Source organism: Tasmannia lanceolata, unplaced genomic scaffold, assembly GCF_043159265.1.
Source record: "Tasmannia lanceolata isolate RefF3 unplaced genomic scaffold, GAP_Taslan_0.1 ptg000044l, whole genome shotgun sequence".
In the NCBI taxonomy this organism is placed as follows: Eukaryota; Viridiplantae; Streptophyta; class Magnoliopsida; order Canellales; family Winteraceae; genus Tasmannia; species Tasmannia lanceolata.
In genome coordinates, this window is record NW_027518721.1 from 24,654,633 (window position 1) to 24,795,271 (window position 140,639).

Sequence of the window (140,639 nt, forward strand, 5' to 3'; positions counted from 1 at the left end):
TTTCGAAATGGCTCAGCTCGGCTCGGCTCGTTAAGTGGAACGAACCGAGCTTAAGCTCGGCTCGGCTTAAGCTCGGCTTGTCTCAAGAATAATAAAAACATACTGTAGACACCCCATTTTGACCGGACCCAAGTTCGCTATGCTTGGGCGTGTAGACACCCCATTTTGCTCTGCCTTAAGAAATTAGGGTTTTTCCATCGGTTTTCCAATGTCCTTCCTTCCCGCGTCCGTTTGTTACATTTCTAAATATTTTTGGTCGTTTCCGTCATGTTTCGTATTTTTCCGTTGAGTATTGAGAAGGGTTATTCATAAGAATCCGAGCAAAAGAGAATGTGGGACCCGCTGGTGTGGGACCCGTTTGTGTGGGACCCGCTGATGTGGGACCCGCTTGTGTGGGACCCGCTGATGTGGGACCCGCTTGTGCGGAACCCACAAAGTGGGACTCACCATTAGCATGACTTAACTTTCTCTACCATTTCCACTAACTTCATTTTTCCCTTTAAAATAACACCATTATCTCCATTACCATTATATATTCCATTATTCCCACCACCATTCCCACCATTACCATTATATATTCCATTATTCCCACCATTATTCCCACCATTACCATTATATACTCCATTATCCCCACCACCATTCCCACCATTACCATTATATATTCCATTATCCCCACCACCATTCCCACCATTACCATTATATATTCCATCATCCCCACCACCATTCCCACCATTACCATTATATATTCCATTATCCCCACCACCATTCCCACCATTACCATTATATATTCCATTATTCTCCACCACACCCACCATTCTCATTATTTATTTCCACCTCTCCACTTAGTTTTTCACTATATAAAGAGAGGTGATGAGGAGAAAAAAAGGAGGAGGAAAGGGGAGAAAAAAAAAAGGAGAGAAGGAAGAGAGGAGAAAAAAAAAAGAGAAGAGAAAAAAAAAAGAGGAGAAAGAAAAAAAAAAAAAAGAGAAGAGAGGGAGAGAAAATAAGAGAGAAAGAGAGAGAGGAAAATATAAAAACAAATAAGGAAGCGGAGCGGATCGCACGTCGGCCGGATTTTTGGATTTCTTCGGCTCTTGGATTCGGCGAGGAACTCATCACAGGTAGGTACACTGTTTTCGGAATTTTTTAGAATTATTTGGTATATTTTCGGATTTTTGCATGATTTTTAACGAAGAAAACTAAAAGATATACTAAACAGATTCCAAAAATAATGAAAGTTCGTGGGAAAATAATATGATAATGATATATCCTACCATGAATTTGTGAGAATTTTTGGATTTTGTTTGGTATATTATTTTATGCATTCTTTGAAAATTATCAGATTTCGGGAGAATTGTTACTGATGTCAAATCATAGATACAATTCTCCAAATTTTTACAGTAGTCTTAAATTCTATACTTCTTGCTTCTGTAAAATGTTCAAGTGATTTTGATCTTGTTTCATATGAGCTGTAGTGTTAATTCATAATCTGGTTTGAAATTTAAAAAATACGAAACTGATAGTAAATAGTTTTCTAAATTCATGGAAATCTCACAGCATGCTATTTTCACTTATATCTTACTACTGTAGAAATTTCATGAAATTTAGATTTCTATTTCTAGTAGTTTCTGTGTTATTTTTGCAATCTGGTCTTATTGTTGTTAAATCAAAATTAAATATGAGCTTAATGTAAAAATCCACAAAATTCATCCCGTAAGCTGCATGGATACCCATCTTACTGCTGTAGAAATTTTGATTCATTTCGAATTCGTTTGCTACAGTTTCACTTGTAAAAACACTCATATGTTTAAAATTGATAAAATCCATTGAAAATCCGAAATTAATTGAAAATCATCTGAAAATTTCTAAAGAACCTTAAATCTCTGTCACATGTTAACTCCTTAATCCATTGAAACAGAAATCTTAGGGTCTTTAGATTTCCCTCGAAAAATGGCCAGTGCATCCATAATCGTATCCCAATTGCAACCAATCTTTGACAATTTAGATATTTAAGCTATAACATGTTATTGGCTCCGAGGTTACTGTCCACGGAAATCCTGAGATCTGCCAGGCAATAAGATGCTATAACCTAAGTATTAAATTGCGCAAGGAAAGAGCGCACGATTCCCTCCCTTGGATGCCATTCTGGGCCGAAATTGGTGTACCCATAGGAGGCATGCTTTGCCTCATTTAAGAGAGTCTTTGACTCATTTGTTTGTGTGATGTTGTTGTCAGTGAGTCTTTGACTTGTGTTTCCATCTCTTTTAGGGAGTCTTTGACTCGTCTATCCTTTAGTTGTTGTCAGTGGAGTCTTTGACTCGTTTTTCCACCGCTATTAGAGAGTCATTGACTCATTTGTACCCTTCTTTAATATTTTTAGTTAGGAGTTTCTCCTTTAGAGTTGTTGATTACTTCGCTTTAATTAGAGGCTAACTCAGTCTTATTAGAGCTTTGCTTGCTTGGGATCTTGGATCGTTTTCTCTCTTCTTGGGACGCTATCTTTCTTGTTATGGTTCGTCTCTTTGAGACGTTAGTTGTTTGTTCGGGGTTTCCCCTTTTGGATTTAGGGCTTTGCCCTAGTTTGTGGTTGTTCTTGCGTGTTCCCTTTAAGATTGAAAACATTTAAAGGTTTAGAGCATTGGAAAAGCTTTAAAATCCAAAAACATTAGAAATTGAAAACTCAAAAAACATTTGAAAACTTTAAAAATATCAAAAACATTTGAAAAACATAAAAAAGTCTTTAAAAAAAAATCTAAAGTGTTGAGTGTTTATTTTAGAAGCGTATTAGGCGAGTTCGATTTTCGAACTACGTTGGCTTGATCCTCTTCCGAGGTACGTAGTGCAGCTTGGGATTTATATCCCAAGTCCAGCCAAACTTTTTTGTAAATAACGTTTTAAACCTTCTTCAAAAACCTTTAAAATATAGTTTTCAAAAGACCTTCCTCTAGAGTTAGGAGTTTCTCCTCGATAGAGAATTTTAGAGTTAGGGTTTTTCTTTTGATAGGTTGTTTGATTGATTGTTTGCTGTGTGCTTGTTTTAGAGTTAGAGGTCTGTCCTAGAGTTATAGGAGCGCCTCCGTCCGGTCAGTCGGCGATCCATATCGCCGAGTGATGACTAGAGTAGGATACGCTAGTCCACCCTTGGTTTTCCGTAGGAAATACAGCCTAGTCACACATAGGTTGTAAGAACCACCTGCATTAGCTTAGGGCTAATCTGCATTTAGTTAGGGCATATAGGGTGTCATAAAATCCACAATTCACTGAAATTTAAATAATCGTACAAGAAACTTTAATAACCGGTTCGGTCTTTTAGATCGAGTCTAGGATAGAAGTCTAGGTGTCTTAGGCATCCTAGCTTAGAATAGGCGCGGAGAACTACGTTGCCTTGATTCTCGTGGAGGCGGGGATACGTAGGCTTCTTTGGATGAATACCAGATCATCTGAGGACTCGGGCTAATCACTTTTAAAACTGTTGAAACAATCAAATCACTTAGGATTTTCCATGAAATTAGAATTTTAGGAGAACTTTCACTTAGATTGAATCCAAACCAATTAAGAAATCAAGATACACATTTAGGATTCACATTGAAATTAGATCATAGGATGCATGTCACATAGTTCGCACATTAACAGAGAGTTGAATGAGCCATTTAAAATGAATTTAAAAGAGTTAACTTTTGGAATTGAAGACCGATCATCGGGCAGGAATGGTGCATGTGGTGGATAAATCCCCATACCTTCCATTCTTGTAACCAGGTAGCGAGTCTAGATTTCTGGTTAATTATGGGTCCTAGATCCCATATCTAGGTGGCGACTCTGTCAGTCTCTTTTGTGTGGAATTCGGATTGCCTTAGCGATCCCAAGTTCACATAAAAGACGAATTAAAATCAATAATAAAAGGCACACGCCAATCGCGTGGGTACGAGAGACCAAGAGAGAGTGCGCGGCGGCTCGCGCCACCACCCCTCTCGCGGGATCGGGTCCCACAGACTGGCGACTCTGCTGGGGATCACCTAACTTCATTACAATTCCAAAGGATAACTCATTTGAATCTATTTCAACTGGCTCATGAAAACTCTATCTCTTTTATGCTTGTTAGATTAGTTTGTATGCTTTATTTTCTCATCACATTTACTCAAACTTAATCTAACAAAACCTGAAGGCATCATAGATTGCGCGAACTTATTGCACACACTTACATCACTTTCATCTAAACCCCTGCATCTCACATGCACACACGTCCTATTTTAGGAACCCGGAGTGTTATCTAGCATGGTTGACTGGGATTTCATCACCTGGTGCCTCTGTGCTAGAGAAGCATTCCACCCTTAGCCTAGTACCTTTATGGTACGTAAACGGATCTCTTGTTCACGTACTGATACGCCGGACACTGGTACAGTATATCGAACATGGATTCGCGCTAAGGGAACTCTTGGCCTTACCCCTAGATTAACCCACACATGCATGTAGTATACGAACACATGTGCATCACGTGTGTGAGCCTAGTTTAGGATATCTTACCCAATTGTGTGTGTGAGCCTAGTTTAGGATATCCTACCCATTTGTGTCTAGATTAGGCCGTAGTCCATCTTTCAATGGCTACGATCGGTCCTAGGTACACAAACAAAGTCATGAGTCGAGATCCTCTCTCCACTCCGCTAGATTAGGGTTAGGGTTGATGCCTTCAGGTAACACTGATAAAATGTGCGAAAATTAAAAAACTTTTCCTTTGGGGTTAGGATGTAAATCCCATTCATTTCCAAAGATCTCATAGGATTAGTCATTCATGATCCATCTGTTGAAAGCAATCTTATGCTATCTCATCTCATCTTGATCTCATCTTGTTGTTGATATCCATCATTCAGATTTTAGATCTGGTCCTTGACCCGACTTTTGTCATTCTTATGGCCATGGTCTATTATCTGAGCCATTGATTGATCCATGTTTATCATATATCTTTTACCCCTGGATCATATCGAAATCATTGATGAAAAAGTTTGATCTCACCTGTATTCTTTGAGTGCATGATCGTTGCTGAGATCGAAACTTATTTTGATTAGGGATGTTTATCGTTCCTGACTCTTTCATTCCCAAAAGAAGAACGGTTATACCCAAAGAACACCTTAAGGAATAGATTGAGGATTCTTTCCAAATTAACATACCCGTTGATGTATTTCAAGATTACTCTTTTCTCTATTTGTTCAGAATCTTTATCTCATGATTATTGATCTAGTATGTTAACTTCCAATCAGGATTCTGAAAGATAGCAACCATCGCTTCAAAAAAGGGCACCCAAGCTAAACCTACCTGGTCTAGACCTACCTCAATATCTAGACTTGTTCGTCACTTTGATCCCACTGTGTCACCAACAGCACCTTTACCATCTTCACCAGAGTTGTCAGGTTCTTTTGAAGTCAACCAAATGGCTAATGATCCAGTGGACCCCATGATAACTATACAGGAAATGTTGAGAAATATGTGTCGAGATATAGCAGGGTTGAAAGATGAGGTGACTCATCTAAAAGACCAGAGTACTCAAAAGGTCTCTACTTCTAAAGATCCCGCCATTCAGCCTCCTCCGGCCACATCTCCTAACCTCACCAGACCAGTCATCTCTCCCGTAGAGATCGATCTAAAAGATGAGCAATATGCTGGGGAATACTTTGTCCCTCCGGTTAACAAGGAGAATGAGTTGTTCGATAAGTATGAGAAGATGGCTCGTGACATTGAGAGCATGAAGGTTCAAGCGTCCAAGGGATTCGATATTTCTGAATTTCTGATGTCCCCTAATGCCATATTCCCGCCTAAGTTCAAGGCACCAGACTATGACAAATATGATGGAACTGGGTGTCCGAGAAACCACGTCAGATGGTTCATCACTCTTTCCCAGCAGCATGGCTTAAGTCGAGAGCAGATGGCTCATTTGTTTCCTATGTCTCTTATAGGGGTAGCCAAAAGATGGTTTTTGAGGTTGAAACCAGAAGAGATTAGGACATTAGAAGAAATCTCTAACCGATTCGTAGAACAATTCTCCATGGAGGAAGGGATCGAGGTCACTAAAAGAGATCTGAAGCTGTTGAAGCAGAATCCTCAGGAGACATTCACATCTTTCATTAGGCGCTGGAGGCGCAAGTCTGCCCAACTGAGCCATAGAATGTCAGAGGAAGACCAGATAAAGTTGGTCCTCAAGAGCTTGTCCCCGCAGTACTTTCACTTCATGGCGCCGCAGCACTATCAGAATTTCGATCATTTGATTAAGACCGGCACCCAGATCGAGGATGCTATTGCTAAGGGCCTCCGAGCCAAAACGCTATCTGATGTCCGAGAGGGGAAGAGGCCTATGATCCAACCGAAGGAAGTACAAGCAGTCAGTTATACCAGACCAGTGGCCAAGCCTGTTGATGAAGTTGTTAGACCAATGGTGACGAAGCAGTTCAGGCAGTTTGACCCATTACCATTTCCACTGCCCATGATACTTAAGAAGTTGATCAGAGACAAGAAGATCAGACTTCCGGATGTCAAACCTGTACCTAATCCGCTGCCCGGAAACTGGAGAAGGGATCAATACTGTGAATATCACAGGGGCCCGGGACACATGACTGAGAACTGTTTGGCCTTGAAGCACGCGATTCAGAACATGATCGATAAAGATGAGCTTGCAGTTGAAAGGCCGAATATCACTCAGAATCCTCTCCCCAACCACCGTGCTGTTGCTCCTCCCACTACAAACGCTATCTTTGTAGATGAGCCCATCCTTGATCCCTCTGCTCTCATTTGCGCTATTACATCTGATAAAACATATGTTTTGAAGTTTGACGATGAAGAGCTCAAAGAATTCAGAGAAAAAGAACCTTATATGCTGTCGTTTGACGATGGTGAACTCGCTGAGTCATCTTCAACCCAGTCATATGCGCTTCAGAATGTTGGTCTGGAAGAAGCAAAGGAAGCCACCTATGTTCTAAGGATGGAGGACTTTGAAGAGGATGTCAGTAATGCACCTTATGTTTTCAGAACGGACAAAGACGAACTGCTGTTGCTGGATGATCAGTGTAACGAGATGCGTCACATGACCCGAGGTGGGCGAGTGTTCAAACCACCAGAATTGAGTGTAGAAAACCCGGCAGGGGTTGCAAGAAACTCAGAAAATCAGAGGCAGAATAAAGTGAGCGCAGACGAAGAAGATGAGAGCCTGTTAAAGCAGCTGAAGAAGACTCAGGCTAATATCTCGGTATGGGGTTTACTAATGGCCTCATCGAAGCACAGAAAGCTAGTCCTTCAAGAGCTTAATGCAGCACAAGTTTCTGTTAATACCTCACCTGACGAGCTTGTCAGTCTCGTAGCCATGGCCAGAGCTGCGAAAACATTGTCATTCGCTGATGACGATTTACCTCCTGAGGGCCGAGACCATACTAAGCCTCTTAAAATCACAGTCTTCTGTAACAAGAAGAAGGTGCCAGAGGTGTTGGTTGACAACGGCTCTGCACTGAATGTTTGCCCATTAAGCACCGCAGCAACCCTGGGGTTCAGTCCTGAGAATTTTATTCCATCCGAGCAGGGTATTCTAGCATATGATGGCACTCGCCGAGATGTAATCGGGACTTTGGTCACTGAGATACAGATTGGCGGAGAAGACTTTGAGGTAGAATTTCAAGTCTTAGATATTAAGGCTTCATTCTTACTGTTGCTTGGCCGTCCTTGGATGCACAAGGTCGGGGTTGTTCCGTCTACTCTCCACCAAAAACTGAAGTTCATTCGCAGGAACAGAGTGATAACGGTAAAGGGGGATCCTGATCTCGAGATAGGGCAGATCACTCCGGACATAACTGGGGAAAGATCCGAAGATGTCAATTTGACGGGGTTTTCACTAGAGGTAACTACGATCACTTTCAAAGAGGCTTTGAATGAGGAAATTTGTTTCCTGACCAGTACGAATTCGAATGTCATCAGAATGATTCGCCGACAGGGCTATATGCCAGGCGCCGGGTTAGGCAAATATCATCAGGGTTTGACCGAGTTTCCTGTGTTCAAAACATTCAATGGTTTGTTCGGACTGGGTTACAAGCCTACAAAGAAAGAAATTGTAGAGATGAAGCAGTTGATGCTGAAATGGGCAGAAAACCGTCGTCGGGGCTTGGGGCTGCCAATGGCACCCATTGATTTGAAAATGAACGGCCGATTCCGAAAAGAAGGCGCAGCCTTTCCTTTCTGTGGCTTTGCAGAGTTTTGGTTGGATGAGAGCACAGGGCAGATGCTTCCGGGGTTTGAGATTTTCTTCGATCTTGAGCTAGAAGATGAGCCAGTGGATATGCAGATTGTAGAGACAGAGTCTGAGGCTGATTGGACAGAGCACATAGAGCCGAGTCTTCTGAATTCACTTTTCCAAGAAGGGTCACACACTGTGGCCGTGATTGGCAGGAGCCCGCTAATACTAGACCCAACTCGTCTTATCACCCCGGCTGAGGAACCTCTGACTAACTGGACTTCTCAAGTCCTACCCCAGGTTATTTTCCAGTACAATCGAATCCCTTCAGAAGAGTCAGTCGTTCGTAAGTATGTGTCAGTCTCCGAGTTTGATTCAGAGTCTATTTCTTCTAATAAGTCTTTTGATGCAGGTACCATAGAAGACTATTCTCCTAAGGTCGGTGGCGGTTCTTCTTTTTCTGGCAAGATTGAGTTGAAGATTGTTCCCAATAAAGCACCTGATGCTGTTTCCTCATGTAGTTCTGAGTCAGTTGACGCAGGTGTCAACATTTCCATCGAGTCTGTAAAAATGAGTCCAAAGTTCATTGTACCCCCCGATGAGGGTAATTCGTCTGTTGATGTATATGATTCAAATTTCAATGAAATGAAGGATTCTTCTTTTGAGTACATTCCTGTCTCTATTTCATCTGCTGAATCTGCTCTAAAATCTGATAATCTTAATAATAACAATCAAGACTCCCCCTCTGATGAGGATGCCGACGAAACTCCCCCTGAAATCAGACATATGATCCAACAGGAGGAGAGTCGCCGAGCAAAACCACTTGATGAGGAAGTTGAAACTGTGAACATTGGTGATGAAACCTCAATTCAGGAAATAAAGATTGGCAAAACTTTATCTCCTGAAGAACGCGAGGAATTGATCACCCTGCTTAAAGAGTTCAAAGAAGTTTTTGCTTGGTCTTACGATGATATGCCAGGATTAAGTGAGGAAATCGTCCAGCACAGATTACCCGTAATCCTTGGTGCTAAGCCAAAGAAGCAAAAACTCCGAAAGCTCAAAACAGAATGGGAGTTGAAAGTCTATGAAGAAGTGAAGAAATTGTTAGAAGTAAAATTCATCCAGGTGGTGGAATATCCTGAATGGCTCGCTAACATAGTACCGGTGCCCAAAAAGGACGGGAAAGTCAGAATGTGTGTTGATTTTAGAGATTTAAACAAAGCAAGTCCTAAAGATGACTTTCCTCTTCCAAGCATTGATCTCCTGGTGGATAACACTGCTGGGCATGCTCTTTTATCCTTTATGGACGGATTCTCTGGGTACAATCAGATTAAAATGGCACCTGAAGACATGTTGAAGACAGCGTTCATCACTCAGTGGGGTACATATTGCTACAGAGTGATGCCGTTTGGCTTGAAAAATGCTGGTGCTACATATCAAAGAGCCGCCACGACTCTTCTTCATGATATGATTCACAAAGAGGTTGAAGTTTACGTTGATGACATGATCGTAAAGGGGAAGACTCGGCCTGAGCACACTGTTGCCCTAAGAAAGTTTTTTGAACGGATCAGGAAGTATCAGCTTCGTCTGAACCCGAGTAAATGTGTATTTGGCGTTACGTCAGGGAAACTCTTGGGGTTTATGGTCAGCGAAAGAGGGATCGAAGTGGACCCGCAAAAGATCAAGGCGATTCAAGAAATGCAGCCGCCGAAGACAGAAAGGCAGATCCGAGGTTTCCTTGGCAAAGTTCAGTATCTGAGACGGTTCATAGCACATCTGACGATGACGTGTGAACCCATTTTCAAGCTTCTGAAGAAGAATTCCTCGAACAAGTGGAATGAAGAGTGCCAGGAGGCTTTTGAAAAGGTTAAGCAATGCCTATCATTGCCCCCTGTTCTTTCGCCAGTTATTCCAGGCCAGCCGTTGCTGTTGTACTTATCTATCACGGATACAGCGATGGGTTGCATGCTTGCTCAGCAGGATCTTGAGTCTAAGAAAGAAAGACCCATTTACTACATCAGCAAGAAGATGCTAGAGTATGAATTAAAATACACTGTTTTGGAGAAGACTTGTCTCGCATTAGTTTGGGCAACCCAGAGGCTTAGACATTATTTGCTTTCAAACAAGGTTCTTCTGCTTTCACGAATGGACCCTCTAAAGTACTTGTTTGAGAAACCTGCCCTTACAGGAAGGACTGCAAGGTGGTTATTGTTATTGTCTGAGTTCGACATCACTTATGTCACTCAGAAATCAGTTAAGGGGCGGATTATAGCTGAACAATTGGCCGATGCTCCAGTTGAGGAGAATGCTGTTCTAAAAGCCGAATTCCCTGATGAAGAAATTATGGATATCGAAGAAGAAGAGGTTCTCAGCACCAAGTGGTTAATGTACTTTGATGGAGCCGTAAACAGCCGTGGGCAAGGAGTAGGTGCAGTCTTGGTCTCTCCGAAGAAAGAATACATTCCTATCTCCATCAAGTTGCAGTTCGAGTGCACCAACAACATGGCAGAGTACGAAGCCTGTATTGCCGGACTTGAAGCAGCCTTAGCTTTGCAGATTCAAGATATTGATGTGTTCGGGGATTCCATCCTGATCATTTACCAGATTAATGGGCAATGGAAAACTCGAGAAGATAGATTGATCCCTTATAATATGTATTTGGAATCTCTAGTCCAGAAATTCAAGAGCGTCACATTTACTCACTTATCAAGGACCAGAAATCATTTTGCTGATGCTTTGGCCACTTTGGCCTCGATGTTAGATATCTCCGCTACAATGGAAGTTCAACCGTTAGCCATCAGACTGCAATGGGCCCCTGCGCACGTAAATGCTATTGAGATTTCAGCTAGATGTCCAGATGGGAAGCCTTGGTACACAGATATCAGAAACCTCATTTCAGGCAAGGGTCATCCTCCGGAAGCTTCAAGCAAGGAAAGGAAAACTCTCCAGAAGTTATCTGCGAATTTCATCATTTGCGGTGAAGAACTGTATAGAAGGTCATTTGATGGCATACAACTCCTTTGTGTTGATGAAGATAAAGCTGCAGAGCTTATTGAGCAGACTCATGAAGGTGTTTGTGGACCTCATATGAACGGGAAGATGCTATCTAGAAAGATCCTTAGACTTGGATTCTATTGGCCTACAATGGAAACAGACTGCTTCGCATTTGTAAAGAAATGCCATAAGTGTCAAGTCTATGCGAATCTTATTCATGTTCCTCCTTCGGAGTTGCACTCCCTGACTTCGCCGTGGCCGTTTTCGGTATGGGGAATAGACATCATTGGGAAGATTTATCCGAGATCCTCAAGCGGACATGAGTACATTCTGGTGGCTATTGATTATTTCACAAAGTGGATAGAGGCTGCATCTTATGCTTCCATCACTTCAAACACAGTTGCGAAGTTCATCCGTACCAATATAATTTGCAGATATGGAGTACCTCACGAGTTGATTTCAGATAATGGATCACATTTCAAGAAAGAGGTGTTACACCTGTGTGAAGAGTTCAAGATAAAGCATCACAAGTCGTCTCCTTACAGGCCGCAGACGAATGGGGCCGTTGAAGCAGCAAATAAGAACATCAAAGTCATTATCAGTAAGATGACTGAGACATATAAGGACTGGTCGAACAAACTTCCTTATGCCTTATGGGCTTATAGAACATCGATCAGGTCTTCAACAGGCGTGACTCCGTATTCTTTGGTGTACGGAATGGAGGCTGTTCTCCCTGTTGAGTTAAGAATCCCCTCTTTGAGAGTGATGGTGGAGGCCGATCTGCCAGAGTCAGAATGGGCGAAGGCCAGACACAATGAACTGCAGATGATAGATGAGAAGAGGCTGAGAGCCTTGTATCATATCCAGGGATATCAGAGACGGATTGAGAGAGCTTTCAATAAGAAGGTTCGTGTCCGAGATTTGAAGCCTGGAGATCTTGTATTGAAGTCCTACAGGGCACCGGTATTTGACCCAAGAGGAAAGTTCAGGCCAAACTGGTCTGGTCCTTACATTGTTGATGAAGTCCTGCCTGGAAAAGCCGTAAGACTCCTCAATGAAAATGGAGAAAAATTAAATGAACCTACAAACCTGGATCAATTAAAAAAATATTATGCTTAAGTACACCAGGAGGCCATCCTTGGACGATTTGAGCTTCAAGCCAATACCCAAATGTTTTAAACTATTTGCAAACCCGTTGGGCCTAGAAAAAAATGAATAATGAAACCCCTTTCCGCTAAAAGAACCTGTGAGCCAAAAGCAAAATCAAAATTTCTTTGTTAAACTTAAACCAGGGGCATCTTTTATGACTTTCGTCATAAAAGATTTTAAGCCCGAACTACGCGTGACCTGATTCCCAATTTCTTTGGGGATACGTAGGCAGTCTGGAGGATCCAGATTCGGTCCAGATACATGCAAACATACCAAATTCTAACCGGTTTGAACCTAAGCCTACCCAAAAGTCCTTCTGGTGTACTCAGGACCAGGTTTGTAGAGAAACAGAAAGAAAGAAAAATGATGGAGTCTTAGACCCGCTAGACTGAAAACCCGCAAGGGCGGTCTAGGCAAAAGTTAGGGTCATTCACCCGCTAAGCTGAAAACCCGAAAGGGCGGCTTAGGCAAAAATCAGGGTGCGGAGCCTGCTGGATGGCAAATCTGCAAGGGCAGACAGTCCAGGCAAAAATTAAGGTATGCGGTCCGCCGAATCGAAAACCTGAAAAGGCGATTTGGTCATGGCAGTGACTTCATGAGGAGATGGCAGAGCTTTAAAAGTCAGCTTAACTTTCAGCTTCTTTGGCACCTTCTCAAAGTCTAAGTAAGCGCCATCAAGACTTCTTCTGATACTCTTTGAGTTAGAGAGGTTGAAACCAAGCAATCTAAAGGGATAATAGCAATGACGAAAATACCAAAAAGGGGGTTGAAGCACCTTTAAACGCGGTATTCAAAAGATTCCAAGAGTGGTTGACTTTTACCATTTAAAAAAAAAAAAAAAAAAAAAAAAAAAAAAAATCTTATCAGACTAAGAAGCAGATTTCAGTCTCTCTTAATGTTCGAGTCGTGTGTTCGTCAGTTGTCTCGTTCGTGGTTTGTCAAAGTGTTTCCTTGTTGAGTCGAGGTCAGTTGTCAGAATCCTGTTTAGTTAAAATCCCTCCCCAAGCCGGGGTGGCAAAAAAAAAAAAAGAGAGGAGGGAAAGCAGAACTCTCAGAGAAGCAGAGAATTTATGGCCCCTGTGAACAAGTGCAAAGCAGAGCAATTCAGAGGTTGATAGGCTTTCAGCCCGGTAGTGATGAAGCAGGATTTTGAGCAGAACCATGTTCTTGTATTTTTAAGAGCCTTATAAACCCAAGTGTTCATCAGAAAAGTTTGTAACCCCAAGTGTACATTATGAAAGCCTTTGGCCCATTTTTCTTGTGTTGCTCTCCAAATGAATTTTGTTATGGAAGTAATCATACTAGGGGCATCTTTTATGACTCACGTCATAAAAGATGTCAAATACACATTGATATTTGAAATGGACATTCTCCTCAAATAGAGACTAGAGAGTTTGAACAGGCTCTTTTGGTTCAAGCTCTCCTGTCGAGTATTTGGTTCGTGTTGCTTCGGTAAAGCTTCAATCTCTAAAAAAAAATAAAAAAATAAAAAATAAAAAATAAAATAATAATAAAAAGAATGACTCTTTGAGCGTGGTATTTGGGACTTTTTAAGTGTCCGCAGTGTGTCCCTACCTAACAAGTTGGGAGTCAGGCATACCTGCGAGGGGGTTTGTATGGATCCGTGTTGCATGACGGGCATACAAATCTGGATTTATATGGAACCGTGTTACACCACGGGCATATAAATCTGGGGTCTTATGAGATAATTTAGCAATTCCTTTGTTGATTTGAGACTCTTTGAGTAGTTGAGACCCTTCGAGTGTTACAGACTCTTCGGGTAGTTGAGACTCTTTGAGTATTAAATGTTTTGTGTTGATTTGAGACTCTTTGAGTAGTTGAGACCCTTCGAGTGTTACAGACTCTTCGGGTAATTGAGACTCTTTGAGTATAAATGTTTGGTGTTGATTTGAGACTCTTTGAGTAGTTGAGACCCTTCGAGTGTTACAGATTCTTCGGGTAGTTGAGACTCTTTGAGTATAAATGTTTTGTGTTGATTTGAGACTCTTTGAGTAGTTGAGACCCTTCGAGTGTTGCAGACTCTTCGGGTAGTTGAGGCTCTTTGAGTATAAATGTGTTTTATGTTGATTTGAGACTCTTTGAGTAATTGAGACCCTTCGAGTGTTGCAGACTCTTCGGGTAGTTGAGACTCTTTGAGTAAAAATGTTTTGTGTTGATTTGAGACTCTTTGAGTAGTTGAGACCCTTCGAGTGTTGCAGACTCTTCGGGTAGTTGAGGCTCTTTGAGTATAAATGTGTTTTGTGTTGATTTGAGACTCTTTGAGTAGTTGAGACCCTTCGAGTGTTGCAGACTCTTCGGGTAGTTGAGGCTCTTTGAGTATAAATGTGTTTTGTGTTGAGTTGAGACTCTTTGAGTAAAAATGTTTTGTGTTGATTTGAGACTCTTTGAGTAGTTGAGACCCTTCGAGTGTTACAGACTCTTCGGGTAGTTGAGACTCTTTGAGTATAAATGTTTCGCGTTAATTTGAGACTCTTTGAGTAGTTAAGGCCCTTTGAGTATTACAGACTCTTTGGGTAGTTGAGGCTCTTTGAGTATAAAGATTTCTGTGTGTTTGAAGCTCTCTGAGTGTTTGATTTGAGACTCTATGAGTGTTACATACTCTTTGAGTAATTTGATTTGATATTCTTTGAAGGATTGATTTACGTCTGCATCGATAGTGGTCTGCTTTCTTTGAGGTAATTTCATTGGGTTCGTTTTCTTAAAAGCTTTGTTATAAAAGAGTATGTTTGTGTTTGCTTTAATAGAGTCTTTGCGTATTGATTTAAATAGTTGAGTTGTGAGTATTAGAGAGAAGCCATCTCACTGAGATGTCATGATTGCCGAGTTATGGGTCGGTGAGAGGTTATCTCCCATTTGCTTGTTGTTTATGAGTCTCTTAATGTTACTTTGTTGTGTGCCCTTGTGAATACCATCCTTAGAACCCGAAAACCCAAAAAATTGCTTTGCTTTCGGGTCAGCCAAAATGTGTCGTCTGTTCAGCTTTGCCATTCGCGTGTTACACAGGCTTTGCCAAAGAGGGGCATCTGTAGACACCCCATTTTGACCGGACCCAAGTTCGCTATGCTTGGGCGTGTAGACACCCCATTTTGCTCTGCCTTAAGAAATTAGGGTTTTTCCATCGGTTTTCCAATGTCCTTCCTTCCCGCGTCCGTTTGTTACATTTCTAAATATTTTTGGTCGTTTCCGTCATGTTTCGTATTTTTCCGTTGAGTATTGAGAAGGGTTATTCATAAGAATCCGAGCAAAAGAGAATGTGGGACCCGCTGGTGTGGGACCCGTTTGTGTGGGACCCGCTGATGTGGGACCCGCTTGTGTGGGACCCGCTGATGTGGGACCCGCTTGTGCGGAACCCACAAAGTGGGACTCACCATTAGCATGACTTAACTTTCTCTACCATTTCCACTAACTTCATTTTTCCCTTTAAAATAACACCATTATCTCCATTACCATTATATATTCCATTATTCCCACCACCATTCCCACCATTACCATTATATATTCCATTATTCCCACCATTATTCCCACCATTACCATTATATACTCCATTATCCCCACCACCATTCCCACCATTACCATTATATATTCCATTATCCCCACCACCATTCCCACCATTACCATTATATATTCCATCATCCCCACCACCATTCCCACCATTACCATTATATATTCCATTATCCCCACCACCATTCCCACCATTACCATTATATATTCCATTATTCTCCACCACACCCACCATTCTCATTATTTATTTCCACCTCTCCACTTAGTTTTTCACTATATAAAGAGAGGTGATGAGGAGAAAAAAAGGAGGAGGAAAGGGGAGAAAAAAAAAAGGAGAGAAGGAAGAGAGGAGAAAAAAAAAAGAGAAGAGAAAAAAAAAAGAGGAGAAAGAAAAAAAAAAAAAAGAGAAGAGAGGGAGAGAAAATAAGAGAGAAAGAGAGAGAGGAAAATATAAAAACAAATAAGGAAGCGGAGCGGATCGCACGTCGGCCGGATTTTTGGATTTCTTCGGCTCTTGGATTCGGCGAGGAACTCATCACAGGTAGGTACACTGTTTTCGGAATTTTTTAGAATTATTTGGTATATTTTCGGATTTTTGCATGATTTTTAACGAAGAAAACTAAAAGATATACTAAACAGATTCCAAAAATAATGAAAGTTCGTGGGAAAATAATATGATAATGATATATCCTACCATGAATTTGTGAGAATTTTTGGATTTTGTTTGGTATATTATTTTATGCATTCTTTGAAAATTATCAGATTTCGGGAGAATTGTTACTGATGTCAAATCATAGATACAATTCTCCAAATTTTTACAGTAGTCTTAAATTCTATACTTCTTGCTTCTGTAAAATGTTCAAGTGATTTTGATCTTGTTTCATATGAGCTGTAGTGTTAATTCATAATCTGGTTTGAAATTTAAAAAATACGAAACTGATAGTAAATAGTTTTCTAAATTCATGGAAATCTCACAGCATGCTATTTTCACTTATATCTTACTACTGTAGAAATTTCATGAAATTTAGATTTCTATTTCTAGTAGTTTCTGTGTTATTTTTGCAATCTGGTCTTATTGTTGTTAAATCAAAATTAAATATGAGCTTAATGTAAAAATCCACAAAATTCATCCCGTAAGCTGCATGGATACCCATCTTACTGCTGTAGAAATTTTGATTCATTTCGAATTCGTTTGCTACAGTTTCACTTGTAAAAACACTCATATGTTTAAAATTGATAAAATCCATTGAAAATCCGAAATTAATTGAAAATCATCTGAAAATTTCTAAAGAACCTTAAATCTCTGTCACATGTTAACTCCTTAATCCATTGAAACAGAAATCTTAGGGTCTTTAGATTTCCCTCGAAAAATGGCCAGTGCATCCATAATCGTATCCCAATTGCAACCAATCTTTGACAATTTAGATATTTAAGCTATAACATGTTATTGGCTCCGAGGTTACTGTCCACGGAAATCCTGAGATCTGCCAGGCAATAAGATGCTATAACCTAAGTATTAAATTGCGCAAGGAAAGAGCGCACGATTCCCTCCCTTGGATGCCATTCTGGGCCGAAATTGGTGTACCCATAGGAGGCATGCTTTGCCTCATTTAAGAGAGTCTTTGACTCATTTGTTTGTGTGATGTTGTTGTCAGTGAGTCTTTGACTTGTGTTTCCATCTCTTTTAGGGAGTCTTTGACTCGTCTATCCTTTAGTTGTTGTCAGTGGAGTCTTTGACTCGTTTTTCCACCGCTATTAGAGAGTCATTGACTCATTTGTACCCTTCTTTAATATTTTTAGTTAGGAGTTTCTCCTTTAGAGTTGTTGATTACTTCGCTTTAATTAGAGGCTAACTCAGTCTTATTAGAGCTTTGCTTGCTTGGGATCTTGGATCGTTTTCTCTCTTCTTGGGACGCTATCTTTCTTGTTATGGTTCGTCTCTTTGAGACGTTAGTTGTTTGTTCGGGGTTTCCCCTTTTGGATTTAGGGCTTTGCCCTAGTTTGTGGTTGTTCTTGCGTGTTCCCTTTAAGATTGAAAACATTTAAAGGTTTAGAGCATTGGAAAAGCTTTAAAATCCAAAAACATTAGAAATTGAAAACTCAAAAAACATTTGAAAACTTTAAAAATATCAAAAACATTTGAAAAACATAAAAAAGTCTTTAAAAAAAAATCTAAAGTGTTGAGTGTTTATTTTAGAAGCGTATTAGGCGAGTTCGATTTTCGAACTACGTTGGCTTGATCCTCTTCCGAGGTACGTAGTGCAGCTTGGGATTTATATCCCAAGTCCAGCCAAACTTTTTTGTAAATAACGTTTTAAACCTTCTTCAAAAACCTTTAAAATATAGTTTTCAAAAGACCTTCCTCTAGAGTTAGGAGTTTCTCCTCGATAGAGAATTTTAGAGTTAGGGTTTTTCTTTTGATAGGTTGTTTGATTGATTGTTTGCTGTGTGCTTGTTTTAGAGTTAGAGGTCTGTCCTAGAGTTATAGGAGCGCCTCCGTCCGGTCAGTCGGCGATCCATATCGCCGAGTGATGACTAGAGTAGGATACGCTAGTCCACCCTTGGTTTTCCGTAGGAAATACAGCCTAGTCACACATAGGTTGTAAGAACCACCTGCATTAGCTTAGGGCTAATCTGCATTTAGTTAGGGCATATAGGGTGTCATAAAATCCACAATTCACTGAAATTTAAATAATCGTACAAGAAACTTTAATAACCGGTTCGGTCTTTTAGATCGAGTCTAGGATAGAAGTCTAGGTGTCTTAGGCATCCTAGCTTAGAATAGGCGCGGAGAACTACGTTGCCTTGATTCTCGTGGAGGCGGGGATACGTAGGCTTCTTTGGATGAATACCAGATCATCTGAGGACTCGGGCTAATCACTTTTAAAACTGTTGAAACAATCAAATCACTTAGGATTTTCCATGAAATTAGAATTTTAGGAGAACTTTCACTTAGATTGAATCCAAACCAATTAAGAAATCAAGATACACATTTAGGATTCACATTGAAATTAGATCATAGGATGCATGTCACATAGTTCGCACATTAACAGAGAGTTGAATGAGCCATTTAAAATGAATTTAAAAGAGTTAACTTTTGGAATTGAAGACCGATCATCGGGCAGGAATGGTGCATGTGGTGGATAAATCCCCATACCTTCCATTCTTGTAACCAGGTAGCGAGTCTAGATTTCTGGTTAATTATGGGTCCTAGATCCCATATCTAGGTGGCGACTCTGTCAGTCTCTTTTGTGTGGAATTCGGATTGCCTTAGCGATCCCAAGTTCACATAAAAGACGAATTAAAATCAATAATAAAAGGCACACGCCAATCGCGTGGGTACGAGAGACCAAGAGAGAGTGCGCGGCGGCTCGCGCCACCACCCCTCTCGCGGGATCGGGTCCCACACATACATATGTCGGATTTGAACCCAAGCCCCCTCTAAATCCAATGCCCTAACCACTCGGCCAAACCTTCATTTGTAATAAACAACCCACATTCTTTTATTTTATATATAAAAAATAAACATAATCCAAGCTTTAAAGCTCAGTTCGGCTCGGCTCGTTTATGAACCGAGCCTAAAAAGCTCACGAGCTTTTCCGAGCCGAACTATACAAAGCTCAAGTTCGGCTAGTTTATTTTGGCGAGCCTAATTTTTGGGCTCGTGTTCGGCTTGTTTAGTAAACGAACGAGCCCGAGCCGAGCTTTTAACGAGCCGAACCAAAACATGTTCACGAGCCGGCTCGGTTCATTTGCAGCCCTACTCTCATGGCACACGTGTATGGATTTATACCAGAAAATGAGGACCGGGGCTACGCTTATAAGGGATAACTCTCGTATCCCTAAAAAAAAAAACCATCTTTCGATTTCTAATTCCTACCTCATCATCATCTCTCAATTGAACTAAAGATTTTTATTTTCATGATCAAACTTTACTGCCAATAGGCTCGGTTTCAGATGAACTCCAAAATGGTGAACTCCAATGGTGAGTGGATTCTACGAGATGGGTTTTCAAAATATGACTATTTCCAAATGGAGAGATATAATTTCTCATAGAATCAAATCCACGAGTAATAGTTATTGCTTATATTTCTTTGGCACTCAACGTTGAAAAATACAACAGCTATGTACATAGGAAACTTATCCAACAGATATAAGTATTTTTAATAGGAAACCTAAGTGGGAGACGTGAAACAGTCAAGATAAATGATACTATCTAATAAAAATAAAAGATTTTAATAGGAAACTTATCCAACAGATATAAGTATTTTTATTATTTTTGATGAGACAAGAGTATGTTGGTTAATTTTTATAAGTTAAGTGTACTTTATTCATTTTTATGAGATAAACATATTTTGTCATTTTTCATGAGGAGATATTTTGTCCCTCGAAGAAGAGAAATCAAATCACTTTATTTGGGTAAATTTGTTCGGTTCCACTCTCGATCTCCGCAGCAGTGGTGAATCCCTTGAGGAGCTAGACCTAAAAGGGAAGAATGTTTTCAAGCTTAAAAGCATCCTACCCAACACCAAGAAGCATCCTCATTCAACAAGATAGGCATTCGATGTATCGGGGCAATCACTAACAAGAGCGTCACTTGTCTATCGATTCATTGGAGGCGATAGGTGCAAATGATCAAGCAAGATACAGATCAAGAAATTGAATTTTAATTATTTGTAGACACATATCGATTGGTCTAACCCTTTATAAAAGAAAGAGATGCTATGAAGCATATTATTCGAACAAATGTAGAAGCTGAACCAGCGCACTGTAAAAATTGGATAAGTTCGATCTATGGTCATTGAGGCCTCCTAAAAGGATATGCATTTTAAACTAAATATGTTAGTCAAAATGACTAATTCTGATGAAAATCCAAAAATTCCAGTTTCCACGCATTAAGCGAGGGCTGAGATGGCCTACCATGCATGTGACACACCTTTGGCAATCCGGACCGTTGGTATGGTGGGCATACTTATCGTTGCACAATGTCTCGACTTTTGGTTGATCCAGACCGTCCATTTAACAGGCGTCAGGTTGGATATCGATTACCTCCACAACTAGCAAAACGATATTCCAAGTTTCCAACTACTCTGTTAAACAAATAGCATATTATAAAGACAAATAATGACATATTGGAAACTAACAGATGAATCATTTTGTTCTTTGTCTTTTTGGCCTTTTCTTCTTTAAAATGGCAAAACTTCCCCTCTCATGCCATGTGGCATTTGGGGATTTGTTCGGTTCCACTATGGGACTCCTTATCAGCACTCTATAAATACCACTACCATGACAAAGCCCACACAGATAAGCAATAATGGAGTCAGCTTCATGGCCCTTGTACTCAGTGGCCTTCCTAGCATCCCTCATTTTCTTGTTAAGCGCCTTTTCCGGCCACTTCCGGCGCCGGAAGCTAAACCTTCCTCCCGGACCCAAACCATGGCCCATCATAGGTAATCTCAACCTAATCGGATCTCTCCCACACAGGTCCATCCACCAACTCTCCCTCAAATATGGACCCATAATGAAACTCCAATTCGGATCCTTCCCCGTCGTCGTGGGCTCTTCCGTCGAGGCCGCCAAGCTATTCCTCAAAACCCATGACCTCACCTTCGCCTGTCGCCCCAAAGCTGCCGCCGGCAAGTACGCCAACTATAACTACTCCAACATCGCTTGGGCTCCCTATGGGCCTTACTGGCGCCAAGCCCGCAAGATATGCCTCATGGAGCTCTTTAGCACTAGACGACTTGAATCCTACCAGTACATACGCGTAGAAGAGACTCACTCATTGATGTTCAGACTCTTTGTTGCTTCCCGAAAAGCCATCCTTGTCAAAGAACACCTCTCTACTGCTAGCCTCAACATTATAAGCCGCATGGTGTTGGGTAAAACGTACACGGACGAGTCCAAATCAAAGAATCAGATCATTACGTCGGAGAAATTGAAGAAGATGGTAGATGAATGGTTCTTGCTGAACGGGGTGTTGAACATCGGAGACTCGATTCCATGGCTTGGTTTCTTGGATTTGCAAGGGTATGTGAAGAGGATGAAAGCGCTTAGCAAAAAACTCGATCGGTTTCTAGAGCAAGTGCTTGACGATCACAACGCCAAGAGGGAAGGGGTCAAGGATTTCATCCCCAAAGACATGGTCGACGTTCTGTTGCAGCTCGCTGACGACCCAAATCTCGATGTCAAGCTCAGTCGGAATGGTGTCAAGGCATTCACGCAGGTAACTATTCCTTTGCTAGAGTATTCTACCATGGAATTATGATTAGGTCCATGGATGAGGACATAATGTGTACAATATAGATCTCAGTTCAATCTGAAAACCGACGGATTGTGCCACAATCAAGGTGTTAAGGAACCGGGAAGATTCATTGAAGTTGTAGCGCACGAAGAATCCTCCCGGTTCATTAACTCCTTGATTGTGGCACATGAATTATGAGAAGGATCATCCATTGGTTGATCTGATCTGATCTGATCTGTCAGTTTATGTGGTCAAACTAAGATCTATATACACCATATATCTTGTGTATACAAGGTTAAGAAAAAATGGTCAATAGGCAGTTCAATTGAATTCAAGGGCGGCGATCCTATTTGGTGGAAAATATTGGACTTGAAAATGATTGCCCATACATGCTCGTATTCATCATCTCGCCCTTGAAATTTGATCCCACAGCAAGACTTTTTCATACATTTGTCATTACATAAAAGACCTGTCCAAAAGGGACTGTTCTCCTTTTACTAATGTAAAAGATCAAAATTGGCTAATAATTCAACACACTAGGCATCTAATATTGGCACTACTCACCTTGTCTTTTTTTTCCTTAATTTCCTCCTATGAGCTTTTTTGGCAATTGTAATAACGTTTGGACAGCTGGTTAAATAGTAAAAGACAAGAGAGGTTTGTGCAATTATCAAAACATGGTGGTGTGAATATCAGTAACCTTTTCTTCTGTACATCTAATCTTCCCCCACTTGTTTCTTGTATGTTTCAATGATTGATGATCCAGGATTTGATAACAGGGGGAACAGAGACCTCGGCCCTCACTGTTGAATGGGCATTATCTGAACTCTTGAAACAGCCGCATATCTTTGAAAAGGCAACAAAAGAGCTCGATAAGGTAATTGGGAAAGAGAGATGGGTTGAAGAAAAAGACATCCCTAACCTTCCATTCGTAGATGCTATTCTGAAAGAGACACTGAGGTTGCACCCCCCGGCAACACTGCTACCGCCACACCTCGCTAGAGAGGATTCAGTCATAGATGGCTACGATATACCTGCGGGAACTCGTGTGTTCGTAAATGTATGGACAATTGGAAGGGATCCTACTATTTGGGATGCACCCGAGGAATTCCATCCTGAGAGGTTCATCGGGAAAGATATAGACGTCAAGGGCCAGGATTTTGAGTTGCTGCCATTTGGGTCAGGGAGGAGGATGTGTCCAGGCTATAGCTTGGGGCTAAAAGTGGTTCAATTAACGCTGGCTAATCTGCTGCATGGGTTCAAATGGAAATTGCAGGACAAGATTTCACCGGAGGAATTGAACATGGAGGAGATCTTCGGGCTCTCGACAACTAGGAAGATCCCTCTCGAGGCTGTCATTGAGCCTCGGCTTCCAGCTCCGGTTTATCGAGTGTGATTACAAATCATATTTCACATTTAGTACTTAATTATGGTTGATATGTCATATGCAATTCAAAGTGTTGTAGTTTGCTACCCTAACGAGTTGGTTTGTATCAAGTGAATTGATTTATGTAAATTGGTTGTTGAGATTTTCTCTCGTATTGATACAATTAAGGCCATATTTGTTTTGGATTTTGAGAATTGTTTGAGACGAGAACTGATTAAAAAAATTACACACAATTAAGTCCAATAATCAGTTTTGGACTAAAATCCCAAAACAAAACGAGCCCAAGAGTTAAAGCCGTCCAAATTGTTTGGTTGGGGAGGTTATTTCCTTATGAAAATGTCAAGCAAAGTGCTTTTATTGACCCAAAAGGCTTTATTTACTGTTGAGATAAGGGCAGCTAAATGACGCTACCCACCGAGGCGTTGGCTCTTCGGCATAAAGTCACGGGTTTGCTCTCTGTTGACGAGTGTTCGAATCCCGCCCCCGACTTACCTGATACACGTGGTGAGTGGGTCGTTGCGTGTATCCGTAGGGACTAGTCCTACTCCCGAAGGGGGTGGGGACATCCTACGTCATCCAAAAAGAAAAAAAAACTAAATGACGCTGAGATCACCTTAAGCAAATGATTCTAGTACCTTATTAAGTCTCCATCAAGCCTCATTTGCGACCTGTTTATTTTTAGGAAAAATTACAAATGGGGGACACCAAAATATAAGAATTGCCAATGGGGGCCACTCTTTTGAAAAATTATAAATGGGGGTCGACCACAGAATTTGTGGGAAAACCTGACCAAAAGGCCACTATGGGTTGTCAAGTCTAAAAGGGGGGTTATCTACAGAGTCCTTATTGCTTGCTCTTGAAAAATAATAATCAAATCAAGCAACCTTCTTGTTATAGAACAGACATTCCATTCTTTGCTTCCCGTTAACAGGCCTAAATATGATTTAACAGGTCTAATCTAAACAGGGTTATCAAATCTCGCCCGGGGATATCAAGTTCTCAACAGGGTTATTGAGTATCACAAGGGGTTTTCAAGTCTAAACATGCGTTATCAAGTCTATATGAACTTGATAATCCCTGTTTACGTACTTGATAACCCCTTTTTAGACTTGATAACCCCTTTTTAGACTTGATAATCCTGTTTTCGACCCCCCTTTATAATTTTTTCAAAAGAGTGTCCCCCGTTGGCAATTCTCGTATTTTGGTGTCCCATTTTGGCAATTTTTCCTATTTTTTATTTTTATAACCAATTGTGAGTCCAAAACTGATTATTGAAGTTAGAGTAGGGGCCCTGTTTATTATTTTTAATAAGACATAGCGATGGGAGGATATAGCGATGGATTTCATCACCAACCTACCAACTTCAAATGGGAAAACAACCATCTTCGTAGTGGTGAACCGTCTAACAAAATATGCCCACTTCATGAAATTAGCCCCAAACTATACTGCAGCCAAAGTTGCAGACACGTTTATATCCAATGTGGCCAAATTACACGGGATACCTCGTAGCATTGTCAGCGACCGTGACCCACTGTTTCTCAGCTCTTTCTCGAAAGAGTTGTTCCACAAACAAGGCACGACACTTCGCATGAGCAGTGCCTTCCATCCTCAGACAGACGGCCAAACAGAAGTCCTGAACTGTTGCCTGGAACAATACCTACGAAGCTTCTGCATGGATCATCCACGACAATGGACAAACTACCTCACTTGGGCGGAGTACTGGTACAACACCACACAACATTCAGCGATTGGTATGACGCCATTTGAGGCGGTATACGGCTGAGCACCACCAGCCATTCTAGACTACGTGCCATCAATTTCTGGGGAAAATGCAGTCAACAACGAATTACGCACAAGGGACGACATCCTCCGTCAACTCAAGCAAAACTTGGAACGTACCCAACATCGCATGAAGCAACAGGCCGATCAGCGAAGAACCGACAAACAATTCTCCATCTAGGGCATGAGTATCATACAATGCGCGGAAACAGACTCTCGAGTTTGGGCTTCGGTCAGATCTTGAAGGAAAATCTGATGCCCTAATCTATTTCTTAGAAAGAAAGTGAATGAAAATGGGAAAAAACATGCTAGTAAGATTATAGATAGATAGATAAGAATAATGTTACAGTAACAGAGTTGGGAACCGTGAGTGGAACTGAACAAATTTGTTCGGTTTCACTCTCGGTCTCCCCAGCAGTGGCGAATCCTCGGTCCCCATCACCATCTTAAGTAAATTGAGGAGCTAGACCTAGAAGGGAAGAATGTTTTCAAGCTTAAAAGCATCCTACCCAACACCAAGAAGCATCCTCATTCAACAAGATAGGCATTCGATGTATCAGGGCAATCACTAACAAGAGCGTCACTTGTCTATCGATTCATTGGAGGCGATAGGTGCAAATGATCAAGCAAGATACAGATCAAGAAATTGAATTTCAATTACTTGTAGACACATATCGATTGGTCGAAGCCTTGATAAAAGAAAGAGATGCTATGAAAATCCAAAATTCCAATTTCCACGCATTAAACGAGGGCTGAGACCGTTGCATGTGACACACCTTTGGCAATCCAGACCGTTGGTATGGTGGGCATACTTATTGTTGCACAATGTCTCGACTTTTGGTTGATCCAGACCGTCCATTTAACAGGCGTCAGGCTGGATATCGATTACCTCCACAACTAGCAAAACGATATTCCAAGTTTCCAACTACTCGGTTAAACAAATAGCATATTATAAAGACAAATAATGACAAAGCACTCTATAAATACCACTACCATGACAAAGCCCACACAGATAAGCAATAATGGAGTCAGCTTCATAGCCCTTGTACGCAGTGACCTTCCTAGAATCACTCATTTTCTTGTTAAATGCCTTTTCCGGTAACTTCCGTCGCTGGAAACTAAACCTTCCTCCCGGACCCAAACCATGGCCCATCATCGGCAATCTCAACCTAATCGGATCTCTCCCACACCGGTCCATCCACCAACTCTCCCTCAAATACAGACTCATAATGCAACTCCAGTTCGGATCCTTCCCTGTTGTAGTGGGCTCTTCCATCCACGCCGCCAAACAATTCCTCAAAACCCATGATGTTACCTTCGCCTCCCGCCCCAAATTGGCCACTGGCAAGTACACTACCTACAATTACTCCAACATCGCATGGGCTCCCTATGGGCCCTACTGGCGCCAGGCCCGCAAGATATGCCTCATGGAGCTCTTTAGCCCAAGACGACTCAATTCCTATGAGTACATTCGCGTAGAAGAGACACGCTCGATGCTGTTTGGTCTCTTCGCTGCGTCCGGAAAAGCCATCCTTCTCAAAGACCACCTCTCTACTGTTAACCTCAACATTATAAGCCGAATGGTGTTGGGGAAAAAGTACATGGACGGGTCCAAATCGGAGACCCAGATGGAAGAATTCAAGAAGATGATAGAGGAGTGGTTCTTGCTCAACGGTGTGTTGAACATTGGAGACTCGATTCCGTGGATTGGGTTCTTGGATTTGCATGGGTACGTGAAGAGGATGAAAGCGCTTTGCAAAAAATTGGATCAGTTTCTTGAGCAAGTGCTTGATGAGCACAACGCCAAGAGGGAAGGGGTGAAGGATTTCGTCCCCAAAGACACGGTTGATGTCCTGTTTCAGCTCGCCGATGACCCAAATCTCGACGTCAAGCTCAGTCGGAATGGTGTCAAGGCATTCACGCAGGTAAATATTCCTTTGCTAGAGTATTGTAGTGTATCGCGTATACACAGGTTGATCGGTGGACGATAAACAATCAAGCATGGAATCAAGTAAAGGCCCACAGATGGTGATATAGTGTATATAACATAGAAGCATGGTTTTAAATTCGACTGAAATCCAATTTCGGATTTCGGTGGAGACCGACACCGAAATCGACCAAAACCGAAACGGTCATTTATTTCGGCCGAAATTTCGGTTTTTCCGAAATTTGACCCCAAAAAACTGTTTTTTATATATTAATTTAATATTTTACCGAAATTTCGACCAAAATTACCGAAATTTCGGCCGAAATTTAATATTAAATAAAATATTGGTTTCGGGTTATGTACCAGATTTTGACCGAAATTTCAAAATTTCGGGTTCCGAAACCAGTACCGAAACCAAAATTTTAAACTTGCATAGAAGACCTTATTTCAATCACATAAATGGACATATCAGATCAACGAAATGATTATCCTTACCATAATTCATGTGCCAGAATCTAGGAGGTAATGAATGGAGAGGATTCTTCATGGGCTACAATCAAGGATTCATTGAAGCATCGATTTAAATATGGATTATTCTCGGTGGCATTATCATTTTGAAAAAAAAAATTCTTTTTTAAATCAAGCGCGCCTGAGGATCAAGGGATAAAAAAAAAAAAAAATTTCTTTTCTTTTTCTTATATATATATATATATATATATATATATATATATATATATAAGAAAAGTGTTCCTGCGCAGCTGCTCAGATAAGCTATCTGAGCAACTGCTTCAAAAATTCATGTGGCCCCACATTTTTGGGGTGATCTAAAGCATTCATTTGAAGGGCCCTACCAAGGATAGGGTGTGTACTAAAAATGAGCCATTTAGGATCATCCTAACCCTGCCATTTGTGGAGGGAAAAAATAGTCAGAAACAATGTCTGTCCAATTTCCCCTCCACCTTTGATTGGGTTAGGATGATCCTATAAGGTTGATTTTTGGTATACACCCTATCCATGGAAGGGCCTTTCAAATGAATGATTTGGATCTTCCCAAAAATGTGGGCCACATGAGTTTTTGAAGCAGCTGCTCAGATAAGCTATCTGAGCAGCTGTGCATGAACACTATTCTATCTGTGTGTGTGTGTGTGTGTGTGTGTATATATATATATATATATATGAGAAAAGTTTTCCTAGTCGGCCCCTTAGAAAACGTTTTCTACTCCTCCCGCTTAAAACACCATTCGATGAAAATGGAATTGATCTCAGCCATACGGTTGAAAAACCCATTTTGTGACTCAAATGAGAAAAACCCTCATCTCAGCCTCTCTCTCGCTGTGTCTCTCTCGTTCTCTCCACCCTCTCTCTCAGCCATACGGTTGAAAAACCCCAAATGAGAAAAACCCTCATCTCAGCCTCTCTCTCGCTGTGTCTCTCTCTTTCTCTCCACCCTCTCAGAGACGAAGCAACCATCAGAGATGAAGCAGCCATCATCTCCACCCTCAGAGACGGACCGCTCTCTCTCTCTCTCTGTCATCTCTCTCTGTAAGTTTCTTAATACAGCCTTTATAATGTATAAATGGGTGGATATTATTCTGAAAATCCCTCGAAAATGTATAAATGGGTTTTCTTCAATCCCTCGAAAATTTATAAATGGGTTTTCTTCAATCCCTCGAAAATCTTTAAATGGGTTTTCTGAAAATCTATCGAAAATGTATAAATGGGTTTTCTGAAAATCAAAATGTATAAATGGGTTTTCTGAAAATCCCTCAAAAATCTATAAATGGGTTTTCTGAAAATTCCTCGAAAATCTGTAAATGGGTTTTCTGAAAATCCCTCGAAAATCTATAAATGGGTTTTCTGTCAATCCCTCGAAAATCTATAAATGGGTTTTCTAAAAATCCCTCGAAAATCTATAAATGGGAATTATGGGTTTTCTGAAAATATCTCGAAAATCTATAAATGGGAATTGTGGGTTTTCTGAAAATCCATCGAAAATGTAGAAATGGGTGGATATTTTTTCTGGTAAAGGCTGTATAAATGGGTGGATATTTTTTTCCTAGTTATGACATTGGATATTTTCCGATTGGAATTTTTTTTCCTGGTAATGGCAGTGGAACACATTTTTTCTGATATTTTCTCCACCCTCGAGGGGTTTTCTTCAATCCCTCGAAAATCTAGAAATTGGTGGATGTTTTTTCTAGTAAAGCCTGTATAAATGGGTGGATATTTTTTTCTTGCTTATCGCATTGGATAATTTTAATGGAATGGAGCTATTTTTTTGCAATGGTAATGGCAGTTTTTTACCTTCAGAAAATGCCTCTATTAATGTTTCTAGAGGCATTTTCTGAAGGGAACTTGTGTGGTGTTCTTTCGTGCCCTGTGGTATCACTATTGTCTATCATTGCTTTACTGAATGCTTGTTTCAGTTCTCAGTTGCACTTGAATTATGCACATTCTGGTTGCATTGTGTCTGTTCAGTTTATAGTTTCTTTACTTGGCTTATGTTGGTTTTTGGTGTGAAGGTTATTTCAACAACGCCTATTATCGATCATTTTCCTATATCATTAATTTGCTTTATTAAATTTCTAGTTTATTCTATCTGATTATGAAGATTCTGAAATGTCCTTTGATTGTGGTTTTTCTTATTATAAGGGACTACTTGATGGATAGTAACTTTGAGCAAATTGTTGGGCTATCAATTGATGACATTGATGCTAATAGGTTACTTTTTGAGGAGGAGGGGGAAGCTTTTGGTTTAATAAACAATGATTCTATCGGCAATCAGTTACTTTTGGATGAGGAAAGGGGACATCCAAATGATGATGCCTTACTTTCTATGGTCAACGAGGAGGATTGTAGTGGTAACACTAGTGAAGATGATGGTGAGAGTCATGTATTTAAGGAACCCTTTCTTAACCAGGAGTTTGAAAGTGTAGAAGCTGCGTATGAGTTTTATAATCTTTATGAGTTGGCCACTGGTTTTGGTATAAGGAAATCCAAGACCGAAAAGTCAGAGCAAATCATGAAATTATAATGAGAAGATTTGTTTGTGCTAGAGAGGGGTTCAAAAACACTAAAGATAAGAGGCAAATCGGAAAAGAAGTGAAGTTGCATCGAAGTGTAAGAGATGGTTGTGGAGCGAAGTTGGAGATTAGAAATAAAAATAAGAAGTGGGTTGTGTCTAAATTTGAAGTCAAACATTGTCATGAACTCACCTCTCCTGGCAAAAGACAAATGCATCGTTCACAGAATAACTTCGTTAAGAATGTGGTCGCCAAAAATTTGATAGACACTCTTAGTGGACACAGGGTTCAATCTTCTAAAATTGCTAGGTTTCTTACTTCCACATCTAAAGCTAGTGCTGTCACAGCACATCAAGTTGTGTCCCATGTGAGAGTACGCAGGCAGAACAATATGGGGAAAGAAGCATTCCTAGTAGTCCAACAGTTCCATCACAGATGAGCAGAAGACCCAAATTTCTATTTTGCCATGGAGATAGATAAGAAGGGGAATTTGGGTTCCATGTTTTGGGCCGATTCACGGGCTAGGAATGCTTACTTGGCCTTCTCTGATGTCATTGTGTTTGATGTGACCTATAGGACGAATAGGTTTCAGATGCCTTTCGCACCATTTACTAGAGTTAACCATCATAGGCAATCTACCTTATTCGGATGTGGGTTGTTAGCAGATGAGAGAGAGGAGACATTTACATGGTTATTTGAGCAATGGTTAAAATGCATTTTTGGTAAAGCTTCTGGTTGTATTATCACAGACATGGACATTGCTATGAGAAATGCTATCAGAACCGTTTTTCCAAACACACGTCATAGGTTTTGCTCGTGACACATACAGAGGCACTTAGTTGAGCATATTGCACACATGCGAGATTCTGATAGTGAGTTCACTAAGGATTACAATAGGTGGTATTTTAAGAAAAACATACACGAATGTGAGGAAGAATGGGGCAAATTTGAGCAGAAATATGGGATTGAAGAAAACAGTTGGCTATGTAACATGTGGCAGCTACAGAGTCATTGGGTGCCAGCTTATTTTAGGGACACTTTCACTGCTGGCATGTCATCCAGTTCACGTAGCGAAAGTATCAACTCATTCTTTGATGGATTTGTTAACCATAGCACTACTCTACAAGAATTCGTCAAACAATATGATAAGGCACTTGAAGATCGTCGAGAAAAAGAAGCTGAAGAAGATTTCAGGACAAAATCTTCAAACACAATATTATTATCTTCAAGGAACAAATTGGAAGCACAAGCTGGTAAATGTTATACAAGGTCAATCTTTACACTATTCCAGATAGAGATGAAGGATAGCAATGATTGTTGGTTTGACTTATTAGGTGAGAATGGCAAAGTGACAGAATAGAGGAGATTTGGAGATGGTGCAAGGTTGTCTTTGAAGATGCTAAAGAAGGTGTGATGGCTACATGTGAGTGCCAAGTTCGAGATGGAGGGGATTTTATGCAAGCACATCCTTCGCATAATGTCCCTGAGGCTTTTAAGAACCATTCCCGAGCGATATATATTGAGTAGATGGACAATTGAGGCAAGATTTGTTTTCGATGGTGGGGTGTCTACGGCCGAAGAAGATAATGGTGAGATGACACCTCTTCATAAATGGTTCCTAATTTCAAAGTATCAAAGATATTTAGATGATTATCAATGTCCGAAGAGCTTGTTCAAGAAGATGGATGAAACTCTTAATGAGTGGATTGCGGATGGTGAACGGCATAAGAAAGAGAGGCAAAATGCCTTGTCAACTAGTGGAAGCCAATTACATTCTAGCATTGTCATGGAAACCCCAGAAATATCTATTCATGACCCTCAGATTGTGAAAACCAAGGGTCGTCCGAGAAATGCTACACGGTTTAAATCTCTGATAGAGGTATCCCAAGCCGGATCCAAGAGACGGAGGTGTAAAAAATGTGGACAATTAAGCCATAATATGAGAACCTGTAACAAGAATTCAAAGGTATGGATTTCTACTTCCTTCTGTATTTTTTTTCGGAGAGATAACATATATATCACTTTGGTGTTTTCTATGTGTGCCAATAGATGTGGACAAAAAATGATCAAGAGGAATCAGATGAGGAGGGACACGAAAAGGAAACGGAGGAGGACCTAATGGCAGATTGAACAACTACAACAAGTTTGTGTAATTTGTTTTTTAGTTATGATCATAACCCAAACATTATTTTTTCTCATTTTGTTGTTCCTTTTAATGTGTCTGCTATATATAACTTACATGTGCTTCACTATGTTACAGATTAAATGGCAGAGCGTAGATGGTGTTTTGGGGAAAGACAGGTCCAAATTGCACCTTTACAAAATAAAAACTATTTCGGCTCTGATAAATTTGGGGGCGAGAGTGTTTTGGGGGTATTTTAGTGAGACAAGGGTGTTTTCCCTTGTCTAACACATTACTCCAATCAGTTTTGGACTCAAAATTGCACTTTATTTTGAGTTAAAAAAAATCCTTTTTAGAATCAAGATCGATGCTCAAAATTCATAACGAATCGGGCCTAAGTAATTCTTGGCAAAATTGAGTGATTGGTTCACAGCTGTAGAATCAATTTTGGACTCAAATCGATTCTACATCCTAACGAAAATACACATTATTTGGATATAGAATTAGTTTGAGTCTAAAATGATTCTACACAGCGATTCAATCGCCTCATTTTGCCCAAGAATCAGTTTGGACTCAATATTGATTCTCAAAATCCAAAAAAACAGGGCACGAGTTTTCCATGTGTTTGTACATACAAAGAATTTTTGTATCTATTACACTCCCATTTCTTTATTTCTTATTCATCTGTCAATCTTTCATTTATTTTTTCTTCCATTAAATTCTGAACAGAAATGAAGAGTATGATCAATAGAGTACAACAGACTTCCAAATTGCTTTATTGGGCTTCATGTAAATCTTCTCTGTCCTCCATTTATTACTTAATCATGATTTTCAAACAAACTTACAGTTTCCACACATTCCAACATGGTTGGGGTCAGACCCTTTTTCAACCAAGTATAGGATTGCGCTATTAGATTTCCACCATGCACAGAATCTTGATAGATTTTCACCCATCATAGCTACCTACAAGCAGGCACATCAATATTGGGAATGTGAGCAAATACAATTGAGAAGGGAGCAACAGTTATGGGTTCTGATGAGTTAATCTTTACAGGTTGCAAGGAAGGAATTTGTCCATCTAAAGATACATCCAAGATGTTGCCATTTAGCAGCATAATTTGGCTTTGCAGGTCTCCATCCTTAGCAGTTAGATGATATTCCTCCCTCATAATTCCAATGATTTTCTTAACTCGATGCATCCTGTTAAATTTTGTCCTTGGAGCCGCCCCGTGACTATATTTCTTTGCTCCACTAACACCAGACTCAGTAGTTACTTGCACTTGAATTGTGGTGCTGTTGTCGAGGTTGATCAAGAGCAATGTGATCCCTTGCTGTAAGAAATCCAAGACAATGAATCAGAAAGAATATATAGAAAAAATCCTCAGAAGAAAGTAAAGTTCAACTTACAGAATTTTTAGCACAATGTGCATATGCTCGTATATTCTTAGTCCCTGAGAAGGTTGTCAAAAGAACATTTCTTCCCATTAATCGATGCCAAAAGAGAGCACTGCATCAAGGAACCAGAACATCAATCTCACGTTTACTATTGGACTCACATTGTTGATATCAATCCAAATTGATGCATATTAATTACCTGTTTGGAACTTTAATTTAGCTACTAGGCCAAAACGAAACAGCGATGAGTTTTCCAATTTGGGTTCTTAATTGCACAAGATAAAGGATTAACAGTTGACCGACAGATCAAAAAGCAGGACTCACTCACTGAAGAATAGCCTTCATGAAGGGAGGACATTCACCTATAAATTTCCAAATAATTGAAAATACTGATCCAAAAGGAACTGGTGGCTCACCAAATGGTATTGAGGGTTTACAAGAGAATCCCGCTGGAGGGGATTAATCATCACAAATACAACTGATAGGGAAGTGGCAACTTTGTTTACAGAAATGATTAATTACTTTGAAGCTAGGTCTTGAGTATGGTTTGATGGAAATAACTGAGACTGCATTCATTATGGATTTGAGATTGCAAAAATAGAAAATGTGAAATCATGAAACAAGTATCATAATTCAGTGAGTGAATCTGAGCTTGATTTCATGTAGTTAAAAAATTCAATATCGTAAAAGATTTAACCTGTAGTAATCAGGATTCGGTTTGAAGGTGGTTGTGTTGAGTAGCCCATAGTTTCCGCCAATTAAAGTCTGTCTGCAATAAGTTTTGGTGTTGTACGTTGATGACATGCCAAGCTGATCCAAGTACCTATCAATTAAAGTACAATCAAATATCAAGGAAATAGATCATAAAGCCCCGAGATATCAAAATCAACTAGTGCTAGCTTATCAGAAACTGAATACAAATGTGAGGGGCAATTCTCCAGTGTCCTTACATTTTAACATTTTGGTCATGGTTGGCAACCATGAAAAAAAAGGGAAATGATAAATGAGCCCCTGTTCATTACTTGGGACACCCAAGTTGAAATAGTCGAACAGATTGAAATGCAGCAATAAAATGGTACAGGAAATCTACTAAAAGGACATAACGTAACGAACAGCTATTGAAACAAAGCTTCATTGTGCCATTGCTAAAACACTAATAAAGCATCACATAATAGTCAACCCAATTTACAATTAAGTGTCCATACAACAAACATAAACATAAAAAAAATATTAAAGGTTAAGTTCATCCAATCATAACAGCTTTAGGGTCATGGCAATCCAAGATAACGGCCTGAAACTTTTGAAGAGATACAATAGAAGAGGTACCAACAAATCAAGAAAAAAAGGGCAAGAACTCCAACTGCTTTATTCCACCCCTTCTCATTCTGTGGGACTTTCGAGCGTCGCACCAAGAGCTTCAATTCAGCTAGCGCTTCATTCGCCTCTTGAACTGACACGTTCAATCTCGATACCTCATCTCCCAAATCAGCTACCGCAAGGGCTGCCTCTTGCGTCGACATGTTCAATCTGCCTATCTCTTCTCCCAACCTTCTCAAATGGTTATTGGATTGCCATTCACACCTAAAATCCGGGTTGTTTAACACATCTTCCACCCATAAAAAATAATCGCACCTCCAAGTAATACCATCCTACGCGTTATATAGATGTCAGTTCAACCTCTAAAATTGCCTACAAATAAAATATCACTTAAATCATCTTTAGTTACGTTGAAATGACATGAGTAGAAGACCGGTTCTTGATTACCATGCACATTAGTCTCGGCTATTTTCAGAGTAGCTTTCTTCTTACATTTACATAGAAGCACGGGGACTCTGAACAGGGTTGACCTTCCATCACTGTTGGAAGATGAAGGCATCAATTTCTTTTACCTCGTTGCAAAAAATAAATTAAATATTAGAAAATGAACCCTCATATAATAATTGTTTTGTACAAATTTTCCTTAAAAAATGAACCCTCAATTTCTAACAAATACAACCACTAACAATTGTTATGTACACATTTTCTTTAAAAAAAAATTTGTCTTTCATCTATTAATGTTTCAATGTAAACATTAATAGAGGTATTTGTAATGGAATGGAGCTATGAAACCTGAACAGCCATTTTTATGAGCTTTATCACGCCATTAAACCAGTAAAATCACCCCATTCAGGCTACGAATGCAAAAAAATAGCTCCATTCCATTAAAAATATCCAATGCCATAAGCAGGAAAAAATATCCACCCACCCATTTATACAGGCTTTACCAGAAAAAATATCCACCCATTTATAGATTTTCGAGGGATTGAAGAAATCCCCTCGAGGGTGGAGAAAATATCAGAAAAAATGTGTTCCACTGCCATTACCATTGCAAAAAAATAGCTCCATTCCATTAAAAATATCCAATGCGATAAGCAGGAAAAAAATATCCGCCCATTTATACAGGCTTTACCAGAAAAAATATCCACCCATTTCTAGATTTTCGAGGGATTGAAGAAAACCTCTCGAGGGTAGAGAAAATATCAGAAAAAATGTGTTCCAGTGCCATTAACAGAAGAAAAAAAATTCCAATCGGAAAATATCGAATGCCATAACCAGGAAAAAAATATCCACCCATTTCTACATTTTCGAGGGATTTTCAGAAAACCCACAATTCCCATTTATAGATTTTCAAGATATTTTCAGAAAACCCACAATTCCCATTTATAGATTTTCGAGGGATTTTCAGAAAACCCATTTATAGATTTTCGATGGATTTTCAGAAAACCCATTTATAGATTTTCGAGGGATATTCAGAAAACCCATTTATAGATTTTCGAGGGATTTTCAGAAAACCCATTTATACATTTTCGAGGGATTTTCAGAAAACCCATTTATACATTTTCGAGGGATTTTCAGAATACCCATTTACAGATTTTCGAGGGATTGAAGAAAACCCATTTATAGATTTTCGTGGGATTTTCAGAAAACCCATTTATACATTTTGATTTTCATAAAACCCATTTATAGATTTTCGAGGGATTTTCAGAAAACCCATTTATACATTTTGATTTTCAGAAAACCCATTTATAGATTTTCGAGGGATTTTCAGAAAACCCATTTACAGATTTTCGAGGGATTGAAGAAAACCCATATATAGATTTTCGAGGGATTGAAGAAAACCCATTTATACATTTTTGAGGGATTTTCAGAATAATATCCACCCATTTATACATTATAAAGGCTGTATTAAGAAACTTACAGAGAGAGATGACAGAGAGAGAGAGAGAGCGGTCAGTCTCTGAGGGTGGAGATGATGGCTGCTTCGTCTCTGATGGCTGCTTCGTCTCTGAGAGGGTGGAGAGAACGAGAGAGACACAGCAAGAGAGAGGCTGAGATGAGGGTTTTTCTCATTTGGGGTTTTTCTCATTTGGGGCTGAGAGAGAGGGTGGAGAGAACGAGAGAGACACAGCGAGAGAGAGTCTGAGATGAGGGTTTTTATCATTTGAGTTACAAAATGGGTTTTTCAACCGTATGGCTGAGATCAATTCCATTTTCATCGAATGGTGTTTTAAGCGGGAGGAGTAGAAAAAGTTTTCTAAGGGGCCGACTAGGAAAAGCTTTCTCATATATATATATATATATATATATATATATATATATACTAGTAAGAAACCCGTGCGATGCACTGGAGGAAAGAGAACACATAAACCCGAAAATACTGAAAGGAAAAGTTGAAAAAACAAACACTGAAAGGGAATGTTGAAAAACTCAATAATTCCCATTTCATTCCAAAACATTTATAATCAAAATATGTATAATCCCATCGAACAGGTATTCCAATACATGAGTCCTTCAATTAAGTTCTATAAGAATGAATTCAATTAAGCAGCATCAGAATGAATTCAATTACATCAGTTTGAAATCACACCTAATTTTCTGTTTTCAATAGAATACATGACGTGAAACTATTTACTATTGCCAATGCGAACATGAACCTCTGTGCATCCATGCAAGGAGTGAAATGATTTCCTTGCAAAATTAAGTCACATTCCCATAAATATTAGCATCCCAAAAGCAAGGGAAATGACATTGTACATAACAAACTAATGCACATGGAAATTGTCTTGTATAAGAGCATGGTAATTTTATAAGAAACTACCAAGACATGGTATTTTAGAGAGAATAGCATAGAATAAATGGCATGTAAACTACTACACTCAATGTCTTTTGATATTTATTTCTGTGATGTACCCACATATACAGGAAGCATATCTGTGAATGCCCACAAATAACCTAATCAATACATATACGTTGTTTGTTTTGAACTAAATACCTATTAATTTGTTAATGAAATGCAAGTCCTAGAAATACTCATAGAATCCAAAAGAAAGTGTCTTGTACCCAAATATTGACTTCTTGTGGGATGTTCTCCATCAGAGTAGCAAGCATGGGTTAATTTTGTTTTGGAAAGACGTGTTGTCTTATATCAACATTGACCTCTATTCATGAATACCATAATAGCAGAAGAAATTTGGTGAACAACGGCTAGGGTAATTTTGGGAATAAATTTGTCCGAGCATGATAGCCAAGCTACCCCTTGCCCCCAAACTAATCCTTCTTTTCTTATTTCTTGCAAAGATGCACTTGTGTAATAAGTTAGTATGAGAAGTGTAGGTTATCCAACTAAACTGAAAACAGAGTAGCTTCAGGATGGGAATGCAGCAAGTGCATGATTCAGGAAATTTGTAAAAAATTGTGTTCGACATAAAATAAGGTGTAAAATGAAGAACATGGATATAAATTATAGTGATGAGCATGAAGAGCATAAGATATGGTAGGTCTTATATGGGATTTATGTTAATCATTTCAAGAAAATATGGAAAACACTTAAAGCCTAACATAAATGTTTACCTGAATGCTCAAACATCCCACTATCTCAAAACTGATTTTTCAGTCCAAAATGAAGACCATGGATATAAATTGTGAAGAGCATGAGATATGGTACGTCTTATATTGGATTTATGTTGATGCTACTGCTGTCGTGGTAATAACATACCTAGGATTACAAAACCCAAAAAGAAAAAATTCCAGTCAAAATTTTCCTATATAAATTAAAAAATCCAGAATTTAATCTGGAGAAAGACAGTTGTGAAAGGTTAAATTAACTCTCGAGTCTCGTTAGTGCATGCCGCATAGGAGGCAACAAATATCTCTTTCAAAAGGTGTTGAAGGTGATCGAATAGGTCCTGAGCATCTGAAACAATCATATTTGTTTTGAAATTAAAAATCCCCAAATTAAGCTCACCCTCTATCATGGATTTTCACAGCCGTGGATTTTATAAAGGTCAATGAAGAGTTAAATTTATCAGTCCAACATTGAGGGACCATGACATGTTTTCACCATATTCAACTTAAATATCTCTCTAGAAGACAACTCTTATTGAAGAAACAAATAGGAAAAAGAGATGCCCACAGTATGATTTAGCATTGATTGCGACATCGGCATAGCATGCTTTTCCAAGGAAATTAGTAGTTCCAAGAAGGGTGATATTAAACACTCGAAACCAAATTCCAAAAAGGCCATCATCTTATCAAGAGAAAGATTTAAAGCAAACAATGTGTTTCAACAGATTTCTTGAATTGAAGAGAAAAAAAATGGAAAATAATTCTATATCTCCAAGCCTAACCTATTTATTGAATTTCAGAGAGAGCAGAGAATCCAAACAGGGCCTAAATTTTGAGTTCAACGAAAACTTTTGAAATCAGATTTAATTCTTCCAGGAAAAGATATTTCTAACCCATTTTCCAGTACTTCTAGCTCGTTCGCTTAGTAATTTTCTAAAAATGGCTGCATTTCCAATAGAACAAAATAACATACTTTGTTGTTGAAAACAATGAAAAAATAAAACAAATAAATATAACTCGACCTTATTTGTTAATTGTTTTTCTTTTCTGGAAGAAGTCCATCCAATCTCCTGCAGAGCACTCAAACGAAGCAACAACAAAAAAAAAGATCATATAAGAGAAATGGAAAAAATCCAAAACAAAATCTTCAAACACTATACTATCATGATTAGATGTTGTTGATGGAAATAGAAAACCCTAGACCTTGGTCTGAGGATCTATAAGATCAGAAAATAGGAAAAATACATGGTCATTAATAAATATAAAAAACCCGTCCTTCAGAGCACCGAAAAACAACCCGGCCATTTTCTAGAAGAAATCCACCCAATCTTTAGTTATCCTGCAGAACACCCAAATGAAACAACAATAGAAAACAATCATATAAGAGAAAGGGGAAAAAACCCAAAACAGGAAAAGAGCATTCAATAATTAGGGAATTAAAAAAAAAACAAAAAGGAAAAGAGAATACAAAAATAGAAGAAAAAAATGCATTTATTTGTTGTTCGAAGGAAAGCATATCTATCAAAATAGGAAGCCCTATAAACCTGAAAAAAGATACATGCAGGAATTGTGAGTAGTGAGTACAACAGTAAAACAATTCATTGGAAAATCCTAAATGGTAGATGAAATAGCAAAATACCTAATTTAAAAGCATAAAAAATTCTGAATCCCTCTTCAGTCAGAAAATCCAAAAAAACACACAGCAGGATAATTAAGTCTTTTTATAGCTGCTTTTGGATAGCTAAATAGAAAGAGATTTAGCTGCTTTTACAATATAAACAGGGGTAAATAAAATAAAATTTTGAAATACCTTGAGGTCTCTGTAATAGTAAAAGTAGTTAAAACAATCAGAACTTACATGACAATCAGCTTCTCCTCCCATCTACTCTTCTACTCCTTTGCAAGTGGTTGAACAAATCATGATCCGACTTTAGTTATCACCCAAACGAAACAACAATAGAAAACAATCATATAACTATATAAGATATACACAGAAATAGAAGAAAAATAGAATACAAAAATAGAAGACAAAAAAGCATTTATTTGAAGCATTTAGAAAAAAAGGCAGATATACACAGATTGGCATAAACAAGAATCGATCAGGAAAAAAAAAGGCAGGAAATGGAAGAAAATAAAAGGAATAAGAACCCTAGATGTTTCAAAACCCTAAAGATGCGCAAAGAAGATCAGAGAAAGGAAGGAAATTGTAGATAATAAAAGGAATAGAAGCTGTAAAGAGACGTCTTTTGGGGAGACCAATCGAAACCGAGAAAGAGATAGAGAAATTTTCATGAGATATGAGTATTTTTGTCATTTCCCATGGGATACAAGTATTTTTTTATGATACAAGTGTATTTTGGTTAATTTCTATGGGGTAAGGGTACTTAAGTCATTTTATGATATAATGATATTTTGTTATTTTTCAAGAAGATATTTTGTTGAGATAAATCAAGGGAAATGTTATCAGCACTACTGTATTTTGATGAGGGCACTCCTCACTTTACTCAAAGGTATGCATAGGATGATCCAAACCGTCCATTAGATGGGCCACGGCCTAAATAGGTTGTGCCCCAAAAATCATTTCCATAGGTTAAGCCCTCCGATCTTAACAATAAAGGTAAGGGGCGAGACGAAATTAGTTCTCCTTGAAACTTGAATGACTAGGTTTAAATAAACACTAGTAAGAAACCCAGTGCGATGGACCGGGGAAAAATAATGAAATAAATGCTATTAAAAATGAGTAGTGATTTGGTTAAATTTAGATAATGAGAAGTGTGATGTGGCCTTCCTGGCAAGTGGCAACTAAGTTTGTCCCACCAAAACAATACAAACCAGGAAAATTAAGGTTTATCTTTGTATCTTTTAAAAGAAGAAAAAAAGATAGTAATAAAGAAAACCCAGAATGAAATCGTAGATGCTGACCGATTCATTCCTTATCCTTATGCGAAAAGAGTGCATATTGTTCACACTATCACAACTAAGGCTTTGGAACATCTTTGTAATACTAACCACTGTAAAACATTGTAGCACAACCCTTGTTAGCGACTTCCATCACTTATGAATGAGATCATTTAACTTCGTAAATCTTTTACACTATGATTCAACATTCTTCCTTCACTTATGCTTCTACTTGAACATCACATAAGCTATTATGGGAACCTCTATAGATCGGAGGGCTTGGATCATTGTATGGAAATGATTTTTGGGGAACAGCTTATTTACGCTGTGTTCCATCTTATGGACGGTTTGTATCATCCCAGGATGTGGTCTGGACAGTACTTTTTGAAAAATAAGAGACTATAAGGGCTTACACCATATAAAATCTCCACTTTTGCATTGGTCCACAATTTATTAACTACTTTTCTAACTAGTTGTTTAGATAGCATCTTTGAAATTGTAACAACTTCTAAACCTAATTAAAGGAAAGGAAAATGATATGGAGACAGTACTATCAATAAAGAGCCAACAATGAAAATGTGGCAAAACTACCCCTCCCGTGACATGTGGCATGTGGGGATTTGTTCGGTTCCACACACGGTCTCCCTAGCAGAACTCTATAAATACCACCACCATGACAAAGCCCCCATAGATAAGCAATGATGGAGTCAGCTTCATGGACCTTATACTCAGTGGCCTTCCTAGCATCCCTCATTTTCTTGTTAAGCGCCTTTTCGGGCCACTTCCGGCGCCGGAAGCTAAACCTTCCTCCCGGACCCAAACCATGGCCCATCATAGGCAATCTCAACCTAATCGGATCTCTCCCACACAGGTCCATCCACCAACTCTCCCTCAAATACGGACCCATAATGAAACTCCAATTCGGATCCTTCCCCGTCGTCGTGGGCTCTTCGGTCGAGGCCGCCAAGCTATTCCTCAAAACCCATGACCTCACCTTTGTCTGTCGCCCCAAAGCTGCCGCCGGCAAGTACACCACCTATAACTACTCCAACATCGCTTGGGCTCCCTATGGGCCTTACTGGCGCCAAGCCCGCAAGATATGCCTCATGGAGCTCTTTTGCACTAGACGACTTGAATCCTACCAGTACATACGCGTAGAAGAGACTCACTCATTGATGTTCAGACTCTTTGTTGCTTCCCGAAAAGCCATCCTTGTCAAAGAACACCTCTCTACTGCTAGCCTCAACATTATAAGCCGCATGGTGTTGGGTAAAACGTACACGGACGAGTCCAAATCGAAGAATCAGATCATTACGTCGGAGGAATTGAAGAAGATCCTAGACGAATGGTTCTTGCTGAACGGGGTGTTGAACATCGGAGACTCGATTCCATGGCTTAGTTTCTTGGATTTGCAAGGGTATGTGAAGAGGATGAAATCGCTTAGCAAAAAATTCGATCGGTTTCTCGAGCAAGTGCTCGACGAGCACAACGCCAAGAGGGAAGGGGTCAAGGATTTCATCCCCAAAGACATGGTCGACGTTCTGTTGCAGCTCGCTGACGACCCAAATCTCGATGTCAAGCTCAGTCGGAATGGTGTCAAGGCATTCACGCAGGTAAATATTCCTTTGCTAGAGTGTTCTACCATGGAATTATGATTAGGTCCATGGATGATGACATAGTGTGTACAATATAGATCTTAGTTCAATCTGAAAACGGACAGATTGTGCCACAATCAAGGTGTTAATGAACCGGGAAGATTCATTGAAGTTGTAGCGCACGAAGAATCCTCCCGGTTCATTAACTCCTTGATTGTGGACATGAATTATGAGAAGGATCATCCATTGGTTGATCTGATCTGATCTGATCTGATCTGTCAGTTTATGTGGTCGAACTAAGATCTATATACACCATATATCTTGTGTATAGAAGGTTAAGAAAAAATGGTCAATAGGCAGTTCAATTGAATTCAAGGGCGGCGATCCTATTTGGTGGAAAATATTGGACTGATTAGGCTTCGCAAAGGAGACTTATGTGTGGACATGAACAATGATTTTGTCATCACTCGGAAAAATGAAAAACAGTGGTGAGCTCGGATTAGGCTTCGCAAAGGAGACTTACGTGTGGACATGCTCGTATTCATCATCTCGCCCTTGAAATTTGATCCGACAGCAAGACTTTTTCATACAAGCAGTAAATACATTTGTCATTACATAAAAGACCTGTCCAAAAGGGAAATCCGTTCTAGGACTGTTCTCCTTTTACTAATGTAAAAGATCAAAATTGGCTAATAATTCAACACACTAGGCATCTAATATTGGCACTACCATGTTTTTATAATTGCACCAACTCACTGTTGAATTTTTTAATCATTTAAAGCTTTTAATGCTTTGGCTTTAAAGATTTTTTCTTTTGTCTTATGTGAATCAAATTTCAAATGGTTGAAATTTCATCGTTACTATGCAATCTTTTAATGCCTTTGAATATTTTATACGTTTTTATTTTTTGTCTTTATTTTGCAAACGTTGTGTGCATTAAGAGAGATAAAGAGCCGTTGAAGAGTGTTAATATATACACAACAACAGTGTATACTAGGGCTGCAACTCGGGTCGGGCGGGTCGGGTTTTGGAGAACCTAACCCTACCCGAGAAATATCTCGGGTCGGGTCGGGTCGGGTTTTTTTTCGAAAAACCCACGATTCCCAAACCCGCCCCTACCCATGATAAATCTCGGGTCGGGTCGGTTCGGGTTTTTTCACGTTGACGTAATTTTTTAAGGAAAATTCTTGTTTGGCAAGGCAACTCAACTCATAGAAGCAGAAATTACACTCACATTACACTTGAATCAAACAATGATGCAATTACACTCACATTACACTTGAATCAAACAATGCTGTAATCAAACAATGTTGTAATTACAATCAATGTTGAATCAAACACTTGAATCAACTCAACTCATAGAAGCATAAATTACACTCACACACAATAACAGTGGGTGCGTGGGTTTTCACTTTTAACTTTTAACTAGCAATAGAAAAAAATGACTATAACTTATGTAACTCGGGTCGGGTCGGGTCGGGCCCCTTCAAACCCGGCTCGACCCGAGATTCATGCGGGCTTTTGAATGCTCAACCCGGCTCGACCCGAAACCCATGAAACCTGAACCCAACCCAGGCTATTTTCGGGTCGGGTCGATGCGGGTCGGGTAAAACCGGCTCGAGTTGCAGCCCTAGTGTATACAATAGTAGCTCTCTCTTTTCCTCTGACACACACACGTTTTCCTCTTCTTAAAGTTTTGTTCATTCTTTTCTATTCTTGAGTACTGTTTCGAAAGTTTCAATCTTTTCAAAGCTTTGCAAGTTTCTCTTTTAAGTGGACAATTTGATTGGCATCAACCGTTGTTTGCAAGGTCCGAGCCGGTGCGTGCACACCTTCAAAGACAAGTATAGTGGTGTTGTATCCTGGAGATAGGTCGCAAGAGAACCTGATTGCATACCATTCGTGGAGGGGGCGATAATCTATCTTAAGGGTAGCGTTAATCCGTAACGTGCCTCTACCACTCATCTCTATTTGAAATTTCATTTCATTTTTATTATTTTTTTTAGTTTGGTTCTTGCTAACGGGTTTGAGGTTTACATTCAAGATCATCAAAGGTAATTTCAATTTCATTTTTTCGGAATACATATTGAATAGATTGTTGAACTCATCTATTTACCCAAGATTATTTCCAACAATCTTTAGATAGATTATTGGATTAGTTCAACATGGCCGGTGAAGATTACACTCGTCCAGAGAAGTTTGACGGATTGAACTTCAAGCGTTGGCAACAACGCTTATTCTTTTGGCTTTGAACTCTTAAAATTGCCTATGTCTTGACCACACCCAAGCCTAGTCTCGAAGAGCATGAGCCCGCTCAATCCAAGGTTACTCAAAAATGGGAAAATGATGACTTTTTGTATCGTGGTTATATACTTAGTGCCATGACGAATTCCTTGTATGACGTGTATTGTGGAATGAAGACCGCCAAAGAAATGTGGGAAGCTTTAGATAAAAAGTATAAGACCGAAGATGCCGGAGTGAAAAAACATGTAGTTGGAAACTATCTTAGATTTGAGATGGTAGATGGAAAATCCGTCTTAGGACAAGTTCATGAATTCCAACACCTATTGAATGAGATCCTAGCGGAAGGAATCAAAATGGATGACTGTTTCCATTCGGCGGCCATTATTAATAAACTTCCACCTTCATGGAAGGAATTCGAAAAAAGTCTTAAACATAGAAAAGATGAATTATCTTTAGAAGATCTCCTAGTAACACTCCGAATAGAAGAAGAACATAGGAATCGTGATCAAAATGACAAAGAATCAGAACTCCTTTCTAAGGACAATCTTGTTGAGACTAGTGAGAAGAAGACAAATAAAAACTTTGGGTCTCATCAAAACAAGAAGAAGATGGAGAACCGAAATCACTTCAAAAGTAATAAAAAGATAGACAAAAATAAGAAGAAAGAGGGTTGTTTCAATTGCGGAAAAATTGGACACTATGCTAGACAATGTCAACACAGAAAGGGGAAAGACACTTTCCAAAATGTCGGAAACTCTCAAGTGAAACCCGCTCCTCAAGCCAATATTGTGGAATCCGGAACTGTTATTCACGGAACCGAATGTGAAGAAGCTTATAACCGTAGACTCTAAAGTGAACATGGTGTTCAATGTGAGTGACTGGTGGGTAGACACTGGAGCCACTATACATGTCTATTGTGACAGAAGTGCGTTCGTCACCTATCATCAAGTGGATGAAAGCGAAATGCTTTTCATGGGTAACTCCTCAATGGCTAAGGTCATGGGGAAAGGGAAGGTTGATCTCAAACTCACTTCCGGCAAGGTTCTCACACTGCACCAAGTTCTCTATGTTCCAGAAGTCAGGAAGAACTTAATTTCTGGCTACTTGTTGAACAAGCACGGTTACAAGCTCGTCTTCGAATCTGATAAGTTTATTCTCACCAAGGGTGGGATGTTTGTTGGAAAGGGTTATGCTTGTGGAGGTTTTATTCAAGCTCAATGTATCCATCAATGAAATCAATAAAATTTCTGATTTTTCTGCTTATATTATTGAATCGTATGATATGTGGCATGGTAGATTAGGACATGTAAATTCACAATCTATAAAAAGAATGGTGAACTTAAGTATGATTCCAAATGTTTCTATTGAACAAAAATCAAAGTGTCAAATATATGTTCAATCAAAATTTAGCAAAAAACCATTTAAATCAATAGAAAGAAATTCAAAAATTCTAGGACTAATACATAGTGATGTTTGCGACCTAAAGAATACTATTACTAGAGGAGGAAATAAATATTTTATTACCTTCATAGATGATAAATCAAAATTTGTAATGGTATATCTTCTTAAATCTAAAGATGAAGCTTTAGAAAAATTTATAACCTATAAAACTGAAGTGGAAAATCAGTTAGAAAAATGAATTAAAATACTTAGATCAGATCGAGTTGGTGAATATACCTCAAATGAATTTTCTGAATATTGTAGAAAATATGGAATTATTCATGAGGTGACGGCACCTTATTCTCCACAACAAAATGGAGTTGCAGAAAGAAAAAATAAGACTCTAATTGACATGGTAAATGCCATGCCAACTAATTCAGGGCTACCACTTAACATGTGGGGGGAAGCCTTATTATCGGCTTGTCATATACTAAACAAAATACCCTATAAAAATGAAAATAGAACTCCATTCGAGTTATGGAAAGGTAGAAAACCAAGTCTTAAATACCTTAAAGTGTGGAGGTGTTTAGCTAAAGTAAGCTTACCTCCCCCTAAGAAAACAAAGTTAGGATCTAAAACATTGGATTGTGTATTCATAGGGTATGCACAAAATAGTGCAGCTTATAGATTTCTGGTGGTAAAAACTGAACATAATTCCATATATGTAAACAATATATTAGAGTCTAGAGATGCAGAATTTTTTGAGGATGTGTTTCCTCTTAAACAAACTAGTGTGAGTCAATCTCTAATACCTCAAACAGAAGTTGCATCTAGTAGTCGTGGTATTCCTCAAATAAAAAACCAAGAACCTAAAGGAAGAAAAAGAGGTAGAGAAGAAGGTAACCTAGAAATAGAACCTAGAAGAAGTCCAAGAGCAAAGAAAGCTACTAACTTTGGCTCTGACTTTTATACTTTCTTGGTGGAGGATGATCCATCTACTTTTAAGGAAGCTATGTCTTCTTTGGATGCAAACTTCTGGAAAGAAGCTATAAATAGTGAAATAGAATCCATTATGTCAAATAACACATGGGAGTTAACGGATTTACCTCATGGGTGCAAACCAATAGGTTGTAAATGAATTTGTAAAAAGAAACTTAGAACCGATGGATCTATAGAAAAATTTAAGGCTAGATTAGTAGCCAAATGTTTTAAACAAAAAGAAGGGATAGATTTTTTTGACACCTATTCTCCTGTAACTAGGATTGCAACAATAAGAATGTTGATAGCTATAGCAGCTATCTATAACTTAGAAATCTATCAAATGGATGTTAAAACCGCTTTCCTAAATGGAGAATTAGAAGAAGAAATTTACATGGAACAACCTGAGGGATTTGCAGTCCCTGGTCAAGAACGTAAAGTGTGTAAACTTATAAAATCTCTTTATGGTTTAAAACAAGCACCAAAACAATGGCATGAGAAATTTGATAAAGTAGTGTTATCAAATGGTTTTACCATAAATGATTCTGATAAATGTGTATACAGTAGATTTGAAGGTAATTCTGGAGTTTTGATCTGCCTGTATGTCGATGATATGTTAATCATTGGTACGAGTCTAGATGTTATAAATGACACCTAGAATCTTTTGTCAGATAACTTTGACATGAAAGATATTGGATTGGCAGATGTAATCTTAGGGATTAAGATAATTAGAAATTCAGAAGGGACTGTTTTAACACAATCTCATTATGTTGAAAAGATCCTTAGAAAATTTAACAAATTTGATATTACTCCCTTGAGTGTACCATATGATCCTAGTTCAAAACTTAAGAAAAATACTGGAAAAAGTATATTCCAATTAGAATACTCCAGAATTATAGGCAGTTTAATGTATCTAATGAATTGCACTAGACTAGATATAGCTTACGCAGTTGGTAGGCTAAGTAGATACACTAGCAACCCTAGTCAAGAACATTGGGATGCACTTATTAGGATTTTAAGATATTTGAAACGCACAATGGAGTTTGGACTCCACTATGGTCGTTATCCCGCTGTATTAGAAGGATATAGCGATGCAAATTGGATTTCAGATTCAGAAGAAACTAAATCCACAAGTGGATATGTTTTCACTTTGGGTGGTGGTGCTGTCGCTTGGAAATCTACCAAGCAGACCTGTAGAGCACGTTCCACCATGGAATCTGAATTTATTGCTTTAGATAAAGCAGGTGAAGAAGGGGAATGGATTAGGAATCTGTTAGCAGATATTCCTCTATGGTGCAAGCTAATTCCAGCTATATCTATTCATTGTGATAGCCAAGCTACAATAGCAAGGGCTAAGAGTAGAACATATAATGGTAAATCCGGACACATACGTCTGAGGCATAATAATGTGAGGCAATTGCTTTTTGATGGAGTGGTTGCAATTGACTTTATAAGGTCAGAGAGAAACTTGGCAGATCCACTGACCAAAGGACTAGCTAAAAAGCTAGTGGCTGAAACATCAAGAGGGATGGGGCTAAAGCCTATCAAATAGAATCACCAATAATGGCAACCCAACCTATATGACTGGAGATCCCAAGAACTAGGTTCAATGGGAAAAACAAGTTATTCGAGTGATCGGTGAAAGCACTGTACTTAAATTATCAAGAGAATGAATGACTTCTCTTGGCCTATCCCTAAGATGTAAATAGTACTAACTGTAACGATATGGAGGAAGAGCTTTGCTCTGAATGGGTCTATAGCTGTTTATAAGCGGGGTTCGTGGTTACAGCTACCCTTGATGGACTCACCTATATGAGTGTGGCAGTAGGGCCGCTTCCTATGAGAATTAAGGCTTGTTCTCAAGAGCGCTCATGAAACAGGACCAGCGCATGGCCGAAATGTGCTACCCCGATAGAACATGGTTACATTGCCGATATCGTGTGTGTAATATATGAAGGTCTATTACTTAAGATTCTTAGTTCAAGACATAGTTCACTTGGAATCTTTATAGACTGGAATATATGAACACTAAGTGGAGGTTCAAGTCCACAAGACACCTTCACCCATTGCATGATATTTCAAATTTGCTCATATTTGATTTAATATATTTAATTTGAATTTTGATTCATGTGGGGGATTGTTGAATTTTTTAATCATTTAAAGGTTCTAATGCTTTGGCTTTAAAGATTTTTTCTTTTGTCTTATGTGAATCAAATTTCAAACGGTTGAAATTTCATCGTTACTATGCGATCTTTTAATGCCTTTGAATATTTTATACGTTTTTATTTTTTGTCTTTATTTTGCAAACATTGTGTGCATTAAGAGAGATAAAGAGCCGTTGAAGAGTGTTAATATATATACACAACAACAGTGTATACAATAGTAGCTCTCTCTTTTCCTCACGTTTTCCTCTTCTTGAAGTTTTGTTCATTCTTTTCTATTCTTGAGTACTGTTTCGAAAGTTTCAATCTTTTCAAAGCTTTGCAAGTTTCTCTTTTAAGTGGGCAATTTGATTGGCATCAACCGTTGTTCGCAAGGTCCGAGCCGGTGCGTGCACACCTTTAAAGACAAGTATAGTGGTGTTGTATCCTAGAGATAAGTCGCAAGAGAACCCGATTGCATACCATTCGTGGAGGGGGCGATAATCTATCTTAAGGGTAGCGTTAATCCGTAACGTGCCTCTACCACTCATCTCTATTTGAAATTTCATTTCATTTTTATTATTATTTTTGGTTTGGTTCTTGCTAACGGGTTTGAGGTTTACATTCAAGATCATCAAAGGTAATTTCAATTTCATTTTTTCCAGAATACATATTGAATAGATTGTTGAACTAATCTATTTACCCAAGATTATTTCCAACACTCACCTTGTCTTTTTTTTCCTTAATTTCCTCCTATGAGCTTTTTTGGCAATTGTAATAATGTTTGGACAGCTGGTTAAATAGTAAAAGACAAGAGAGGTTTGTGCAACTATCAAAACATACTGGTGTGAATATCAGTAACCTATTCTTAACTGTACATCTAATCTTCCCCCACTTGTTTGTGTGACAAACTTCTCTGTAATAGTGCAATAACACTTGTATGTTTCAATGATTGATGATCCAGGATTTGATAGCAGGGGGAACAGAGAGCTCGGCCCTCACTGTTGAATGGGCATTATCTGAACTCTTGAAACAGCCGCATATCTTTGAAAAAGCAACAAAAGAGCTCGATAAGGTAATTGGGAAAGAGAGATGGGTTGAAGAAAAAGACATCCCTGACCTTCCATTCGTAGATGCTATTATGAAAGAGACAATGAGGTTGCACCCCTTGGCACCAATGCTAGCGCCACACCTCGCTAGAGAGGATTCAGTCATAGATGGCTACGATATACCTGCGGGAACTCGTGTGTTCGTAAATGTATGGACAATTGGAAGGGATCCTACTATTTGGGATGCACCCGAGGAATTCCATCCTGAGAGGTTCATCGGGAAAGATATAGACGTCAAGGGCCAGGATTTTGAGTTGCTGCCATTTGGGTCAGGGAGGAGGATGTGTCCAGGCTATAGCTTGGGGCTAAAAGTGGTTCAATTAACGCTGGCTAATCTGCTGCATGGGTTCAAATGGAAATTGCAGGACAAGATTTCACCGGAGGAATTGAACATGGAGGAGATCTTTGGGCTCTCGACAACTAGGAAGATCCCTCTCGAGGCTGTCATTGAGCCTCGGCTTCCAGCTCCTGTTTATCGAGTGTGATTACAAATCATATTTCAGATTTAGTACTTAATTATGGTTGATATGTCATATGCAATTCAAAGTGTTGTAGTTTGCTACCCTAACGAGTTGGTTTGTATCAAGTGAATTGATTTATGTAAATCGGTTGTTAAGATTTTCTCTCGTATTGATACAATTAAGGCCCTATTTGTTTTGGATTTTGAGAATTGCTTGAGTCCAGAACTGATTAAAAAAATTACACACAATTAAGTCCAATAATCAGATTTGGACTAAAATCCCAAAACAAAACGAGCCCAAGAGTTAAAGCCGTCCAAATTGTTTGGTTGGGGAGGTTATTTCCTTATGAAAATGTCAAGCAAAGTGCTTTTATTGACCCAAAAGGCTTTATTTACTGTTGAGATAAGGGCAGCTAAATGACGCTACCCACCGAGGCGTTGGCTCTTCGGCATAAAGTCACAGGTTTGCTCCCTGTTCACGAGTGTTCGAATCCCGCCCCCGACTTACCTGATACACGTGGTGAGTGGGTCGTTGCGTGTATCCGTAGGGACTAGTCCTAATCCCGAAGGGGGTGGGGACATCCTACGTCATCCAAAAAGAAAAAAAAACTAAATGACGCTGAGATCACCTTAAGCAAATGATTCTAGTACCTTATTAAGTCTCCATCAAGCCTCATTTGCGACCTGTTTATTTTTAGGAAAAATTACAAATGGGGGACACCAAAATACAAGAATTGCCAAAGGGGGGCACTCTTTTGAAAAATTATAAATGGGGGTCGACAACAGAATTTGTGGGAAAACCTGACCAAAAGGCCACTATGGGTTATCAAGTCTAAAAGGGGGGTTATCTACAGAGTACTTATTGCTTTCTCTTGAAAAATAATAATCAAATCAAGCAACCTTCTTGTTATAGAACAGACATTCCATTCTTTGCTTCCCGTTAACAGGCCTAAATATGATTTAACAAGTCTAATCTAAACAGGGTTATCAAATCTCGCCCGGGGATATCAAGTTCTCAACAAGGTTATTGAGTCTCACAAGGGGTTTTCAAGTCTAAAGAGGCGTTATCAAGTCTTTATGAACTTGATAATCCATGTTTACGTACTTGATAACCTTTTTTTAGACTTGATAACCCCTAGGGGCATTTTGGTCAGGGTCTCACTGTTTATGTACTTGATAACCCCTTTTTAGACTTGATAATCCCGTTTTCGACCCCCTTTTATAATTTTTCAAAAGAGTATCCCCCATTGGCAATTCTCGGATTTTGGTGTCCCATGTTGGCAATTGTTCCTATTTTTTATATTTTTAGAACCGATTGTGAGTCCAAAATTGATTATTGAAGTTAGAGTAGAGGTGCAATTTATTATTTTTTATAAGATAAGAATATTTTGATGACCACCTACAAGGCACGTTGGTACATCCCTAATAAAGTGCATTAATAAGGGCACCAAAAACTATAAAATGGTGCAAACAAACATATAATTAAATGCACTTTAATTGTTTGTAAGGACCATTGGGGGAGCCCTTGTAGTATTTTTTTGAAAGGGCGCCCTTCAATTTATCATTCCTCACCTATGAGGTATGAATGTTTTGGTTATATTAGTATTTTGAAAATTTTTCATGAGATATGAGTATTTAGTAATTTCCCTTGAAATGCAAGGCTCTTTTGTTATTTTTGTTATTAAATGTATCATCTTTCTTTTCATTTAATAAACCGGATCTCGGGCTTACCTAGCGGAAAGAAAGTATTTAGGTTAATTTTTATAAGTAAGGGTATTTAAGTCATTTTATGTTATAGGAATATTTTGTCATTTTCAGGAGAAGGAGATATTTTGTCCCTTAAGAAGAAAAATCAAATCACCTTGAATAAATAATGGGGAGTGATAAATGGACTTCCCAAATGGATAAATCGACTCCCCATGTGTCTTTCTCTCTCCTCTAGGTTAGAGAGAGAAGAGGAGAGAGATAGACACATGAGGAGTCGATTAGAGAGAGAAAGACACATGGGGAGTCGATTTATCCATTTGGGGAGTCGATGTAGAGAGAGAAAGACACATGGAGAGTCGATTTATCACTGCCCTAAATAATGCAAGGGTCCAGGAGAAATTATTTCTCTCCTCAATTGGATAAATGTAATAAACAAGGAACTGGCCCTCATTAACGAAAACAATGCTAGTCTTGACAGATATTTCATCGCTTTTATGACCCTTATGGACAATTTCGCAGAAAGCCATTGTGCGGGTCACATTCTCAGTAGAGAGCAGCCACCTCAGATGAATTAAATGAGTAAGACAAAATCTTCTACTCGATGGCTGTTCTAGTGTTCTCTGATCTCTCTTCAAAAAAGTGAGCCGCGAATTCTCTTTCTGCGAAATTGCCTAGCAAGTCCCAAAACACCGATATCCTTACGTTGATAGATCGCCCACCAAACCGAAACGTAATTGTCGGTCGAGATATAAATAGGGAGATTATAATTCGCACCCCACGTAGGATAAATCCCCCCCCCCCCTGTCAGACTATGATACTCTTTTGTTAACGTCAATTCACCTTACAGTGGTGTGAGTCATCCTACAGGGGAGCGAATTTATCATTAATTACCCCATAAATAATGGCCTTCTGAGACTCTGAACCCCTCTACGTAACCGAAAGCCGGAAAAGGTCAAAAATAGAGCGAAGGCCGAATGGCCTTTCTGTTATTTCCTTAACATCCATGGCTTCTTTTCTTGAAACCCTGATCCATCCTTTATGAAAGTCACGTGCGGCCTGACGTAATAGCGTCTTGCTTTTCGCTCCGCTGAAATAAAACCACACGAACCGAGAGAGAGAGAGAGAAGGCAGAGAAGAGTCTCCTTTCTGGTATGCGTACGAACAGTTGCAGGCTTTAAGAAGCCGAGTCTTTTATAGACAGAAAGGCCGCAGTGAATGAGAAAACGAGTCTTTTTATTCCTGGTGAGAGATAGAGAGAGAAGAATGGGTTATTGTGAAGTAGTATCTACTGCTATAACTGCTAGGCTTAGGGTTTCTATCTTCTTCTGCAGTAAACTTCATTTAAATCATCGTCCCATTTTTACCCTTCTCTTCTCTCCTTTCTGCACCTTTCTCACCCTAACTTTCCCCTTCCGAACCCTAATTTCTTCCTTCTTCTTTTTCTTCTTCACAAACCCTAATTTTGTTCATCGTAATGGCATTTTAAATTATCGTAACCTTTTTTATCCTTCTTCTCTCTTCTTTTTGCACCTCTCTGACCCCAATTTTCCCATTCCTAACCCTAATTTCTTCATTCTCCGTCCTCACTAACCCTAACTGTGTTCTTCTTCGTTATGGCGGCTTCGATTTCTCAATTGCCTTTGCCTAGCCCTAGATCGCCGCCTAGGTATCCGGATTTGTACGGAAAGCATCGGAAGAATGCCGAGTTGCAGATCTTGAATCGAGAGATTGGTTTTCTAGAGGTGATTTTGGATCGGATCCTCCCTTTTTTGGCTGCATTTTACTATCTATCGCTTCTTTCTTTTTGTGTGTTGGTTTTTTGTTTGTTGTTTTCTGACAATGGCTTGGGAAGTAGACTCTGTTGTTATTCAATCTTTTATTCACTCTCTTTTTAATTTTTGTACTTTTGATTTTTTTTTAATTTGTACCTAAACTTCTAAAACAATGTTTTTTACTGTTTCTGTACTGCCTTTTTTTTTTTTTTTTTCTTTTTACCTCTTTTACTTTTCCTCTTCTTTTGGTATGTTTTATGTGTTATTCTGTTTTTGTTTCTCTCTGTTATGGTGAAAAAGTTAGGTTTTTCAGGTTCTGAGACAAATATACAGCAGCATTCATGTAACTGATTAAGTTTGATGCAGCTCCTCTGTATCAGTAATCAACTGAAAGGGGATAGTAAAACTTATAATAAAAACGGTTATATCTTAGCCCCTGCAATTAGATTTGATATTGTGCCCACATTTATCTGAATTGAGGTTGTTCTTCACTCATGCCATTAAGATTTCAGCTTGTCCATCAGACAGGGCAAGAAGAGGTTGATGCAATTAAAGTCTTAAAACCCGGAATAGTAGAGCATTTCTCTTCATTTTATTCTTGGAGGATAGCTTGCTTTAAAATCCAGAAATCTATCACTTGACGATGCTAACCAGAGTGCTGTAAAAATGTGGAAAATCAGGTTCTAAGTTTGTGATTAAAGATCTAACTGATATTCTGAATCAACTTTGTCGTATTGATTTGGAAGATTCAGGCATGTTTGAGTTCTGTTTGTTCTGACATTATTCACCAAGTATAGACAGAGTTTCCTACTTCTCTTGTTAGGCCATGTTGCTGTTGACCCTTGACTCATAACTATCTTCCTGGACAAGCAGAGTAAGCTGGCTCCCATGTTTACCATTCAAAAAAAAAAGGGCTGCCTCCCATGTTTTGGATCATGAGATCTACTATTGCATCAAAAACATTGATGCCACCTAAAAGTTAATCATTATGTTATTCTTGTGACGTAGTAGAAGTTGAACTGATTTAGCCCCTCTTATCCAAGGTTTTAAATTTCGGTTTCAGAGAGTGTTTCGGTCCTCAACAAAACCAAAATTTCCAAAATTTCAGGCGAAATCCTTGAAACAAGAAAGAATATTTTATTACATATAAAATTTCGGTAATTTTGAGAAATTAATTAACGATTCCAAAAATCTAGATATTTTCGTGAAATCCCTTAAATTTCGCCCTCGACCGAAATTTAGAAATTTTGGTCGAAATAAAGTAACGTTTCGAATATATTGGATTTCGGTTTCGCTCTCGCCCGAAACCCGAAATTAAAACCTTGCTCTTATCATATGATTGAACATAGCTAACTATTTCATGTAGCCCTGCATGATATTCTATGAACACCCATGTGTCTGATAAGAAATTGGTGGGTGTATCCATATCTTAATTTGTGGAAAAATTTCTATACATCTTCCACCATATTTGGGAATTGTACTTTTAGATTTATATAGCCATGTATAACGATCAGTCCTCTGTGATTGCCTTTAGAACCCCTGCATTCGAATGAATACAACTGCATGGTATAGCATTCACTTTTGCTAAGTCGCATGCATCTTTGTTGCCTAGGTCTCCGAGCTTCCAAAGTGTCAGCACACCAACCAACAGCTTATATGTTCATGGACTTGTCAGTTATGATAGATGCTCCAAGGAAAAATTACACATCTACTAAAAGAGAATTCCATCTCTTAGTTATCTGATGCGGTTGTACACGTATCTCAGAGAAAATTCACATTAGATCCCAAAAAATGAGCAGCTCTATCATATTCTTGCCAAGGACAAGATAAAATTAGATCAGCTCAGATATAAGCACACCAAAAGAGGATATATCTTGAATTCCTCTCGCTTGATTATCAGTTTCTTCCAAATCCTATGCCTAACTAACTTCTCAAGATTATATTCTCATTCTTGCTGAAATTTTATTAAACTATCGACATTCTTATATAGAGGATTTTTGACACTTCCACTCTGTTGCCCAGGTATGACATTGGTATGTAAAATGTATAGCACCTAGTATCCAATCATTTGACTTGTTTACAATCCCATTCTAGCAACATAGGCTCTAATGTCATGACATATTCCATACTCTAATTAATGAAAGATGCTCTAGCATATGGTGTAAGTGTTTAGGCTTGATGCATCAACACTTACATGACACATCTACACTAGGATAGTACGGGAAAGGAGTTGTGCTTGGCTTCGAACTTGTAGGACCTCTGAAGGAAAAAAATGTTGATGACTTTAAGTGGACAGCATTGCTTAAACAATGGCCAACATTGCTTAGACAATGAATAAAAAAATTACTGTTACTCATGACCTACATGTACGATATGCAAATACCTGTCCCAGACTCTTAGTTAATTGCATCCATATTCATTCAGTATGATGCAGATATAGACATAGATAATGATAGACATGGCTTCAGCTTATTTAAGCATTTTGATGTTGGAAAAAATTCACAGATAATCGGATTCTTTTGCATGGACGAAGTACTCATGTCGGACAAAATTCATCCTCAGCTTCTTTAAGTACTCATTTCAGAATCTGACTATCCTTTTATTCAGTTGCATAGTTTTACCTATTATTTTTTGAATTCTAATAACACAAATTTACATTTACCGTAGGTTTTGAGTTTTATCTATCCTAATAGTAAGGTTTGCATATGGAAATAAAACATGATATTGAAAATTCCTAATATATGGCCTGCTATAACCATATTATATATAAAAGGATCAAGACTTTAAAATTGATTAAAATATATTGCAGATTACTGAATCCATGATTTTTATTTTGAGGTTTGTCGAAATCTGACAATCAGTACCCATGTCGGATTCCGACACTCGTATTCATACCCATGTAACAAAGGTATCTCACAAATTGTTGAGCTATAATTTTACATGGATCCATATATGGGTGAACATGGGTAACTAGTGGATGAATGCTTATGCTTACAGGTAGGACGTCCTTTCAATTGACATGCTCATAATTCACAGATTTGAATGATTCTTAAAAATACATGTGATTGCTTAATTAAGACAGTACCTATTGCATAATGAGTGTGTAGAAAGTTCACTGCTGGAAATAGTGATTTTACTTTTTCCTTTCCAATACTTTATAAAGAATGGCAACATCTTATCTGTAACGTCATTGTATGCAGGAGGAGTTACGGTCAGTTGAAGCCCTTCAACCTGCATCTAGATGCTGTAAAGAGTATGCTTGATTTCTTTATTTAAAAATCCTTCTGGAGAATGGAAAGCTCCAGGAGCTTTCCATGCATTCCAAGCAATCTATATCCTCTTAATTATGAAATCTGTGAAAATCCTAATTTTAATTGATATCTTGTCTGTTTGTAATCGATGGAACATGACACTCTTGGCAGAGTCAATGAATTTGTAGGGACAAATCCAGACCCATTGATACCTCTGTATGTTTCTTCGACACCAATCTCTGCTTTTGTAAGCTAGTCCAATGTTCAAGTATTTATGGTTTTCTCTGTGAAGCAGAAATCGGAAGATTCGTAGGTCCTGCCGCATCTGGAAGTGGTTACGGTACTCCCCATAACTTACAAACTGTCTTTTGCTCGTTTTGTAGCATTTGAATCTGAATTTTCTTTGGCTTTCAAGATCTATTATTAAAAAATTGTTGACGAAGATGAATCTGATCTGATCAATTGGATGATAGATCTAACCCGAACAGATTAATCCCAATAACACTCTTGTAAAAAAAGTACGAGAAGCAAGTAATTGATGGACTGATCTTGAAGTTCTAATAAGAAAAAAAAAAGAATTAGTTAGGAGAAGATAAAGAAGGATAGATTTGTTGGACTCACACCAACATAACAAAAGGCATCATGCCGATGTTATTCCTATCCTAGGGCATCACACTACAATCGATGGAGAAGAATAGAATTCCCCATAGAAAAAGCTATATTTTCATAAACTTATCATAGCATCCAAATGCCCCGAGGCTACATAGTTATTAGAAGAGAGCATCTAAGCAATTTCATAAAAAAAGATTTTGTGGTCCCACTTTTTCAGGAGAAGATCCACCTATGGAATGAATAAATGAATAACTTAAAGTCAGCTATGAGGTGGCTCTTCTCTCTTGAAAAAGAGGGGCTACAAAATATGTTTTGCGAATTTGCCGGGATGCTCTCTTATAAGAAAGCAAGAGAGACTAGAAAGTTCTCAAAGCCTAATGCCTAATCAGAATCACCTAAAATTTGGACCAAAATATCCTTCACTTAATACTCCCTACAAAGCATGTTAATGGTAGCGGTAATACCGTAATAGTATTGTGAATAGTAAGCAGGCCCTATTTTATAACTCCAGTCACTGAAGTTATTGAAGTGAAAAAAACAAAATTCCTAATTTGCCTTATTAACTTCAACATGAATAAAAATTCTGATGACTATCCAATTAATTCTTTGGTGGTGCCATGCCTTCTAAATCTTCACTTTAACTCCAAACCAAGGCTTGGGGTTGACTGGTCTAATGGGGGTGTCCTAGAAATGACAATTCTGCCCTCTCTTATGCATACGCATGTAAACCCTGAATTGATCCCTATCATCCTTACACATGATGCTCCAAAGATTCTCTGCCATTTGCATGGTGCCCATCCTCTCTTGGGGCTTGTTTGCTCAAATGATCTGTTTGCTAAGGTTGTTAGAGGGATAATTTTATCTACGGCTTCGATTTTACCAAGTAGCCAATTCAAAAAGTTTTGTTGCTTGTTGCATTCAGTCGCTCAGCAAAGGACTAGAATGCAGGATGAGTGTCGTGTGCTTGTGATGGAGTGGTATTCTCTTCGTGTAGGCCTAAGAAGCAACATTCTTAGGCCTATGCTGTAGATAGACATTGGAGATTGACACTCTTACTCGTGAGCTTATTTTCTTTTTTCTTTCTTTCCTGTTATGTGTTTTGTGTCTTCCTCGGAATCTATCAAGGGAAAATTATTCCTTTTTCACTGAGTCGGGTTGCATGCGCTACAAGTGGTAGTGTTGATGATTGAATTTTGAGTTTCAAATGGGGTGCCCATGTTATACCATAGCTGTAGATCTGATAGAAATTTTATCAATATGGTTTTTCTATTTATATCATAATTGATGTATTCTGGTATTTTCTTAAACTCGGGGTTACCCAATCATTTAGCTCGTTATCTTGCAATATATTTATAATCCCAAGTTCTCTTGGTGAGCAGTGCAAGGTCCCATTTCTACTTGTCATGGATTTGCTGCTCCAGTGGATGCGCACTCCATGTGGAAAGACCACATTGTCCTTCTTGTCCATCTAAGAGCTCGTGGTGTTGCTGCCGGCCCCGCTGCCACTGCCACCGCTGCTTCCACAGCCTATGCTGCTGCTGCTGTTACTTCTGCGAGAAATCTTCTTGCAGTCCATGCTGTGTTTTACCAACTCTTTCTTGCCCTGATTGCTCTTTCAGCTGTGTGTGCCCTCGCCCAAAATGTACAAAGGTATGCCATTGCGCAAAATGTACAAGAAACTGTTGTCTACCTTGTTGTCTATGCTCCTAGAGAAGAACTGCTTACATTCCTCTATCTGATTCCAGATTTTTTTTCCAGCATGCTATGCTTATGTATAAAATCATGCAGACATGTTTGGTATATTAGAACCAATGTTAAAATTTTTGAAAATATCAGTATCAGTGAATTTGAGGAGCATATCACGAGCAAAGTTTATCTTGACTTGCATTGGTTTGGGTCTAATACCTTGTGTTTAAGACCAGTGTCTGTCTGGATGCTGATTAGAACATTTTGTGCCGTAAATTATAGAGGCTTCAGTTCTATCATTCACAAAAGAGTAGAGAGAAACTAACGAGAGGCGTTTGATCCTCTGCCTATCCACATCTAAAATCGTCCGTAAGATCATGATATGTGACTCTGGAGGAGACACCCATTTCGGACAGGGCAGCACAGTTGAGCTGGCTGTTTATTCATGACGTAGTACACGTGGAGGCCAATTGAGACCTCGATCCGGGTCTAATCTACGACATCCGAGTCAGTGATTGTGGTATTCCTCTGTGCTGATTTACTGCTAAGCAGATAGATATCTGTGTCAAGTACCAAGGCAGTTTCCATTGAATTACCCATCTTTCTATGCGGTCTTCGAGTGTGATCAGGACATTGTTAATTATAGCAGGGCGGCGGCGAGCAGAATCGTTGGATTGGTTTTGTCGCCAAGTTTTTGGGTTGGGTCCTCCGGTTGTTCGGATTATCCTGATTATCGTTTCACCAAGCTCATGTTTAACTCAGAAAACCAGACCTTGACCTACAGTCACGTTCGCTTCTGTAGCCAATCCGGGCAATGGCAGTCATGAGTGATTCGAGTACATGGGAGTGATGGATTCCATGATGTGAAGAGCCTTATTCAGTGTCTCCATTTGAATTGTGGCTTTGAATTTGTTTTTTAAGCAGAAAATTGTACATGAAATTTGTTTTATGCCCATTTTATGTCAGGCTCTATTTATTTCAACATAAATAGGCGTAAAACAAATTTCACGCTCATTTTAAGTGGAAAAATTAGTTTAAATTTTGGTTTAGGCCCGAGCCGGAGAAAATTAGGACGGAGCACAAGGAAACTTGAATTGCATTTGTAGTTCAATTGGGGACCTTGTAGAGCAACAATAGCTGAAGGTGTGTTTGTGAATCTTTCATCATTTAATTTTCCTAGCAAAGCTTTAAGCATGAGTTCTAATTTAGTGAAGCATGAGTCAAGGATTACTACATAGGGTGGTAGAATATCTTACAGAGGTGTCGGTTGGGTTTCTATATTCAAGTCCCATATGATTCCAGATGGGGTGTCCAACAATCAGTTTTGGGCTCAAATTGATTTTTAAAATCCAGAACAACCTGGGCCTCTGTAGGACTCCGATAAACAAATGGAATGGGAAAAGTTAGGTGTAGGGCAAAATTATAAATGACCACTTTTTTTTAATGACCTAGAACATTAAGCTATTGGGCATGGATGGGTCATGAACTCAAAATCAATCCCCCACATCATATGATCTTAACCTTCCAATTGATGGCCACTAATCTGATTTTTAAAGAATACAAAATAATGAGTACTTCTAAGCCTGTAGGTGACCCCATTAGTAGTTTTTCCTACTAATATGTTTCTTAAGGAACGCACGTTGGTCATGGCTGTGTTTTAAAATGCTTTGGCCTTTCAGAGTGGGTAAAGCCGAGTAGAGCAGCTTTACTTTCAAAAAATCAGCACAAATCTACTCCAAAAGCCACTCAAAGTAAGAGATGAGAGATACGGGAAGGATGAGGCAGATCTCCGGAAAGCTATTCAGGTTAAATTTGTGCTTATTCTAGCTTTTTCTGAAGTTTCATCTTTAAATTTTTATCATTTGCATATGTTTTCGTACATTTCCTTCATTTTACAAGATTTCCGCTGAAATTTCCACCGAAACTGAAACTTTCCATTTCTGAGAGTGAAACTGAAAATTAAAACCTTGCTTATAACTTTTTTTTTGACCAAACAAGTGTTATTTTAGGACAATTTTGCAATTTGGTACATCATAGCAAGCCTCACAGTGCCTATAAAAATGGCAGGCCTCACAAAAACATTGAAACAGCCCAGATTCAAGTAAAAAGCAACTCTGCAAGTAAAATGAATGAAAACCAGTGGCCATTCTGGAGGCATCATAATCACCCGTTAACACCACAAAGAATTACTACACACACTCCAATCTTTGGGTTCTCTGTCTTCATCTTGTATTAACTTCTGCTTTACAATTTCGCCTTTCTTCATCTTGTATTAACTTCAGCTCTGTGATTTCGCCTGAAGCACGACCGCTATTCAACCTTTTCTTTTGAGAGAGTTTGGTTTAGTTCCATCACCAATGGAATGGTAAGTACCCATGAATTTACAGAGGAGCACAAGCAAATTGGAAGCTCAAAAGCCAAGACGTAAAATATGAAGGTGTGCTTAATTTCAAGAATTGGGTTGCGAAGTCTCACGGATAAAATAGTAGTCGTGCCAGCTGTGAACTACTACAAGGCCCTGTTTGTTTTGGATTTTTAGAACTGATTGCGAGTTCAAGCCTGATTATTGGATGCAAAAATAAATATAAATTTGAGTCCAATAATCAATTTGACTCACAATCAGTTCTCAAAATAAAAAAGAAACAGGGCCTAAGTTTCTGTTGCTCCATCTTTCATTTCTCTGAGTGAAGTAGCAGTGAGGAAGTTTAGCAAAAGGGGAGTAAGTGGACAATACAAATGTTTTTATTGCTGATCTTGGACTTTCAAGGAAATGAGTTCACTTTCTTGTGGTTGGCCTCTGGGCTTCATATATGTAGGTAACCATCTCCTAAGTCTTTCAGGCCACCACCTGATCAAAGTATAAAATCTATTATCCATTGCAATGCCACAACTTAATGAAAAAACACAATCTAAATCCCATCATCCCATCCACCTACTAGAATCAATTCAAACAAGAAAGACAGCATGGTGTCCTGCATCATTAACCATTTGTTCAACTATTACGATAAACCCATGACTTACAAATCAAGTCTTTCGCAGATTGCCCGCCGCACCGAAGAGTTAAGCCCGTAAGCAATTGAATTGAACAAGCCCTAAATCAACAACAATCAAGTTAGTTTCTGAGGTAAAACCTAGCAGATTCGGTATGCAAGAAACACATTTCAATATATGTCACAAACATAAATTGTGGCAAAAAAATTGTAATTGGATGTTCAGAAGGAAACAGAAATATTCAGTTAACAACAATCTCTGGGAATTAAAAAATCAAGTTGGTCTTCTAAGCAGTCGGTGTGTGTGCTACATGTAACTCTAACTAATACTGAATACAGAGGCAGTTTAAAGTTCAACATCTGTTAAAAACTAAAAAAAAAGGATACCATAAGTGCAGCCATTCCAACATCAAGAAAAGAGAGCCAAAATATCTTTTGCCCTGGTTGAATAAAATCATGGATACGGTTGACTGTGCCAAATGCCCATGATCCTATTAAAATCAAAGGATAGTAACCCCACCTGTTCAATGCCTAGTTAAGTAACAAATTCAAATGTCAGAAACAATTGAAGGCAATAATGTGCATTACATGCAATGCAAGTTTATATATGGAATATAAGGTTTACAAGGTATCGAACAATTCAAAGGAAAATGTTCTTAAAGAATTGCCAAATGTAGGATTACAGATTGAAAGGATAGCAATATTAGTGATCTCCAGTTAGTACTCGATGTAAGCATAATAATCGTGACAAAGAACATTATTTCTTAAATTTCTAACACAAGCCCCCTCCAAAAAAAAATTTGTTTTTTTAAAAGAAGGGTTGAGAATTGTCATCATACCCAAATTCCAATTTCAGCATCTAGAAGAAATATTTATGTGTGTATGAAACTGAGTAGAGCATCAGAAAGCAGTAAATTTGGGGAAAAAGTACGAATAAGAATAACTAGATCATGGTAAAATTCATTGAGTATACCACAGCCTCATAGGTATAGACCAAGTCTATTAAAGAGGACTATTCTACAACATAAACTCCAAAAGTTGACAACCAGTAGCCAACACATCGCACCTTCATGTCTGCCCTTGCATTAAATTGGTGTGGTCGTTCTGACATGCCCACCGCCATCTGAAAGTTTACAAAGCAGACATTAGCATGGTTAGAACAGACAGATAAATGGAAGTGATTGCTGAAGTGCTGATAGACAATTAAATTAGGGAGATGATATTTTCACTCCCCCTCCATTACGCGCACGCTACCCATATAACGTGATTTGACATCAAAAAGCGTTAAAGTAGCCCACTTTTCATGTCAAATCACATTATAAGGGGAGCGTGCGCGTAATGCAGGGGGAGTGAAAATATCATCGCCCTTAAATTAACCTAGCAACATGTCTTCAGATGGAAGTCTCCTATTGCCACAGACATATAAAGAACTATGTATTTTCACAAATTCCTAAGTATAGCATACACGAGTTGCATTGTTTAGCATGCGAATCACTTGGAAGTATGTAAATCCGTTGAAAAGAATTGCACCCCACAGTGGAACATAAAATGTTACAAAGTGAGCTACCTGCAGTGACAAATACAGATTTTCAGGGTCATGTGAATAAAAAGTACTGCAGGTAAATAATGGTATAGTAGATGAAGCTAAGAGATTGTAAATAAGATTTGTCGCTAGTAAATTTACAATCTCCTACCAATTTCCATGCTAAAATACAGTTCAACATATCTGATTTAAACAAGGAGTTGGTATCAATGCCCACCATACCATCTAAGTCAATGCACGAACAGTCATGTAACAAAAACATTGGGACCTATCCAGACATCCACAATCAGGTTGAACCATACCATATTCCAATTTGATCTCAAACAAGGTAATTATGGCCAGACAGTGGTGGGAGGCAGGAAAGAAGACATAGGCACACCACAGAGTTTTGATGGAAGAGTTGGATATGAGGCTCCCAAAATGGTTTTAGAAAATCCATGATATAAAGAACCAAGAATTATATAGGCATACAAACATTTCTTCATATAGAATATTCATACAAAATATTTTAATATAGAATAACTAAATAGAGAAATATGATGAAAAAAGTAAAATCAAGAAGATATATAAAGAAGGCTGGTATTTGCACCCCTCTCTTGTTTTAAGCTTCTCTTACTGGCTGTTGACAAGCTGTTGGGAATTGTATCAGACATTGATAGAAGTTCAAAATAAAGAGACGGTCGCAACATCAAAAGAAGGGTGGACTGCAACCAGCACTGCAATCAGTACACAATGTACATAGAAGTACGAAATAAAGTAAAAATTTTATAAACCATGAGCATCAGCCATTAAGTTTGAAAATATAACTGTCACATTCAACACAATGAGTTGTTCTACGAGAAAAATTGTGTCCCATTATTACATCCATTATGATCGAAGAAATTCAGAAGAAAAACTACTAGATACAAAGAAAGTATGCAACCACAAACTTTGCACGTGCCTCTCCAGTGCGTCCAGTTTGTGTCCAACACCAAGCACCTAAGCGCCCATAGTCACTACCAATCAAGCGCATGACAGTCATAGCAAGTGACGTTCCTGCATGAACAAATTATGCCTCCAAGTTATTAACTTCACAGCAAACCATATCCTAACATGGACTCATCAAGCAGAAAGAGACAGGACAACATATCACTTTCGAAAGAAAGGGAAACTGTTTCTAAGAACTCAATCAATTTATGGATATCATATTATAGTAGTAGTCTCCTAGTTAAGCAGATGAAAGTGCGCCCCATGGAGCCTTTCAAGCAATTTTAACAGAGGGCGCATATTCAAGGAAGCAAGATAAAAATTTATTTTTTTTTTTTTTTTTGAATGGTAGCAAGATAAATTTATTGAATCACAATTAACCCAAAATGACATAACGCATACCCCAAACATACAAGTGAAACATGGGCCCCAAATCTTCGACATCTGTTTTATGTCTTACAACAGTACGATGAAGAGTGAATGCAATAGTTGTTGTCCATAAAAAAGACGCCACACAGAAGAAATGTGTGCTATAGCCCTGAGCAAAACAAAAGAATCCTTTTGACGGATCCCTACAACAACAAAAAGGGGGAAAAATTATTAGTCTATATGTCACAATAAAGGAAGGGTTTAAGAAAGATGATGTGCATAAAGTTACTGCCACTAAATCAACGTAAAGTGAGCTTAGAAATCATTCAATCACATCATAATTTGTGCTATTATAACAAGTCAATTAAAAAAACCCACAGAAAATTATAGATAACAAAAAAGAAACCATTCAAAACACATCTCTAAGATATAATAAATAAGAAAAAGAAGGCTGAAAGCAAAATACAGAAGAAGAAAAAGATTAGAATCTGCAAGAGCTTCTTAAATAGGCTAGCAAGTCTGGAGAGAGGACTAAATACTCAGGACTCTACTGGAAGATAATTATTGCAACAACAGATGACTAATCTACAGTATATGAGTTTCTTTAACATCCTTGAACTAAAAAGAGGTAATTTTATTTATTTATTGAATGATAAAAGAAGTCAAATTTTATGCCTCCCTTAGTATGAAGGATGATCTCACTCGTAGAAAAGCCAGTCATAATACAGAAAATTTGGTATTTAAATCAATTTTTAGGGAAAATGACAGGAAAAAATAGTCAATCTCAATCTACCAGTTCCAACACCGGCTGTAAAATGACAGGAAAAAAAAGTCTAAAAAACAGTCGATAGAAACGGGAAATAGCAGCATAATGATAACATCAGATTCCCTACCATTGCCTTGTTCAATGATCTACACTGGTAGACCTCCTGAAAACCATAGATCGTGTGATGTAGAACCGGGAAGGGAAATAGAATGATTCAGCTCAGCTCAACTCAACAAAGCCTTTGTCCCAAACTAGTTGGGGTCGGCTAAATGAATCCTTTAGAAAAATTACCTGAAGAAGGTGAAACGAATCTACCCGGCTCTAATCCTGGCTCTAGTTGGGTTCTTCCACGTGGATCATTTTCTTCCATTCTCTCATATCCAAGGTCATGTTCTCTATTATGTTCCTAGTTATCAAGTCTTTCCTAACTGTTTCTACCCAAGTTGTTTTCGGTCTGCCCCTGCCTCTTTTTACTCCATCAACTTGGCACGAGTCGCCTCTTCTCACTGGAGCATCCAAAGGGCTACGTTGGATATGTCCAAACCATATTAAGCAGTGCTCTCTCATCTTCTCCTCAATTGGTGCCACCCCTACCTTTTTACGAATGTCTTCGTTTTTCGTTCTATCTAACCACCTTGTGTGACCGCACATCCATCTAAGCATTCGCATCTCCGCTACACTCATCATATGCACATGCTGCTTCTTGGTGGCAGCATGTGCATAAGATGCACATGTTACTGAAACATTCTAGTTATATCTTGAGTTCTTGACTTTTGAGTACTCGTTTTGATATTCAAAACAATACTATTAGCATATAAGAATATTAGCATAATTGATCTTTCCTTCTATTTTTTTTCCTTTACATTGGCAGTATATCCTTTAAGCATGTTGACCCAAGCATAAAGCTTTATACCAAAAATGAATTTAATCTCAATATTGGGAAGCAGAAAACATTTCCAAGTAAAAAAAAAATGTGTGCTTAAATTGAAACTGTGGCATGTAATGCCACCATTATGATAAAAAGAGGCATACCCTACTATGTTGAACAGACTGCAAAACATATCCTGCAGAATGAATGCATCATGTATTAGAAATCAGAGCAAAAACACTAGTCAGACTACACTATAAAAAATAAGCAAACAAAAGTGAGATCTTTCATTGTCTACAGGAAGACAATGAAAAAAGCAATATGGATTGTGGAGCTTCTAGTTAAGGGAATGGCATGCCTACATTTTGGACAATTCAGAAAGTAATTTTTCTTTTACAAAATAAACAAGATTTTACGTTCAATCTCAACTGATTTTGTGTCGTTGATACATACATTGGTAAGTTGCTCCTTTTACCTAAGATTCTTCTATGTTACTTTACATCTGTAACTTAAGCAGTGTATAACAAAGGTACTAACATTGTTCCAGTTCAAAAAATTGAAAAGATAAATGTTTTAAAACAATATCAAACCTCTAAAACAGATCTAATTTGGAAAGATCTGTAACCAGAAAGGGGAAAAAAAGTTTCTTTCCACGAACTGAAAACCCTAATTTTAAAAGAGCAACAGCTAAACAATCCGTTTCACGACTTTGAATTGCTAGAATTCATGGAGGAAAAGGCAATCTGCTGGCATATTGATAATATGAAGATGAAAATATGATAAGTTCTCACAGAAAGGGCGAGAAAGAAGACGAGCTTGAAAGAGAATTTGCGGAGTTCTTTGAAGAGGAGGTAGCAAAGAACTATGAAGGCCGAACCGCCAAACGAAAGAGCGGATGCTCCGGAATTTACGGAGGTCAGAATCCGGCGTTCTTTTCCGGTCAGATTGCCGGAGGCCTGCACCATCGCCATAGCCAGCACATTTCGGGGAGCCATTAGAGAGGAAGAGAGACAGTGCTTTCTTACAAACCGCCCCGCATTAGATCTGTATAAAGCTAAGAAGGTTTTTAGCTTTTGTTAAGACATAATATTTAAAACATCAAAGGCACAAATAGTCGCTTTGGCCGAGTGGTTAAGGCGTGTGCCTGCTAAGTACATGGGGTTTCCCCACGAGAGTTCGAATCTCTTAGTTAGCATTCATTTTTGCAAGGGTGCCCCTCAGTTTTGCATTCCTCCCCACTATTGAGTCCATGAACAAGCTTCCTAAGCATTGATAAACTACAAGAGCCAAGCTAGGGTCTGTTCGGCAAAGGGATAACCTTATCCTGAATGGCTATCCCTATTGTGGAGTTGTAGACTGGAATTCTGATGTAAGAGATGTGTATGTGCTTGAGAAAGATAAATTTTGTTCGGATTTGGCATTCCCCCTTTGGTTGCCTAAATTGAGGGGAAAATACCCACCCTGCCCAACAGTCTAGGAACTCACTTGTGGCAGATACCACCCTTTATCATTTCCCAAAAGGTACCCTGGCACTCAAAGAGTATCCTTTTATTTTACTAGTTCCAGCGTATGCACTATATATTTATCTACATACTTCCCTGCAATATAGGGTGATGATATTTTCACTCCGCCTTCAGTACGCATTCGCCCCCTTCTTAACATTATTTGACGTCAAAAAGCATTAAAGTTACCCACTGTTCACGTTATAAGGGGGGCGAATGCATACCGCAGGGGGGAGAAAATATCATTGCTTGCAATATATTATATATTTGCTTTCACTCGCGCGCGCACACACACACAGGCCCTAAAGTTGGTGAAATTTTATGTCCCAGCAAGAGTAATGCATGTGTAGATGATGTATCTGAAGATCAAACATATACACAACTGGAGGGGATTTTTTTTTCTTTTGCAACCAAGATAGCAAGTCAAATATTTCGAAAACTTCACTGCATTTCATGAAAAATTCAAAGTTGAAATAATTTGTGCTTGTCCAGTCGTCATCCACAAACATTATGATATCAGCTGCCAGAACCAATTAAACCCCAAGTTCAGGCATATACGGTTATTACTTCAATAACATATACAAAAGGAAGAAGGATTTCAATCTTTAACAGAACAATAAGAAAGATGATACCCATCTGATTTAGTTTAGGATCTAATTCCAATGACAAGACAACTTAGACGAAAGCTCCAGCATTTGCAGCGCAGCTCTAATGACCATACTTCTGAAACTCCCACTCGCTATTATCTGCAGATAAAACAATGTGTGTACCAAAAGTGAGAAGGATCCAAACCTGTAGTACTTTACAGGGCTTAGAGGTAAAAGAAGAGTGTGCACATACCTAATGGGCACACCTGACGGGTCTTGAGCCATCGACTAATGCAGTGAAAGTGAAATGCATGATTGCATACACCTGTTGGAATACGGCCATGTAGAATGAAAACATGCTAAGAGAATAAAATCCCATGAACAGATTCAAACATGTATAAGGGATATTCACTCCCAACTTAACTATAAAAAGTACAAATTAGAAGCAAATATCATTATGGCTATTATATATATTCTGTACCCTCTGCCAGTCATTTGTTGGCCCTTCTACAGATGGGACATGCCCCAAAAGATACCACGCTGACCCACCCAAATAACCCAACAGCCCCTCCTCTGTAGTGTTCTGGAACTATTATAATCTTGTACATACAGAGCGGTTATATGCTGTGTATTTTCCCAATTGTAGCAAGAAACAGTATAGGTGGTGAAACTTCTTCTCCAGCAATCTGATAGAAGATTTAAGAACCCTAATTCCCACTCGCAGACGGGCCATTGTTTGGACTGCTGGAGAAGATCAATACCCAAGACCGCTTAAAGAGAAAAGAGTTCAGGATAGCCAACAGAAGCCATTTGTGCAAAAAAGATGAATTGGTAAGTCACCTTCTCTTACATTGTAGGTTCTGCGGAAAATTGTGGAATAAAATTTTAAGTTGGTTTGGAGTTCAATGGATCTTTCCAAACTCCAATAAGAGTCTCTTTTAGATATGGTGAATTAAAGGATTGGGTTGCTGTGGGAAAACAAAATTGGACTGCAGCTCCTTATGCTGGTATATGGACAATCTGGAACGAAAGAAATGACTGAGATTTCAATGAGAAGAAGAAAGAGGTGCCATATACTGCTATGAAAATCAAAGTATTAAACTCCTTGTTGAATGGACCATGTGCAAAAAGGAAGGGTGTGGCATATCGATCACCAAGTATTGAGATGCTGGAAAATTTATATGTCAATCAACACCACTAAAAGGAGGGTGATGGCAAACTGGTATCCGTCCCCGTGAAGGAAGCATAAAATTAAACTTCGACGGCTACTCCCTTGGTAATCCCATACCTCCGCCCAAAAATTAACTCCCTCTTCCTTGCAAGCACCAACCAAAAATGATCAGGGAGCTCTAGTCATTGCTAAACCTACTGAAAAGCCACAGACCAAGAACCTCTCCTTGAGCACCCTTTTTGCAAATTTACAAAGCCAAGTCTCTTTGCAATTGAACTACTTCCCACTAATTAGAGATAAAGAAGGCAACATAGAAATCAAACTTGCTGAGGAGTAGATCCAAGAGTCAGAGAAGAAATGGGCCAACTGCTTGGTTGGCTATTTTCTCGGAAGGAGGCCCTAGTTCGTTGCACTCAAAGAGCATCTCTCCAAGAAATGGAAGTTAAAAGGGGAGTTATAACTATATACTACGTCAAATGGTTTCTTTCTTTTCAAGTTTACAAACCATGATGACAGCACTCAAGCGTTGGAAGTGACAAATCTCAACTATGGAGGACGAACACTCATTCTTCATAAATGGTACCCTGGCATGCCCCTAGAAGAGCTCTATCTCGCCTCCATTCCCATCTGGATTCGGCTTCCAGGCCTCCCCTTGGAGTAGTGGACAACATCTCCTTTAAGTAAAATTGCCAGTGGAGTTGGAAAACCACTCTATATGGACAAGCAGACCCATAAGCAAGCAAATTAAGCTATGCCCATTGAAATAGAGGCCAGAGCAGAACTCCCTAACTTCATCAATATAGAGCAACTCGTCGACGGTCCAAAAGACAAATGATTGAGTATGACTGGGGGCCTACTTCATGCATTGTATGTAAAGAGTTCAGTCAAACTACAAAGGCCTGTCCCCAAATCAACGACTCTGGGTTCCATTAAAAGAAGGAAAAACAGGAATGGAAACACGGGTGACAGAAAAAGAACAACAAAGAGGAAGTGAAAGCAGACCCACAAATCGTGACTGAGAATTCAATGCCAAAAAAAGGTTGTAAAGGAAGAGCCCAAGGCACAACTCAACCTAGAAAATGATGCTAAGGCTAAATCGAAATCCCCGAAAAGTCTATCTTTTCCCAAAGCTCGACCAATTCAAAGGTCTATCACCCAAATTATCCAACTCCAGAACAACTATTCCATCCTTGACCAAATGGAGGAAGATGTAGATGAAGAAGATACTCTAGACACAGTTATTACTCATCCTCCCCACCAAATCACAGATCCAAAAGAAGCGGATAGGTCTCAAAAGCCCATGCAAAGCATATCCGAGAAAGATGATCCAAAAAGTGAAAGGATTGGGTCTAAAACAGAGTACCCCTCCTCCATAGAAGAGTCGGAACATGGAGATGGTGAAGAAGAGCGCCCCCAACAAAAGAAAACAAAACTCCTCCATCAAAGAAAAACAGAATCCTCAAAGGTTCAGAAGTTGAGGAAGAGCAAGAAATGAAGCTTAGCCAGAAGATGATAGACCTCCTGAATCACAGTAAACATGGCTCCACCTGAGTAGCCCCATCAATTGCTTAACTCCAGCTCGCATATTTTCTTTTCTCTTGCCTGTTTTGAGTTTGACTTCAAGGGTACCATGACCCTGGTTGTTCGGCCCTCTTCCTTAGGCATTGTTCAAAAGATCGGGAAGTGGTCTTGTTCCTACTATTGTATCATGTTTCTTTTTCTTAATATACCAGTAGGGGTCTGCCTAACCCTAGCTTACCCATCAAAAAAAAAATCACGGACCTGAAGAAATTGGTGGTACACTGAGGCAGTCAGATCGGAAAATTTTGTTTATCTTTTCTGGCCCTATTGGCAAAATTGATTCCAATGAAGCAGAGGCTTGTGCATTGATCCAGGGGCTGAGAGGTGGGTCATCTCTACATTCTACAAGTCTCTGGCCCTGTAATCATCCATTAATCGGAATGAATGATGTTTTAAGAAGCTAATGCTCACATTACATTTGTTTCGACCATGAATGCCCATTTATCATTCTCCTCTTAGTTTATAGTTTATAGTTTAAAGTAAAGAAAGAGTAGAATCCACCAGTATATCTTATCCTCTTCCAACAGCATGTGAAATCTACTAAATATACCAGTTGCTTCTGGGTTATTTAAAATCTGAGAAAGGCTAATCAAAGAAATTCATAGAAAACGAACCGAAATAACTTCCAGATTAATACTATATTTCAATTTTAGATACGAAAACGGACCGAAATAACTTCCAGATTAATACTATATTTCAATTTTAGACACCCAACATCCACCCCATGTCGAAATACAGTTACAAATCTACCTTAATTGAGAAAACAGCATGTTCAACTACACAGAGCAAGCTATCATAAATATCTTTTTATCTTGTATGTTAGTCAAGAAAGAGAGCATTTACGTAAAAGATTAGGGTTTATAAGATCAGAGGCCAACCCCATGCTACTGTGCACTCCTCGCTCGTCGCACTGGCTTGATTGGCTTGGCATTCGATGCCTGTCACGGTAAAATTAACAAAAGGTACAAAATTAAAGATATATAAGTGTAGAAAGGTGCAAAACAGAGATAAAGGCAATTGGGGAAAAAAAAAAACTCACAGAGATCCATGATATGATTTCTACAAATAGCACAGTTATCGACGACGATATCTGCATTCATTGATTCCAAAACATTTCACGCTATAATCGAAATCAGGAAACAGAAAAAACGAAACCCTAACCCTAATCCTAATATCTAGGGTTTTGAGAAGTAAAAGGAGAAGAAATAGAGAAATAAGGGTTTGTAGGGTTACCCCAAGCCCAGAGAGCGACTGCGTTCCACTTTTTGATCTCAAAGCGTTTGGGTTTCTTAGAAGAAGAGGGGCCCGCACCACTCGAACCCTCGCCGGCCGGAATCATGTTCACGTCGGTATCAAGAGAAGCCATCGCCAGAGAGAGAAAGAGAAAGACTTTCCTTCCAGGGTTTTTTTTTTCGGCTTCGGAGATATAAGAAGACTGAATTATAGCTTAAATCCTCAATAATGTGTGGGCTCCATTTGATGGTCTTCAGATGATTTTGGCCGTCCATTTCATAGTCTTCAGATGAACGGTTGGGAAGAGAAATTGTGAAGTAGTGAACACGCACCGTCTATTAAATGGACCCCAATTACCAATGGGGGACAAACATTAGGCAGAATTCTCAACTGGACCCAGGCTTTTCAGAAATTACCAATGGGGGACAAAATCTGTCTTTTCAGTAAAAGCTGGACGAAAATACCCTTTGGCATATAAAACACGTTTTGACTTTGGAAGGGGGTTTTCAAGTCTCTACGATTGGGGTTATTAGGTATCAAAATGGGGTTACCAATTTCAGAATGGGCTTATCAAGTCCCTGAAAATTGACCGAGAGTTCTGGAGTTTTAGAAGAGGTTTTCAAGTTTTTAGGAATGGGGTTATCTAGTATAAAAAATGGGGTTACCAATTTCTGAATGGGCTTATCAAGTCCTTGAAAATTGGCCGAGGGTATTGGAGTTTTGGAATGGGGTTTTCAAATCTCTAGGATTGGGGTTATCAAGTATCAAAATGGGGTTACCAATAACCCCAATCGTAGAGACTTGAAAACCCCATTCTGAAATTTATAACCCCATTTTGATACCTAATAACCCCAATCGTAGAGACTTGAAAACCCCCTTCCAAAGTCAAAACGTGTTTTATATGCCAAAGGGTATTTTCGTCCAACTTTTTTTGAAAAGACAGATTTTGTCCCCCATTGGTAATTTCTGAAAAGCCTGGGTCCAGTTGATAATTCTGCCTAATGTTTGTCCCCCATTGGTAATTTTCCCTAATCTTTACTAGAAAGATTGGCAAAATGTTATTATGTCTAGCATAGTGATAGTATGGAATAATCACGTATCGAAATTACTTTCTTTCTAGGTGCGTTCCTCGTGGATTTTGAGTCCAAAAGTGATTATTAGTCTCCACATTGCAGTTAATTTTTAGTCCATAATCAGTTTTAGACTCAAAATCCATGGGAAACAAGGCGTAAATGTAATATGTCTAGTATAGTGCAAGTGGAATATTTTTCATGTGGACACAATTTTTTTTTGAAACAATGCAAACTATGTTAAAGCAGGTAGGAAAACCTTCGAGACCCAGATGGTCGAAAGTAAAGAATAGGAAAGAACAATATATAATAGGATAAATACTAACAACGATCGAGGAGGAAGATAATAAAAAATCTTCAATCTCGCCCGGTTAACTCCAGCTCTCGCAAGCTGATTCGTCTTGCTATTAGCCGAGCTACGGAAATGCCGAAAACCGGATCGCCATGCCCCTCTACATGGTCACGAATTTAATTGATCAACTTTGCGAATCTCCAAGGATGAGAGCGGCTACTATCCATCTACCTAATGACGCTCAAGGAGCCCCTCTACTATTAGCCTGTCCAGAGTACTATCTTCAAATATCCTTATGTCCTGATGAGCCTCTCTTACCTCTACCTCATTAGAGTCATTGACCCCACTGTTATGCCCAAAATCGGTTAACAGATATGGCAGTGACGTAAGAGCCGAGCTGGAGGGATGTAGAGTCCAGATGAGCTGTATGCTGCACAGAAGCAAACGAGGTCAGAATGACCGACCCGGAGTGTGCTCCGGACAGGCCCTTCGACACTCAAGTCAGTATGAGCCGGAGTGAAGAGGGTGTTTTTAAGAGTGGTGGGTGAGATTTTCAATACCCCGATTTATGAGTTTTGAAGGCCCTTTTATAGGGAGAAATTGGGGTAGTTGGGGAGTTAATGCTCCCAGACAGGTGTCGACCAGCTATAGGCTCAAGCTCGCCTACTCTGTGTAATTACCAAACTACCCCCGCTGGTGAGGGTCATGCGGTGGGCCCTCCTCTAGCCACGTGTTGGAAGCTAACAGGCTGCTGCGCTGTTGCACCCCATCAGTTGCCCCCCAGTTCTCCAAGTTATTATGGTGACTTGGGGAAATATGGTGGGGTACGCTTCCGATCGAGAGTGGTCGAGGCTTGTCCTGAATCTGGAGGCAGTCCGGAATCTGAAGCAGTCCGGAATTTGGAGGCAGTCCGGAATCTGAAGCAGTCCGGAAAATGGGGCAGTCCGGGGATTGGAGGCAGTCCGGAAAATGGAGCAGTCCGGAAAATGAGGCAGTCCGGATTTTAGAGGCAGTCCGGAATCTGAAGCAGTCCGGTAAATGGGGCAGTCCGGAAATCGGAGGCAGTCCGGAATCTGGAGGCAGTCCGGAAAATGGAGCAGTCCGGATTTTGTGGCAGTCCGGAAATCGGAGGCAGTCCGGATTTTAGAGGCAGTCCGGAATTTGGAGGCAGTCCGGAATCTGGAGGCAGTCCGGAAAATGGAGCAGTCCGGAAATCGGAGGCAGTCCGGATTTTAGAGGCAGTCCGGAATTTGGAGGCAGTCCGGAATCTGAAGCAGTCCGGAAAATGGAGCAGTCCGGAAATCGGAGGCAGTCCGGATTTCAGAGGCAGTCCGGAAAATGGAGCAGTCCGGATTTTGTGGCAGTCCGGAAATCGGAGGCAGTCCGGATTTTAGAGGCAGTCCGGAATTTGGAGGCAGTCCGGAATCTGAAGCAGTCCGGAAAATGGAGCAGTCCGGAAATCGGAGGCAGTCCGGATTTCAGAGGCAGTCCGGAAAATGGAGCAGTCCGGATTTTGTGGCAGTCCGGAAATCGAAGGCAGTCCGGATTTTAGAGGCAGTCCGGAATTTGGAGGCAGTCCGGAATCTGAAGCAGTCCGGAAAATGGAGCAGTCCGGAAATCGGAGGCAGTCCGGATTTCAGAGGCAGTCCGGAAAATGGAGCAGTCCGGATTTTGTGGCAGTCCGGAAATCGAAGGCAGTCCGGGCTAATCTTTGTCGTTTAGCGACCCAGTCCGGCTTAGGCCGGACTGATTTTTGTCGTTTTGCGAAACGCGTCATATCCAGTCCGGCTTGGGCCGGACTGCCTTTTGTCGTTTAGCGACTCAGTCCGGCTTGGGCCGGACTGATTTTTGTCGTTTTGTGAAACGCGTCATATCCAGGCCGGCTTGGGCCGGACTGCCTTTTGTCGTTTAGCGAAACGCGTCATATCCAGTCCGGCTTGGGCCGGACTGCCTTTTGTCGTTTAGCGACCCAGTCCGGCTTGGGCCGGACTGATTTTTGTCGTTTTGTGAAACGCGTCATATCCAGGCCGGCTTGGGCCGGACTGCCTTTTGTCGTTTAGCGAAACGCGTCATATCCAGTCCGGCTTGGGCCGGACTGCCTTTTGTCGTTTAGCGACCCAGTCCGGCTTGGGCCGGACTGATTTTTGTCGTTTTGTGAAACGCGTCATATCCAGTCCGGCTTGGGCCGGACTGCCTTTTGTCGTTTAGCGACCCAGTCCGGCTTGGGCCGGACTGCCTTTTGTCGTTTAGCGACCCAGTCCGGCTTGGGCCGGACTGATTTTTGTCGTTTTGTGAAACGCGTCATATCCAGTCCGGCTTGGGCCGGACTGCCTTTTGTCGTTTAGCGAAACGCGTCATATCCAGTCCGGCTTGGGCCGGACTGCCTTTTGTCGTTTAGCGACCCAGTCCGGCTTGGGCCGGACTGATTTTTGTCGTTTTGTGAAACGCGTCATATCCAGTCCGGCTTGGGCCGGACTGCCTTTTGTCGTTTTGCGAAACGCCTTATATCCAGTCCGGTTTAGGGCGGGCTGCTTGGAACTTATCTCGAAAGTTGTGCCCGCCGTTAATACGAGACACGTGGCACCCCTCGGGCGTCCTCGAGACGTGCGCCCTTCATTTAATGCAAACCGCCTCAGAGAAATCTATATAAGAGTGGGTTTTGCCTTCTCACTTTCACTTTTTTCTTTTCCTCCTTCTCCCTTCTTTTTCCTCTGTCAGTTCGGCGAAGTCCAGTTCGGCGAGGGTCAGTTCGGGCCGTGTAGTTTTTGTGAACGGCGGTGGATTCGGGAGCATTCAGTGTGATCCGGTAATTTTTCTTGAGCGCGTCTCATTCATTTCTTTTCCTGCTTTCATGTCTAGTAGCTCTAGTTCTGAGTCCGGTTCGGGGGAATCGTCTTCTAGTAGTTCAGGGTCTAGATCGTTGATTAGGATCGAGGATAGGCCTACTTGGTCACCGGCCCCGAAAATGGCGAGTGTGACTGTTATAGGTAGTGATGAGGAGGGGGAGGACGAGGCGATATTAGACCTGAACACCGCTCCGCTTCTAACGGATAGTTACGTTCCACAAGGGGGGAGTGTTGGTAGTGACGCCGGCGAGGCGTCCACAACGTTTCAACCAGGCCGGGCCGTTGAGGTCGTAGCACGGGCCCGTATGGATGCCAACCCTACCTACAACATACAGGCTCTCAATGAGGAGAACTACCTGGATGAGTCCGCCATGGCAGTGATTAGGGATAAGTACTGCATCCCATCCAGGTTTGGACTGAGGGAGGCGATGGAGGGAGATAGAGCCTGTAACGAGAGCTCCGACATTTGTATATATGACGAGTCACTGAGGGCCGGACTCCGATTTCCTCTATACCCCTTCTTCGCTTCGGTGCTTCAGCATTACGGGCTAGCTCCGGCCCAAGTGGCGCCGAACTCGTGGAGGCTGCTTACGGGGTTTGTATACCTCATTCGGGGCCGGCTTCGGAGGGACTTGTCAGTACCGTTGTTCCGCGCGTGTGCGCAATTGAAGAAGCACAAGGGTGGGGGTTGGATTTACATTAGCCAGCGTCCGGAGATAAAAATGATCACTGGCATTCCCACCTCCATACACCTGTGGAGGAACAGGTTCTTTTATGTTGAGGACACGGAGTCCAGCGAGCCTTGGCCGGTCCCTTTGAAATGGGGAACCCCGGATACAGTCGCGATGAGTCGCAAACCGTTTCTCGAGGGTGAAGATGCGAGAACCCTCGCTCTACTTCGGGATGTGCTGGACCGTGAGGGGCCTGTTGATTGTTCAGACTTCCAAGGGGAAGAGGTTTTGGTCGGGTTGGGCCTTAGTACTGCGACCCGGGCACGTACGTAGATAGCCTCCTTTAAAATTCGTCTCTCCGCCCCTTTGTTTTTTTTGTTTTTTTTTTTGTTTTTGTCCCTGACTGGTTTCGTTTTTGGCTATCTTTCAGAGATGCAGCAGCAGTCGCTAGTGGATAAGATGAGGAAGGGGGCCTTCGGGACTGTCCGTCAGGGCCAGAAAAGGAAGGCTCCAGAGACGGCGAGTCCGGCTCCGACCCAGGACGCACCGCCCCAGCCCAAGCCCAAGAGTTCGGTGAAACTGGTGAGTTCATCCGGCCGGGGCGCAGGATCCTCGAAGACCGTGGCGACGTCTGCTGGCACCCTTCCGCCCCCGTCGAGGCACGGTGATAACGTTTTTCGGCCGAACTGGGCCGTCCAAAAGACTGATTCCGGCCTTGGAGAGAGCCGGGTGGCTGTAGAGATTCAGACTAAATGCATCCTTGACAAAGATAAGCAGCAGGTTCTCCACGAGCCGCCGGCTACGGCCGAAGAGGCCGTATTCTCTTCTCTTTATCAGGTAAGATGGCTGACGAGTACGCTTACTCTTTGCTTCCCTTCTGCTTTGTTTGCTTGTGTTAACACTTGCTCCTCTGCATTTTTTACAGATCGGAGTGTACTTCAATGATCTGCGGGGGAAGAGTAAGAAATTCTCCGATGCTATAACTAAGTCTGAGGAGGAGAATGGGAAGTTGAAGAAGGAGGCGAAGGAGCTGAAGAGGTCCGTGGAAAAATCTGCCGAAGAGATCAAGCGGCTGGGAGAAGAATTTGCCGCTCAGCTGGCCGCGCAGAAGGAGGAGGCGACGGAAGCCCTCAACGATCAGAGGGAGAGAGCCCTGTCGAGGCAGGCGACTGCCGTTCAGGAGAAGGAGGACGAACTCCTTCTTCTATCCAGTGAGGCCTACAAGATAGGGTTCTTTGACTGCCTTGGGCAGGTCAAGGATTCCAATCCGGGCGTTGACCTGTCGAGGATGGTTATACCTGATCCACCGACGCTCACTGGCGAGGAGCCGACCGCAGCTGACGCACTCTTGCCCCCGGGGGCAGATCCAGCGCGGGATGGGGGCGATGAGGCGCCCTGAGTTCTTCTCCTCCTCTTTTTTTTTTTTTGGCGATTGCGTGATTTCTTTTTGTAATGGCCCCTTGGAGGCCCAACTCCCTTTTGTAATGGTCCTCTGAGGCCCCAACATATGAATGGAAAGAGTTTTTGTTTGTTTAACTCTTCAATGCTTGTCCGTCTCTAGTTTATACTGTTTTCTTTTTGTATGATGCGTAACTATCACTCCAGGTAGGAGTCATGGACTTAGGAGTGGACTCCTAATTCTTTGCCAAGACGAACCATGGCGAAACCAACGTCGAGTACCCTAGTTTTCGTGAACTGGGTTTCGAAGGAGCTTTGGTTTTTGCATCCGGGCTGGTTCCGGACCAGGAGTGAGCTCCCGGTCTTTGCGGAGACGAGCCGTGGCGAACCAAACGTTGAGTACCCTAGTTTTAGTGAACTGGGTTTCGAAGGAGCTTTGGTTTTTGCATCCGGGCTGGTTCCGGACCAGGAGTGGGCTCCCGGTCTTTGCGGAGACGAGCCGTGGCTAACCAAACGTTGAGTACCCTAGTTTTAGTGAACTGGGTTTCGAAGGAGCTTTGGTTTTTGCATCCGGGCTGGTTCCGGACCAGGAGTGGGCTCCCGGTCTTTGCGGAGACGAGCCGTGGCTAACCAAACGTTGAGTACCCTAGTTTTAGTGAACTGGGTTTCGAAGGAGCTTTGGTTTTTGCATCCGGGCTGGTTCCGGACCAGGAGTGGGCTCCCGGTCTTTGCGGAGACGAGCCGTGGCTAACCAAACGTTGAGTACCCTAGCTTTAGTGAACTGGGTGTAGAAATCTGACAGACACGAAGGCATTTGCAAAAAGAGAAGGTTCTTTCATTCACATTCAGGAGATATTTACAAAGTTTTTTTTTTTTGTGTGTCGGCTACTTTGCTACTGATGATATTTGCGAAGGTTCTTCGAGTTCCAGGCATGTGGTAACAGTTGTTCCTCGAGTGTTTCCAGTCTATAACTGCCCGGGCGAATCACCTCTTTTACTCGGTAAGGCCCTTCCCAGGTTGGGGAAAGCTTTCCAGCCTTCTTGGGTTGGGAGATAGCAGCTTTCCTTAAGACAAGATCTCTAAGTCGAAACTCTCTGGGACGTATCTTCGAGTCATGGTAGCGAGATACTTTCTGCTTGTAGGCGGCGACTCTTATTCGGGATTCTTCTCTGGCCTCCTCTAATAAGTCAAGATTCGCGCGGAGCCCGTCACCGTTGAGCTGTTCGTTGAAGTTGGAAATTCTAGCGGACGGGGTGCCTACATCGACAGGTATTACCGCCTCTGTTCCGAAGGACAGGTTGAATGGGGACTCGCCCGTTGGTGTGCGCGGGGTGGTGCGATAGGCCCATAGGACGTGATACAGCTCATCTGCCCATTGTAGACACCCCATTTTGACAAGGCCCTAAACCCGCATATTCGAATAAAATCCCGAGGTCAGACGGAAAATGAATGAAATTAATCCGAGCAAAAGAGAATGTGGGGCCCGCTTGTGTGGGACCCGTTTGTGTGGGACCCGCCTGTGTGGGACCCGCTTTTGTGGGGCCCGCTTTTGTGGGGCCCGTTTGTGTGGGACCTGCTGATGTGGGGCCCGCTGATGTGGGACCCGCTTGCGTGGGGCCCGCTTGTGTGGGGCCCGCTGTTGTGGGACCCGCTTATGTGGTCAAAGAGAGAATAAGGACGGTCATCATTTTCTTCGTTTTTAAAACGGGCGTAATGATTATGTTTTTTGTTTTCTTTTGGTATCCTATGCATGTAATGATTTTTTATTTTATTTTTTTTAAAAAAATTAAGAAAATGGGGGGGACATGAGGGGGACAACCACTCTCATTTTTCTCTCCCCCTCATGATGACTCATGATGGTTTTCTTCTCTCTCGCGAAGAAAAACCGGGAAAAAAAAGAAAAAGAGGAGAGAAAAAAATCCAGGGGAGGGAACTGGAGAAGAAAAAAAAACCAGAAAGAAAAAAACCAGGGAGAGAACTGGAGAAGAAAAAAACCAGAAAAAAAAAAGAACAGAAAAAAAAAGGGGGGAGAAGAAAAGAACCAGAGGGAGGGGAGAAAAAAAAAAAAAAAAAAAAAAAAAAAAAAAAAAAAAGAAGAAAAAACCAGAGGGGAGAGGGAGAGAGAGAGAGATCTGCAGAGGGGAGAGAGAGAGAGAGAGAGAGAAGAGATCTGTAGAGAGAGAGAGAGGGAGAGAGAGAGAGAGAGAGAGAGTCTTCTCCTCCGGCAATCCAGCCGGAATCCGGCGAGGCCAAACCCATCTCCGACCGGCCATCCACCGATCACCACCACCTTCTCCGGCATCCTCCCAACCAACCACTGGAGCTCCACCGGCATCCACATCTCCTCCGCCCCACCTCCAGCGGATCCCACATCAGCGGGTCCTACATCAGCGGGCCCCACACAAGCACGACTCTGTCAACACATTCCTGGATCTCTTGTTCCTCCCATAACTGGCGTAAGTTCATTTTTTTTATTTTATAATTATTCATTCTTCGCACTACACGGGTCCCCCAGCGGGTCCCACATCAGTAGGTCCTACAGCGGGTCCCATATCAGTGGGTCCCACAGCGGGTCCCACATCAGCGAGTCCCACAGCGGGTCCCACATCAGCGAGTCCCACAGCGGGTCCCACAGCGGGTCCCACATCCACGGGTCCCACAGCGGGTCCCACATCAGCGGGTCCCACAGCGGGTCCCACATCAGTAGGTCCCACAGCGGGTCCCACATCAGCGGGTCCCACAGCGGGTCCCACATCAGCGGGTCCCACAGCGGGTCCCACAACAGCGGGTCCCACAACGGGTCCCACAACGGGTCCCACAGTGGGTCCCACAACAGCGGGTCCCAGTGGGTCCCACAACAGCGGGTCCCAGTGGGTCCCACAGCGGGTCACACATCAATGGGTCCCACATCAGTAGGTCCTAGTGGGTCCCACATCAGTAGGTTCCACAGCGGGTCCCGCAGCGGGTCCCACATCAGCGGGTCCCACAGCGGCGGGTCTCAGCGGGTCCCACATCCGCGGGTCCCACATCCGCGGGTCCCACAGCGGGACCCACAACAACGGGTCCCGCAGCGGGTCCCACAACAGCGGGTCCCACGACAGCGGGTCCCACATCAACGAGTCCTACTATGAATAGTAGTTTTGAATAGTACTTATAAATAGTAATTATGAATAGTAGTTTTGAATAGTACCTATAAATAGTAATTATGAATAGTATTTTTGAATAGTAATCTTGTATAGTAATTATAAATAGTAATTATAACAGTCTTCAGCACAGGAGTCAGTCCTTCAGTCAGTCGAGGAGTTTTTCCTATCATCATAGGGGTTAGGATTCTGTCCATCCTCTCATCAAGTCGTGATCTTTACCCGCTCCTGCAAGGTATAGGATGCTGTCCAACCCTTGCCGAGTTATTTTCCTGTTCGTTCCCCCGCAAAGCATAGGATGCTATCCAACCTTTGCGGGATTTCAGAAGTCTCCCTACCCGTATGATGATAGGATTTTATTCTCTGGTGTCAAAAAACAATAAAAACATTTCAAAAATACTTGAAAACAACAAAAATATTCCAAAAACACTTGAAAATTCAAAAACATCTCAAAAACAACTCAAAATCCAAAAACATTTTAAAAATCAAAAATCTCAAAAAATCTTGAGTCATTTGCAGAGTAGTTAGGAATTCGGTCCGAACTACGGATGGCTTGATCCCTAGCTGAGGGGTACGTAGGCAGCTCAGGCGTGCTGCTGGCACCCTGAGTTCAGTCACCATTTTTAGACACCATTTTTACACCCTTTCACCATTTTCAGTCACCATTTTTGTAAATATTTCTCACAACTTTCACCATTTTTCATAACTTCAAAACCTCCCAAAAATACAAAAAACTTCAAAACCTTTTCAAAAAGATCTTCCCCTAGAGTTAGGAGTCTGTCCTAGATATTTAGGGTGTTTTAGAGTTAGGAGTCGGTCTTGATTTGTATTGATGTGGTGTGTCCTGTCGTGTGAGTGTCCCTAGAGTTAGGAGGCCTCGAGTCGATCGGTCAGACACTTAGTCGAACCGATGGCTAGACTAGGAAGCATATAGTCAGCCCATGGTTTTCTTTATGTTGCACAACCTAGATACACATAGGATATAGGGCCCACCTGCATTAGCTTAAGGCTAATCAACTTGCATTAGTTAGGACATATAGAGAGTCCTAAAAATTACAATCCACTTGAATTTAAGCAATCGCACAAAAAGCTTTAAAAACTAGTCGAGTCTAGTTGATCGAGTCTAGGATAGCGGTCCTAGAGGTTTAGGCATTGTGGTTTAGCATAGGACACCGAACTACGTTGGCTCTGATTCTTCCCGAGGCCGGGATACGTAGTGCAGCTAGGATGAATGGCCATCCTGGTCCGAGTCAAGTATTGCATTAGAGTCTAGGGTTTGTCGTGTCGGGTCGTGTGTCGAGTCGTGTTGTGTTGTGTGTTTTGCTGTGTTTTCTTATTTTTATGTACAGATCTTATACCTTTAGCTGTAACATGCATGTGCTTGTCCACCAGAACTTAGACACCAATTAGGCATGGCACTCATAACCTAGCTATTCTTAGGCGACATATCTTTCATTTCTTTTGTGTGTGCTTCTTATTCATCTCCGAGACATGCATGATTAGCTAGACGTTATCTCGGAGATATTCGTTCCCATTTCGCATGATTTTCGCCCAAAACTCTTCAAAATTAATAATAAATGGCATAAGAGACCAGGTGCTAGCACTTGGGCGAATTGGGGGCGCCTAATCCCTTCCCCATTCGTCATCAGGCACGAACCCTATTTTATATCTCTGGTTATCCGTTGCAACAGAGCACAGCATGGGATCCAGGGCCCACTTCCTTGGATGGCGACTCTTCTTTGTTTAAGGTACGCCTCGAATCTGGGCTAGTCCCCGAATCGAGAGGTATCTCACTTTACATCGCCGCTCATGCTGTGAGGGGCACTCTTTCGAGAGTTCCTTGGTGGGGCTCTCCTTCACGTGGACGATCTAGAGAGACTCGCGCGGGGGCCCGTCCTCCACGCCCGTCCCGGATCTGGTTCCACAGGCTGGCGACTCTGCTGGGGAGTTTTTGAAACATTGCCTAACTCCGTAAAAATGCCATTTTAATTAATTTTGAAGAAATTTGGGTCAAAATCAAGCTAAATGGGAACTTTATCGTTAGAAATCCAGGGGCACCAAGTAGGTGCGTAATTAAAACAAGGGATTCACACACTGCACAGTAGGCATTGTCATATTTTTTATTTCTTGATTTTCATTGTTTTTTTATTGGCTCCACGGGATAGATTCAATGCGTGCCCGACTGGGATGTTATTACACCCTGATGGTGCTGTTGAATCTATTTCCAAGCTATGCGCCAGCGCTGCAGCCGTAAACACTCGGTGCACTTGTGTTTACAGCAGCCGATGAGCAATGAAGCATACTATGTATAACACTCGGTGCACTTGAGTTATACATATTAAGTATGTTTCATACGCATAGTACCCGATAGATTGAGTTCGGAGCCCTACTTTGTTTTATATATTATGTATATACTTACTGACCTAGTGAAACCCAACTAGGAAGTACCCGTGTTTATATAAGTATATTGCATTCATATAAGGACGAACATGTGTGGCTTACACATGTTGGAGCCTAGGTTTAGGAGCCATGTCCTATCTATAGATTATTGTAGCCCACCTTATGTGGCTACAGACGCAGTCCTAGTACACTCACTTGTCTGTCATGAGTCGAGACTCTCTCGACTCCGCTAGATTAGACTAGGGTTGGTGCCCCTGGTTAGGATGTATATATATGTATATATTTATTATTAGATTAGGGCTTGCTTCTTAGTTAGGTTTCCTTCTAATCTAATCAATTTTTCCCCATCTATCCATTCTGTGGATTATCATAAGATTCTTGGCTCTTTTAGTCATGATCTGTTTTCCGTGAGCCTGATCATTTGATCGATCCTGATCAGATCACTCCGCATGTCGATTATGAGTCTATCTTGCCATCATCATTACCGGAGTGTGTGTTCTTGCTGAGAGCCCTGCTTTATCTTGACCATGACGGCATACTCTTCATGTTTAGTTGCTGAGTCTCTCCTACTATAGCCGTTATGCTGTCGAATTTTCTCCAAATACCTTGAGTGTGGTCATCATCCTTTTAGGCTTGTTGACAAACCATGTACTTGTCGTACCACATCTTCATGTACAACCATTAAGCTGTCGGATTTTGATCCAAGGGAAGGATGTGTTGGCGCTACCTTTTGTTTCAACTTGCGCATTACAGTGTCATGCGATTAATTCTCATTGAGCCTAGTGTTTATGGTGTCCATGACAGGAGTCTTAGTCACTCGTCTACCATCAACCCCAAAAAAGGTTTCATCTCTAAACTCGCTTGGTCTAGCCCACTATACCTTTTTCCTCTCACATTGCCCAGATGGCTGAGTATGCTGAAAGTCTCGTCTTGAGAGAAATAAGAGAGATGGTGATGACATCCATGACCTGATAGACAGGGATCCCCTCATTCTTCTTGAACTCAAATGCTTCTGAGAACCCTGCACATAACCGTGTTGCACCTCCTACACCCACCATGGGAACCATTTCACCCATTCAACCCTTCATATATCTTACCACCTTTACCTGTACCACTTCTGGCCTGAAAAATGATTGGGAAGGGAAAAGAAAAATGTCAGAGCTTGAACTTCTTGAAAATATCATACCAGAGAAAGCCTTGCCATTGTCAGGTGCTAAAGAACAATTTGAGCTGGGTCAACAGAAACCAAAGAGGCCCTCCCTTCTGAGATTCTAACTCCAGGATTGCTCTCTCCAATCATTATCATCATTAATGAAGGCACGTTGTCCTTGAACTTTCAGCGCCAATTCGTTGCCTCCGATGAAGTGTCACATCTTTGAAATTTGCTTTGAAGTGTGTATACCAACCCTCCCTGTCAAAGTTGGTAAGTCTAACCATGTCAATGTCAATTCTAAGTACGTTGTGTTTATTGGTCTCTCTCATTGTGAGCCAATATCCAGTCTTTTGTTAAATTTGATGGAGAGCCTATCGTGGCGCGTCAAAAATCAATGTATGTACTTCAAACATTCAATGCAACGAACATTTGATTCCAGTGTCGTCAGTATTCTTGTATATGTTCACTCTTGGATCTAATGTTAATAAACAAATTAAGACACCCTCCTCGGACGAGGATGCCGATGAAATTCTCCTCGAGATTTGAAAGCTGATCAAACGAGGGGAAGATGTCGAGCAAAGCCACTTGAAGATGAAATCGATACCGTGAATAGTGGTACCCAAATCCGAAACTCGGGAAATAAGGATTGGCAAAATCTCCCGAAGAGCGCAAAGAATCGATAAACCTATTTAGAGGGTTCAAAGAAGTGTTGCTTGGTCCTATGAGGATAAACCAGAAGCGTGCCTTGGCATTGTTCAACGTAAGTCACCCTCAGCTTCAGACATCGGGTCGAAAAAGCAAAAATTTCAAACGAAGAATACCAGATATCAAGTGAAGTTAATGAAAAATTGAGAGAAGACTTTCAGACAACAAAGTCATGAGCATAGAACATGAACCCCAAAAAGAATACTTGGGCTATACATTACGATGGAATTCTAAGTCAAAGTAATCAAAGGGTAAGGGCATTCCCGCATTTCAAATGAACAAAAAAAGAAAGATAGAATCCAGAGACGAAAGGAGAAGGGAGCATGCCCCACGTCAACTCCTTAGAAATATCAGAATCCCGAGAATTTGAGTCGGTTTTAAAGCATCTTCAGCATATAGAGAAGACCCTGAGTCTTAGAATACTGAGCATCAGTGCAAGATCCCAAAGACAAAGTGGGAATTCAATCAGTCAAGTTTGCGCAGTACAGATGAAGTCTTGCCAGGAAATGCCGCCAGACTCCTAAAAAAAAAAAAAAGTTCAAAGCCATTGAACCTTAGCCATTCAAGAAGCTTGTATGCCAAAACATCAGAAGGTCATCCTTGGACGCCAGAGCCTTAAACGCCACAAATCCCAAGTTTAAAAAAATCCTTTTGCGAACACCTTCGAGCCTCAACAAAATCAAACATTCTTTTCAAACACCCGCAAACCAGGGGCATTTCGACCAGAACTACGCGGACCTGATCCCCAACTCTTCGGGGGTACGTAGGCAACTTGATCAATTCAGGTTCGGTCAAATCCTTGGGGATAAAAACTAAATCATCCCCTTTTCAAACTTTTGAAGCTAAAAAGCTAAACCATTCTTTGTTAAACCCAAAGCGAACTACGCGGATCTGATCCTCCATTTTTGGGGTACGTAGGTAGTCTGGCGAGACCAGATTCGATCCAAATCGTTTGAACTTCCGATATCTAACCCTTTTGAACCCAAGCCCGCCTAGAAAGTCCTTCTGGTGAACAAGCAGTGGTTCAAAGTCAAGAAGAAAAAATGATGGAGTTTGAAGACCCGCTAGGCTGAAAACCCGAGAGGGCGGTCTAGGCAAAATTTAGGGTCATTCACCCGCTAAGTTGACAACTGAAAAGTCGGGTTAGGCAAAAGTTAGGGTATCGAGCCCGCTGGATTGAAAACCCGAAAGGGCGAACCAGGCAAAAGTTAGGGCAAGCGGTCCGTCAGATTGAAAACCTGAAAAGGCAATCTGATCAATGGCAATGACTTCCAACAAAAAAGCGAATCATTGAGATGGAGAAACAGTCTTCAACCAGGGTACAATCTCGGAGTCCAAGTAGTGCCAGCAAGCTTACTTTAACATTCCTCTAAACTGAGGGCATCGAAACCGAGCAATCCAAAAGGGATAATAACCATGACATAAACACCGAAAAAGGAGAGTTGTGCATCTTGACACGGTCTTCGAAATACTCTAAGAGTGGCTAAGCCATACCCTTAAAAAATGACACATCAGATCCAAGAGTGAGTCAAAAGCGAGTCGAGTCCTTCGAGCAATAAGAGTCTTCTTTGATTAAGTCCTTGGAAATCTGTTCCTCCTTCATATTTGTGTTCCCTTTCCTTGCAAAGTCCAAACTGTCAGGTGCTGGAAGAATGGGAGTGTGTCCTCCAAAATGCGAAGAAAATTCAGAGTAAATCCTGGTTTAGGTATCAGAAGGGGCGGGAGACATCTTGTTCAAACCTACCCGAGACCTTAAGCCTCCAAAAGTGAGCCATGCGAAAGAAGAGATTTTCAGACTCAGCCATCATGGTTATTGTCCTATTCTCTCCATACAAAAAAAAAAAAAAAAAAAAACAACTTTGCATCCTCAAGCCTTCATGAAATGAAACATCTTTTCTTCAACCATCATTGTCCTGCCTCCTTAAAACTCCTGTCATGGAAACACAATATACTAGGGGCATCTTTTATGACTCGCGTCATAAAAGATGTCAAGCACACAAAGGCAATCAGTAATAAGGCCTCCAGCAAGTAAGGATAAGAGGGGTACAAGCACATCTCAAGCCTAACCTCTAAACTCCTCAGTTGAGTCCTCTCTTCAGAAGAGTCAATTCTCTAAGAAAATCAGTTTCCCAAGCGGAGTCTAGAATTTGCTCGCGCAGCCTTCAATCCCCGGCAAAATCAGAAAAAATGGTCAATATCCAAATCCCTGCAAGTTATCTGAGTCCAATTCTCAGCAAGGAACTCATACTCCCAATTTCCTCGGCAAGAGGCAATCAGTCTAAAAAAAAAAAAAAAATCATCATTCGAAATCAATCAATTCTCAGCAATATCACTGTCCTTCCAAGGCTCTTCGTGGTTTGTCAGGCAGGCACATCATGGACCCTTGCTCCCTGAATGGCTCTTCGTGATCTGTCCTTTAGGATATATCATGGACCCGCTCTCCATGCTCATTTCATTCATCTCCATTACTTGTTATTCTTGTTGGGCTCTTCGTGGCTTATTGTCATGGACCCCAAATTTCATTCTAGGCTCTTCGTGGCTTATTGCCATGGACCTTAGATTCATTGCGTGGCTCTTCACGGTTTGTTGCCGTGGACCCTCGATTACTTCTTGGCTCTTCATGGTCTACCATTCAGGTATACTACGGACCCATGCTCCCCGATTGGCTCTTCGTGATATGTCCTTCCAGAAATATCATGGACCCACTATTCATAGTCATTCCATTCATATCTTTTACATGTCATTTGTTTCTGCATGTTGGGCTCTTCATGGCTTATTGTCATGGACCCCCAAATTCAATGTTTGGCTCTTCACGGAGTATTGCCGTGGACCCTTGATTCCTTTCTGCTGGGCTCTTCATGGTTTCTTGCCATGGACCTTAGATTCATTGCGTGGCTCTTCACGGTTTGTTGCCGTGGACCCTCGATTACTTCTTGGCTCTTCATGGTCTACCATTCAGGTATACTACGGACCCATGCTCCCCGATTGGCTCTTCGTGATATGTCCTTCCAGAAATATCATGGACCCACTATTCATAGTCATTCCATTCATATCTTTTACATGTCATTTGTTTCTGCATGTTGGGCTCTTCATGGCTTATTGTCATGGACCCCCAAATTCAATGTTTGGCTCTTCACGGAGTATTGCCGTGGACCCTTGATTCCTTTCTGCTGGGCTCTTCATGGTTTCTTGCCATGGACCTTAGATTCATTGCGTGGCTCTTCACGGTTTGTTGCCGTGGACCCTCGATTACTTCTTGGCTCTTCATGGTCTACCATTCAGGTATACTACGGACCCATGCTCCCCGATTGGCTCTTCGTGATATGTCCTTCCAGAAATATCATGGACCCACTATTCATAGTCATTCCATTCATATCTTTTACATGTCATTTGTTTCTGCATGTTGGGCTCTTCATGGCTTATTGTCATGGACCCCAAATTCAATGTTTGGCTCTTCACGGAGTATTGCCGTGGACCCTTGATTCCTTTCTGCTGGGCTCTTCATGGTTTCTTGCCATGGACCTTAGATTCATTGCGTGGCTCTTCACGGTTTGTTGCCGTGGACCCTCGATTACTTCTTGGCTCTTCATGGTCTACCATTCAGGTATACTACGGACCCATGCTCCCCGATTGGCTCTTCGTGATATGTCCTTCCAGAAATATCATGGACCTACTATTCATAGTCATTCCATTCATATCTTTTACATGTCATTTGTTTCTGCATGTTGGGCTCTTCATGGCTTATTGTCATGGACCCCAAATTCAATGTTTGGCTCTTCACGGAGTATTGCCGTGGACCCTTGATTCCTTTCTGCTGGGCTCTTCATGGTTTCTTGCCATGGACCTTAGATTCATTGCGTGGCTCTTCACGGTTTGTTGCCGTGGACCCTCGATTACTTCTTGGCTCTTCATGGTCTACCATTCAGGTATACTATGGACCCATGCTCCCCGATTGGCTCTTCGTGATATGTCCTTCCAGAAATATCATGGACCCACTATTCATAGTCATTCCATTCATATCTTTTACATATCATTTGTTTCTGCATGTTGGGCTCTTCATGGCTTATTGTCATGGACCCCAAATTCAATGTTTGGCTCTTCACGGAGTATTGCCGTGGACCCTAAATTCCTTTCTGCTGGGCTCTTCATGGTTTCTTGTAGGCGGCGACTCTTATTCGGGATTCTTCTCTGGCCTCCTCTAATAAGTCAAGATTCGCGCGGAGCCCGTCACCGTTGAGCTGTTCGTTGAAGTTGGAAATTCTAGCGGACGGGGTGCCTACATCGACAGGTATTACCGCCTCTGTTCCGAAGGACAGGTTGAATGGGGACTCGCCCGTTGGTGTGCGCGGGGTGGTGCGATAGGCCCATAGGACGTGATACAGCTCATCTGCCCATTGTAGACACCCCATTTTGACAAGGCCCTAAACCCGCATATTCGAATAAAATCCCGAGGTCAGACGGAAAATGAATGAAATTAATCCGAGCAAAAGAGAATGTGGGGCCCGCTTGTGTGGGACCCGTTTGTGTGGGACCCGCCTGTGTGGGACCCGCTTTTGTGGGGCCCGCTTTTGTGGGGCCCGTTTGTGTGGGACCTGCTGATGTGGGGCCCGCTGATGTGGGACCCGCTTGCGTGGGGCCCGCTTGTGTGGGGCCCGCTGTTGTGGGACCCGCTTATGTGGTCAAAGAGAGAATAAGGACGGTCATCATTTTCTTCGTTTTTAAAACGGGCGTAATGATTATGTTTTTTGTTTTCTTTTGGTATCCTATGCATGTAATGATTTTTTATTTTATTTTTTTTTAAAAAATTAAGAAAATGGGGGGGACATGAGGGGGACAACCACTCTCATTTTTCTCTCCCCCTCATGATGACTCATGATGGTTTTCTTCTCTCTCGCGAAGAAAAACCGGGAAAAAAAAGAAAAAGAGGAGAGAAAAAAATCCAGGGGAGGGAACTGGAGAAGAAAAAAAAACCAGAAAGAAAAAAACCAGGGAGAGAACTGGAGAAGAAAAAAACCAGAAAAAAAAAAGAACAGAAAAAAAAAGGGGGGAGAAGAAAAGAACCAGAGGGAGGGGAGAAAAAAAAAAAAAAAAAAAAAAAAAAAAAAAAAGAAGAAGAAAAAACCAGAGGGGAGAGGGAGAGAGAGAGAGATCTGCAGAGGGGAGAGAGAGAGAGAGAGAGAAGAGATCTGTAGAGAGAGAGAGAGAGAAGAGATCTGTAGAGAGAGAGAGAGGGAGAGAGAGAGAGAGAGAGAGAGAGTCTTCTCCTCCGGCAATCCAGCCGGAATCCGGCGAGGCCAAACCCATCTCCGACCGGCCATCCACCGATCACCACCACCTTCTCCGGCATCCTCCCAACCAACCACTGGAGCTCCACCGGCATCCACATCTCCTCCGCCCCACCTCCAGCGGATCCCACATCAGCGGGTCCTACATCAGCGGGCCCCACACAAGCACGACTCTGTCAACACATTCCTGGATCTCTTGTTCCTCCCATAACTGGCGTAAGTTCATTTTTTTTATTTTATAATTATTCATTCTTCGCACTACACGGGTCCCCCAGCGGGTCCCACATCAGTAGGTCCTACACCGGGTCCCATATCAGTGGGTCCCACAGCGGGTCCCACATCAGCGAGTCCCACAGCGGGTCCCACATCAGCGAGTCCCACAGCGGGTCCCACAGCGGGTCCCACATCCACGGGTCCCACAGCGGGTCCCACATCAGCGGGTCCAACAGCGGGTCCCACATCAGTAGGTCCCACAGCGGGTCCCACATCAGCGGGTCCCACAGCGGGTCCCACATCAGCGGGTCCCACAGCGGGTCCCACAACAGCGGGTCCCACAACGGGTCCCACAACGGGTCCCACAGTGGGTCCCACAACAGCGGGTCCCAGTGGGTCCCACAACAGCGGGTCCCAGTGGGTCCCACAGCGGGTCACACATCAATGGGTCCCACATCAGTAGGTCCTAGTGGGTCCCACATCAGTAGGTTCCACAGCGGGTCCCGCAGCGGGTCCCACATCAGCGGGTCCCACAGCGGCGGGTCTCAGCGGGTCCCACATCCGCGGGTCCCACATCCGCGGGTCCCACAGCGGGACCCACAACAACGGGTCCCGCAGCGGGTCCCACAACAGCGGGTCCCACGACAGCGGGTCCCACATCAACGAGTCCTACTATGAATAGTAGTTTTGAATAGTACTTATAAATAGTAATTATGAATAGTAGTTTTGAATAGTACCTATAAATAGTAATTATGAATAGTATTTTTGAATAGTAATCTTGTATAGTAATTATAAATAGTAATTATAACAGTCTTCAGCACAGGAGTCAGTCCTTCAGTCAGTCGAGGAGTTTTTCCTATCATCATAGGGGTTAGGATTCTGTCCATCCTCTCATCAAGTCGTGATCTTTACCCGCTCCTGCAAGGTATAGGATGCTGTCCAACCCTTGCCGAGTTATTTTCCTGTTCGTTCCCCCGCAAAGCATAGGATGCTATCCAACCTTTGCGGGATTTCAGAAGTCTCCCTACCCGTATGATGATAGGATTTTATTCTCTGGTGTCAAAAAACAATAAAAACATTTCAAAAATACTTGAAAACAACAAAAATATTCCAAAAACACTTGAAAATTCAAAAACATCTCAAAAACAACTCAAAATCCAAAAACATTTTAAAAATCAAAAATCTCAAAAAATCTTGAGTCATTTGCAGAGTAGTTAGGAATTCGGTCCGAACTACGGATGGCTTGATCCCTAGCTGAGGGGTACGTAGGCAGCTCAGGCGTGCTGCTGGCACCCTGAGTTCAGTCACCATTTTTAGACACCATTTTTACACCCTTTCACCATTTTCAGTCACCATTTTTGTAAATATTTCTCACAACTTTCACCATTTTTCATAACTTCAAAACCTCCCAAAAATACAAAAAACTTCAAAACCTTTTCAAAAAGATCTTCCCCTAGAGTTAGGAGTCTGTCCTAGATATTTAGGGTGTTTTAGAGTTAGGAGTCGGTCTTGATTTGTATTGATGTGGTGTGTCCTGTCGTGTGAGTGTCCCTAGAGTTAGGAGGCCTCGAGTCGATCGGTCAGACACTTAGTCGAACCGATGGCTAGACTAGGAAGCATATAGTCAGCCCATGGTTTTCTTTATGTTGCACAACCTAGATACACATAGGATATAGGGCCCACCTGCATTAGCTTAAGGCTAATCAACTTGCATTAGTTAGGACATATAGAGAGTCCTAAAAATTACAATCCACTTGAATTTAAGCAATCGCACAAAAAGCTTTAAAAACTAGTCGAGTCTAGTTGATCGAGTCTAGGATAGCGGTCCTAGAGGTTTAGGCATTGTGGTTTAGCATAGGACACCGAACTACGTTGGCTCTGATTCTTCCCGAGGCCGGGATACGTAGTGCAGCTAGGATGAATGGCCATCCTGGTCCGAGTCAAGTATTACATTAGAGTCTAGGGTTTGTCGTGTCGGGTCGTGTGTCGAGTCGTGTTGTGTTGTGTGTTTTGCTGTGTTTTCTTATTTTTATGTACAGATCTTATACCTTTAGCTGTAACATGCATGTGCTTGTCCACCAGAACTTAGACACCAATTAGGCATGGCACTCATAACCTAGCTATTCTTAGGCGACATATCTTTCATTTCTTTTGTGTGTGCTTCTTATTCATCTCCGAGACATGCATGATTAGCTAGACGTTATCTCGGAGATATTCGTTCCCATTTCGCATGATTTTCGCCCAAAACTCTTCAAAATTAATAATAAATGGCATAAGAGACCAGGTGCTAGCACTTGGGCGAATTGGGGGCGCCTAATCCCTTCCCCATTCGTCATCAGGCACGAACCCTATTTTATATCTCTGGTTATCCGTTGCAACAGAGCACAGCATGGGATCCAGGGCCCACTTCCTTGGATGGCGACTCTTCTTTGTTTAAGGTACGCCTCGAATCTGGGCTAGTCCCCGAATCGAGAGGTATCTCACTTTACATCGCCGCTCATGCTGTGAGGGGCACTCTTTCGAGAGTTCCTTGGTGGGGCTCTCCTTCACGTGGACGATCTAGAGAGACTCGCGCGGGGGCCCGTCCTCCACGCCCGTCCCGGATCTGGTTCCACACCCATCGACCAACTTTCTCGTCTAGTCTTTTCTTGATCCCTTGTAGCAGGATTCGGTTTGTGACTTCTGTCTGCCCGTTGGTCTGTGGGTGTGCTACAGAGGTGAACCGCTGCTCAATTTTCAGGTCGGAGCAAAACTTCCGAAAGTTTCGGCAGTCGAACTGTTTGCCGTTGTCTGTTATCAGGACGCGAGGAATCCCGAATCTACAGACTACTGATTTCCAGAAGAAATTCTGCACATTCTGTTCGGTGATCTGGGCTAGAGGTTCAGCCTCCACCCATTTGGTAAAGTAATCAATCGCCACCACTACGAAGGTGCGCCTTCCGGAGGCCGGTGGGAAGGGGCCCAAGATATCCATTCCCCAAATAGCGAAGGGTAGCGGGCTGACAATTGGGGCCATAGACACGGCGGGCTGATGAATGGTGGGGGAGAACTTTTGGCATTTCTCGCATCTCTTTACCAGGGTCAGCGCGTCTTGTCTCAACGTTGGCCAGTAAAGACCTCTAAGGAGGACTTTGATTGCCAGGGCTTTGCCCCCCAAGTGCTCCCCGCAAATACCTTCGTGTGTCTCCTGCAGGGCATACGTGGCGTCGCTGGGCCGGAGACACTTTAAGTATGGGAGAGTATAGGATCTTTTGAACAAGTTCTCGCCATCAAGTGAAAAACGGGCTGCTCTTTGGATCACCTTGCGCGCTTCTCTTTTGGCCTCAGGCAGTTTCCCACTACGCAGGTAGTCGACGATCTCATCCATCCAGCAGGGCTCGTGTTCCACCTGCATTATCTCAGCAGCCTTTCTTTCGATACTGGAGGCCTGTAGGAACTCCATGCATATATTTCCGAGAGTCGTGTATCCGGATGCGGCCAGCTTGGACAGTACATCGGCCTTTGTGTTGTCCGTTCTGGGGATTCTGACAACCTCGAAACTTCTGAACTTGGAGGATAGTTGCCGGACCTGGGAGAGGTATTTAATCATTCGCTCATCGCGGGCTTCGTATATACCTTGGATTTGGTTGGCGACCAACTGGGAGTCACAATAAGCTTTCAATCTCTGGGCTCCGGTCTGGACTGCAAGATTCATTCCAGCGAGGAGTGCTTCATACTCAGCCTCATTGTTGGAAGCGCGAAAGCCGAACCTCAAGGCGTAGTCTAGTGCGAAACCGTCGGGCCCGGTTAAAACCAGACCGGCTCCGCAACCAGCCTTGTTTGAAGATCCGTCCACGTGCACTTCCCACAGTGCTTCGGCGATTGAAAAATCATGCTCAACTGGCAGCATGGGGATGGTTCCTGCTCTGGCTTCATCTTCTGCCGGTTCTCCGGCTGTGGTAGTACCTTTCGCTGCTGGGGCCTGGGCGATTTCAGGTTCGGCGATCTGCTGGGGGATGGAGCACTCAGCTACGAAATCTGCCAATACTTGAGCCTTGATCGCGGGCCTGGGCATGTACCGGATGTCAAATTCACTCAATTCCACGGCCCATTTAACCAATCGTCCCGAAGTATCTGGCTTGTGGAGGACTTGTCTAAGCGGCTGGTCAGTTAGGACCTTTATCGTGTGAGCTTGGAAATACGGTCTCAACTTCCTGGCTGCCATTACCAGCGCGTAAGCCAATTTCTCGACCCGCTGGTACCTTATTTCGGCGTCGTGCAAGGCTTTGCTAACGTAGTAGACTGGTTTCTGTTGGCTGCGCTCTTCACGAACTAGGACCGCAGCCAGAGCCAGGGTACTTATAGATAGATACAAGATCAGCTCCTCACCGGGCTCCGGCTTTGTCAACAGCGGTGGGGAGGACAAATACTGCTTCAGCTCCTCGAAGGAGGTTTGGCATTCCTCTGTCCAGGGCGAGGTTTTGAGGCCTTTGACTGCGTTGAAAAAAGGGAGACACCTCTCTGCAGATTTTGAGACGAAGCGCCCCAGCGCGGCTATCATCCCTGTCAGTCGTTGCACTTCTCGGATGGTTTTCGGGGGAGCGAGCTCCACCACGGCCTTGATTTTTCCGGATTGGCCTCTATCCCTCTCTGGCTGACCACAAACCCCAGAAACTTCCCCGAGCTGACCCCAAAAGTGCACTTGGTGGGATTGAGTTTCATCTTATTGTCTCTCAGGACTTGAAACGTTTCTTCTAGATCGGCGACATGGTCTTGGGAGCTTAGGCTCTTCACCAGCATGTCGTCGACGTACACTTCCATGTTGCGGCCAATCTGATTCCGGAAGAGTTTGTTTACAAGCCTCTGATATGTGGCCCCAGCATTCTTCAGGCCAAAGGGCATGACACGGTAGCAGTAAGTCCCCTGATCCGTTACGAAGGAGGTCTTCGGGATATCTGACTCATACATTCTGATCTGGTTATATCCGGAGAAAGCGTCCATGAAACTGAGCACTTCGTGACCCGCTGTGGCATCGATGAGCTGATCGATTTTTGGGAGCGGGTAGCTGTCCTTTGGGCAGGCTTTATTCAAATCCGTGAAGTCGACGCAGGTCCTCCATTTCCCATTGGCCTTTTTCACCAGAACTACGTTTGCCAGCCAGTCCGGGTACTGGATTTCTCGGATGAAGTCAGCTCTTAGGAGTCTCTCCACCTCTTCTCTGATCACCATCTGCCTTTCGAGGGCGAAGTGTCTCTTCTTCTGCTTCACCGGCCTGCAGGTCGGGTCGACACCCAGTCTGTGCGAACTGACCTCCGGGTTGATGCCGGGCATGTCCGTGGGGGCCCATGCGAAGACATCCGCATTGTCCTGGAGGAACTGGGTGAGGTTGTGCCGGACGTCGTCGTCAAGAGAGGAGCCGATCTGGACTACCTTTTCGTCATCTTTCTCGCACAGGGGAACGGGGACAAGGTCTTCGGCGGGCTGAGTTCCCTGAGCTTCGTCCCTCAAGTCCAGTAGTTCGATTGGCAACGACTCCGTCGCATTTCTGCCTTTAAGCGCCATTGCATAACATTCCCGAGATTGCGGCTGGTCTCCTTGAACTTCTCCCACGCCACTGGGCGTTATGAACTTCATCTTCTGGTGATAGGCGGACGCGACGGCGCGGATCAGGTTCTGGCCAGGCCGTCCTAAAATAGCGTTATAGACCGAGGTGGCCCTCACTACTAGGAAGTTGACCATGGCGAAGGCCTGGCAGGGCGGTTCTCCGACGAGGACAGGGAGCTCGATTTGTCCCTCAACCTTGACCACTTCTCCTGAAAAGCCGAAAAGATCTGAGTTTGCAGGCTTCAAGCGGTCGTCACCTATCATCATTCTTTCGAAGGCGTGATAGTACAGAATGTCGGCTGAGCTCCCGTTGTCTACCAGGATTTTCCTCAGCTCCCAGTTCGCGACGAACATAGTCAGGACTAGGGCGTCGTCATGTGGTAATATCAGGCCGTCCAGGTCCGCGTCCGAGAAGGAGATCTCATTCTCCGTCTTCGCTTTCTTGCTGCATGTATGCACGGCGTTGACCCGGCGCGCATATGCTTTCCGAGCAGCAGAGGAGGTGCCTCCAGCCGCCGGGCCTCCCATGATTGTGCCAATGACTCCTCTTGGTTGGGAGCCGTGTGCTTCTGGTGGTGGACTGGGCGGCGATGGAGACTGTCTTCGGACTGGGGGCGGTTGAGACCGCCGAGGGCTTCGGCCCTGGGGACCCTTCTCCTTGGGGTCACTCCCGCGGGTGTCACTCCGGACATATTTTTTCAAGTAGCCTCTGCTGATTAGCTGCTCGATCTCCTCCTTCAGCTGTCGGCAATCGTCTGTATCGTGTCCGTGGTCCCTGTGGAACCGGCAGTACTTCGATTTGTCTCTCCTGTTTCCCTTGGAGATCATTGGAGTTGGCCATTTTATGAACTCTTCTCCGCTGATGGCCGCCAGTATATGCCTCCGCGAGGTGTTGAGAGGGGTGAAGTTTTCTTCCCTCCTGTGAGGGGATTTGTCCCTTCTGACGACCTTGTCGTCCCTGCGCTGCTTAGCATGGGGCTTGTCTTGGTTCCTGTCGTCAGAGGTTCTCCTCCGACTCGAGTCCAGAGCTGCCAGTGTCTCTTCTACTGATATGTACTCCTCTGCCCCGGACATTAGGTCTGCCAGGGAATGAGGATTCCGGCGGGCCACTGCTCGGCGGAAATCATTCGATTTAGCGCCCGTGAGAAGCGCGTTCGTAGCGGCCGAGGGGTCCAAATCTGGCACTTGGAGCGCCTCCCTGTTGAAGCGGCTGACGAAGGCTTTGAGAGGTTCATTATCCTCCTGCCGCAAGGTCATCAGGGATGCTGCTGTTTTCCTTGGCCTGCGGCTGCTCATGAAGTGACGAACTAGGTCTTCTCCGAAGTCCTCAAAGTTATTGATGGAGTTCGGTCGGATCCTTGAGTACCAATCCCTAGCTGCACCTGTGAGGGTTGTCGGGAATGCTCTACAGAGGAAACCGTCTGACGCACCGTGGAGGAGCATCAACGTCCGGAACATCTCCAAATGGTCGACGGGGTCAGTGGTCCCATCATACTGCGGGATAGCTGGCATTTTAAACCCCATTGGTGCTGGAGCACTCATCACATCGTCGGTGAACGGCGTTCTGCTCGAGAACGCCCTGGACACAGGCCGGCCTTGATCCTTAGCCAGCTCTTCGATTCTGTGACCCATCTCTTCTATCCTTCGCATCACCAGGTCGTCTTTATGTTCTGGCGACCTGTTTCTCCCCACGGATTGGCCTGCGGCAGAGCCGGAGTGGCTCTCCGGGCTCCGACGACGGGACCCTGATTTCGCCCGTGGCGCGCGCTCCTCATGAGCTCGGCGTTTTTGCGCAGAGCGAGACCTAGACCTCCTACGGCGGTGCGGCTCTGTCTGAGCATGCCTGGCTATGGGGTGACGGACTTGTCCGGGGGAATGGCGAGTCCGGTCTTCACTACGACGCGACGACCCTCCCCTGTGAATTTCTGACCTTTCGAGGGCAGGTTGTGGAGCTTCCGGAGGAGGTTGGGGAGGTGCCTGGAGCAGCTGCTGATACTGGCCAACGAGAGCGGTCATCTGGTGGAAGAGAGCTTGGACTTGCTCTGGAGTCGGCATGGAGTTAAGATTTACGGAGCGAGGCTGGTTTTGTTCAGCCGTGGCGGAGGCTGCCACTACCAGCGAGGCGAGTCGCTCACTCCGAGTCCTGCCGGGTAGCACGGCTCGGGTGGTACGTGCGGTTGGCACCCGCGTACTCTTGCGTCCTGCCATTTTGTGAAGTGGTTGGAACAGCCTTTAGTTCTGCGGTCCCACGGATGGCGCCAATCTGTTATGCCCAAAATCGGTTAACAGATATGGCAGTGACGTAAGAGCCGAGCTGGAGGGATGTAGAGTCCAGATGAGCTGTATGCTGCACAGAAGCAAACGAGGTCAGAATGACCGACCCGGAGTGTGCTCCGGACAGGCCCTTCGACACTCAAGTCAGTATGAGCCGGAGTGAAGAGGGTGTTTTTAAGAGTGGTGGGTGAGATTTTCAATACCCCGATTTATGAGTTTTGAAGGCCCTTTTATAGGGAGAAATTGGGGTAGTTGGGGAGTTAATGCTCCCAGACAGGTGTCGACCAGCTATAGGCTCAAGCTCGCCTACTCTGTGTAATTACCAAACTACCCCCGCTGGTGAGGGTCCTGCGGTGGGCCCTCCTCTAGCCACGTGTTGGAAGCTAACAGGCTGCTGCGCTGTTGCACCCCATCACCCACTAAGGCCAAAAAAGCCCACCAGTCTCTCCCTACTTGTTTCTAAAAAGGCCTCCTATCCATGCCACCCTCGGATTACCAAGATTTGACTCACCGAGGTTTAACTCGAACCAACTGGGTCAGGCAACACCCATCTAGGAGAACGGGCTCCACGCTCTCTGATCCTATGCATATCTCCTTCCAAATTCTGATAAGGCCAAGGGTAGAATAAAATTTGAAACAGGCTGCATCTAGCACAGTGGTAGTGAAATAATATTGTTGCAGTCTATCCGTAACCTCCTTCGAGGCCTCTCCACTTCTTTCTTACCCTCTCTCTGCAATCTCCTTCAAGACATATCCTCTTCCTAAATCTCGAATCCCTATTAAACTATCAATGTAGTCAATAATGGATATATATGTCCCCCATCATATCTGCCTAAGAAAGCAATAAGACTTCTAGAACAGAATTCCTAGAGATTTTATTATTTAACTAGCTCTCAAAGGCTATTACAATTCTCAACAAGCTCTCAGTAGCCAGTTAAAAATGTACAAGGGAATTTTGACCCATTATCATAACATGGTAATGTGAATATCAGTAGTCATTGCCTAAAAAATTCTGAAAACCTAAACCAAAAACTCTTACCTTTGAAAAATATCCTCATTTGCAACACACTACAAAACCCTATAAATAGTGACGCGAATTGATAAGCGACATTAGAGTAAAGTAAGTCACATTTTATTGAAATTCACCTATACAATATGTACCTCTCCTCTTTGGCCGATGGTGTGTGTGCGGGGACGTGCTAAAACTGTTCACAACTCAACATTTTCTATCGAAGGCAAAACTTTTGAGGAATCAAACGACCACTCATTCATTGCCTCTTCACTTCTAAAATTTGGAGCTCCATTCTCATTTTTTGCATCCATTGGATTGTTTTGTCACCCATTTCAAACCAAGCATTGGTTGACACTTTTTATTGCCATCAAGACGCATCGATCATTTTTGTCGAAATTAAGTTTTGTCACAATGCTACTGTTGATTTCATGGGACCATATTACTATTATTAGAGATAATAGCATTGTTAATCCTGGGCAGACAAGGGTGGAAGGTTTACTTAGAGATGAGGATGAACCAACTATATGTCCTTTTTTGGGTCCCATTGGGATCAGATACTCTAATGAGGCCGAGGTGAGATTGATTCTTCCGGACATCAAGATTTCTGAAGATAGGGTTTTGGGCAGGCTAATTGTGGAGGGAGACTCATTAAATGCCATTAGATTGATGAGATTTAACAGAACTTGGCTCCGCAGCGTTGCGGAGGAAATTCCTCCGCAATGCTCTAATGATTAGGGGAACAAGGGGTGTGGAAATATTAATTAGGGGTGTGGAAATATCAGGGGGTATGGAATTGATATTTGCACACCCTTTTCTATTAGAGGGTTGCTAAAGAAGTCCTCCGCTACGCTGCTGAGCAAAGTTTTGTTGGATGAGATTAGAGATTGTGTGCATGGTCATTTGGTAGAGTTCAAGCACGTCTGTTGGTTGGCGTAGATGAGGTTGCCAGAGCTAGGGTGAACCGGGGATCTCTGGAGATTTTTTATAATTATCTTTTCCCTTGAGCTTATCTTGATCGTATTTGTTTTTTATTTTGTCTCCTTTGTACATTTAACCTCTCGATCTTGGGGCTCGCCCCTCCTTTCTAATATAATTTGCACTGTTCTTAAAAAAAAATATTTAGAGACAATAGAAAGAGTTCTTATGTCTGGGGCGCATCATTAAGCTTGTGGAATAATGATACCACCACCTGGGCCATGTCTGGCAACCATGAATCGTTTTCATGATAAATTACTCTCTCCAAGCTAGTGAGAGAGGCATAATGTAGGTGGGAGATGTTAAATCAAGCAAAGGTTGCTTGAAGCATTACACCCTAGGAATCTAATTTGGTATACCTAGTTTGTGTTGGGTATATAATATAACCCATGTATGTTCTAATATAAACCCAATAAGATAATGGACCGGTGTAGTGGGCCTATTTGGGCTAGAGCCCACTAACCTATTAAAACCCTAGTGTATCTAATATATATAGGGGCTGGAGGCAACAAACTTGGTATTCCAAATTAGATACCTTGGGTGTAATGCTTCAAGCAACCTCTTGCTTGACCTAATTACACCAACAATCTCGAAGCATTTAGAAAACCCTAATTTTATACGTCTCTCTCTTGCTTGGAAATACGGCAACCCTAGTTGTCTGCCTATCTCACTCATTTTGTTTTTCCACAAATTGAAGAAGGAATTATCCCCAAAAAGAGGACGTCTGCCTCTGTCTATCGTTTGGGGAGATTGGATTCATCCAATGATATGGATTTATTCCCTCGGGTTCTCTCTCTTGGGTAATTTTTCCACCTGTCTCGCTTGGGTAATTTTTCCATCTGGGCTATTCACCAATGAGGACAGGAAGTCCTTTCTTCATATACAGCAAGCACGTGGATATTTCCCCTCCTCCATCAACATCTACAAATCCAATTTTGGTTTGGGGATTTTTATCACCAGACTCGATTTTGGCTTCTCACCCACAGATTTCGATTTCGGGTTTTAGTAGTGGGTTTCCTCTCCACATCAGTTGTTTGGAAGCGGTGGTGACTCTCTCTCTTCACAAGAGTGAAAAGGTGAAACCCTCTCCAAACAGGGCTTTTGTTGGTGGTGAACCATATCTGTTGACCGAACAACCTATTTGTAGAACAAATCTTGTTGACCAAGAAATTTTGGGCCTTCTCTATGAAACTGATCATGTTGGGGTTTCACACGACAATGGATTGAAAGTGGAAATCGGTTTGGGTTTCTCCTCTCACGATTTTGGTCGTGAATTATTCTCCCACAGATCTTGTTTGGCTGGTTTCTATCCCACAAACATCTCGTTTGGGCATGGATTCTCACTTGGTAAGAGGACTTGCAAGGCTTTAATTTCTTGGGCTAAATTTTTGTTAGTCACGTTTTCCGAATTTGCCTTGTTGAATCCAAGCTACTGTTGATACACTCTTTTGGAGGTTGTGTTGTTGGTGGGATCATTGTGTCATAGTCCTTGTGGCCACAACTGTCGCTTTGTCGAATCTTGGAGTCTAAATACCATTGCCGAAACCTTGGTGGACGAAAATATTTTTTGGCTGCATCCCATGGGGCTGAATATTCAACAGAACAATTTGGTGGAGGAATCGTTGGTCCCGAATTTCTCTTGGATTTGCGGGTGGTTCACACGGTTCGGTTCTTGCCGTCGGTTCTTGGATTCGACTTGGATTGGGTTCTCGCGATTCGCCAATCAAGTTCACTCTTTCCAATTTTTATTTCCTTTTAAATATACAATGGAAAAGAACATTATGCCGTTTGAGATGGTCAAACTTCAATCCTTTGGTAGATCTGAGCTTAATTCCTGGAAGCGAAAGACTCAATTCGGTCTAACATACGTGAATTGTTTTTACACCGTTTTGAATACCTTTGCTGAGACAGATGAAGAAGTTGATGAATCTCAATGGCTTAAAGATGAGGATTTCTGCAAAGACTACTTGCTGAATTGTCTTTCAGACCATCTTGCAGAAACCTATAGTAAATATAACACTGCTAAAGACATATGCGACAACTTAGATGCTCAATTCAAGGAGGAGAAATTGTCCAAACCCATCTTGTGGACAAATTCATGGATTTCAAGTTTCAAGAGGACAAGGAAATCACTCCTCAAGTAACTGATCTAGAGAATTTGAGATCTAAGTTGCATAATGAAAAAAATAGTAGTCTGTGACTCATTTCTTGTGGGTGCAATCATAATTACGTTACCATCTGCATGGCGCTCTTTTAAAACTGAAATGTATCGAAAAATGTGCAAGTGGGACTGGATGATCTCAAACGATTCATTTGAATTGAAGATGAGAATCGAGCCAGGAATAACTTGGAGATGGTTAGACAGCAACAGTCTGCTGCAAACGCGGTAATATATCCCAAGAAATTTCCTCGGAAATCCAAGTCACCTAAAAGTGAACATCCCAAGTTGGAGGCCAAAAAGCCTATCTTTCATAAATAAAAGGGCGCATCATTAAGCTTGTAGAATAATGATACCACCACCTGGGCCATTGTGAGATGTTAAATCAAGCAAAGGTTGCTTGAAGCATTACACCCTAGGTATCTAATTTGGAATACCTAGTTTGTTGCCTCCAGCCCCTATGTATAGAGATACACCCACGAGTAGAAGGTGAGAAGTGACAAAAAAACCAAGGAAAAAGTCCATCATATTTTTTTTGTAGAGTTTTTTGTTTCCTTGTTTTCCAGGCTTTTCTTACCCTCTTCAGTCCCTCTCGTGTCTATCCCTCTCCCAGCCTCCCTCACCATTGGGTAAGCTAATATTTCAGGAAAAAAAAATTCATTGTAGCCAAACGTGTCCTTTATGATCATTTTAAACATAATTTTGATGGATCTAGTTTTGGAGATTTGAGATTAAGACACATAGGTGGCTTTGTCAGATCTCTTCTAGGTATGGCGAGAGCAACAATTTCTAGTCTCTTTGGTGAAGGGTAATAGCATTATTCTTAAATGTAAAAAGAGATCACTCTTAGATAAATTCCTCATATTTTCCTCCTCAACTTCAAACTCAAGAAAAATTATATGGTCCCTCTTTTCTCAATGAAAAGTAAGAAATGGGAAAAGTACAAGTAGGGATCACAAGTTCATGGATATACGAACAGGTTATCACTGCAATCCCAAAGATATTGCTACTATTGGTGGTCCGGAGAAGAAAATAGGTGAATATATCACTTCCCTTAAGAGTCAGCGACATTGACCGGGACCTCACCGCCCAACCAATGATAGAACAACGATGGGATGATACTATCTTCACATTGTATGGTCAGTAAATATTTGATTTGCACACCCTCTGTTCATCATAGCTATATTTAGACGTATGGACAAATCAAGGTGGGAGCATTTGAACCCTATAATGTCCAGATATATGGTAACTTGATTCAATTGTCACAAAAACGTAATTGGTTTGTCCACTACACTCCCCCCACCTGATAGCGTTGGTGTCCTCGTCGGTTGTCATTGAGCAATCTCCAATTCTCCACCACTAGACGGGTCGGTGACCTTGGCAGTATGTCACTAGGCAATCTCCATCACTCAGCTAATACCCACGACTAGCCACAACATCCGATCTAGATTGGAACCCAATCAACATCACCGTCCTTGGAGTAGATGTACAAGACTTCGAAAAGAGCACTCAAGCGTTTGAGAAGCCGAAGATAAATGAGAGAATTGTCTGAAAGAGAGAAACAAGGAAACTGTATTGTGAATTGTGAAATGCAGGCATTTCTTTCTTTCAAGAAATTGGCATTACTGAGAAGAAATTAAATCTTGGATAGCTCTAAGAGCATGTTTGGCAACCTTAAAAAATACTCCATGGAATATTATTTGTTTACCTTGCGTGAGAGAGGTGAGAGTGAAGGATTAGATTTGAGGAGGTGGTGAGCGAGGAGAATGACTGGGACCACAAGTCCAACCAAATGCGTTTGAGAATGACTTGATCCGATGCTCATAGAGCGAAAAAAGCACAATGGCCTCAGTTATTTTCACAATCTAAACCATTTGTTTGCCTCGACTACAAATCTTCTTCATATGTTGTTCCCAACTCTCTGGTAGTTTGTTTAAAATGAACGACCGAGGAATTCCAAAATTTTAAGCATAAATGTTTTAGGCTGAACAAGTAGTGGAAAAATTTTAGACTCATTTTACAGGTGCAAACAAATGTCCATAAATATTCCACTGCCAAATCAAGTAGGGCCCAACAACTCCTATTGCTCATCTACTATTGTTAATGGTGGGTGTTCCTCCTCAAAGTAATCCAACGACCAGATTGTTCATATACTATTGATCAATTGGCATCATTTTTTAGACCATGAGCAATCCTAGGAAAAAAATCCGAAATGACAGTTATTCCACCCCTTTTGTTTGTCTTTTCCTGAAAATGACTATTATTGGGAAAAGAAAAACAAAATGTGTGGGTAGAAATGCAGTCAACAAAACAAACAAAAACGGTGGAAAGAGTAAGAAACTGGGTAGAAATATCATTCTCATAGAAAAAAAAAAAAAATTTGGATGGGTAAGCTGGGGTTAGGCAGACCCCGACCAGATTTATTAAAAGAAAGAAAAGCCATTACAAGGGGGCCTAAAGCGGCACCAAAAGAGGAAAGATACATCAACTAAAACACAAAATCAATCCAAAAGAGAATAACAACATTATGTGAAATGGACTCAATGAGTAGTTCTTGCAGGAAGAGGAAGATCGAAACAGGAATGAGGAGCGTGCAGTGGGGAGATCCCGGAGAGGGCCTCCAAGAAAACTTGACAGAGCATCTCTCAGCAGGAAAATCTATATAACCAGGTACATCAAGAATGGAACCAGACCGAGGAGGGTTTGAAGAGAGAGCAGGCATGGAGAAGGCTACTAGCGCTGGTAGGGAACTCCCAAAGGGTCAGTGTTGATGATGTTAATCAACTCCAAAGGCAAATCAACTGCTAGGAGGCTTTCCCCTTTTATGGGACAATCTGGCTTGGAGAGATAGTCTGCTTCCCCGTTAGCTTCCCTCCAAATGTGCGAAATCTCCCAGGAGATCAGGGAGTTAAGCTTGAGCAGGAGATTTGGAATTTTGAATTTTTGGCGCCACGGGCATTTGCATATACCTTTGATAATGTTTACTGCCTGAAGGGAGTCTGATTCAATCCACAACATGTTAGCACCTTTCTGCATAGCCAGAGATGAACCTCTGATGATTGCTTCGATTTCTAATGCATTTATATTGGAGGGGGCTGAATCTATAGAGAAGGCACTGATGATGCTTTTATTCCCATCTCTGATGATCCCACCTATTGCAGCTTTGTCCCCTGCAAGGGAAGCGCCCGAATTTAGCCTGATCATATCGCCCGAGGAGGGGAGCAAGTCACAAGTTTTGATGCTAGTGGAATTTTGGGAAATATGAAGGCCAAAAATCTCTGCAAATTTGGTTGCTTTGACGCTGGGAGTATCTTCTAAACCCAGATGAATTAGCTGCTGCTTTATGGTGACAAGGATGTCAGACAAAATTTTCTTCTTGTGGGAGCTCTTCTGATAAAAAATTCTTCGGTTTCTTTCAGCCCAGAGATGGTAAATAGAGGCCCCAAGAGCAATCCTTATTGCAGATGCCATACGCGGCTTACCTTTGAGGGTGTTTCTAATCCAATCTTCCTCAAGAAGAAGTTTTTTGAGGGGTTTTTGACGAAATGAGAATCTCTATAGAATGGATCTCCACACCCAAGCTGAGTAGGAGCAGTTGAAAAATAAGTGATCTACAGACTCTCTGTCGGAATTGCATAGCTGACATCGTGATTCTCTGGCTGCACCAAGGAATATGAGACGATCTCTAGTGCTAAGGCGATTTAACAAGGTTTGCTAGACGACAAAGCTGTGCTTTCGGATGTGCCCTCTGAACCAAACAGAGGTGGACCAAGGAACTTTTGGGTGGTGGGTGCGGTTGATGTCCCAAGAGTTGTTGATTGTGAATTCACCATCATTGGTTGGCTTCCATATTGCTTGGTTTTCTCCCTCTGCGCTGAGTAGGGCAGAAGACAGAATTTGCTGAAATGTTGGCATTGTGTGCTGGATAATTTGGTCCCATTCACCATGGTGAAGTAATCTGTCTATGGGTGTATGAGGGAGGATTAAGTTCAGAATTCTGCTTTCAGGGTATAGGTCGCAAAGTAGCCCATCCGGGTGCCAAGGCTCCTTCCAAAAATCCACTCATTTGCCATCTCCAATGATCCTGCATATATGAGGCTTAGCAGAGTCTCTAACATTGAAGATAGATCGAGCTCCCCAGGAGGGGTTGTGAGGCGTACCCATCGTCCAGAAATATTTCCTTCTGAGATACTTGGCCCTGAACCAGTCAGACCATAGAGATTTTCTACCATTGATAATATTCCAAAGGAGCTTTATTTGGCAAGCCTCACTGACATCTCTCAGTCTCCGAATCCCCAGGCCACCTTCTTTCTTAGGGGTGCAAATGGTGTCCCAAGCAATTGGGTGGTAGGATCTCTTAGCAGGGTTCCCAGACCAAATGAAGTTGCGAATGATTTTCTTAATTTTCTCAAGGGCTCCTATAGGGAGATGGAAGGAAGAAGACCAATACAGCTGGAATGAGTGGATGACATATTTGGACAGTTCGATTCTACCAGCCTTAGAGAGGTGCCTATTAGACCATACAGCAATACGCCTTTCAACTTTACCAATGAGAGGAAGGCAGTCCACCATAGAAAGCCTTGACGAGATTAAAGGTAGCCCCAAATATTTGATTGGGAAGATTCCCTGCTGGAAAAGAAGAATTCTTTGAATGATAGGTCTCATATGAGCTGCACTCTCAGAGAGAAACATCTCACTTTTGCTGGAGTTGATCTGCAAACCAGTGCACTCATTGAAACGCTGAAGACATTTCAGGATCCCTCTAGCTGAGGAAGGGGTAGGAAGTGTAAAAATGAGAATGTCATCTGCGAATAAAACATGATTAATGGAGTTAACATTGATGAGGAATGGGGTTGCAATTTTTCCTAGAGCAGCAGCTTCTCTGAGAATGCCAGAAAATGCTTTGTAAGCCCAAGGGTTCCCATGGGTTAACCATTCATCTTACCTTCTTATTTTGATGCTAGCAAACCAAATTGATTAGCATTTATGGACTGATGCGTTGCTTTGAGGTGTTGTGTTACATACAGGAATTTCATGTCATAATCGCCATTACACAACTCTTCACAACACATGACTTGTGGATCAAGGATCAAATGAACCAAGAGCTTGTACCAACATTAGAGTCATCCTCATTTGAATATGCTCAAGTAAAGAAGCTCATCATGAAGATCCCACAAGGTCCTAAGCAAGTATCAAGAAGGAGCTTGGAGCTGAACATACCATTGATGACACCTCAGGCACCTCACTACATCCAGTGAAGATTGGAGGATGTCACAAAAGCCAATACAAGGTCAAGATGTTCACCCAAGCTGAGAAGTCCAAGAAAGTGCAAAGGAGCTAAGACATTCCAAGAAAACTCAAGGTTCTTATTTTTAGAATGTATTTGGAGTCCTCTTGATTTAATGTTTAAATGCACTTTCAAAAGGTTTTCAAATGATTTTTATAATTAACATTTTACATCTTTGAAAACCATCAACACACCCAAAAATGTGTTTGAAAACCTTAGACTTAAGCCCATAGATCATTGCCCAGAAAGCTCCTGGATTTTAAAGTTAAAATGGAATTTCACTCAGGGCCGGTCGACTGGGCTATGCCGGGCGACAGCAGGATGGAACCTAGAAATCCAGGCCATCTCGAATTTTATCTGCCCGGTCGACCGGGTAAGCCGGGCGATCGCGGATGCGCTTCTGTTTCAAACAAAACAATCCAATTTGGTCTAGGGCGGGCGACCGCTGTGGGTCGGTCGATCGGGATAGGTTTTATGAGCCAAATTTTTGAGCAAACAGTTAGCCTTCGTCGGGCGACCGCAATGTGGCCGGTCGACCGCGACGATAAGAAATTTGAAAAAAAAATAGGTGCTCGATAGGGGCGGGCAACCGCTGTAGCCTGGTTGAGCAAACTATCCGTTGGGGCGTTTTCTGCTTGACTTTTTCAAGCCTATTATTTACAGTTTTACCCCAAACGGTCATATTTTCAAATACACTATATATACATCATTAAAACATATCTCTACAAGCTTTTGAAATTTGAGAAAGATCAAATCCCATTTCTCTTTGAGCTTCAACATTTTATTTCAAAAGCTAAAAACCTCTTTGATCTTCCATTTCTACATGTTATCAAGAGGCACTCCATAGGGCTTTACATTTGTATATTCTTGGAGTGAATGTGAGCTATCAATGTTGTAATCCGCCTATTAAGAGGCAAGAGAGTTTTTATTTTTTATTTGTTCTTCATGTGAGGGTCTCCTTTTCGGCCTGTAAAGAAAAAGGGTCTCCGATTCAGCCCGTGAAGAAAGGTGAATCATGTGCAAGAGTTTGACTCCCTTGTCAAGGTTTCGTGCATATGTGCTTCGCTTTGGCCCTTGAGAATGGAAAAGCTTTTGTAAGAGCTTCGAGATTAGGCGTGAAATCTCACTGTAGTGGATTACCCAAGGAGCCAAACTTGGAAGAGTGGAGTAGGTCAAGTTGTGACAGAACCACTATAAATCTTGATGTCCACATTGTGGTGTGCATTGTCTCTCTCTTTCTTTCCTTCTCTTGCATGTGTGGTGATTGGTAATCTCTAACTTTACTTATGTTTAAGCTTTAATTAAACAAGGGTTAGTGAATGCACTTAAGATAAATGTCTAAACCATAAATTGCATTATAATATCTATTTGAACAAGGGTTAGCTAAATGTGCATGATTAGAAAGTTTAATCCCTAGAGTTTATTGATATACCTATTTGAACAAGGGTTAGCTAAATGTGCATGATTAGAAAGTTTAATCCCTAGAGTTTATTGATATACCTATTTGAACAAGGGTTAAACTAATTAGTGTTTAATTAAATTGATTAATTTTTAATCTCATTTAATTAAGCCTAAAATTTCTAATTGACCAATTCACCCCCCCCCCTCTTGGATTGTCACACCTGTATTTCATGCTTCCATGCAAATACAAAACAGCAGGGGGGATAGAGGGTCCCCTTGTCTCAAGCCATTAGTCGATTTGAAATATCCAGTGGGCAAACCATTAACAAGGATAGAAAAAGAGACATTTTGGATGCATTGCTGGATCCACCCACACCAAACTTGATTGAAACCCATGCGATCCAAGAACAGGAGCATAGTACTGTGGTTAACACTGTCAAAGGCCTTTCTGAGATCTATTTTGAGACAAAGAGCTTTAGGGGGGTTTTTCTTATGGAAATTGTGAATAATATCATGGGCTAGGAGGATGTTATCTTGAATCAATCTACCTTTTATTTATGAAAGTTGATTGATTCAGGCTGATTAGCTTGTCTAAGACACTCAAAAGTTGGTATTGATTTTATACAGGAAATTGCATAGAGAAATGGTTCTAAACATATCAGGTGTGGCTGCATATGGGCTCTTGGGGATCAAGGCAATAAAGGCAGAGTTAACTTCAGATAGTAGCATATTGGATTTGAAGAATTGAAGAATGGCCTTGGTTATGTCATTTCCTATTAGGTACCAAAAAGCTTTGTAAAATTGGCCATTGAAACCATCAGGCCTGGGGCTTTATTACCATCACAGGATAGGATGACATTTTCAATTTCCGATTTGGACACTTCTCTAGTCAAGTGATCCACCTCTTCAAGAGAAAGGATTTGAAAAGGTTCAGGCAAGGGAGGGATGGAAGAAGAGCCCGAGCTTGAATTAAGAAGCCTAGAGAAGAATTGGGTGAAGGAATCAGCAACTAAAATGGGATCGGAGGAGAATGAGCCATCTGAATTGGAGATGCCCAAGATACTATTCTGGTTTCGACGGGTTTCAGAGCAGAATGGAAGAAAGAAGAATTGTAGTCTCCGTTGTTGAGCCACTGGATTCCAGCATTTTGCCTATTCATGGATTCTTCTCCTAGAAAAATTACTTCGAGAAAAATAACACCAAATTCCTTCTACATGGAAATGATATATCCACCCACTTTTTTACTTGGAACAGCCACCCTATAGTATAAAGAGTAGCCATAAATACACCCAAGGGGGCTGTCCCAAGACCCAAGTAAGAAAAGTGGCCGAACATATCACTCCCCTTTTTATAACCGTCTCATTATTTAGTCAAAAACCAGTCCTCTCAAACCCCCCAATACATCCACGCCAGCAACGTGGTATCATCCGAGTCACTCTCTCTCTCTCTCTCTCTCTCTCTCTCTCTCTCTCTCTCTCTCTCTCTCTCTCTCTTATATTATGCCCTCTCAGTCTTTCTGCCTCTAATAGAAAACAAAGAAACACAAAAAACGCTCCTCCCACTCTTTCCTTTTTCCACCCCTCCATGGCTTCCGACGACCATCACCACCTTCTTTCCGACACTCAAAGAAACATGTTTTTCCGGTTACCCTCTCGGAGAAAATTCTCAGTTCCCGTCGGGTATAAGATAAAGCGTCGGAAGCTTCCATCGGTCCGTCTCGGAAAGCGTCGAACCGGGATTTCTCTCCTTGGAGTTTTTAGACGGTTTCGGATTCGGTGGCTAAGATTGCAATACTCTTGCATTTTGAAGAGACTTAAGTCCTTCTACTCTTCGCTTATAAGAGATCTGATCGAGGCTGGGGACACCTTCGAATCTATACAGTCGAGAATGATGATGGAAACTTATTTTTCTTTACCTGTCATGCCCATGTCTCTCTCAACCATGCCCTCTCATCTCGCCTCCCCACATTCTCGCAAATAGCTAGGGAAGTTTGATGTTTACACCCCCTTGTTTTGAGAGGAGGAGAAGGGATGTCTCTTTGAAGAATAGGGGGTGTAAATATCAGCTCTTTCTTCATTTGGGTGTTTGTTTATCTTCTTGTTTTGTGTTCAAAAGTTGTAAAAATGTTCTGGGATTTATGTGGAATATATGGTTGTTTTGCTTCTCTTTTGTAGTTGCTTCATATTATAGAAATAAGAGAATTTCCTTGGAGAATCTAACGGGCAAAGCGAGAGCCAGATGATCTAAGCCGTTGGATCACGGAAGTAGTCATGTCTATTTGATGAAATTATGCAACATGAAGCAAAACCAGTTGCGACTTAGATCTCGCCATTGTTGTTTCTCTTCTTTGGGGTTGATATTGCCACACCTGAATTCAGGCATTTTCACTCATGTTAATATGGCCATATATTTTTATTTTTTTTAATGATGACATAGGGTATTCCCAGCCCAATTTAATATGGCCATACCTTTCTTCAATCCATATTAATTAGGGGCAATTGCTAGCGTCCATCGTAAATGGCTTTTCGCGGCCGGCCGGTCTGTCGCAACCAACCACCTCTTGAACGGAGACAAACCAGCCGCGAAAAGCCTTTTGCGATGGAGCTTAGCAAATCCTTAGTTAGGGGATAAGTAAAAGCTATGTCATCGTCTCGGAATTTTATTTTATTTTTCTATTTATTTTCTTGGGAATACAGACAAAAGATGCAGCGTGGGTGTGAGTTGGGTGCCGTCATGTAGATATAAAGATAACAACGACCTATTGTATTAAATAAGGGTTTTAACATAATATAAGGCCAGTAGGTTCCAGTCATAATAAATAAATAGGCCTATACCTATCTATTTATTATGATAAACTGTAGCTGCACTGTCCCTTTCTCCAATTTGACTTTGTTAAACTATTTGGCTATTTTAGTTTTAAGCCCTCTAATTCGAAGCCAATCAGACGGTTAGGATCATCTTGATGCTGATTTCTTTTTATCGATGCTGATTCACACTGGCCCAACCTCGGTTGAGATGAAGAGTTGAAGGGCATCTTTGGTTATATCTCTAAGAATTATTTGCATTGATTTCTACATCAAACATTTGACTTTAGCAGGGCAATGAGGTTTCCAGATCATATTCAAAGAAGACGGGGATGAAGACCAGGATTGAGAAACCCAGATTTTAGCTTCTTTAGCTGAAGGGCTTTCCAAACTCTTTAGTTTAATCCTGAGTTGTGAAACAACAAATTACCCCAAAAGCTTAAGCTGTTAGAGTTGGTGTTGTATGGTATATCCCCCCCTACCCCCCCCCCCCCGATGGCTGGCTAGCGTTTTGCCACCATTTGACCGGTGTCTCTCTCTCTCTCTCTCTCATTGTGGACCATCACCTCATTTATTGTGATACATTTTTTTATGGCGCTGATATTCCCCTCCCCCCGACGGCTGGCTAACATTTTCCTACCATTTGACCGGTCTCTCTCTCCCTCCCTCTCTCTCTCTCCACACACACACAACAGGAACAGTTGGTGGGCCCAACAGAAACCATTGGTGGAATGGTGGGCCCATCTTTGAACAACGTAGGCCCCGCCCATGCCACACAATAGGATAATCCAAACCATCTATTTGATGGGCCATAACGTAAATAGGTTGCGTCCCAAAATATTATTTCCATAGGCTGATCCTAGCCCTCCGATCTAAATAGAAACTACATCTTATGCAACCTCTATAGATTGTAGGGTTGTGATCATCCTACGGAAATGATTTTTGGGGCACAACCTTTTTACATTGTGGCCCATCAAATGGACGGCTCGGATCATCCTATGGTCTGGACAGTACACTTCATTTTCAAAAATATGGGTGGGGCCTAAATTGGTACAAACCACACAATAGGATGATCCAAACCATGGACGGCTTGGATCATCCTATGTTGTGGACGGTACGCTTCAATTTGAAAAATATCGGCGGGGCCTACAATTTGGCCTTAATATTATTGTACGACCAACTACATAGGATTATCCAAACCATGGACGGCTCGGATCATCCTATGGTCTGGACGGTACACTTCATTTTCAAAAAATATGGGTGGGACCTAAATTGGGCCTCAATGTTACTGTACGAACCACACCATAGGATGATCCAAACCATGGACGGCTTGGATCATCCTATGTTGTGGACGGTACGCTTCAATTTGAAAAAATATCGGTGGGGCCTACGATTGGGCCTTAATGTTACTGTATGACCAACTCCATAGCATTATCCAAACCATGGATGGCTTGGATCGTCCTATGTTGTGGATGGGCATCAATGTTACTTTACGACCAACTCCATAGAATGATCCAAACCATTCATTTGATGGGCCACAATGTAAATAGGTTGTGCCCCAAAAATCATTTCCATAGGATGATCACAACCCTACAATCTATAGAGGTTACATAAGATGTAGTTTCTATTTAGATCGGAGGGCTAGGATCAGCCTATGAAAATGATATTTTGGGACCCAACATATTTACGTTTATGGCCCATCAAATGGACGGTTTGGATTATCCTATGGTGCGGTATGGGCGGGGCCTACATTGTTCATAGATGGGCCCACCATTCCACCAACGGTTTCTGTTGGGCCCACCAACTGTTCCTGTTGTGTGTCTGTGGAGAGAGAGAGAGAGAGAGAGAGAGAGAGAGAGACTGGTCAAATGGTGGGAAAGTGACATATACGTTAGATCCTAACGTTTAACGTTAGCCAGCCGTCAAAGGGGGTGTGTGTGTGTGTGTGAAGAGAATATCAACACCCTTTTTTTATTAGAATAACTCATTTCTTGTTGAATTTAAATCTCATCATCATTCGAAGGATGGAGTCCCAGTCACTTTTGTGAGATGCTTTTTCAAGATCTCTTTTGAGGATGAATACGCCCCAAACCCATTTGTTCTGTTTGGTTACGTTTTTTGAGTAAAATAGCAGGGAATGTAATTCTCCTAATTATCCGATGGGTGTTTGGTAGGGATTTAGCATAAATTGGAATTTTGACCACCGGTTCTGTCGGGCGCTTGTCGGGTGACGTGGAACCCTCGAAATTTGCCAAACGAATTTCTCCAAATCGAAGGAAAAATGGGAGAATTTCTCAGGAAAATTCTTTTTCACCGTAATTGTCATAACTTTTTACTTTTGCGTGTAGTTTTTTCCGTAATTGTCATATCTTATTACATTTTGTTAGTATTTTTTCGTAATTTTCAAACTTTATAACCATTTCTAGGTAATTTTTCATTTAAAACTTTATAACTTCTATTTTACTTTTTTTGCTTATTTTTACTTTTGCTAGCACCGTGAGCATCTTTGCACAAGGATGGCCACATGCCGAGAAGTGGCATAGGAGAAGTTTGCTAGCAAATTCCTATAAAAAAAAGAAAATGTTATCAACACTACTGTTTTCTTATGAAGGCACTCACTTTATTAAAAGTACGGTATGGCCCACACCATAGGATATTCCAAACCGTCCATTAGATGGGCCATAGCCTAAATAGGTTATGCTCAAAAAATCATTTCCATAGGATGATCCTAACCCTCCAATCTGAATGTTAGAGGGTTGATCCTAACCCTCTATAGATCGAAGGATTAGAATCAACCAATGGAAATAATTTTGGGGCATAACCTATTTAGGCTATGGCCCATCTAATGGACGGTTTGGATAATCCTATGGTGCGGGCCATACCGTACTTTTTATAAAGTGAGGAGTGCCCTCATCAAAAAACAGTAGTGTTGATAACATTCCCCAAAAAAATCTTAAAAAATACGATAAAAAAACTCCTGCACATCTCCTACCCCCAACCAAACAACGTCGGGGAGATTTGCTCACAATCTCCTCGTTGACTGATTTTCTTTTGATTTCCCTTTGACTTCTTCTTCTCTAAATTCCCCCAACAGCTACCAGCATCCAAACAGAGCAATAAGGTCCCGGAGCTTTATATCCCTCCATGCTATTGAGAAACCAGCTTTCTTTCTTTCTTTCTTGGTGGGCAGGGCAAGCTGGGGTTTTCAAGATTTCTTTCTTTTACCGTAGGAAATGGAAAATGTGTGCTTTTACTTTTATTTTATACTAAATGAAAACAATGCTCGTCACGAAAGATTTTTCCAATTTCAATACACAAAGTTATAACAAACGATTTTCTTTTAGACCTCCATGGCTTCTAATTTTTTTTTGCATATAATCTTATATGCAAGAAGTTAAATATGGTTATTTGTAGATCATAATATCGATGATGATGATGATAGGTTTAAACCCATTTTAAAATTTGATTATTTGGTAATGTTAAAGTATAAAAGATAAATAATGCCTTTCTCCAGTAGCTTAAACTTTTGGAGAAGTTGGTAAGTTAACTTGGTATCAGAGCCAAAGGTCTCGAGTTCAAACCTCCAAGATAGTAAAAATCCACATGCGATGGTCGGCCTAAAGTGGGACCATATGTGCCACGTGTTTGCCAAGTGCGCCACACGTGCGGGGAAGTGTTAAAGTATTAAAGATAAATAACGCCTTTCTCCAACAGCTTAAGCTTTTGGAGAAGTTGGTAAGTTATCAGTGCAAATGCCTGGGTTCAAACCTCCTTGATAGCAAAAATCCACATGCAATGGCCAAACCCAAAAAAGAAGGGACACATGTGCTACGTGTAGTCCAAACCTAGAAAGAGGGGCCACACGTGAGGGGGAGTGTTAAAGTATAAAAGATTAAGGGAAATGTTATCGGCACTACTGTATTTTGATGAAGGCACTCCTCACTTTATTAAAAATACTGTATGGCCCGCCCCATAAGATGATCCAAACCGTCCATTAGATGAGCCACAGCCCAAATATGTTGTGCCCCAAAACTTATTTCCATTGGATGATCCTAAGCGTTCATTTGATGGATCCTAACATAGATAGGGTGTGCCCAAAAAATCAGCTCCATCGGATCATCCTAACCCTTCAATCTATGGACGAACCTTCAGCTGAGGGGGCAAACCTTAAACAAATTGAAACTACAGGGTGTATTTGTCACTTTTTAAACTATAGGGGTGGAAGTGGATGTGTCAGAAACTAGAGGGGGTGTAAATGTAATTATCCCAAAAATAAATAGGGACGGATTTTTGGGCGTGGGTTTCTTCTTCCCAACAACGTCTGGAAATATTGGGCTCTTCTTGGATACTTGGCCTATCACATCACATCACATTACATCACAAGAGGACACATGTTCTTGTTTCACAATCCACCATTGGAATCAAGAAGAGGATACTTGGCTAATCTCACGTTAGAATTGTGGCCTGTTGGGCCTGTTGGGCGTGGGTTTTATTCCTTATTGGAATCAAACTTTGGCCATGGTTTTTTAATCCCCAAAATTCGTTTTGAGTCAGACAGAAGCCTCAAAATTCGTGGATTTCTTGAACGTCTTCACGAATTGACGTATATTCTTCAGACCAGTTACTAATTTTTTGAACGACTGGGTCTGGGTTTCCTCCTATAAAGCCCAAATCTGTACGTGGGTTTAATTTCTGGTGTTCAACCTCCCTTCTTTCTCTATTTGGGTTGCGAGACTAATCACGGACGGAATTTTTTGGGGTTCCTTTTTCACGATTTGAAAAGGACAACTCTCTCAACACAGATCTAGTTCTTTATTCTGAAGCGTCTGCTACAAGAGATACTTCCACCGTTTGAAATCGGAGCTTCCTTGGGAGACGCCCTCTCGTAGCGAGAAATCGAGAGGGCATCTTTTTTCTCTTTGGTTTGGTGTACGGTCTTGGTTGAACAAGACAAGGAAAATGGTTGCTATTTGTGATATTCTCATAGCAAAAGATCTACATTACCTTAATTTTGTTCTAACCTGTTGTGTTTGTCTGTAAACCCTCACGAATCTGTCCATTTTTTGCCACCACAGTTCGAAGGGTTAGTATGATCCAATGAAGCTGATTTTTCTGGCACACCTTATCTATATGAGGGCCCATCAAATGAATGTTTTGGTCACCCTAACAATGTGAGCCCACACTGTATTTTAAGCTAGTGTGTAGCTACACTTGTGTGTAGAAACCGTTTTCTCTTGTTAAAATTCAATTAGGATTATATTAAGGGCAATGCTATTTTCACTCCCTCCCTTTTAAACCTGATTTGACGTCAAAAAGCGTTAAAGTTGCCACTGTTCACGTTATAAGGGGGAGTGAATGGGTACTGCAGGGGGAGCCCATTAATAATAGTCGTTTAATTAGTTGTTCAGGACTAGAAAAATCGAAATCAAGAATTAAGATATTCTAAAACCTAAAATAAAAATAAAGAATGAAATGGAGAAACTCAAAGGTTGTATTTGTTAGTTTTCTTTTGAATTAGGACTTAGGGTAGGAGGAAACTAGGACAGTGGGAAGGAAAAATAGGAAACATGTGTTTCCATTTGTCCATTTCGCTAGTTTCAGATGTTGTCATATAGAAAAATTTTATAAAAAAAAATCCCTAGGCCCTGTTTGGATTGCAGGATTTTTCTGAAAACATTTGGAGAAGGAAAACTTTTCAAAAATTTCTTAGTTTTTTCATTGTTTGATTACAAATGAAAGTGACTTGGACCACATAAGTCCAAGTTTTATTTAGAGGGTGCTTCAATTTATAGTGAGTCCACCAAGCAAGCCATAACTGTATCATTTCCCTCTAAATTGTGGGGAAATAAAAAAATTTCCTACAATTTTTGGTGTGAGATGACGCAGGGGAAGTGAATTATTGCTTAACTACTTCTTGTTGGCCTCTTTATGGTCAAAGCCCATGGGCCTTGATGGACCAAATGCCAGAAGAAAATGGAGCCGGGCCATGCAATTGGACTTTGACAATTACGCCAGAGGTTGCTGGAATTTTCTAGAAAAGTTTTGAAAGGAAAAATATTTCTAAATTTTCTAACTTTTTTTACGCGCACACACACTAAAAAAGAACTTGAATCACTTATATTCAATTTTTTTTCTTAGAGGTACCTTATGTATATGACAGTATATCTCTAAATTAACCATAATCATATCATTTCCCTCTAAATTGTATAGGGCACATTTGGCTACCAAGAATTCATTTCATGATAAATCGATAGTCTCCAAGTGGAGATGAGGGTGAAGTTGCTAAAAATTTGGAAACAAATTTCAGGAATGGGGTGTCTCCGGCAATGAGATGCGGCTAAAAATCGGATTTTGAATAGATTTTGTTTCCAGGGTGGGCTTACCTATATATATAAGATGAAAGACGCTAATTAGTGGAGAAAATGTGGTGACCCACATAAAATATGTTACTTAATATTGAGTGTGGGCCTACTAGTCAAATTTTACCTATCAAACATAACTATTGCATTAAAGCAGGGCCCCTCATTTCCTTTTCATCTTCCAAACAAACAGAGCAAGGCCCACTTAAGCTAGGTTTTGAGAGTCAGTCAATAGCCCATAAATAACCCTATATCAGTGGTCACGACTCCAGACCGTGTCATGTCTATTGGAAGAGAAAGCAATCCACGAGCCAACTAAAAGAGAAAAGACAGCTGGTTTGTGCAAACATCAAAATATGGTTGTGCTGATAACATTTCCCTTTTTAAGAAATACTGTACTATAGAAGAGGAAGGAACAAAAAAGGAAGATGGTTCTTCTTTCTCATCTGTCTTTTTTTTCCTTCTAATTTATGTAGTCTATCGATCATGCCTTGTTTTGCACATGTTTTTTCTCAGACAGCTTAGAAATTGGCTTATTATGCATATTCTTACCCCATGAAAGCGAAACCTTTTCTGAAAGATTAAAATTACATGCTCTTTTGCTTCTGTATGAAAAGTCAAAAAGTAATTTCGTTTAGTACGAGCTCGCTTCACACCTTGTGAGTACTTACACTTCTAACCTATTGGTGTTATGTTCAAAAGCCTCGAATGAGAACTTGTATAAAGAAGGATTCCCACGACTCAGCCATTCTTCCATACTGACTTAGCTGTCGAGCGCTGCTATTGGCCTAGCAACAGGTACATCATAGCACCTATACACCAAAAAGAGTGAAGATGATCTTAAAACACATAATCTCATACCTCCTGTAGATTTTCAATTACTTATTTCCACAACATATTTGGAAATCTGATTTTTTTTTCACTGTCAGTCGCTGATTTGGAAATCCAAGGGTTTGATCCGGATCCAAATCACAACGCAAAAAGAGCGGCAAATGTGAGAAATCCAAATAAAAATCTTCTCGGCATCCAAACAGGCCCTAAAGAACATGAGGAGGTGATCTTGGTGAAATTCTAAACGAATCTTAATGGACCAAGAGCATAGGATCATCCCATCAAGTGATCTTATCACACGCAAGAGAAAAGTGGGGCCCAATAGATGTCTTTTAGGAAGGATCTAAACAATGACTTTCTTTTTTACGTTCTTTTGGGAGTCTTTAATTACAACATCCTTTTTGTTGGGAAAGTTGCCTTATTTCCCACCCACATGATTTGCTTGGGTGGGAAAGCAAGAAGTCAAAAATGGGAAAGTGTCTTATTTCTCTTGTTTTATTCCTTTTTGGTTGATATTCCAAAATAGCAAGTGTTGCTTTCTTAGAAAACCTAAGTATAAAAGTTAAGACATAAGTGTCTCTTGTGTGGCTAGAGAAAGAGAGTGAAAAAGAGAAACTGAAAAAGAGAGAAAAAAAAAGGGGGAGAGAGAAAAAGAAGAGCAAGTGGGCTTTTCTTCTTGGGTTCTCTCTTGTACGGTCTTGGGTTTGGGAAGCAAGGAAAGGGTTGCGGGTTTTGGGTTTTGGGTTAAATCCATTGTAATCCTTGTGTATTGTTTTTCTAATAGTGGAAGATCATGTTTCTCGCCCGTGGAGTACGCTTGGCCGAACCACGTAAAATCTCGGTGTTCATCTTATGGCTTGCTTAGTTTATTTTACTTTTCCGTTTAATATGTGCACGATCGGATCGGATTACCCAGCGGATTTTTCTCAACAAGTGGTATCAGAACCGTGGTTGGAGCGATCGTCGATGTCATGTAGAGTGAACGTGGGTGTTGTGGTTGAATTGTGGCTAGAACAATTTTTTAGAGTAGAAAGATTGTCCAAGAAATATTCTCGCTCGAGGTGGAGCACTACACCGTGAAGTGCGAAGGAATCTGAGATGGCAGTAGCATCAAGTTCTACTCAGTTCAATATCGACAGATTTGACGGAAAGGGTAGTTTCCCGTACCCTATGACAGATGAGGGTGAAGGATATCTTAGTTCAACATGGCTTGGCTAAGGAGTTGAAGGGAAAGGATGGGAAGCCAGGGAAGATAACAGGTGTCGAGTGGGAAGAAATAAAGTCGAAGGCGGTCAGCACGATTCGACTATGTCTGGCAAATAATGTTATGTTTAACGTTATGAAAGAAGAATATGCGCCTAAATTATGGGAGAAGTTGGAAAAGCTTTACATGTCAAAAAGCTTGGCCAGCCGGTTGTATCTGAAGCTCCAATTGTACGGGCTGAAGATGTGGGATGGCGGGAATCCTCTGGAACATTCAATAGGCTTGTGGATCAACACCACAAGGTTGATGTAGGATGGTGGGAATCCTCTGGAACATTCAATAGGCTTGTGGATCAACACCACAAGGTTGATGAAAAGTTGAAGGAAGAAAACAAAGCCATTTTGCTTCTTACTTCTCTTCTTGATTCGTATGACAACCTGGTGACGACTTTATTGTATCGTAAGGATACAATAAAGTTAGAGGAAGTCACAACGCCGTTCTTATCAAATGAGATGCGGAAGAAACCTGTTCTTGGTGGAAGTGAAGAGCATGGGTTGGTTGTTCATGGTAGAAATCAAAGAAGAAGGTCGTTTGACAGGGGTCAGGAAAAGGGAGGTCAAGATCCAGGGTTGGCGGAAATGGAGTGCAATGTTACCGTTGCAAGGAATATGGTCACATCAAGCGAGATGGTTCAAAGCGAGCTGACCAGGCTAACAATGGTGCTATGAATAATGTGGTAATGGTAACGAATGAACAGAGCAAAGAGTTTGGAGAAGTTCTCAGAATCTCTACAAGTAATCACACTTCTCCTCATGATGAGTGGATTTTAGACTTAGGGTGCTCTGTTCCTGTATGCTCCAGGAGGGAATATTTTGGTACGTTCCAGGAGACAAGGGCGGGTGTGGTGTCCTTGGGTGACCAGTCTACTTGTGATGTCACGGGAGTTGGAACGGTGAAGATTAAAATGTTCGATGGAGTGGTTTGTACTTTGGGTGGTGTGGCGTATGTCCCAAAGATACAGAAGAATCTAGTATCTCTTGGCCAGTTGGACTCTAGGGGTTGCAGGTTTTCAGCTATAAGTGGAGCCATGAAAATCACACGCAGTTGTATGGTTCTGATGAAAAGCGAGAAGTGTGGTGAATTGTATCGTCTGGTCGGGGACACGATGATTAGTGTTCCTAAGATCTCGATGGCTAGATGGAAACTGGGTAACGGTGTGCGCACACATAAGGTCTCTTTCGCAGTTGGTGCAGAGATAGGTTTCCAGGTTGCAGACGATGGTGAGAATGTGATGGTACCTGTGTTGGGGAGGATGAATCGAGACCCCTCTCCAAGGTTGACTAGGTGAGTTAACGGGTTAGCAGCTACACTTGTGCATTGGCCGTATTGACTGAATCGGGAGGAGTCAAAACTAAGGTTATTCGAGGGTGTGTAATTGGTAATTCAGAAGGCCAAAGATGGTTTGTGGTGATAGCGAACCGGTAGCGACATCAACAGAAAATCTTCAGGTGGCTGGGAAATAAGTCAAGGTGGAGATTGTTGGGAAAGTTGTCTTATTTCCCACCCACATGATTTGCTTGGGTGGGAAGGCAAGAATTCAAAAAGGAAAAGTATCTTATTTCTCTTGTTTTATTCCTTTTTTGTTGATATGCCAAAATAGCAAGTGTTGCTTTTAGGTTTCTTAGAAAACACAAGTATAAAAGTGAAGACATACGTGTCTCTTGTGTGGCTAGAGAAAGAGAGTAAGAAAGATGAGAGAGAAAAAGAGAAAGAGAGGAGAGAGAAAAAAGAGAAAGTGGGCTTTTCTTCTTGGATTTTTCTCTTTAGGGTTTTCTCTTGGGCGGTCTTGGGTTTGGGGAGCAAGGAAAGGGTTGTGGGTTTTGGGTTTTGGGTTAAATCCATTATAATCCTTGTATATTGATTTTCTCACAGTGGAAGATTGTGTTTCTCGCCCGTGGAGTAGGCTTGGCCGAACCACGTAAAATCTCGGTGTTTATCTTGTGGCTTATTTGGTTCACTTTACTTTTCCATTTAATCTATGCACGATCGGATCGGATTGCCCGGCGGATTTTTCTCAACACTTTTCCTTTATTTTTCTAAAATAAGGGAAATGTTGAAATGATATCAGCATCACCATGTTCTAATAATTGCACAAACCCAGCTTGTATTTTCCGTTTTAATTGGCTTCTGAGTTTTTGGAACTGTAACAACCTTTCACCTCTTTAAATACTAAAAGAAAAGATGAGTTAGTGAAAATATCAAAACATGGTTGTGCTGATATCATTTCCAAAAAAGAAAGTCCCACTTTATAGCTTCTCTTGCCCGGAAGTCTCTTTTTCATTTGACTCAGGACCTCCCTCGTTAACAAAACAAAGATGATCAAAGAAAATATAAAAAACGTGTGGACGGTGCAAATGACTAGCGACCACAGAAAGTCCCCTTTTCACCATTCTCCCTTCATACAAAAATATGTATATGTATACATGTATTCCTCACATTCCCACAACTCAACCATCATCTCTCTAAAGACCCAAAAAGGAGAACAAAGTCTAATTCTCCTTGGATTTCATTTCTCTGCAAAAATAATCCAACAAATTCATATCACAAAAGAGAGAATGGCAGGGGCTAAAGAGATCATGGGTTCTTTTCTGGTTGAAAAATCCAGTTTAATTCTTGCCTCAAAATCTCTTTTCCTTCATCATCAACAGAACAAGCTCTTTTTCTCTCCTCCTATGAATAAGAGAAGTTTTCGTAATGGAAAACTTGTGAGAACTCCTATGGCAGCAGTTAGTGAAAATTTGATTGTGAAACCAATTGAGGAAAAGCCTGTCAAATTCAAGGTGAGAGCTGTTGTGACTGTTAGGCGGAAGAACAAGGAAGATCTCAGAGAAAAGATTTTAAAGAACTTGGATGCGTTGTCGGACCGCATTGGGAGGAATGTTGTTCTGGAGCTTGTTAGTACTGAAATCAATCAGAGTAAGACATTTTTTTTTACTTATTCTTTTGCATTCGCTTTCTGGGTGTCTTTGTTTCTTGTAAAATCTAGAGAGAAATGCTGCTTTAGAAATTGTCAGTGGTCATATTGATTGGATCTAGCCATTTTCCTTTCAAGTTTTTTGCTCATATTATTTTTTGTATGTAATTCTACTATTGTAGATTTTGATCATTTTGTTCTGTTGAGAGTTTTGTGAAATAACCATTACTCCAAAATCTTAAGCTGTTGAGTTGGTTTTATTTAATCATTTATACTTCAACACTCCCTCTCATGTGTGGCCCCTTTTTCGGGTTGGTTGTACACTGCACAGGTGACCTCTCTTTTGGGTTGCAGTACACGTGAATTTTTAATATCACGGTGTTGTTGGGTTCTGAACTCAGGACCTGGTACCATGTGAAATAACCAATGATCTTCCAATTATTAACTTATAAAAATATGGGAAATTCTGATACCATGTGAAATAACCAATTACTCCAAAAGCTTAAGCTTATTTAATCATTTATACTTCAACAAATTTGAATTAATAAGAAATTTTTTTTTTGAAGGAACAAACTTGGGGAAGAAGAGCAGTGAAGCCGTGCTTAAAGACTGGTCGAAGAAGACTAATGTTAAAGCGGAGCGAGTTGTGTACACGGCAGAATTCTTAGTTGATTCAAGCTTTGGAATTCCGGGCGCCATCACTGTCTGTAACAAACATCAGAAAGAGTTTTACTTGGAAAGCATCATCGTGGAAGGGTTTGCGTGCGGTCCCGTTCATTTTGCCTGCAATTCGTGGGTTCAGTCCACGAAAGATGATACTGGGAAGAGAATTTTTTTCAGCAACAAGGTAATTCACCTGTTTTTTTTTTTGTTTTGATTTTTTTGTTGTTTTTTCTATTCTAATAAAATTATATAATCACTACAGTACTAGTCAAATTCTCAATTTCAGGTTCAATTCAACAATCCAATTTCAACCCAAATTTTCTAATGTTTGGCTCCCTTTAAGGAGAACCAGGATGAAGAAAAGTCATGTTCCTGAATTTTCCAGTGATTTAGCTTTTTTCTTTGGTTCTTTTGTTGTCTAATGACATAGAGCTTTATGAATTATTTTATTATAATAAGTACTTTTTAATTTTAATACAATTCGTATAGTAAGTCTGAAGTTTCCATTCACTATTTTGCAGAACAATTCAAAGTCTAAACAAATTTTCTGACTTGCACTATGCTATTATAAATAACATTTGCACAATCTGACCATAGAAGGAGTTGGCTTAATCTTAGTTTGCCTTTTGAGTTTTTAATTACCATTTAAACAGTCAAGTTTTCATTTTGCTTTTCAATTCAACGTCTCAATGTCAAACCAACTTTTCTTGTGCTGAATTCATGCAAGAACCGTTGCTTCCAGGCAATTCATTAGATTTCAACAGCAAACCAATTACACTAATTTTTTAATTTTAGAAACTATTACAGAAAGTGTAAAATTGAATCTTCCTATTCAATTCAACAATTCAATACCAAAAAAGTCTCCTAATCTGAATTAGTGTAGGCGATTTGTGAAACAACCAATTACCCTAAAAGCTTAAGCTGTTAGAGTTGGTGACTCTCCCTCACATGTGGCCTCTCTTTTGGGTTGGCCATAAACATGGATTTTTAATATCAATGAGTTGTTGGGTTTTGAACCCAGAGTTCAGGACCTGCCATTGCTTTGGTACCATGCGAAACAACCAATTACTCCAAAAGCTTAAGCTGTTAGAGTTGGTGTTATTTAATCATTTATGCTTCAACATGATTTGTAGAATTCAGTGACAATGACCATCTGGGTTTTGGTTTTGAGCAGCCATATCTGCCGTCTGAGACGCCTGCTGGGCTTAAAGAGCTGAGAGAGAAGGAGCTGGAAGAGCTGAGAGGTGATGGAAAGGGTGTAAGGAAACAATCTGATAGGATATATGACTATGATACTTATAATGACTTGGGAAACCCAGACAAAGGAATTGAGTTTGTTAGGCCGATTCTCGGAGGTGAAGATATCCCGTACCCTAGACGATGCAGAACAGGACGCCTTCCTACTGATATAGGTCTGTTTTCATGCCTCCAAAGCCTTAGAATGCACACCAAATTGCAATTTGGACCTTTCTACATTGCAGACTATGCATAAACTGCAACTAAAAAAGAACAGCCAAATTGCATTTTGGGTGTGTCAATTGGTCACAGCTTACACATAAAGTGCATAATGGAATAAGAAAAGTCCCATTGCAATCTAGTATACGCATATAGTCTTCTTTTCTCTTTTATTAGTTTAAACCATAGGTTTGAATTGGTCACCTATAAACAAGTTGAAGAGTAGCCTGAATCTCATACTTGAATAGGTTTGCAATTTGGAAATTGAGTCTAATGGGTATGTATTTTGACAAAACTACCCCTACCCAACACTGAAAATGTCTGAACTACCCTTGTCTACAATTGTGTCACAGACATGTTTGCAGAGAGCAGGGTGGAGGAGCCATTGCCGATGTACGTTCCACGAGATGAAGCCTTTGAGGAGTCGAAACAAAACACATTGTCCTTGGGGGAGCTAAAGGCGGTGCTCCATAACCTGATACCATCCCTCCTCGCCTCTATCTCAGCCGAAAACCACAATTTTAAAGGGTTCTCAGACGTCGACCGCCTCTACAAAGAAGGCCTCCTCCTCAAGTTGGGGCTCCAGGATGAGCTGATACAGAAGCTCCCATTGCCTAGGATTGTCAGCAGTACTCTCCAAGAATCTAGCCAAGGCCTACTCAGATATGACATTCCAAGCATCATCTCTAGTAAGCAATCACTTCTACATTCTATTTTCCTTAATTTTCCTTTGAATATTCAGCTGGCAAGACATTTCACAGGCCATCCACGTAATCTAGGATGCGTGGACCACCCAATCATTAATGCATAGTTGTGTTCTCCAACTATGCATAGGAGAGAGGGCTATTGGTTTTCTTCCAATAAGAAAACTGAAATTATGCTAAAGTGGAGGGATTCTGCTTTTCGAATAATCCAATTCAGAGACAAAGGGGCAGCATATAGAACATCCCTATGGACCGTTTGGCCTATATGGCCTTTAACCATGTCTCTTCATTTATAATGGCTAGAAACCACTTTAGGGTTACATTTTGGACAAAAAATAATAATCCATCAAAATACTAGATGGGTCGCATTGGTCTAAGACACTTTGAGAAATTGTTAGGTACCTAACCAATACGCCGAGGGCTAGTGCCTAACTTCACTGAAATGTTTTTCACTATTGACTTTATTTTGTAATGTAACACTCTGTAGGAAGTCCTCTCCACAGGTTGGTCACCCCTTCTGTGACTCAAACACATGATACGGAGGCTTATCTTATACCAAATGTTAAGTACCTAATCAATAGCCATTTAAACTTGTCATGTAGCATGATGGGTCCCACCTAGTCCCATACCTAGGCAGGACCCCACTGAGGATGGTGACATCAGTGCCACATTGCATCAGTGGAGGATTATTGATTATTCTTTTGAAAATGGGAAATTATATCCCCCTCAAATGCATAAAATCCTGTGTCCTTTAACAGTTTTTTGTGAGAATGGTTCACTGCTTGAGGATAAAGTCATCCCCTTTAACGTTTTTCTTTGCCTTTAAAACTTAACCGAAAGTTTTTCTTTGCCTTTAAAACTTAACGGAAAACGTGTTAAAGGGGGGATTTTACCCGTCAGAGGGGGAAAATATCACTTCCCTTTGAAAATTTGCTCAAGCAGGTGGTATTCAGTCATTTCATTCGAAACAAACCTTTTTGGCACGTTTTTTTTTTTCTTCTTTCACCACGCACACAGACACCATCTCCATGAAGGTGGTGGGTATCCTGTCATGGCCTCATGGGTCACTATCTACTAAACAAAAGGCTGACGCATTTACAATGCTTTCATCGGCAACTGAAATCCATGTGATTGTGGGCTCTTCTTAAGATTCGTGGGAATAAAAAGCCAAAGAAGACTATTCTAAGCATCCCCACCATGGGACCACCCCAAATTGCTTGTCTTTTCCTGCATATGAATCCACTTTTACCTCCTTTTGTTTTGTCAATTTTAGCAGAGAATTTATATGATGGGTGGCCGTGAAAACACGTGAAGTCTAAAAAAGTAGGTACGGCCCACTCTTTTTGGTGATCCAAACCGTTCATCTGTTTGGGCACAACGTTAATACTTAATACTTAATAGGTTGTGCTCCAAAAAACATTTCCATAGGATGATCCTAACCCTCCGATCTGTAGAAGATTCCATAAATGATTTTTGGGGCACTCCATCTTCAGATCAGTTCAGATCGGAGGGTTAGGATCATCCTATGGAAATGATTTTTGGGGCACAACCTATTTACGTTGTGCCCAAACAGATGAACAGTTTGGATCATCAAAAAAAGTGGGCCGTACCTACTTTTTTAAACTTCACCTATTTTCACGGCCACCGATCATATAAATTCTCCTTTAGCAAATCAATAAAAGACTATTATTTTTTTAATGAATATTATTTTTTCATGGTTAAGGGACAAGTAGTATTATTAGTTTTAATGAATATTATGGTTTTAATGAATATTTTGTTTTTCAAAAATGCAGAGGATAAGTATGCTTGGTTAAGGGATGATGAATTCGCACGACAAACGTTGGCTGGGATCAACCCTGTCTCTATCGAGAAGCTTGAGGTATGAGTATGACATGCTTCTACTTTCATTAAAATTGAATTTTGCAGAAGAGATGGGCAAAATTGGTCATTTCACAGTGAAGATGACTTAAATACTCTTTCAGGTTTTCCAATAATATAATGATTTTCTCCTCCTCAGGTTTTCCCACCAGTGAGCAAGCTCGATCCGGAGATCTACGGCCCACCGGAGTCAGCCATCAAAGAAGAACACATCATTGGTCATCTCAATGGGATGTCCCTACAGCAGGTAATGTGATAGATAAGAAACGGATGATCTTAATTAACCTCCTCTTCTTTATTTAAATTGATGAATATATCCTTATTATGTTCTAAATTTTCAAGCTTATTCATCTTTTTTCTAGGCCATGGATGAGAACAAGCTGTTTATCTTAGACTTCCATGACATTTATGTCCCGATTCTCAACCGGATAAACGCACAGGACGGACGGAAGGCATACGGAACCCGCACCCTCCTCTTTCTTACACCATTGGGAACTCTGAAACCCATCGCGATCGAGCTCAGCCTTCCTCCACCATTACCCGATTCTCAGTCAAAGAAACGCGTCCTAACCCCACCCAATGATGCCACCACCTCCTGGCTCTGGCAGCTCGCCAAAGCCCATGTTTGCTCCAATGATGCCGGGGTTCACCAGCTCGTTAATCACTGGTAAGAAAAACGATACTAAAAATATACAGGGAGGAATTGAATTACCATGTTAAAAATATAAATAATTAAATAACACCAACTCTAACAGCTTAAGCTTTTAGACTTCAGAGTAATTGGTTGTTTCACATGGTATCAGAGCTATTAATAGCTCTCGCGGTTGTTGTTTCAGGTTTCAATACCCAACAACTCCTTCATAATAAAAATTCATGTGTACAACCAACTCAAAAGGAGGGGCCACATGGGAGGAAGAGTGTTGAGATTGAAGTATAAATGCTTTAAATAACACCAACTCCAACAGCTCAAGTTTTTTGAGTAATTGGTTGTTTCACATAGATTCAGAACTGTAAGTCCTGGGTGGGTTCAAAACCCAACAACTCATTGATATTAAAGGGCCGTTTGGATACCAGATTTTCGATTCCTGGTTTTAGTTTGAAAACAGTGTAAAAGAAGGTTCATGATCAAGTTATTGTCTGCTGTCCTGACAGCATTTCTTGGATTTTAAGTAAGAAATCTAGGTTTTAGAAATCTCTCCCCCATCCTAAGATTTCTAAAATCTGGAAACATGGGACGATCTACTACCCTCTTGCTGTCGGAAAGGTGTGAAGTCAGAAAACGACGTCTGGTCTCTTTCTTCTCTCATCTCCCATCTACAATTTTGAGGGAATCCAAGTTTATAAAATCCACGTATCCAAATGGCATGTGTCCGCCCAACCCATAAAAAGAGGGCAGACTTGAGGGAGAGTGCTGAATTATATATAAATGCTTAATAACACCGACACTAACAGCATAAGCTTTTGTAGTAATTGGTTCTTTCTCACTTGAAGTATAAATGATTAAATAACACCGACTCTTAACAGCTACAGCTTTTGGAGTAAAAGGTTGTTTGATAGACTAAAATACCCGTCCCTAAGAAAAAAGAATTGACAATTTTTTCATGAACAGGCTACGCACACACGCGTGCATGGAGCCATTTATACTGGCCGCCCACAGGCAACTGAGCGGAATGCACCCCATCTTCAAGCTCCTTGATCCCCACATGCGATACACCCTGGAAATAAACGCCCTCGCCCGCCAGAGTCTCATTAACGCCGATGGCGTCATCGAGTCTTGCTTCACGCCGGCCCAATACTGCATGGACATAAGCGCCGCCGCTTATCGAGACCACTGGCGCTTCGACTTGGAAGGCTTGCCTGCCGATCTCATCCGAAGGTTCGTACGAAAATTCGTTCCGTAATCAAGGGTATTTCCGACATTGTAGTCAAATGACTAAAACACCCTCGACAAATAGACTAAATTACGCTCCACGTCTTTGTTTTCCATGCAGGGGCATGGCTATTGAGGACCCAACGAAACCCCATGGTTTGAAACTCCTCATCGAAGACTACCCGTACGCCACAGACGGCCTACTAATCTGGTCAGCCATAGAGAAGTGGGTCCAAACCTACGTCCGGAACTACTATCCGGACTCTAATCGGATCCGAAATGACACTGAGCTACAAGCCTGGTACTGGGAGTCGATCAATGTGGGCCACGCCGATAAGCGCCATGAGAAATGGTGGCCTCGGCTTTCCGAGCCTGAGGATCTAGTCTCCATTCTCACCACCCTCATTTGGCTAGCTTCGGCTCAGCACGCTGCACTAAACTTTGGCCAATACCCCTTGGGTGGCTACGTCCCCAACCGCCCGCCACTCATGCGCCGATTACTTCCCGAAGAGGGAGACCCCGAGTATTTGAATTTCCTCTCGGATCCACAGCGTTACTTCTTCTCGGCCCTTCCGAGCCTTCTACAGGCAACCAAGTTTATGGCAGTGGTGGACACGTTGTCGACACACTCGCCGGACGAGGAGTACATTGGGGAGCGATCGCAGCCGTCGATCTGGTCTGGGGATGCAGAGATCGTGGAGGCATTCTATGAGTTCTCGGCGGAGATCAGGAGGATCGAGGAGACAATAAATCGGAGAAATGCGGAGCCGATGCTGAAGAATCGCTGTGGAGCCGGCGTCCTCCCTTACGAGCTGCTCATGCCCAGCTCCAAGCCAGGAATCACAGGGAAAGGAGTGCCCAACAGCGTCTCTATTTGAAGCTCGTTGTTTCCCCTTTTTTCTTCCTTGGGCCATCATCTTGTTGGGTAAAAGGGTAGTCGTAAATACACTAGGGGGAGAATATGTCACTTCCCTAATTCATTTTATTACTGTAACAGTGATATATGGGGATTTGTAAAGTGCAAAGAATGAGGATGACATGAGAGCTAACACAGTTAGAATGTAGTTCCTCCCCATTGCCGCCTCTTTTATCTTCTTCCTACATATGAAAATTTTGTTGTAAGCTTCATGGCATATATAAATAATATATATACAATTGGCTCTTACTAGAAAAATGTAATGACTGTTGGAGTAGCTGACAAGTGACATCTCTATTACTAACAGCAAAGTTTAAAAACTCCCCCATGACCCAACTCACCCTAGTCGACTTCCTTTTACTTTGGCCGTGTTTACGGGACTCAGTAATTTACTATACAAAGTCAACCAAAACTCCTTTGATTCTCCTGAGTTATGATCACATACGTCAACCGAGTACTCAGCCGTGTCAACCAAGTAATCGACCGCGTTGTGCCGAGTCAACTAGGATTTGCTTTGGGTGCATTCTAACAAGCATCTGCATTTTGAAATAATGATCTGCATTTTGAAATAATGACTAGCATCGCCTCACTTCATGAAAAAAAAAAAAAAAGCACCTTGAGGTTTGGCCCACTCAGAAAGGACTTCTTACAATATCAATATTCAAGGGATAAGCTTAGGATCAGTTTGGGTGTGCAGTCAAACTGCAAGTTTGCTCTCTTTTTTCTTGGCAGAATATGTACTTTTGTTGTGAAAAACCCCCTCGGTGGCAACCTGCAATTTCAATGGCAAAGCAAAACGAAACGGGGCAAACACTGGAAGACACAAAGACTTAAGTGGTTCGGCGTAAAACCTACATCCATAGCAGAGGCGATGAGAAAATCTATTGTAGGAACCGGAGAATGTAAGAGAAAAGTGGTATCTCAACCCTCTTCTAAAATCTAGAATACAAAATAAATCCATAAACCCTAGTACACCCTTCAAACCCTTTGTGAGCTCTCAACCCTCTTCTAAAATCTAGAATACAAAAAGAGCACTAAAACCCCTTATACAAAGTACGTCAAAACAAGCTAAACAGGTTGCTATCGAGGTCGCACACATTTTTCAGACCCAATCGGGTTGAATTCAAGACAGCCAACTCAACAACTTTATTCCTTGTACTGAACAAAACTTCGCTCCAGTATGGTTAGGAGGAAGTTCCTTCAGTACAAACAAATATACTCGTGTACATATGTTTACTAAAATACCCTTTACTCCTATTTCTTAGGATAGCAACACATGTCATAATTTTACTTGGCCATGTATTTGTACTGAAGGAACTTTCCTCCTAACAGTACTGGAGCGAAGTTTTATTCATGTTAGTGTAACTCTTTTAATTTATTTTTTGCCCATTGAAGTTCCACAAATGAGATTGAAAAAATAGTGCACCCATTGCTTAATACATATGGTTGCTTGGATGGTATTTGCAAACCCTGTATGAAGGACGTTTGGTGACTTTTGCTGTTAAATTGGGATGTGAAGAATTCGGACTGGAAACAAATGGTATTTGAATCAGCATATCCAATCAAAGGAAAGTTCAGCCTCCGGTGTGTTGAAACATGGTAAAGAGAGCAAAGACTTCAATCATGAGTAGATTGATTGCAGACGACTTCTTATCCGGACTCCCACACAGACCTGCAGTGCCCTCTGCTCCTGCTTTTGGCCTATTCTGGTAGCGAAGTGCTCTAGCCTCGTGTTAATATAAAACATTTGTTCTTGGTTGTTTCTTGAGAGCACTGAGCATCAGAAAATATTACAACAGCAAAGCTGACAGGTCTCTGGGTGAATGTGGAGGGCACCAAGACGAAAAGAAGATCGAAGGGAAGAGCAGCAAGGTAACTTGGATTTCCCTGAAAGCTGCAATGTTAGCAGTTCCTTCGATATTGAAGCCCTTAAAGCATCTATTACAGCATAACCCATCTCTTATAATTCGTAAACACACAACCCTGGTCTGATCCCCACTGCCCCAAGAACTAAAAAATATATGCAAAGACTTCCCACAATATTGTTTCATGGAACATGAGATGCCTTTGAATCAAGGACTAGCTATTGAGATGGTCTTTTCAGATTCGACGAGACAAAATTGAATAAGAATCTATTTCTATCCTTGGAAGTTAATTGGTTGCAGTAGCAATGTGTGGAAATTCATGACACCTCATAGATTATAAGTAAACCCTGATTGAATGAGGTTGAGTCCAATTACATGTCCCTTCACTTCATTGTCGTCCTGTTTATGTTTGCTAGACTAGAAGCATTTGGTCATGCCATAATTAGCTGGTCCATGGTCAGATTGATATTCACAGCATGAATTGTAGTAGTTCGCGGTATTGCTAATGAAATTTAGTAGCAAACATTCATCAAATCAGTTCTCAATTTGGGGAGCTTGATAACTGTTAACCAATATAGGATGATCAATATGCAGAATGAGAACAACTGGCTTATGTGCAATGTAGCAGATGATACACCATTGTCGTGCAGTCGTGCCTAGTATTTCACGACATCCCAGGATAATATTTTGATTCCTGACCTCCAATGAGCACTGGATTGTCCTGTTGCCATACAAAATACAACAGAATTCCCCAGTTGGGTGCTCTCCGAATCCACATTCGTTTTTTGTAAGGTAACAAAATTTATTCCCAGATAAAACCAAGAAGACAAGCTGTCCTCTAACGTAAGACAAATATCAGAAACAGAAATACAGGCAAATCCAAAGGTATACGAATTCCACAAAAAGAAACATAACTGCAGGCCCCCATAAGCTACAGAATGCAGTCCTAAAATTATCTGACACCTTCTTGTGGCGAACAAAGAGATACATTAACAGAGGCCAAGTCCACACCACCTTTGCCAATCGGTCAGCCTGCCCATTTGCAGACCTTCTCATGTGTTGAATTTTAGGGCAAATGACGCGCACCAAGTCCCAAATTTTCGCAATGATGTTTTCAAGCTTCCAGTGTCCCCTACACTGACTCCACAAGTGGAGAAAGTAAATTTTGCATGGGTTTGGCCATTTTGGACTGGCACCCTGCAATTGCGGTTGCCAAGCCCCTAGCTGAACTTGCACGCATAATGTGAGCCATCCGACTTCTTGAGAGACAAGACAACTTTATCGTTGCGGGAGTCAAAAGACAATGGTGCATGAAGAGATGGGTATGCTACATTGATGACAGACAATGAGATCCTAGAGAATAACACACTCAATTGGGAAATGGGAGTTGGCAATGGTGGCTAATTGCCAATTGCAAGCAAGGAATTTGAGGATAGAGACTATGAGGGCGTGGAGTGGATGTCCAGCAAGAAGTCACATGATATTTTTCTTAGGTTTCGTTCCACAGTTAGTAATTGTTGGGTATCTAACCAGTAAACCCAATTTGCTGAATTACAGTTGTCATTAGTTCATTGAGTTACTATCATTAAATTGCTAAGGCCCTGTTTGTTTGTTTGTTTGTTTGTTTTTTTGGATTTTGAGAACTAATTGTGAGTAGACAACTGATTATTGGACTCTGAATTAAACATAATTATGAGGCTAATGATCAGTTTAGAACTGACAATAGGTTCTCACAATCCAAAACAAACAGAGCCCAAGTTTCATTTATCTTTCACAGGTTTAAGGGTTTACATATATTTAAACTGCCTTTTCCAGATTGTTTATTTTATTTTTAAAAATTGTATCTTTTATTTTTCAAGCAAGTTAACATAAACTTCCTCATAGAAATTCTCTCTATTTAGGCTTTTGTTTAGCTTGTTCAAATTATTAATAGTTTGTTCAAGCAAGTTAACACGATCGTAACCAGAAATACCGAATAACATTAAATCACTCCAGCAAACACTTTTCACATATAAAAAAACAGATATAATTTATACAATTAAACTAACGAGAACAACAATAAAACACACAAATAAAACAGCCACAAACACTCAAAACAGAGGAGAAACGACAACCACTCATCTAATAACGGACGGAGAGAATTACCCCACAAATCAATCTCTCAAGCACAAGCACAAGGATTTTCAACAACGACCACCTCTTCATCTCCACTCCTAAACAGAAAATAACCAACAGAGAGCCCTAAAACGGCGGATATAAAAACACCGCCGTTAAAAGACATAACGGCGAGCATAAGAAGGTATCCGATCGCCGCGTTTATGCAGAATAAAAGGGCGATGGAGAATTTTGAGGAATTTCTGTTGTTGTAGAGGGGGGAGAGGAGAGGAGTAGTGATGGACGGTGATGGCTTTCTAGTGACGAGCTTCTTGAATCGGAGCCGTCGATCTTCCATGTATTGGTAGAAGGCGGAGAAGAGAAAGACAGCGAGGAGGGTTAGAGTGTAACTCGGCCATGAATCGGTCTTCCATGAGTCGAACAGGAGAGTCACGCTCTTCCCCCAGTAGAAGGTCATATGCATCATTTTCGTCTAGAGAGAGAGAGAGAGATTGGCTTTGGGGTTCTGGAGGAGGAGAAAAGCATTGGATGATGACGTGGTGGAAAATTCACCTTTGTTCTTAGACATAGACTAAATGACTCTGATAGTTACTGTAATTGCAATTATACCATCACTTTCTACGCTTATCAAACGGGCTGGATTCGGATCGTATCGCGATTCGCGAGTAGTCCAACCTCGTGCATATTTACAATTACATATTTTTTTAAGGATTTGCTAGGGACCATCGTAGAAGGCATTTTGAGGAGTGTCTGCTGCATGAGAGAGCAGCCACATAGGCTCAGGTTTTGTCTTTTTCATTTAATTTATCCTAGGTGGCTGCTCTCGCATGCAACAAACACTCCGCGAATTAGATAAATTATTCCGCAGGCCTGCTGTTGCATGTGAGAGCAGCCACCTCAGATGAATTAGATGAATATAAAAACATGTTGAAAAGTGAGCCCATGTGGCTGCTCTCTCATGCAACAGCCAACCCGCGAAAGGTCCCTAGCAAATCCTTTATTAAAACATCTTTATAATTTGAGGGAAATGATATATTTGCCCCCCTTTTCTTCCCCAGATGCCCCCTTGTAGTGCAAAAAGAGTGGTATAAATACATTACTGGTAGACTAAAATGTAGGCCCCGTTTGTTTTGGATTATGAGAACCAATTGTGAATCCAAAACTGATTATTGGGCTCAAATTTAAATTTGAGCCCAATAATCAGTTTTGGATTCACAATCTATTCTCAAAACCCAAAGCAAACCACCCGTTACTGTCTAAATCCATTTTAATCCAGTCTGACCCGATGATCCATACGTCGGGACAGCCCTATTAACTAATTAGCAACCTAACTTGGACCAAGCCACGTAAAAAGATCTCAACCCTTCATTTGGTAGATCCCATCATTAAGATGGCATGATCCGGAAATTGGACTTATCGGATGATCCCAAATTCCCTATTGTTCCACAGTCAAGTTCAATGTGTAGGCCCTACCCGGAGTGTGCCCTAACGGATATAATCCTATGCATTTTTTAAGGGGCATTTTAGCTATTCCATATAAAGAAAGGGGCCTTTACCGAAACAAAAGACATAAGAGGGTCCTAGTCCTAGATACGAGTTACATTTGTACTACATTTTAGTTCATCATTAGAATCGGGTATGTTGAGAAATATTTGAAGAGCAGGAGGGCAAAACCGATATCTTATCCACAAACGAATAAAGTTCGCAACCAACCCACAATAATACTCACCAACCAGTCACCTCCTCTCCCACCTTCTATTCTTTGAGAACATGGCAAAAATTCTAAACCACGCAATCATTCCAAAAAAGAAAAAATCTTATACAGAAAAGAGGTCCAGCCGAGCATGCAAACTCTAATGCTCTGTTTGGTTGCCGGGTTTTTTTTGTGCCTGGGAGTTTTGTGGGAGAGTAAGTTAAATTTTGGTCCCATCCCATGTTTGGTTGCCTTTTAGCACTAGGTTTATTTTAATCCCACTCTTGTAATGATTACTTGTGGGGTGAATTTTTTAATTCCACTTTTGTAATGATTGCCTTTTCATCCCATCCCAAGATAACCCCAGGAACAAAAATAAACTCATGAACCAAAAATAAGCTTGAGAAGAATTTTTTTCTACCCAACACTTCAAGCAACCAAACAAAGGTTTTTTTTTCTCCCACCATATCTCCCAGGGCATTTTTTTCTCTCACATAACCAAACATGGGATTTTTATTTTACCAGGATACTTCCAGGACTTTTTTTTTCCCACCTCTCTCCCAGGGTATTTTTTTCTCCCACATAACTCCCGGGAACAAAAAAAACCCGGCAACCAAACAGAGCATAAGCGAAGCAAGAATTCTCCAAACTTTGAGCAAATGCGAAGAAGAATGAGAACTAGAAGCAATAGGACTTTGCACTAAACGACCCAGATGAGTTCTAGATCCAAACCCTTAATCTTTGCAAGACTTTCCTATATAAAGAGAATCAAAAGTGTGTATAAGCCGGGCTATCCTGTTAACTCCCAATCAAAGAAATTCCGTCCGAATTTTAACATCGATAAGATCCAACCCCAACCCTCTCAAATCAATCTTGTACAAAAGCTTCTTTATTAAGGCTTACGCCAAACACATCAGGCAAAGCTCCCATTTGTGTCACCCCAAAACACCATTTGTCCTTCCAAAGCTTAACTACATCACCTTTATACACTCCATATCTGATTTCTTCCAAGAACTTATACTTCTATCTCAAGATGTCTATCCACACCGTCAAGCCACTATTGCTGTACTTATCCTGAGAGATCCACGTACCACAACTTGCACCATATTTACTTTCAATAACTCTTGTCCAAAGTTGTTGTATTTCCTCCCCAGATATCCACAACCACTGTCCGAACAGAGCTTCATTAACACTCAACTTGTGGATCCCTACAAGATTGCATCCACTGCTCAAACAGCAGAAATAAATGCGTCACAGGGACGTCTACTACACGATTACATTCACTACCCGAAAAACCTTTAAAACAAGCGTAATCCCACCCAAAACAAAACACTACTGACCACTAACCTGGACTGGGCCTAATAATCTCCACTTTTGTTCTCTCAGTTCCCAATTTCGCAAGCTTG

General features: G+C 41.3%; 14 protein-coding genes and 1 pseudogene across 22 annotated transcripts; 7 read left to right on the top strand and 8 right to left on the bottom strand.

The window, feature by feature from the left end:
- The first annotated feature begins 1,042 nt into the window (after positions 1–1,042).
- LOC143863450 (uncharacterized) lies at positions 1,043–19,921 on the top strand. The gene is made up of 6 exons (XM_077374113.1): positions 1,043–1,121; positions 5,253–7,191; positions 7,759–7,925; positions 8,220–8,411; positions 8,613–8,821; positions 19,811–19,921. The coding sequence occupies exons 2-6, from the start codon at positions 5,423–5,425 to the stop codon at positions 19,919–19,921; spliced, it is 2,448 nt and encodes an 815-aa protein (XP_077230228.1). The 5' UTR covers positions 1,043–1,121; positions 5,253–5,422.
- A 1,225-nt stretch (positions 19,922–21,146) lies between these two features.
- Positions 21,147–23,638, top strand: LOC143863812 (trimethyltridecatetraene synthase-like). The gene is made up of 2 exons (XM_077374582.1): positions 21,147–22,091; positions 22,876–23,638. Exons 1-2 carry the CDS (start codon positions 21,180–21,182, stop codon positions 23,503–23,505), a joined length of 1,542 nt encoding a protein of 513 aa, XP_077230697.1. The 5' UTR covers positions 21,147–21,179; the 3' UTR covers positions 23,506–23,638.
- A 2,659-nt stretch (positions 23,639–26,297) lies between these two features.
- Positions 26,298–27,361, top strand: LOC143863991 (trimethyltridecatetraene synthase pseudogene; annotated as a pseudogene).
- A 4,305-nt stretch (positions 27,362–31,666) lies between these two features.
- On the top strand, positions 31,667–32,355 carry LOC143863452 (uncharacterized). Its single transcript, XM_077374114.1, has 2 exons — positions 31,667–32,191; positions 32,275–32,355. Exons 1-2 carry the CDS (start codon positions 31,667–31,669, stop codon positions 32,353–32,355), a joined length of 606 nt encoding a protein of 201 aa, XP_077230229.1.
- Positions 32,356–33,131: 776 nt separating this feature from the next.
- On the bottom strand, positions 33,132–40,879 carry LOC143864000 (heparanase-like protein 3). Of its 6 annotated transcripts, none has more exons than XM_077374817.1 (7): positions 40,485–40,879; positions 39,872–39,965; positions 39,649–39,696; positions 38,633–38,663; positions 34,440–34,565; positions 33,755–33,854; positions 33,132–33,678 (listed from the first exon to the last, which is right to left on the bottom strand). In XM_077374817.1, the coding sequence occupies exons 5-7, from the start codon at positions 34,544–34,546 to the stop codon at positions 33,307–33,309; spliced, it is 579 nt and encodes a 192-aa protein (XP_077230932.1). In that variant the 5' UTR covers positions 34,547–34,565; positions 38,633–38,663; positions 39,649–39,696; positions 39,872–39,965; positions 40,485–40,879; the 3' UTR covers positions 33,132–33,306. The 6 variants fall into 6 exon arrangements, with proteins under 6 accessions (XP_077230932.1, XP_077230929.1, XP_077230931.1 ...); XM_077374814.1 differs by having other exon boundaries at positions 38,633–38,777; XM_077374816.1 differs by lacking the exon at positions 38,633–38,663.
- A 1,320-nt stretch (positions 40,880–42,199) lies between these two features.
- Positions 42,200–51,587, top strand: LOC143863538 (trimethyltridecatetraene synthase-like). The gene is made up of 2 exons (XM_077374232.1): positions 42,200–43,137; positions 50,827–51,587. Exons 1-2 carry the CDS (start codon positions 42,223–42,225, stop codon positions 51,454–51,456), a joined length of 1,545 nt encoding a protein of 514 aa, XP_077230347.1. The 5' UTR covers positions 42,200–42,222; the 3' UTR covers positions 51,457–51,587.
- A 2,644-nt stretch (positions 51,588–54,231) lies between these two features.
- Positions 54,232–61,656, top strand: LOC143863539 (guanine nucleotide-binding protein subunit gamma 3-like). Of its 2 annotated transcripts, XM_077374234.1 has the most exons (6): positions 54,232–54,880; positions 58,111–58,163; positions 58,333–58,377; positions 58,457–58,501; positions 60,153–60,423; positions 60,742–61,656. In XM_077374234.1, the coding sequence occupies exons 1-6, from the start codon at positions 54,752–54,754 to the stop codon at positions 60,796–60,798; spliced, it is 600 nt and encodes a 199-aa protein (XP_077230349.1). In that variant the 5' UTR covers positions 54,232–54,751; the 3' UTR covers positions 60,799–61,656. The 2 variants fall into 2 exon arrangements, with proteins under 2 accessions (XP_077230349.1, XP_077230348.1); XM_077374233.1 differs by lacking the exon at positions 60,742–61,656 and having other exon boundaries at positions 54,235–54,880; positions 60,153–60,630.
- Positions 61,657–62,406: 750 nt separating this feature from the next.
- LOC143863738 (G-protein coupled receptor 1-like) lies at positions 62,407–69,013 on the bottom strand. 3 transcript variants are annotated; one of them, XM_077374494.1, is made up of 9 exons: positions 68,753–69,011; positions 68,126–68,157; positions 66,361–66,530; positions 65,933–66,027; positions 64,915–65,016; positions 64,516–64,572; positions 63,837–63,980; positions 63,481–63,551; positions 62,407–63,307 (listed from the first exon to the last, which is right to left on the bottom strand). In XM_077374494.1, exons 1-9 carry the CDS (start codon positions 68,954–68,956, stop codon positions 63,202–63,204), a joined length of 981 nt encoding a protein of 326 aa, XP_077230609.1. In that variant the 5' UTR covers positions 68,957–69,011; the 3' UTR covers positions 62,407–63,201. The 3 variants fall into 3 exon arrangements, with proteins under 3 accessions (XP_077230609.1, XP_077230611.1, XP_077230610.1); XM_077374496.1 differs by lacking the exon at positions 63,837–63,980 and having other exon boundaries at positions 68,753–69,013; XM_077374495.1 differs by lacking the exon at positions 64,915–65,016.
- Positions 69,014–69,893: 880 nt separating this feature from the next.
- LOC143863868 (RING-box protein 1a) lies at positions 69,894–74,241 on the bottom strand. The gene is made up of 5 exons (XM_077374651.1): positions 74,036–74,241; positions 73,842–73,892; positions 73,681–73,740; positions 70,304–70,375; positions 69,894–70,209 (listed from the first exon to the last, which is right to left on the bottom strand). Exons 1-5 carry the CDS (start codon positions 74,166–74,168, stop codon positions 70,172–70,174), a joined length of 354 nt encoding a protein of 117 aa, XP_077230766.1. The 5' UTR covers positions 74,169–74,241; the 3' UTR covers positions 69,894–70,171.
- Positions 74,242–81,205: 6,964 nt separating this feature from the next.
- LOC143863453 (uncharacterized) lies at positions 81,206–81,703 on the bottom strand. Its single transcript, XM_077374115.1, has one exon. The coding sequence runs from the start codon at positions 81,701–81,703 to the stop codon at positions 81,206–81,208; it is 498 nt and encodes a 165-aa protein (XP_077230230.1).
- Positions 81,704–88,091: 6,388 nt separating this feature from the next.
- On the bottom strand, positions 88,092–97,416 carry LOC143863454 (uncharacterized). Its single transcript, XM_077374116.1, has 2 exons — positions 95,830–97,416; positions 88,092–88,136 (listed from the first exon to the last, which is right to left on the bottom strand). The coding sequence occupies exons 1-2, from the start codon at positions 97,414–97,416 to the stop codon at positions 88,092–88,094; spliced, it is 1,632 nt and encodes a 543-aa protein (XP_077230231.1).
- Positions 97,417–97,757: 341 nt separating this feature from the next.
- LOC143863455 (uncharacterized) lies at positions 97,758–100,850 on the bottom strand. Its single transcript, XM_077374118.1, has one exon. The coding sequence runs from the start codon at positions 100,848–100,850 to the stop codon at positions 97,758–97,760; it is 3,093 nt and encodes a 1,030-aa protein (XP_077230233.1).
- A 7,097-nt stretch (positions 100,851–107,947) lies between these two features.
- Positions 107,948–108,685, bottom strand: LOC143863456 (uncharacterized). The gene has a single exon (XM_077374119.1). It carries the CDS (start codon positions 108,683–108,685, stop codon positions 107,948–107,950), a length of 738 nt encoding a protein of 245 aa, XP_077230234.1.
- Positions 108,686–125,501: 16,816 nt separating this feature from the next.
- LOC143863512 (linoleate 13S-lipoxygenase 3-1, chloroplastic-like) lies at positions 125,502–133,828 on the top strand. Its single transcript, XM_077374191.1, has 9 exons — positions 125,502–126,076; positions 126,641–126,921; positions 127,912–128,149; positions 128,546–128,881; positions 130,690–130,775; positions 130,914–131,021; positions 131,137–131,441; positions 132,384–132,650; positions 132,766–133,828. The coding sequence occupies exons 1-9, from the start codon at positions 125,515–125,517 to the stop codon at positions 133,520–133,522; spliced, it is 2,940 nt and encodes a 979-aa protein (XP_077230306.1). The 5' UTR covers positions 125,502–125,514; the 3' UTR covers positions 133,523–133,828.
- Positions 133,829–137,586: 3,758 nt separating this feature from the next.
- Positions 137,587–138,006, bottom strand: LOC143863457 (copper transporter 5-like). Its single transcript, XM_077374120.1, has one exon. The coding sequence runs from the start codon at positions 138,004–138,006 to the stop codon at positions 137,587–137,589; it is 420 nt and encodes a 139-aa protein (XP_077230235.1).
- Positions 138,007–140,639: the final 2,633 nt, after the last annotated feature.

What these genes read in the sequence shown, in the direction of transcription:
- LOC143863453 (XM_077374115.1), bottom strand. Translation starts at nt 81,703, where the DNA reads ATGGGGTGTCTACAATGGGCAGATGAGCTGTATCACGTCCTATGGGCC.
- LOC143863452 (XM_077374114.1), top strand. Translation starts at nt 31,667, where the DNA reads ATGGAGGGGATTTTATGCAAGCACATCCTTCGCATAATGTCCCTGAGG. An exon ending in CCTGTAACAAGAATTCAAAG is followed by an intron (nt 32,192 to 32,274) that starts GTATGGATTTCT and finishes GTGTGCCAATAG; the next exon opens with ATGTGGACAAAAAATGATCA.
- LOC143863868 (XM_077374651.1), bottom strand. Translation starts at nt 74,168, where the DNA reads ATGGCTTCTCTTGATACCGACGTGAACATGATTCCGGCCGGCGAGGGT. An exon ending in AGTCGCTCTCTGGGCTTGGG is followed by an intron (nt 73,893 to 74,035) that starts GTAACCCTACAA and finishes CAATGAATGCAG; the next exon opens with ATATCGTCGTCGATAACTGT. An exon ending in CCGTCAGGTGTGCCCATTAG is followed by an intron (nt 70,210 to 70,303) that starts GTATGTGCACAC and finishes TTTTATCTGCAG; the next exon opens with ATAATAGCGAGTGGGAGTTT.
- LOC143863454 (XM_077374116.1), bottom strand. Translation starts at nt 97,416, where the DNA reads ATGGCAGCCAGGAAGTTGAGACCGTATTTCCAAGCTCACACGATAAAG. An exon ending in ACGAGAAAGTTGGTCGATGG is followed by an intron (nt 88,137 to 95,829) that starts GTGTGGAACCAG and finishes ACTGATGCTCAG; the next exon opens with TATTCTAAGACTCAGGGTCT.
- LOC143863812 (XM_077374582.1), top strand. Translation starts at nt 21,180, where the DNA reads ATGGAGTCAGCTTCATGGCCCTTGTACTCAGTGGCCTTCCTAGCATCC. An exon ending in GTGTCAAGGCATTCACGCAG is followed by an intron (nt 22,092 to 22,875) that starts GTAACTATTCCT and finishes TTGATGATCCAG; the next exon opens with GATTTGATAACAGGGGGAAC.
- LOC143863450 (XM_077374113.1), top strand. Translation starts at nt 5,423, where the DNA reads ATGGCTAATGATCCAGTGGACCCCATGATAACTATACAGGAAATGTTG. An exon ending in GACGAAGAAGATGAGAGCCT is followed by an intron (nt 7,192 to 7,758) that starts GTTAAAGCAGCT and finishes GTTCATTCGCAG; the next exon opens with GAACAGAGTGATAACGGTAA. An exon ending in AGGGTAATTCGTCTGTTGAT is followed by an intron (nt 8,822 to 19,810) that starts GTATATGATTCA and finishes TACTGCCAATAG; the next exon opens with GCTCGGTTTCAGATGAACTC.
- LOC143863457 (XM_077374120.1), bottom strand. Translation starts at nt 138,006, where the DNA reads ATGATGCATATGACCTTCTACTGGGGGAAGAGCGTGACTCTCCTGTTC.
- LOC143863539 (XM_077374233.1), top strand. Translation starts at nt 54,752, where the DNA reads ATGGCGGCTTCGATTTCTCAATTGCCTTTGCCTAGCCCTAGATCGCCG. An exon ending in CCAGACCCATTGATACCTCT is followed by an intron (nt 58,378 to 58,456) that starts GTATGTTTCTTC and finishes TCTGTGAAGCAG; the next exon opens with AAATCGGAAGATTCGTAGGT. An exon ending in CGCATCTGGAAGTGGTTACG is followed by an intron (nt 58,502 to 60,152) that starts GTACTCCCCATA and finishes CTTGGTGAGCAG; the next exon opens with TGCAAGGTCCCATTTCTACT.
- LOC143863738 (XM_077374494.1), bottom strand. Translation starts at nt 68,956, where the DNA reads ATGGCTCCCCGAAATGTGCTGGCTATGGCGATGGTGCAGGCCTCCGGC. An exon ending in TCTTCTTTCTCGCCCTTTCT is followed by an intron (nt 68,158 to 68,752) that starts GTGAGAACTTAT and finishes TTCATTCTGCAG; the next exon opens with GATATGTTTTGCAGTCTGTT. An exon ending in AGTCTGTTCAACATAGTAGG is followed by an intron (nt 66,531 to 68,125) that starts GTATGCCTCTTT and finishes TTGTTGTTGTAG; the next exon opens with GGATCCGTCAAAAGGATTCT.
- LOC143863456 (XM_077374119.1), bottom strand. Translation starts at nt 108,685, where the DNA reads ATGGCATCTGCAATAAGGATTGCTCTTGGGGCCTCTATTTACCATCTC.
- LOC143863512 (XM_077374191.1), top strand. Translation starts at nt 125,515, where the DNA reads ATGACTAGCGACCACAGAAAGTCCCCTTTTCACCATTCTCCCTTCATA. An exon ending in ACGCCTTCCTACTGATATAG is followed by an intron (nt 128,150 to 128,545) that starts GTCTGTTTTCAT and finishes ATTGTGTCACAG; the next exon opens with ACATGTTTGCAGAGAGCAGG. An exon ending in CATTCCAAGCATCATCTCTA is followed by an intron (nt 128,882 to 130,689) that starts GTAAGCAATCAC and finishes TCAAAAATGCAG; the next exon opens with AGGATAAGTATGCTTGGTTA.
- LOC143863455 (XM_077374118.1), bottom strand. Translation starts at nt 100,850, where the DNA reads ATGCCGACTCCAGAGCAAGTCCAAGCTCTCTTCCACCAGATGACCGCT.
- LOC143864000 (XM_077374813.1), bottom strand. An exon ending in CCGAATCCTGATTACTACAG is followed by an intron (nt 33,855 to 34,439) that starts GTTAAATCTTTT and finishes TCCTTGATGCAG; the next exon opens with TGCTCTCTTTTGGCATCGAT. An exon ending in CACATTGTGCTAAAAATTCT is followed by an intron (nt 33,679 to 33,754) that starts GTAAGTTGAACT and finishes GATTTCTTACAG; the next exon opens with CAAGGGATCACATTGCTCTT.
- LOC143863538 (XM_077374232.1), top strand. Translation starts at nt 42,223, where the DNA reads ATGATGGAGTCAGCTTCATGGACCTTATACTCAGTGGCCTTCCTAGCA. An exon ending in GTGTCAAGGCATTCACGCAG is followed by an intron (nt 43,138 to 50,826) that starts GTAAATATTCCT and finishes TTGATGATCCAG; the next exon opens with GATTTGATAGCAGGGGGAAC.